At 38.3% G+C, this 121867-nt stretch overlaps 2 protein-coding genes and 2 long non-coding RNA genes across 7 annotated transcripts; 1 reads left to right on the plus strand and 3 right to left on the minus strand.

Moving 5' to 3' along the window:
- Window positions 1-9279: 9279 nt before the first annotated feature.
- On the minus strand, window positions 9280-10395 carry LOC123600021. Its single transcript, XR_006713429.1, has 2 exons — window positions 9603-10395; window positions 9280-9515 (listed from the first exon to the last, which is right to left on the minus strand). It is a non-coding gene; the product is annotated as an uncharacterized LOC123600021 (long non-coding RNA).
- An 8333-nt stretch (window positions 10396-18728) lies between these two features.
- On the minus strand, window positions 18729-36379 carry LOC123598191 (guanylate-binding protein 1-like). The gene is made up of 11 exons (XM_045478179.1): window positions 36200-36379; window positions 29796-30004; window positions 28154-28281; window positions 26631-26740; window positions 26164-26360; window positions 25335-25577; window positions 23570-23850; window positions 21792-22004; window positions 20906-21008; window positions 20474-20667; window positions 18729-19883 (listed from the first exon to the last, which is right to left on the minus strand). The coding sequence occupies exons 2-11, from the start codon at window positions 29983-29985 to the stop codon at window positions 19767-19769; spliced, it is 1776 nt and encodes a 591-aa protein (XP_045334135.1). The 5' UTR covers window positions 29986-30004; window positions 36200-36379; the 3' UTR covers window positions 18729-19766.
- LOC123598192 lies at window positions 20618-55046 on the plus strand. Its single transcript, XR_006712441.1, has 3 exons — window positions 20618-20697; window positions 37031-37131; window positions 55001-55046. It is a non-coding gene; the product is annotated as an uncharacterized LOC123598192 (long non-coding RNA).
- An 11405-nt stretch (window positions 55047-66451) lies between these two features.
- Window positions 66452-104201, minus strand: LOC123598193 (guanylate-binding protein 4-like). 4 transcript variants are annotated; one of them, XM_045478181.1, is made up of 15 exons: window positions 103745-104196; window positions 101457-101531; window positions 100067-100262; window positions 98231-98358; window positions 91296-91405; window positions 90890-91086; window positions 88682-88927; window positions 87345-87625; window positions 86203-86415; window positions 84800-84902; window positions 84277-84470; window positions 83248-83416; window positions 82453-82646; window positions 71929-71996; window positions 66452-67296 (listed from the first exon to the last, which is right to left on the minus strand). In XM_045478181.1, the coding sequence occupies exons 2-14, from the start codon at window positions 101457-101459 to the stop codon at window positions 71949-71951; spliced, it is 2082 nt and encodes a 693-aa protein (XP_045334137.1). In that variant the 5' UTR covers window positions 101460-101531; window positions 103745-104196; the 3' UTR covers window positions 66452-67296; window positions 71929-71948. The 4 variants fall into 4 exon arrangements, with proteins under 4 accessions (XP_045334137.1, XP_045334136.1, XP_045334138.1 ...); XM_045478180.1 differs by having other exon boundaries at window positions 101457-101578; XM_045478182.1 differs by having other exon boundaries at window positions 101457-101598.
- Window positions 104202-121867: the final 17666 nt, after the last annotated feature.

A 121867-nucleotide genomic window follows, 5' to 3' on the forward strand; every position in this document is an offset into this window, starting at 1 on the left:
GTTTTTTTTTTTCTTTCCTTAGGGAGGGGACCCTACCACATTCCCCCCTGTGATGCTCGGACCCCTCTATTTAGGTCAAAGAGCATCATCTTGGTTTAGACGTTTATATTTTTATAACATAATTACATGAATGGCCGTCTCTTTTTTAAATTATGGCCTAAGGCAGACCATACAACTGGGGGAGGTAAGCAGGGTAAGATAAAGCACCCTCCCAAAATTAGAAGGATAATTTCCATGAGGGTTTTGAATCCCCCCGAGAGTTGAAAACCATCCTCCAAATAACTCCCTGGGGTTTTAACCGTTCAGGTCTGGACTGGGACATGAGCAAATTTTTTATTTGATCTGTGATCTCCTCCATGACTTTTTCCTCATCATCTATCTGTAGGCAGTAGTTGCTCAGGTTAAATTTTTCACAAACACCTCTCTCAGGAGCAAGCATGTAACCCAAGGCCAAGCAATTTTGATAGATGGCATTGTACATTTTGGTTTGTTGCTTGGCTAGTAAGTTAAGAGCTCTGGCAGTTTCAGTGGTTATAATTTCTGTAACTGCTTGCAGTCTAATTATGCGGTTTAGCATGTAAATGGGCATGTAATAGCCCCAATACCCATCCTCCGCCCAGGTGGCAGGGCCATAATATTGGATTCAATGCATGGAGGCCATTTATTATCTTTTTAATTGTTAACTTGTGAGGCATGCTGCTTCCTTTGAGTTACCCTGTCCCCATACACTTGGACTCCCAAATGTTTCCCCCTGGCAAGTGGGAGCAGAAAGAAAGATAGACGAATAGCTTCCAGCACATATGACCCTGACCAGACTAAGGAAAGTACTGTATAAGCTGTCCTTCCACATATCTAGTACAGTCCACCTGGGGCCTGCCATTTGATGGCTGCACTGACACTGTCTCAGGCCTGTCAAAGATGAGAGAAGTTAGACAAGGGGGATCTGGCTCAAAGTGATCTGGGGTCCCCCACCATTGGGTTTTCTGGGCAGTTGAATTATAAAATCTTTGGCCTAGACATGTTAAATTTTTAACAGAGATGATGATGAACTTTCTCCCCACCAGGCAAGGCATTTTTTTTTCCAATAATTGAACTTTCGAGGAGCCAAACCCCAGTAGTAGGACTGGGGTATTTTGTTTTACTATAAGGTTTGTGGGGATCTAATTTTCTAGTCTCTTATGGCCATTGTTTTCCCACGTTGGTACCGACGAAGTATCCTATCCACAAAAGGAAGGTGAGTGTTAACAGAAACCTCTTAACACATTTCCAACCAGCCAGGGTGGTCATGGCCAATCCTATGGCAAAGAGTAGAGGAAGAATCAAAATTATAGTGAGAAACAAGGCGTGACAGTGCATCACTGAGGTAAGGAAACCTATACAAATAAGGACACTCTTTTGTTTCACCTGACTGTGGATTCCTCAAGCTTCTGTCATGCATTGAATAGTCAGCTTCCCGAGTGACTAAAGCAGGGCTGCAGTCTCCTGGAGCCTCTGAAGTTGCAGATTGCTTCTTCCGTATGGTCAGTTTGCACAGCGTTGATGGATCAGGGATGCACTCCCAGTTTCGAGATGCTAGCTTCACTCTGCTGTAGTGAATCCAGGGACCCACTTGCTATCTTTACTGCAGTAGAGGTGGACAAAATGACAGTGAATGGGCCCCTCCAGAGGGGTTTTACAGGTTGGACATTTCATTCCTTTATTTATATTGCATCTCCTGGTTTAAAGGGGTGAGCGTCTGTGGTCAGATTTACAGGTAATCGCTCCCTGACCCAGGGATATAAGGTGGTTAGGGTAAAGCCAAGAGCCCGCATCTGTTGTCTTATTGTTTATCTCATTTAGATACCCCCTCCCTGCTTATGCCCTTGATAATGGGGGAAGGGTGCCTATAAAGGACTTTATAAGGGAGAACCCCATTTGCTTCTTTAGTCTCCCACTGGCAGCTGCAGTCTTTCTCCGAAGGCCCCTTATCTCTCCCTGCCTAATGTTATCCTTTTCCCTATCTATTTCTCCCTGGAATAGAGCCTGTAACTGCTGTTAGGGAACAGGGACAATGACCGCTCTGGCTTCTTCAAGCTGATAAGGGACGGTGTGGGGGGACAGCAGTCAGAGTCTACCCGAGGTCGGTCAAGTGGCCCACAGTATGGTTTTACAGGAAGGCTGGCAGGCATGAGGTGGCATAAACATTAGCAGACACAAAGAGAAAAACACAAAGTAAAGATTATACTGACCAACAAGATGGCATCTTAAGATAATGTCTACAGTTTCCAAGCCTGTCAAATAATCTAGGAGACCCTGACTCTGTAAACAACATATGCCAGGGAATCTCTCATAACCCAGGTGATGGAGAAGCAGGAGCAGTAAATAATCAATGGTGGCTCTATTTCCAACAGTTTGGCCCTAACTTAATTAAAAAAAATTTTTTTTAAGCATCTAATGCTTGTGCAGTGTTATGTAGAGTTTTGTTGAATATAAGCAGACATTCTGCTTTATTTTGATGTGTAAAACTTTTAGGTAAATTTTTAGGCAAGCTAAACCTGGGTACTATTTTATAAAGGAGAATTTTTTTTTTACTTTTTGTGCCTTTTCTGTCTTGTAGGGGAAGGCCTTTACCCAATAAGTAAAAGCATTAACCCATATAAACAGATGTTGGAATTTTTTTTTTTTTAACCTTGGCATCTGAGTGAGACCTAATTGTTAGTCTTTCCTAGATAGTCTCCAGTTCCTTGATTGTCTGGGAGAACAAGTTTGTGGTTGAAAGGATTGTTTTTAAGATATACTTCATAGCCTGATACTACTTACAGAACTGTCCTTGACAAATTTTTTTAGTAAACATCCTTTGGGCCCTTTGATAAGTTTTTTCCCCCCCTAAAGGAGAAGCCTGATGCTGAGTTTTAATAATCTTTTAGCTTTGTGAGCTTGGTAATAGTAATTGCCCTGCTCTGTTTGTAACCATTCCAAGGGCTGGAGACAGTGTCTAGAAGTGAGACCCCAGTTTATTTTTCGGGGGAGAGTAGGTGGGATTGAGTCTCCTTTAATAATTGATATAGCAGCAAACTATTCTCCTGAACCCTGGTATCTATAGCCTACAACATCCAGTAATTTTCAAAAACTTACATAATTGTTTATCTGTCCTGGAGTTAGTGGCACCATAGTCTCTAATTTAGTTATAATGTTTCTTTGTAGCAAAGGAGTAAGGCTCTCTGGCATTCTCAGTAAAGAATGAGAAAAAATTAGGATTCCCCATATACATCCCAGGGGCTGAGAGAAAAATTTAGTTACAAGTTTTTCGAAGATGCCTCCTGGGCCCCAGGAGCTCTTCCTCTGGGCAGTCATTATTGCTTGAGGGGCAGTTTCAGTTTCCATAATGGGGTGCTACGCCTGTAGGATCATTTGCCTGAGTTAAGAGATAAGCTGGAAAAAAAGTTTAAGGAAAAATGTGGGACAAATGTCTCAGTGGGTACAAGCAGGTGAGCAGTAAAGGTCAGCTCTTGGAGTCTAGCTGGTGACAGAAATTTCAAATTTCAGCAGAGTTTGTGGATATTGGGATAGAGATTATACTTCCAGCCTCTGTCATAGCTAGGTTGGCCATAAGACTAAATTCTGGCCACTGGGATATGAGGGAAACTATGTGTGCTTCATTCAGGAAAAGTCTTAAAGGGCTAGCATGCCCTTATTGCTCCCTTGTTTTGCAGTTTCCCTGACAGTTTGAGTGCAGACACAATTGCTTGGACCAGCATGTAGAATCTGCAAGTTTAAGATGGCAGAGCAATAGAATGGGAGAGAAGGAGCCTGGGCCCTGACATGATGGAGCCACTACTCCAGCCCCAGACCTACTATATTTAAATAAGAGATAAGTCAACTTCAATTTTAACTCTTTAAAAATTTTTTTTAATGTTTATTCATTTTTGAAAGACAGAGAGAGACAGAGCACAAGCAGGCATGGGGTGGAGAGAGAAGGGGACACAGATCTGAAGCAGGCTCCAGGCTCTGAGCTGTCAGCACAGAGCCCGACACGGGGCTTGAACTCAGAAACCACGAGATCATGACCTGAGCCGAAGTCTGATGCTCAACTGACTGAGCCACCCAGGTGCCCCTTAACTCTTTTATACGGATTTTCTGACATTTGTACTATGGCTGTGATGGTTTACTGACTCTTCTAATTTACTTACCAAAAGCATGCCACTTTACTTTCCAGGTGACAATAGAGGAGTGACAGGGAGGAGAACAAGGTGGAAGCCAAGCCTCATTATCCGGCAATGCTTCTCAAAAGGTGTCTGTCACCTGTAGGTGCTAAGAGGCAGGCAAACAGAGCATTCTTCTTTTACCTCATGACCCTAGGGAGATACTAAAAAGGACCTGCTCTAGGAGAGAGAGTGAAATCTGGGTTTGTAAATTCCTAAAGCTTTTTTTGCTACCTGACATTCCTGCTATTAAGATTAATTATTTTTTTTAAAGTTACATTCTTTTTTATTTTTAAATTTTTTAAAATTAATTTTCAGACAATGTGAGTAGGGGAGGGGTAGAGAGGGAGGTGGACAGAGGATCCAAAGCAGACCCCTTGCTGACAGCACCAAGCGCCCCAAGAGTTATGTTCTTGAGGGGCACCTAGATGTCTCAGTCAGCAAAGCATGAGACTCTTGATCTCAGGGTTGTAAATTCAAACTCCATGTTGGGTGTAGGGATTACTTAAAAAGAAAATCTTTAAGTGGCACCTAGGTGGCTCAGTCGCTTAAGCATCCAACTCTTAATTTTGGCTCGGGTCATGACCTCACGGTCATGAGATTGAGCCCTGTATTGGGCTCTGCACTGGGCTAAGATTCTCTCTCTACCTCTCTCTGCCCGTCCTCTGCTCCTCTCTCTCTTTCTCAAAAAAAGAAAAAATCTTAAAAAAAAAGAGTTATGTTCTTGAAAGCTGATAAGAGTAGATCTTCAACATTCTCAACACACACACACACACACACACACACACACAGTTAAGTATGCAAACTATGTGAGATGATGAACATGGTAATTAAATTGATCTTAACAATCATTCTATAAGGTATGTGTGTATATATAATATACACACATATGCCAAAAAAGTTATGTTCAGTGTTCAGCCTCATGGAGCTATTTTAGGTTTTTTTTGTTTTGTTTTTTTTGTAGCATTTATTTATTTTTGAGACAGAGAGAGACAGAGCATGAACGGGGGAGGGTCAGAGAGAGAGGGAGACGCAGAATCTGAAACAGGCTCCAGGCTCTGAGCGGTCAGCACAGAGCCTGACGCGGGGCTTGAACTCACGGATGGTACCGCGAGATCATGACCTGAGCCGAAGTCGGACGCTCAACCGACTGAGCCACCCAGGCGCCTCATGGAGCTATTTTAAATCCAATGTTCTGTGTGTGTGTGTGTGTGTGTGTGTGTGCGTGTGCATGTGTGTAGGTATTATTATAGTCAATTAATGCTTTCCAGCCAGATAAATAATAGCTGTACAAACAGTTTAAGTATTTCAAAAACCATAATGGAAATTGAACATTTACCCATAGAAAGCCTGCCTATGTATCTATTTATCTGTCTGTCCAGCTGTCTTTCCGCATATACATTTGGCTGGATTTATAGCAATTTAGCCTTTAGCATTGATTACTTCTATAATCTTCATAATCTTTGAACAGTTTTTAAAAAGAATAAATGTTGACTTTAAAAGCCAGTTTGGTAGGGAAAAAAATCGTTCAAAACATGGGGTCCAAATGTAAAATATAATAATAAAAATTATCCTTGTGAAAGCTTTTGCAAGTACTGTGCCCATTATGACAAGCTAGGTGTGTGGTTTCCAGCTAAATAGCATTAGAAATGTCCCCACACAAGTATCATTACATTAGAAACTGGTATAAATTGCTCTGCTTAGGGAGGTATTATGCGTTCTTTCTCAGTCTGACTTTGCCTCTGGAATTCTTGACTCACATTCAGAATGGAGCTCTTAATCTTTCAGAGGCCTCTCTCTTTAAGGCTATATGCAGATTTTCAGCTGCTGAAGGGTTTCTATGGTGATGGACTTTTCTTTTAATTAAAAAAATTTTTTAATGTTTATTTATTTTTGAGAGACAGAGACAGAGACAGAGACAGAGTGTGAGCAGGGGAGGAGCAAAGAGATGGAGACACAGATTCTGAATCAGGTTCCCGGCTTCGAGCTCTTAGCACAGAGCCTGATGCAGGACTCAAACCCACAAACCACAAGATCATGATCTGAGCCGAAGTTGGACGCTGAGCTGATTGAGCCACACAGGCACCCCTATTCTTGTACTGTTTAAAGGAGAATCTTCTCCCTCTCCCTTCCCACATAGGATTTCATTATTATTTCTTACTTACAGACCTAGAGAATCTGGTGTTACTTTCCTGCCATTGCTCTGGAAATCCACCCAGCATAAGGCATGTGGTACTGACTGGACAGGCAGCAGTGCCAAAAAGACATTGACACTATGACAAAGTGAGGGATCAAAAGCCCATCACCATAGAGGGGCCTGGATGCCTGGTTGAGCATCCTACTTTGGCTCAGGTCATGATCTTGTAGATCATGGGTTTGAGTCCCTCATTGGGCTCTGTGCTAACAGCTAGGAGCCTGGAGCCTGCTTCAGATTCTGTGTCGCCCTCTCTCTCTGCTCCTCCCTTGCTCACACTCTGTCTCTCTCTCTCTCAAAAATACATAAAAATAAAAAAAAATTAAAAATAAATACTATAAGAATATAAACAGCTATCAAATTCCTGCAATATTCAATATGATGTTAAATAACCAAAAGGTAAACTTTCAGGGAGAAGCATTGAGAATGGAGTTGCGCTGATACTCACATGTTTAAAAATAATCACGATATGAACTACTTACTATGCCAGGCACCCTTATGGACAAAACAGTTCTGCCCACATGGAGCTTCTATTCTAATGGGGGAGACAGGCAATATGTCAGTGATAAAATACTGTGAAGGAAAATTAAACTGTTGGCCACTAGATAGAGCTCATTACTTTTTTTTATGTCTCACCAATCCCCTCAAAAAGAATGATGCTGAGTGCATGATATGCTATTAAAGTTGCGTTTGGGGGCCAGATGATAGGCTATCTCTCTTTTCTTATCTCTCCCTCCTTATTCAGATTTTCTTTTTCTACCAGCTTACGGAAAGGGGGAAATATAGTTAAGATGTACTACAGAGCCAACAAGAGGTATCTTGGGGTAGGTGAATTAGATTAGCTCCTTCCTAAATCATAGAAATCCTCTCCCCTCAATTTCCTGGGTATTTACTCTTATGTATGTATGTATTTATTTATTTATTTAATATCTGAATGTATCTTCTAAAAAATGTTTACTTATTTATTTTAAGGGAGAGAGCACGAGCAGGGGATGGGCAGAGAGAGAAGGAGAGAGAGAGAAAGAATCCCAAGCAGGCTCTGTGCTGTCAGCACAGAGCCCTACTCAGAGCTCGATCTCATGAACCTGAGCTGAAATCAAGAATCAGACGCTTATGGGGTGCCTGGGTGGCGCAGTCGGTTAAGCGTCCGACTTCAGCCAGGTCACGATCTCGCGGTCCGTGAGTTCGAGCCCCGCGTCAGGCTCTGGGCTGATGGCTCAGAGCCTGGAGCCTGTTTCCGATTCTGTGTCTCCCTCTCTCTCTGCCCCTCCCCCGTTCATGCTGTGTCTCTCTCTGTCCCAAAAATAAATAAACGTTGAAAAAAAAAAATTAAAAAAAAAAAAAAAAGAATCAGACGCTTAACTGAACTGAGCTACTCAGGCCCCCCCAATTTGTTTAATATCTGTATTCACCACTAGACTATTAGTTTCTTGAATAAGAACTACAACAATGCTTCCCAGTCCTTGACAGAGTACCTGATAGGTACTCAACAAGTACCTTTTGAATGAAAGGATCCCTTTAGCCCAAGCAATTGCTGTTTTCCAGGTGGTCTCATCTAACTCCCTAGGGACTCTGTTTTGATGTTCGGCTGGTGAAAAAAATCTCCATAATAAAAACTTGGGCGAGTTTTCCTTTTCTTGTGTTCTACGAATTCCTTTTTGTCAAAGAACTCCCAGTGGTGGGTGGGAAGGTCGTGTGTGTGTGTGTGTGTGTGTGTGTGTGTGTGTGTGTGTGTGCAAATTGAGTAGAAATATTTTTTGTCATTCTGAGTTCAGGGTCATATTTTTTCCTCTTTCTACTTGGAGAAAGCCTAACACACACAATGGACATATTTTTAGTGCTCAATGGAATTTAACCAATATTAGGCATATACTTTTGTCAGGGCTAATACTAGATAAAAAAGGGTCTTGAACCTTCTCTACAGCCAGTAGAAGGAACATTGTAAAAACTGCTAGGGGAGAGAATCTAAGGAGATTTATGGGTCATAGTCTATCCTAAAATCTCTTGGTCTTAGAATAATTTTCAGCATAGAGATTCTGTTGAATGTTTTGTTAGATTTATACCTAAGTATTTCTTTTGTTGTTGTAAATGGCATTGTTTTTAAAATTCTGTCTTCCAATTGTTCACTACTTGTATATAAAAATGCAGTTGAAGATACATTTTTTATTATTATTGAAGTAAAATTGACATTCAATGTTATGTTAATTTCAGGTGTACAATGATGTGGGAAACAAAGGCAATAAGAACAAGTTAAATTTCCCTACTATCTACAGCTCACTGACAAATCTTTGAAACAGGCAGAGTGACCTTCCTTTGGGAGCTCAGCTGCCTCGATGCTAACACTTTGCTAAAGGCAAAAGGCAATCTTAGCTTAACATCATCCTGACCCCCCAGGATCCTGTAAGTCTACTTTAACATATAAAAATTCCTTTGGAAACATCCTTTATCTCTGTCCCCTCCCCTCAAGATAGATGTTAGCAATCATCCTCCAAGGATATGGCCCACTGATATACATCTGGAGGGTCTCATGACTGAGGTTTCCCTAGACAGTAATAAATGACATTTTCCTAACAACAGCTAGCCCCCTTCAAGTCCTGGAAACCTTGCTTCCAAAATTCCTTATAGACTTATGCTATCCCTAACCCCCTCCCGATCTGAAAATATATAATCAGCCACTGCTCACAACCCTAGTGTAGCTCTTTCTGCCCATGGGTCCTGTCTCTGTGCTTTAATAAAACCACCTTTTTGCACTGAAGATGTCTCAAGAATTCTTTCTTGGCCATGGGCTCTGAACCCCATTATTCCCACATCATATAACATTGTTAGAAGGTAGAGAAGAGACAGGGAAGTGTCCCCCAAACTGAGAAGCCACTTTGAGACTGGAAAATAAAGCAGGCCACTCCATACAGTTTATACAGTTTTACTCAGGGAAACTTACTGACAGGAAGGATCCGGTGGAGGATGATCCATGTCACCTGCATAGTTACGCTCCACAAAATTCAGACCTTAGTCCACAGATTTTATAGAGCGAGGGGCCACACAAAAGGGGCACTGTAGTGAGATCAAAGGGTCTGCGTGTTCTTCAAAGGGCTTGCAAGCACCTAACTGATGGCTACTTCAGTTAGTGCTTGTGGTACTACCTATGGATCAGGAAGAGGAAAGAAATATGTTATCTCTAACAGATTCCTGGGAGGCCAAAGCAAGCCCCCCTCCCCCCAAATCCCTACCTTGATGGGCATTTCCAAGGTATGTAAGCTAATCACCAAGGGGTCTGGAACACACAGTCAATGATGGGGTCAGTATTGTCAGCACTCTTTCAAAAAATATTGATTCGACAATTCTCCACATTACCCAATGTTTACCATAACTGCGGTCACCACCATCTGGCACTATACAACATATTACAATATTATACAACAAACCTGGAAGTATCACAATCCCAGATTTCAAGGTATATTACAAACTGTAATTAATCAAAACAGTATAGTATTGGCACAAAAATGAACACATAGATCAATAGAACAGGAGATGGAGTCCAGAAGATTGATTTGTGTGTTGATCTTATATCTTATGACCTATTAGTTCAAAGAGGTTGTTTTGGTAGATTCCCTGGGATTTTCTGGATGGGCAGTGTTGAACAGGAGTGGTGAGACTAGACTTCCTTGCTTTGTTCTGAGTTAGTGGCAAAGCAGTTTTTCATCATTAAATATGATGTTATCTGTAGGGCTTTTGTAGATGCCTTTATTAGCTCAAAGAAGTTAATTTTTACTCCGAGTTTGCTTAGAGTTTTATCATGAATGGCTATATTATTTTGTGCATTTATTTATATAATCAAGTGGTCTTTATTCCTCAGACTTTTAGTATGGTGAATTACATTAATTAATAAACCTCAGTTGATCAAGGGCATATAGCCCAAATCAGATATATGATTTGCAAATATTTTCTTTCATTCCATAGGTTGCCTTTTCATTCTCTTGTTTCCTTTGCTTTTCAGAAGCTTGGTGTAGTCTTATCTATTTTTGATTTTGTGGCCTATATTTTTGGTGTCCTATCTAAGAAAACATCATTAAGACCAATGTCAAAAAGATCTGCTCTGTTTTTCTCTAAGAATTTTACCATTTCAGGTCTTGTGTTGAAGTCTTTAATTCATTTTGAGTTGATTTTTGTGGATGGTGTAAAGGAAGGGTCCAATTTAATTTTTTTGCATATGATATCTATTTTTCCCCAACAGCATTTGTGGAAGAGACTATAATTTCCCCCATTGTGTATTCTTGGCATCCTTGTCAAATATTAGTTGATTTTTCTCTGAGATGCAAGGATGGCTCAGCATAAGGAAATCCATAAACATGATACACCACGTTAATATTATTAAGGATAAAAATCATATGATCATCTCGATATATGCATATAAAACATTTGACAAAATTCAACATCTTTTTATGATAAAATAATACTCATAAACTAGGTATACAAGAATGTACCTCAACAGAATACAGACCATATATAACAGCCCACAGTTAACATTATACTCAGTGATGATCAGGAACAAGACAAGGATACCCATTCTCACCACTTCTATTCAACATAGTACTGGAGCCCTAGCCAAAACAATTAGGCAATAGAAATAAATAAAAGTAAAAATCAGGGGCGCCTGGGTGGCTCAGTCAGTTAAGTGCCCAATTCTTGAGTTTGGCTCATGTCATGATCTCTTGAGTTTGGCTCATGTTGTGAGATCGAGCCCTGCATTGGGCTCTGTGCTGAGTGTGGAGTCTGCTTAAGATTCTCTCCCTCTGTCTCCCTGTATCCTTCCCTGACTTGCACTCTCTCTCTTTCAAAAAAATAAAATAAAATAAAATAAAATAAAATAAAATAAAATAAAAAACACTTTCAAAACGCATTTAAATCATGTTTTCCTTAAAAAAAAAAAAAAGAAAGAAATCCAAATCAGAAAGCAAGAAGAAAATTATCTGTGTTTGCAGATAACAAGATCCTGTATGTAGAAACTTCATAAAACTTCATATGAAGCGTACATAAAACACATTTATTACAGCCTATTTTAAGCTGGTAACAACTTAACTTCAATCATGTACCAAAGCTTCATAAAAATTCTTAGAACTCATAAACAAAGTTTAGTTTGTGTGTGTCCTTAACGCTAAATGGAATCTCTAGTAGGCACCATACTGTTGGGTTCTGTTCTTTTTAATTTTAAAGGATTTTAATTCCTGTTTTTTAAAATCCATTCAGCTACTCTGTCTTAATTAGAGAATTAAATTAGTTTACTTTGAAAATAATTAAGATAGGTAAGGACTTATACCTGCCATTTTGTTGTTTTCTGACTGTTTTGTAGTTTCTTTGTTCCTTTTTTCCTCTCATGCTGTCTTCCTTTGTGATTTGTTGATTTTTTACAAAAAATGTATGTTTTGATTCTTTTCTTTCTATGTATTATGTATCTACTAGAGAATTTTTCTTTGTGATTATCATAAAGCATACATAAAATTATACTTATTATAGTCTATTTTAAGCTGATAACAACTTAACTTCAATCACATACCAATACTACACTCTTACATCTCATCTCCCACATTTTATACTACTTATGCCATACTTTACATCTTTTAATATTGTGTATCCATCAACAAATTATTGTTTTAGTTATTTTAATAATTTTGTAATTTAACTTTTATACTAGAGTTAAATGTGATTTACGCACCATCATTACCATATTAGCGTATTCTAAATTTGATTATATATTTACCTTTATCAGTGAGCTTAACACTTTCATACGTTTTCACTTTGTTACTTAGTACTCTTTTTGTTTTGACTTGTAGAAGTCCCTTTAACATTTCTTGTAAGGCAGGATTTGTGAAGTCCCTCAGCTTTTGTTTGAGAATGTCTTTATCTCTTCTTCATTTCTGAAGGACAACCTTGCCAGGTATAGTGTTCCTGGTTGGCTTTTTTTTTTTTTTTTTTTTTTTTTTTTTTTGCACTTTGAATATATCATCTCCCTGCAAAGGTTCTGTTAAGAAATTCACTGAAGGGCACTTGAGTGGCTTAGTCGGTTAAGCGTCCAACTTCAGTTCAGGTCATGATCTCATGGTTCATGAGTTTAAGCCTCATGTCGAGTTCTCTGCTGACACCTTGTAAGCCTGAAGCCTGCAGCCTGCTTCGGATTCTGTGTGTCTCTCTCTCTCTGCCCCTCCCCTGCTTGCATTCTCTCTTTCTCTCTCAAAAATAAACATGAAAATGTTTTAAAATATGAATTTTAATATATGTATCACTTACATCAATTGGTTTTACTGAAAGATTTTTATTTCATCAGGTAATGATAAAATTGCTAGTGAAAGAACACCAAAGAAATTTTTATTGTAAGCTGTTTTACTTGCAATTTTACCTAATAGAAATGCTTGGGCATTTTGTGTAGTAATAATAAATGTCCTCTGAAGACCTTACTGGTAGAGTATGAAATTCATTATAAAGTATATAAAAAGTATATGTGAATTTAACATATACATGCTAGGAGCCAAAAACTATCATAGTTCTTATAAGCACTTTCTATTTTCTTTTGGGCTTATGCTCTTTTGCAAAGACCACCTGTAACCAGGATTAAGCACTGTTTCACCAAACATTGTTATACTTACTACAAGTTGTTTTAAGATAAAAAAAAACTCATTTTCAAGTACAAGCCTGCATAGTATCCCTCCAAACAAAGGAGAAGTTTAAAAACAATTATAAAATGTTTTCCTCAAAGAGAGGAGAAAATGGGCCTCTCTTGCTTCTTGATGTTTGCTTTTTCCTATGTGTCTATTATTAGTGGAGAAAAATATTGGTATTTTATTTTATATCTAAGCTATTATGGTAATAAGATTTAGACAAGTAATTCAGACATTTAATAAAGATATTAAAACTCAGGTTTTATTTGTTCAGTTATAATAAAGTTTAAATGTCTTACTTCTTCTCAGGACAAAGACACACCTGTATGTCACTGTCCTGTTATAATACTGTTACCCAGGGTAGCTGTTGGTGTGAAAGGAGAGGGCAGAAGAAATGATTGCTATGGAACCTATCAGTCCAGACCCCCCTGTGAGAGAGGAGGGGCGGGGGTGCAGCAGTCCTAAAAAGGCCCTGGAGGTAAATTGTAGCTGTGTCCTCTCTGCAGTCAGGCTGTACATGGACCTCCCAGCCCTCTAAGAGGCATCACTCGGGTCACCTCGCTCAGCCTACACCTTCACCCTGTTCCCACTCCCTCTCCTAATTGTCTCCTCCCAAAGACGGACTTGGACTAGGCCCCTTGTTTCTACACCGGTCTGCAATCATTAAGACAAAGATTTACTTGTTATCATCAAACCAGTGCTAGCAGGTAAATCAAGCAAAACAAAAAAACCACTGGGGAGTCTTAATGTATTACCTCATAAATATTCTTATGTTTATTTTTTTTTAGTGTTTATTAAAACATTTGAGAGAGAGAGAGAAACAGCATGAATTGAGAAGGAGCAGAGACAGAGGGAGACACAGAATCCTGAAACAGGCTCCAGGCTCTGAGCTGTCAGCACAGAGCCTGATGTGGGGTTTAAACCCATGAACTGTGAGATCATGACCTGAGCCAAAGTTGGATGCTTAACCAACTAAGCCACCCAGACACCCCTAAAATTTTTTTTAAATAAAAAGAAAAAAAAATTCACTGATAGCCTTCTGGGGATTCCCTTGTATGTGACAAATCACTTTTCCCTTTCTGCATTCAAAGCTCTTTTGTCTTTGAATTTTGAGAATTTGACTATAATGTTTCTTGAGATAATCTTCTTTGGTTGATTTTGCTTAGGGTCCTTTAGTTTCATGAATGTGGATGTCCACATCCCTCTCAAGATTTGGGGAATTTTCAGCCATTATTTCTGTAAATAAAGTTTCTGTCCTTATCTGTTTTCTCCTCTTTTACTCCCATAATGCATATATTTCTTTGCTTGATGATATCCGATAAGTCCCATATGCTTTCCTTACTCTTTTTCTTTTTATTCCTCTAACTGGCTAATTTCAAATGACCTGTTTTCAAGGCCATTGATTTTTTTTTCTAATTCAATTTACACTTATTATAAGAACTGCCAGATATTTCATGTTAATATTTACATTTTCATAAGTACTTGCAGTTAGAATTCAAGCTGAGATTCCAATAAATCTCTTCCATGTTTAACACTTTTCCTATCCTCAGACTTTGCAAATATTTTAATGAACATTTTTTGGATTTTATTCTGCCTTTGGGGAATTTATACTATACATATAACACAGAGGAAAAAAAGATTACAATTTGGCAAAGCAAATTGAGGACAACTATATATAGAGTTGCAAATTGAAAAATAAGTGTAGAGTATGAAATTCAAAATTTTAACACAGATAAATTCAGCCATTAGCTTTTCACTTTATATAAAACTTCACTCATAACTTCTTATTTATTTATTTTAATTTTTTAAAATGTTTATTTCTTTTTGAGAAAGAGAGAGACAGAGGGTGAGTGGGGGAGGGGCAGAGAGGAAGACACAGAATCCGAAGCAGTCTCCAGGTCTACACAGGGCTCAAACTCACGAACCACAAGATCATGACCTGAGCTGAGGTTAGACGCTTCACCAACTGAGCCACCCACCCGGGCACCCCACTCATAACTTCGAATAGCAACTTCCTGAGGGTATTTATTTTTGTATTTGTGTATAGTTGGCATACAATGTCACGTCAGTTTCAGGTGTACAACATAGTGATTCCACAACTGTGTACATATTATGCTGTGCTCGCTGCAAGTGTAGCTACCATCTGTCCTCATAGAATGCTGTTAAAAGGCCATTGACTATATTTCCTATGGTTTACCTTTCATTTCCACGAAAAGGTCATTGATTATTTCTGAATAATTAAGTCTGCTGTTGAAGCTTTTGATTTTTTTTTTTGGGGGGGGGGCGGTCAGTTGTATCCTTCAACTCCAGATTTTCTGCTTGATTATTTTTTATGGTTTCTATTCCTTTCTTCACATTCTTATTTTGTTCATGTATTTTCTTGATTTTTTTTAGTTGTCTGTGTTCTCTTGTAGTTCATTGAGCTTTAAGAGTATTATTTTGAATTCTTTGTCAGGCAATTTATAGTTCTCCATCTCTTTAGGGTTGGTTATTGAAGATTTATTTTGTTTATTTGGTTGCATCATATTTCCCTGACTCTCCATGTTCCTTATAACTTTGCACTGGTTTCTGTGCACAGGATGAAGCATTCACCTCTTCCAGTCTTTACAGACTGGTTTTGGCAGGAAAAGACATTTACTGGTCAGCCCAGCTGGAGATCCTGGGGGCCTGTCAAATGTTTTCTGTGGATGTGGACCTCCCAATCTCCCTTCCTTCTAGGGAAGAGATTTCAGGGTTGTATACCTTCTTTCAGTTTCACAGAGTCATGTTGGCTGCTGTAAGCCTGCTTTCCTTTTCCTTAGAGCAGTGCATTGATAAGGTGGTGTATTAGAAACATATTCCAGTCCTCTCCCTCTCTTCCAGGGGAGAAATCTCAGGGTTATGGACCGTCTTCCAATTTCACAGAGCTATGCCGGCCACCACAAACCTCCTGCCACATTTTTTCTAGGTCACAGTACTGAAATGGGAAGTTGTTGAGTTCCATTTTTCTCCCTCCCTTCTGGAGAAGATTCTGGACTGTGTGTCTCTCCCTATCCCATAGAGCCATGCCAGCTGTTGAGAGCTGCCTGCTCCTTTTCCCTAGGACAATATATTAAAATGCCAGGATGTACTGGAATGGCACTGGGTGCAAGCTCTACTTGTCTCCCTTACTCTAACTCTCAAAATCGTGTAACTTCTCTTAATCCCATAGAGCTATGCAGGCAGCTGAGAGGTCCTGCCCTTTTCTTTGTTCAAAGTCGCCCCCAGGCATTCTAACTATTCTGCTTGCCTTTTCACTCTCCAGTAGGTCTTTTGGGCAGCATCCGGAAAAGTGAGGATAATATCAGATGGTTGTTTCCCTTATATTTTTCCCTTGAGGGAAAAGTCGTGGGCTGAGCAAAATTTTTCTCTAGATGCTAAGCTGTTTCAACTTGTGGCAGGGACTGATACCAGCAAAGTGAAATAGCATTCTTTTATTGGTGTAGATGAGGGCCAGGATTTCCTATTCCATTATCTTATGGATTTCAGTTCAGATTCTTTTTAAACTACAAATTCAATTAGAATTCAATTTAGAAGTTACAGTACAATTCAGATCATCTATTTCACCTAAGGTGGGTTTTAGTAGTTTGTGGGGTTTTTTTTTAGAAATTAGCCCATTTCATCTAATTTGTTGAAATTATGCATGCAGAGTGGTAACAGTATTGAGTTTTAGTTTATCTATCAAATATTTAAAAGGTTTCTTAAATTTTTATCTTTGTGTTTATTTTTCAGTCAATACCTTAATTGGCCTAATTGATTCTTTTTTTAAATCTTTAGAAATTTTTTCTAATGTTTATTTAGTTTTGAGAGACAGAGTATAAGTGGGGAGGGGCTGAGAGAGGGAGACACAGAATCTGAAGCAGGCTCCAGGCTCTGAGCTGTGTGGCCTAATTGACCCTTGACCTGAATATGTGGAGAATAGTTTTCAGCCCCTCCCACTATATCAACGGACCTTATATATCCTTTCATTAAACCCATAGAAGGAAAAGTAACAGACTGTCATTTAAACAGTAGAAAATATACCTATCTAAGTTAAAAAGAATTTTGACACAAGAACATCATAAGGGTCAGCAAATATAGGTCCTAACATATGCTAGCTTTGGCAGACTGAAAGGTTATGGCCTTGAATTACCCTTTTCTTGTTATTATATCACCCAATGACCCATCTCAGATTTACTATATCAGAAAGTCAAGGGAAGGCTAGGGCCCAGAGAATCTTTATATTTAATAAATTGGTTTTAATGCACAGTGGGGTTGAAGACTACTGGTGAAAGCAACATGCCTCCCTGGAGACAGCTTCATTTTGTTCCTGGAGATAGTATAGAAAAAGCATTAAACCAGGCGTCAGATGATTTGAAATCTGGTATAGACTCATGCTATCAAGCTAGAAAGGAAGTTATGTAATTTTGCTTAGTTTCAATGTTATTATTTTTAAGGTTTTTAAAAAATTTATTTTGAGAAAGAGCTGAGGAGGGGCAAAGAGAGAGATAGGATTCCAAGCAGGCTCCACATTGCCAGCATGGAGCCTGATGCAGGAATCAAACTCACAAATCATGAGATCATGATCTGAGCCAAAGTCTAGAGTCAGACACTTAACTGACTGAGCCACCCAGGCGCCCCTTAATGTTAGTATTTTTAAATGGTTATTAAAGAGACCACTACTTGGTTTTGAAGGTATATGTGTTCTTTCTACCATGAAGTTTCTTTAGTTAATAAAAATGTATTTTATTTACTCCTTTGTTGCAATGCAGCTTGGATAAGAAAAGACAAAGCCTATTTATATAAGCATTGTGGGTCTGTGTGCATACCTACATACATGCCATAGATCTCCCTGATCTCCAATGAAGGCAGTCAAATGAAAAAATACTGCTTAGTAGCATGTGTTTAACTGTGGAAAGAGGTATTCACCATGTAATAGGAGGTAAGGGGGTTCATTGGAAGAAAATGTCCCTATGCAATCAGCAAATCAGGCTTATTAATGTGGATTTAATGGCATTAGGTGCTTCTCTGCATTTCTCTCATCTTCTAATATCTTGAAACATTGTATAATGTTTTCAAGATCTTAACATACAATTTAATACACATTCCCTTACAAATGTAAGCAACATAAGGTGGATATATGGACTTTGACCAATGTTTTTTTTTTTTTTTTAATTTTTTTTTTTTCAACGTTTATTTATTTTTGGGACAGAGAGAGACAGAGCATGAACGGGGGAGGGGCAGAGAGAGAGAGAGACACAGAATTGGAAGCAGGCTCCAGGCTCTGAGCCATCAGCCCAGAGCCCGACGCGGGGCTCGAACTCACGGACCGCGAGATTGTGATCTGGCTGAAGTCGGACGCTTAACCGACTGCGCCACCCAGGCGCCCCATTGACCAATGTTTTTATAGAGCAATAATCTGGAAACTATGGCTTATGAGTGCTACTTATTTTTGAAAATAAAGTTTTATTGGAACACAGCCATGTCTAACCATTTATGCATTGTCTATGACTGCTCTCACACTACATGGCAGAATTGAGCAGTTGAGACAGAGACTGTAGGGCCTACAAAGTCATGAATAGCCACTACCCGGTCTTTTGCAGATAAGTTAGCCAACCATTGGTGTGAAGAGTAAAGCCTTATTTTTGGGTGAAAACTGAAAAAAAAAAAAAAAAAAAAAAGCCCAGTGAAGCATATTTTATTTTCAGCTTAAAAATAATTTTTAATCATTTTGAAAAATATCAACCATTTACCTAGGAGTTTAGAAAATTAGGAGAAAGTCTGTGTATACTAATACCAAGAACATTGTTTTGTTATTCAAAAAATATAAAAAACAATCTATAATCACTTTGGGGAAAATCAGCAAACTTTCAAGTATAGACTGTTGAGAAGTGGAAAAAGGTTGCCTAATTTATAGGATCTTAAATGATTTATTAATTAACTTAGCTCAGTTTTCTAGTATGTTATCTGTCATCATTTAAAGTCCATCTTTGTGAATTATATATTGTTACAAACACATAATGCATAATTGTCATCATGTTACTATGTTCAGTCCAGTGTCAATTATCTAAACCTCTAAAATGTACCATTAAAGTTACAACCTGGGTGAATTAAGTAAAAAAGGAGTTTCCTTTTTTGGCCCATTTGTTTGTGATCCAATCCCTATTCATGCTAATGGTTTCTTCTACCTTCTTATGAAAATTCTGTAGATTCTAGATCTCTATATAAGGTGGTTTGCTTCTGCTTAGAATCCATCAGGGAGGATTGTCCATTCCTAGGGCCTAGTGATCACATCATTGCTCACAGATGGTGCAGCTGTGATATAATGGAAAACTGCACGTTGCTTTCACTAAGAAGCTAGGATGGTCCTCCTGACACTGAAATCCATTGTACACTTGGCCAGACTGAAGCCCAACTATGTTCCTAAACTTTTACCTAAGACTTTGTTCAGTTTCCCTTTGTCTACTAGTAGTCACCTAGAGGAATAAATTTTTCCTGAATGGTACCAGTTCATATACTTTTTGTGTTAGAGAGGTAAAATTGACCTTTGTCATACAATTTATAATATTTTTTTGGAAGATGGATATGATTTTTAATTACAGTACTGCACATCTTTGCAAATTTCTAGTGTTATAAAAATGCAAAACCCAATTACTTTCGAGTGTAATGATATTTTTCCAAATTCAAAGGTTACTTAAGTTATGCCTTGGATAAGAATGATCAGGAGCTCTATTCTTTAGGTCTTCAGCTTAAGAAACATGTTTTCTTTGGTTTTTCCATGCTCTTCTGGATATTTTGTATCTCAGTGTGAAGTCGTTTGCTCTCATTTTGGAATCCTTCCTTTAGTAGACGAGCCTGTTCCTAAAAAGGGACAATTGGAGACTGAATAAAGTGTAGGACTGAAGTAAACCTCTAATTTATAGCTAGTTTCCGCATTTTTTTTAGTATTAAATTTCTTCTTGACATTTTCTCTACCCTTAATTTTCATTATACATTCTCTTGGGTGTCTTAGCTCTGTGATTACATTTCCACTAAGTGGTGAAGACAGTTCAGATATCTTACCAAGTTGTGTGACCCTATAAAAGTTACTTAATCCTTTCTGAACTTCTGTTTCTTTTCATAAGTAATAGAGACACAGCAGTTCTTGCTTCGTATAGTATTAAGCAAGAGATCCATATAAGAGATTTTTCAGAATGCCTAGCAGAGAACAGCTACCATGGATGAAAGAATGTACAGATAGAGGACTGGATGTGACCTAACCACAAATAAATCTTTTAATAACCAGATAGAGGCAGGGGCCAGGTCAGGCAGGCAGACAGAAATTGAAAAGTACAAGTGGCAAGCAAGGTCCTTCTTGTAGCCATCATGTTATCACTGCCACACTAAGACATGATGAGGGAGAGTGGAGAGAAAACAGAAAACAGAAACCTTAGGGTAGTACAATTAAATACCTGAAGTTTGAAAGCTAGAATTCTCTCTTGTTCATCCAGCCACTGGACTCTATCCCTTTCCATCTTCTCAGTTAATTGTCTCACATGTTCCTGATGACTCCTTTCTTTCTGTTCCATCAATTGCTGATTCTTTATTTGCATTTCTTCCAGTACTTTTGCTGCAGCCTGTGCAGATTCAGCTTTCACACGTTCCACTGAGAGGAGGAAAAAGAAGACAAATGTATGTGAGTAAGCATGTTGTCCCTTTCTTCCTTGCACACTTTCCGGTCATTGTTGCTGTTGACTACATATGCCCTACTCAGAAATGACTTCAGCAAGTAAGGGGCATTGTTGTTCGCCTTGCCCTAGTTTAAGGATCCCAGGCTTACCCCGCCAAATTATTTAAGCTTTAAGAGCTCTTGAGGCTATCTAGTCTCTTGACTGGCTCCTCACCTTCAATCTCCTTTTCCTTTTCTGTGAGAGTCTGGTCTGTCTGTAGAATCGCATCAGTCACAGACTCCTTGGACTTCAAGTATTCCTGAAGAACCTCTTCAGCCTTAGGACCCAGAGAACATGGAGTTGGTAAAGGGAAATGGATATAAGCACTCGTTCCTGTTTGTCTTCCTATCATCTTTTCCTCTAGGAATTGCTCCTCTTGGCCTTAGTGTGCCTGGTGGTCAAGACTCCTTGCCACAGGCATGGACACATGCTCTGAGCTGGCCAATCATGGCAGCCTACTAAGCAGAATCCTTTATAAGAGACTGAGATAGACACTGGGAAACAGAGATTCTTTGTTTTTTTAGAATGAGGGCTCTAATTTTGGAGGTGTTGGTGCTCTGGCCCCCTAAGGAGTGAGTTGTTGAAAAAAGAAGTCATTATGAAGAAAGCAGATCAGAGAAAAGGTGGAGGGAGAATAGGAAAGAAGGAAGTGTAGGGTTGAGGGGAGTAACAGACAGACAGACAGATGATGACATTATTTGAAATCTTGGATCCAGTTGTCCTTAAAGCCAGTTTAAAGCCTAAACTGATGAATTCCCATTTTTGTTTAAGAAAATGGGTTTCTGTTCCTTGCAGCATAAAGATCCAGCCACAGTAGTGAATTGCAATAACAACTTTGTGGTTGATCTGAAAATCCAATTAATAACTCAATTATTAATTGAGTGCACTCTTGGATGAGCACATAGGACGTATCTGGTGTAATTGGCTCCCTATACATGTTTACTGAATGAAAGCATGAATGCTGTTGTTCTCACAAGGTGTGCAATTACACGTGGTAATTTTAGTCTTTCAAGGAGGCATGTCAGCAGCTTTCCAGAATCAGCACATAAATCTTGGTTACCTGTATCCCTTTATTAGGTTGCTGAAGATATTTTGTCTTCAGCTCTTGTATTTTCTGGATGAGGAGACGGTACCCTCCTGGTTTAGAATAAACCCCCTGCTTCACAGCTTCTTCAAGAGGACTGAAAATATCCTTAAGTAAATCTGAGCAACGATCTGTTGATGCTTGCACATTCTGTTTACAAAAGTCATCTCGCTTTTTTTCCAGCTGGGCCTTTGATGTAAAAATAGGAGGTAAAAAGAATAACAGGGAAAAGATGTTAGCATGACCTTAGAATATCTGGAAGGGCTTCTCAGAAATAAGCCTATGACCCTAGAAAAAGTCACAGGCACCCCAACAGGACCATATCCTTCCTCCTGCTCCTGACTTTTACTGAAGTCCCTTTCTCCTTAGAGGTGAAGTTCAGAGCAGAGATTGCTAGCTTTCTTGCTATACCTTTAGAGATAAACTTCTGCTTTTCAAATTGGACCAGTGATTGCGTATGGAATAAATGTGGCTCAACATAAGCCTGCATATGGATAATCAGGGCAATATCCTGATTGATTAGGATATCAAATCAGTCTGGTAATAGTGGGCATTTGATTTAGAAGCTCTGATTGTGACTTATGTGAATTTAGGTAAATTAAGAGGAAGAATATTATTCATGAAAAAAATGTTTTAAAACTTTGAGTTCAATCCAAAATCTATAAAGAGCTCACCAAACTCCACACCCAAAAAACAAATAATCCAGTGAAGAAATGGGCAGAAAACATGAATAGACACTTCTCTAAAGAAGACATCCAGATGGCCAACAGGCACATGAAAAGATGCTCAACATCGCTCCTCATCAGGGAAATACAAATCAAAACCACACTCAGATATCACCTCACGCCAGTCAGAGTGGCCAAAATGAACAAATCAGGAGACTATAGATGCTGGAGAGGATGTGGAGAAACGGGAACCCTCTTGCACTGTTGGTGGGAATGCAAACTGGTGCAGCCACTCTGCAAAACAGTGTGGAGGTTCCTCAAAAAATTAAAAATAGACCTACCCTGTGACCCAGCAATAGCACTGCTAGGAATTTACCCAAGGGATACAGGAGTACTGATGCATAGGGGCACTTGTACCCCAATGTTTATAGCAGCACTCTCAACAATAGCCAAATTATGGAAAGAGCCTAAATGTCCATCAACTGATGAATGGAGAAAGAAATTGTGGTTTATATACACAATGGAGTGCTACGTGGCAATGGGAAAGAACGAAATATGGCCCTTTGTAGCAACGTGGATGGAACTGGAGAGTGTTATGCTAAGTGAAATAAGCCATACAGAGAGGGACAGATACCATATGTTTTCACTCTTATGTGGATCCTGAGAAACTTAACAGAAACCCATGGGGGAGGGGAAGGAGAAAAAAAAAAAAAAAAGAGGTTAGAGTGGGAGAGAGCCAAAGCATAAGAGACTCTTAAAAATTGAGAACAAACTGAGGGTTGATGGGGGGTGGGAGGGAGGAGAGGGTGGGTGATGGGTATTGAAGAGGGCATCTTTTGGGATGAGCACTGGGTGTTGTATGGAAACCAATTTGACAATAAATTTCATATATTAAAAAAATAGGAAAAAAAAACCTTTGAGTTCATTGTAATAAAATTTGCTCTTCTTTTTATGATAAAAACAAAGAGTGGTTATCACCATTTTAAAGTCTAGTAGGAATTGCCTCTTTCAAAATAAATACCCATTTCATTTCCCGGTAGTACGCTGCTTTCCAAGACCTTAATCCATAAGAACTTGAGAAAAAATTACCGCTAAGTCCTTTTGACATAAATGGTCTATGTCTTTGAAGGAATTCCTCATGAAGAGTTCAATGGCCTCTTTCTCACAGGCCCTGTGCAGGTTCAGTAGCTCCTGGAGGGTTTCTGTGGGCAGCTGCAGCATCTGGTCCATCTGCTGGTCATAGTGGGCAATGGCCTTTTGCACTGCGGCTGCATTCTCGATCTGGGCCAAGGCCAGGATTGCATTCTCCATGCAGGGCAGATCTCCACGGCTGATGGCATCGACATAGGTCTGCACCAGTTTCTCTAGACCTACAAACAGAGAACAAATAATGTTGCTTGTTGTAGGTGGGATGAGGAAACATTCCATTCTGTGTGATTCTGATCATGTCTACTACCACCCATTTGCCTCAAAGCATCAATGTCCTCAACATCACCTGGAGCCTTGCTAGAAATGTCGATTCTCAGCCTCTGACCCAGATCAAGTGAATTAGACCCTCCTCTCTGGCAAGATGTCCAGGTGATATGTTTACACATCAAAGGTTGCGAATCTGTTCTAGATAGCATAGGCCTATGTTTACTGAGTGTTTTCATTCACTTTACCCTTAAGCACCATTAGGACAGGAACCATACCTCTCTCATTTATGTCTCTATCATCAGCCCTGGTCTGTGGCAAGCATTTGATCATTGTGGAAAAAATCAAAAGAGTACTCGAATTTGTTTATTCTAGCAAAGCGTCGTCCAAGACAACTTTCTGTTATGATGGAAATATTCTATGTCATCCAGCTATTAGCCACATGTAGGTATAGGCTTTTGAAATATATAACCACAAGAGACTCTTAAAAACTGAGGATAAATTGAGGGTTGATGGGGGTGGGAGGGAGGGGAAAGTGGGTGATGGGCATTGAGGAGGGCACTGGTGGGATGAGCAATGAGTGTTGTATGGAAACCAATTTGACAATAAATTTCATATTAAAACATAAATAAACAAATAAATAAATAAATCTGTGTAGTTGGAATTTTAAGTTTTCTTAAAAAAAGTTTTTTTAAATGTTTATTTAATTTTGAGGGAGAGAGAGAGAGACAGAGCACAAGTCGGGGAGGGGCAGAGAGACAGGGAGACACAGAATCCAAAGCAGCCTCCAGGCTCTAAGTTGTCAGCACAGAGCCCGGAGCTTGAACCCATGAACTGTGAGATCATGACCTGAGCCAAAGTCAGACGTTTAACCCACTGAGCTACCCAGGCATCCCAGAATTTTAAATTTTCTGTAATTTTAATTAGCTCACACTTAAATTTAGATAGCTACAGTTGTGTAAGCGGCTACCATATTGGACAATGCAGGTCCTAATAAATAGGGCAATTTTAAGAAATAGAACTTGATTTCTTTAGCCTTTCCTATCTTTTCTCACCCAAGAAATTTGACTAGTATAATCTATTAGAAATGTTGATGTCATCAAGAATTTAACATGGAAATAGCAGTAGATTCACATTTTTTTTTTAACGTTTATTTATTTTTGAGACAGAGAGAGACAGAGCATGAACAAGGGAGGGTCAGAGAGAGGGAGACACAGAATCTGAAACAGGCTCCAGGCTCTGAGCTGTCAGCACAGAGCCTGATGCGGGGCTCGAACTCACAGACTGCGGGATCATGACCTGAGCCGAAGTCGGCCGCTTAACCAACTGAGCCACCCAGGCGCCCCTAGATTCACATTTTTTAAAGCTGAAACTAGGTGGATGTAATTCTACTCTCCTTTAGTCTTAACAATGGAAGAAAAAGACTGGGAAGAGGACTCACGAGGTCCATTGACTTTGATGCCTCCTGAGAGAGTTTTAGTTTTGGAATTCTTAAAGATGTAGGAACAGAAGGCTGAAGCTTGTTGCACAAATTCAGGATCCAGGTCATTATCATGCAGTGTCTCAAGCTGGCCTAGCTTCTTCCGATGAGTGGGTCGATCAAAGATAAAGCATTTCTTCTTCGGAAAGAACTTCCGGATACAGAGTCGGGGCAGATTAAAATTTTGATCACTTTGAGTGGTACCTGCAGGAAGATAAAAAAGGCTTGCAAACTTTTTCTGTAAAGGACCAAACAGTAAATATTTTAGGTTTTGCAAACCAGGTGGTCTCTTCTCCAAGTACTCAATTCTGCTATTGCAGCAAGAAAGCAGCCATAGACAATCTATAAATGAGTGGGCATAGCATTATTCCAATAAAACCTTATCTACAAAGACAGCTGGTGGTCTGGGTTGGCCATCATTTGCCTGTGAGCCATAATTTGCCAACCCCTGAACTAGAGCACTATTCATGCTTTTACCTATTTTCTTCCAGACAATGCTTATTCTTCTCCATATTCTTTGGCTAATCACAAGCCCTATTCAGGGAGATAAAATCAATCTGATAATAGCACAGGGAAAAATAAAAGAGAAAGAAACTATTCTTAGAAGAGAGGAGAATATAATTTAAAATCAAATCTATTAATTCATGTATTAAACAAGCATTAATTCTTACTGATGGCCAGCTAAGAAGAAATAGAAAACTATAAATGTAAGAAAACTGTAAATGGAACACGGACAAAATAATAGTTTCTTATGTTTTATTATCTCCATTTATTTCTAAGTCCCTTTTACCTTGTTTAAGCTTGAGAGAATTCTCCAGGTACTCATCAGCTGTGATGGGTAGTCCGTCTGCTTCCAGTTCTAAGGAGAAATCCCTCAACGTCCACACAAAATCTGGAAAGAAGCTCACAAAGTCTGCTGAATCTTCAATCCCATTGGAATTAGGGGAGGATTTCGCCCTGATTCGATCTGACAGCTCTGTCACATAGCTGAGTAGCAAACTAAGGAAAACGGGCATCAAAGAATAGTGTCCCCATCCCATATTGGTTCCACATATTAAAACCTTCACTTCACCTTTGTTTTTAACTCAAGCATCAATTTTCCAGTGGGTACATAGAATCTTTCCCCTGCCCTTGAATTATTTTTCATGTTTTCTCTTTTTGTGCTTGATTCACCAAGATTCACAACCAAGCAGCTGGTTTTTAAATACAAATTCTTCCCTCTTACTTTGAGGCTATTTTGAACTACAAAAAGGATACTGCAGTTGGTCCATGGCCTGCTGGTTGATGGTTCCCATGCTATTGTACACAAAGGTGCTGCTCAGGAGTATTGCTAGGGCAAAGATCCAGGAATCGTTCTGGTTGTCACCCTGTGAATCAGAACATGTGCAAGCCTGTTAGGTTTCACTCTCCTGACACCTAGATCCTGACTTTCTAGATCAGCAGCAGTAAAAAGATGCTTATTTAACTAGAGGTTTTGTTGTTGTTGTTGTTGTTGTTTTAGATTAATGACCTATATGAGAAAACCAAATCCAAACAAAAATATTAGTGGGATTTGGATTTTGGATCATTTTATGATTAGTATTTTTAATTTACACTGATTCTCACTAGGTCTTCTTATGATCATTGGCAGATAATTACAAAACCAATAGTAAAGGTTGGTAGGCTTTCTAAGGCTTTAAATATAATTTAAATTTAGAATTTTCAGGGCGCCTGCGTGGCTCAGTCAGTTGAGCATCTGACTTCAGTTCAGGTCATGATGTCGCGGCTCGTGAATTCGAGCCCTGCGTCAGGCTTGTGCTGACAGCTCAGAGCCTGCAGCCTGCTTCAGATTCTGTGTTTCCCTCTCTCTCTCCCCCTCCGCTGTTTGCACTCTGTCTCACTGTCTCTCTCAAAAATAAATAAACATTTAAAAAATAATAATAAATTTAGAATTTTCTCTTCCTTTTTACAGCAAAATTGACTTATGTGAGAGTAATAATACCTGTAGCTATTTTACTGAGCAATTATTAGGCACCTAACATTTTCCATTACTTATTTTATCCAAAACAACACTGAGTCAAATAAAGATCTACTACATCTGTTTTACAAATTCAGAAAGCTGAGGTTAAAAGAGGTCAAATAATTTGCTAAGGCCACTGAGTTAGTGAGAGGGTTTACATTTAAACACAAGGGTATAGAACTTCAGAACCTAAAATTTTAACTAAAATTCTCTGCAGGATTCAACTCGTGACACTGATTTTATTTGTTCTACCTTTAAGCTTCTGGGTTAACTGGTTTAGCATACAATCTTTTTTAAAAAATAGTTTTAATTTATTTATTATTTTTGAGAAAGAGAAAGACAGAGTACAAGTGGGGGTGGGGCAGAGAAAGAAGGAGACCCAGAATCTGAAGCAAGCTCCAGGCTCTGAGCTGTCAGCACAGAGCCCAATGCAGGGCTCGAACTCATGAACCCTGAGATCATGACCTGAGGCGAAGTTGGACACCTAACGGGCTGAGCCACACAGGTGCCCCACATACAGCCTATTGTTAATCATTGGAATATTACTAATTACTACTGACCACTATGATCTTCTTCTAGGATTCTGCCTTATAAACATTTTCCTGATCCCTGGTTGCTAAACTTGGTCGGAGGGCACATAAACAGAAATAAAACAAAAACAAAAACAAAAACAAAAACATATTATGGTTAAGTGTAAGCTCTTATTTAAAGAAAAATTAAATTGTGTAGAGAATATTCAGGGATGAGGGTCTTATTTCAAAACTGATTCCTCAATCCTTACCTTCTCTACATCTCCCAGGCCCTCCGTGTCAAGAAGAACTAGGGTGTGGTCTGGCCTCTTGGGATGAGGAATACACCACATCCAGATTCCTTTGGTGTGAGACTGCACCGTGGAGCCCAGAGAGAAGCCTGTGAAGGAGAGTGGGGATAAGAGAAGGTGGAGTTTTAATAGCAGATGGAACTAGAAATCCTACAATGCAACGCCCCCAAAAAAACAACCTGATTAAAACAAGAGCAAAGGACTTGAATAGACATTTCTCCAAAGCAAATATACAAACGACCAATAATCAAATGAAAAGATGCTCATAATCATTAGTCATTAGGGAAAAAACAAATTAAAACCACAATGAGATACTACTTCACACTCATTGGGATGGCCACTATCAAAAACCCAGAAAATAGGAAGTGTTGGGGAGGATGTGGGCATATTAGAAACCTTGTGTATTTCTGGTGAGAATGTAAAATGGTACACTTGCTGTGGAAAACAATATGATGGCTTCTTAAAAAAAATTAAAATAGAATTACCATATGATTTGGAGATATATAACCCCCACAAAATGAAAGTAGGGATTTGAACAGATATTTGTGCCCTCGTGTTTTTAGCAACATTATCCATAATAGCCAAAAGGTGGAGGCAACCCAAGAGTCCTTCAACAGATGAAGGGATAAACAAATCAGTATGCACATATTAGTTATTCAGCCTTAAAAAGGGAGAGAATTCTGGGGCGCCTGGATGGCGCAGTCGGTTAAGCGTCCGACTTCAGCCAGGTCACGATCTCGCGGTCCGTGAGTTCGAGCCCCGCGTCAGGCTCTGGGCTGATGGCTCAGAGCCTGGAGCCTGTTTCCGATTCTGTGTCTCCCTCTCTCTCTGCCCCTCCCCCGTTCATGCTCTGTCTCTCTCTGTCCCAAAAAAAATAAATAAACGTTAAAAAAAAAAAAAAAGGGAGAGAATTCTGACACAGGGTACAACATCGAAGACATTGTGCCAAATCACATTCAGCAAATCACAAAGGACAGATAATGTCTGATTCCTCTCAAATGAGATTCCTAGAACAGTCCAATTCATAGAGATAGTATGTAGAATGGTGGTTGCCAAGGACTGGGGAGTTATTGTTTAATGGGTACAGAGTTTCTGTTGAAGTAGATGAAAAAATTAGGGAGATGCATGATGGTGACGGCTGCATAACAGTGTGAATTTACTTAATGCCATAGAACTATATGTACACTTAAAAATGATTCCAGTGGTAAGTTTTATGTTATGTATATTTTACAACAATGAAAAAAAAAAGCCAATACAGACTTAAACATTCTTTGCATCTTAATAACCAGTGGAAACTCGCTTTTGCTACATGAATCTTTTTAGTAAATGTCTTATTATGTACATTAATTATTTTTATTACTGCACTAGTCTTTCTAGGAAAGGAACAATTTATGCTTTTAAAAGAGGAAACTAAGGCAAAGTGGGAAGAGTGATGAACTGACTCTTTTAGATTATAGTGAAGATAAGAGCATAATCGTGGATTAAAAGATAACTTTCAATATTCCTCCGCGTTCTCTAACTTCCTGTCCTTGCATCATCACGTTCAATGCAGGCAGTGTAGGTGGACAGAAGGGACTCTGCGGAGCTTTTTGGTGCCACTCACCCTTGTTCTTCCCAGCCAGCTTGTTCATCAGGTAGGATTTGCCTGTGCGGTAGAGGCCCACAATAGCCACCACCACGAGAGGATTCTTGGTGCCTGACAGGATCTCCAAAGCTTCCTGATTAGCCACCAGTTGCCCTTCAGTGTTCTCAATGAGGCACACTGGGGCCGGCATGTGGATCTCTGAGGCCATGTTCAGAGTGTTCCCTGGTCTGCAAGGGAAGAGATGGGATGAAATAAAATTTCCAGTCCAATTAGATCAAGAACCTCACCAGGTTATTTTACATTCAGAAGCTGGAGTCCTCAGTTTCCACAACATGGCCATAAGTTTTGTGTCAACATTGAGATAGATGAGGGTAAGATCTGTATCATTTTAGAAAGTTACAGAAGTATTATCAAAGTAGTCCATTGAAAAAATATTGGTGTGACCATATCTTATGAATGTTCAGCCACTCTCATGAACAAAATCAGTCATTAAATTCACCATGGAAAACTTTCCTTTTGTATTCTCACTAAAAATTTTAGAGGGGTGCCTGGGTGGTTCAGTCGGCTAAGCGTCCAACTTCAGCTCAGGTCATGATATTGTGGTCGGTGATTTCAAGCCCCGCGTCGGGCTCTGTGCTGACAGTTCAGAGCCTGGAGCCTGCTTCAGATTTTGTGTCTCCTCTCTCTGCGCCTCCCTGATTCACACTCCATCTCTCTCTGTCTCTCAAAAATGAATAAATGTCTTAAAAAATTTAAAATTTAGAGTAAAGCAGGGGTGCTTGTGTGGCTTAGTTGGTTAAGAATCCACCTCTTTGATTTTGGCTCAGGTAATGATCTCACAGTTTGTGGGATTGAGCCCTGCATTGGGCCACGCTTATAGCACAGAGCCTGCTTGGCATTCTCTCTCTTCCTCTCTCTCTCTGCCTCTCCCCTGCTCACATGCACATATGTATGTGTGCATGTTCTCTCTCAATATAATGGAAAAACTTTAAAAAATTTAGAGTAAATGTTAAATGGAAAATAGAATAGAATTTAGAGGTATTTATTTTACATTCCGGTTATATGTAAAAATTCAATGTTGATTTATTTATTCATTAATTCTTACTATGAATACTTTCGTACATTATTTCGTGCATGCCCTTTGAACAGTTCCCAGAGATTTTAAATGTGTTTCTCCCCTGATAGATATGCTTGTTTTGCTGGAATGAGGGTCCACAGAACTTCTCAAATTGCCATTCCAAAAGTGAAACCAATATAACTTACTTTTGCAAATTTTATAAAAACATATGACCATCTGGAACACATGACCAGGGACCCTTCGAAAGCCTTGGCGTGGGCTTTTATAAGCAAGGGGCCTTTAAACTTCATTAGCTTCACAGTAAGTTAGCCTCCAGCTACATGGGGGTACAAGTGCACTACTGGAAATACTTACCATGGCTAAAAATCATGTTTATATATATGTGATGAGGGAACAAAAGACTATGAAATAAGGATTAAAAGGTCAGGAGTCAGAGGACCCTGGGAAGATGGCAGAGTAGGAGGATCCTAAGCTCACCTTGTCCCACCTAAATAACAGCCACACCAGTGTAATTAACCCAGAAAATGAACCAAAGACTGGCAGAACAGACTGTCTACGGTTAATCGTAGAGAGGAGGCCACATCGAAAACAGTAGCAAAGGTGAAGTCTGGTTGGAAACTAAGCTAATCTGCAAGACTAACTGCTTGTGGATACCGTAAGTACAGAGAAGGGAGAGGAGCAGACCCTACACTGGGCACTTGAGACGTGGGGTACCTGCACATGTAACGAGGAATTAAAGTCCCCATTACATTTGGCTTTGAAAATCAGAGGGCTTAAACTTTCAAGTTTTTACCATCAGTAGGGCTTAACATCTTAAGAAAAATATTAGGGAGCATGGAGGGTAACAGAAAACGGAGTCCCTACCCCTAAAGATCCAGCAGAACGAACAATCCCACTGAGATACAGCATAGAAGCAGTAATTTGAGAGGCACCTCGGGTGTATGAGGAGATTTATTTACTAATCTCAGAATGTGTGCAGTAGGGGCAGGGATCTTTAGGAGACTTCTCCAAGAACTAAATAACTGGTAGGTGCCATTTCTCTCTCCTAACCCCAGATTAGCTACATGGACACCTGTGGGAACTAGCACGACCACACATCATCTAGTTTGCTAACACCATGTGCCCTGTTCTCCTGCAGGTCCCCCCCCCATCCAACACACCCCACTCAAGAGAAGTTCCTTCAAAGTGCTCTGGCCAGGTCTCATCCTTCAAGCAGCACCAACAGTGGCCAGCACCACTCCACATTGACTGGGAGAGGGGAAGACAAGCACACACACCAATTTAACTGCAGGCTCAATGGTGGGCTGGGGCAGACATCCGATCAGACTGCTAGCTCTACCAACCAACCTCACAAGGGGCAGCACAAAGGAAGAGCCCTGTAGTTTGGGTTACCTGCAACCCTGAAAGACAGACTGGGATCAGACTGGGGTCCAACTGTAGGCTCTGTCCACCAATGAAAGCATCTAAGGGAACGATGCAGAAAGAGCACCATGCAGTTCAGTGTGACCACAGTTCTGGCAAATGGGTTGAGAGCAGGCATCTGGTTTGACCTAGCTACAAGCCCAAGGCTGCCCCAGACTGGCCCTGTAAGAGCACAGACACCAAACCCTGCTCCTAATAGAGAAAGAGGGCCATTTCAGACAATTCACTGAAGGCAAACATGGCTCAGCCACAAAAATAAGCTAACACAACACACATACGAGACACCCCTGAAAGTGCCATGGTCTGGTGAAGGGGGGACATCGCACTAGAGGACACTATAAAACCTCTTCTTCATAAGGCCACTATTTTCAAGATCAGGAGACATAGCTAACTTTCCTAACACACAGAAACAAGTGCAGAATGTTATACAAAATGAAGAAACAGAGGAATATGTTCCAGATGAAAGAACAAGACAAAAATCACAGTACAAGAGCTAAATGAAATGGAGATAAGAAATATGCCTGACAAAGAATTCAAAGTAATGATCATAAAGATATTTACTGGACTTGAGAAAAGAGTGGAGGATCTCAGTGAGACAAACAAATGGAAAGATACTTTGTGCTCACTGATTGGGAGAATGAGTAGTGTTAAAATGTCCATACTACCTAAAGAAATCTACAGAGTTAATGCAATTTTTTTATTTTTTATTTTTTAAATAGTTATTTATTTTTGAGAGAGAGATAGAGTGAGAGCAGGGGAAGTGCAGAGAGAGAGGGAGACACAGAATATGAAGCAGGCTCCAGGCACTGAGCTGTCAGCACAGAGCCCAACTTGGGGTTTGAACTCACAGACCATGAGATCATGACCTGAGCTGGTCAGTCGCTCAACTGACTGAGACTTCCAGGCACCCCAGTGCAATTTCTATCAAAACACCAATAGCCTTTTTCATAGAAGTAGAACAAACAATCCTAAAATGTGTATGGAACTACAAATAGCCAAAGCAATTTTGAAAAAGAAGAACAAAACTGGAGGTATCACAATCTCAGAATTCAAGATATACAAAAAAGCTGTAGTAATCAAAACAGTATGGTACTGGCACAAAAAGAGACACATAGATCAATAGTATAGAATAGAGAGTCCAGAAATAAATTCATGCTTTTATGGTCAAATGATCTACAATAAAGGAAGTAAGAATATACAATAATAGGAAAAAGACAGTCTCTTCAACAAATGGTGTTGGAAAACTGGACAGCTCTATGCAAAATAATGAAACTGGACCATTTTCTTAGCCATATACAAAAATAAACTCAAAATGGATTAAAGACTTAAATATGAGACGTGAAACCACAAAATTCCTAGGAGTAAACACAGGCAGTAATTTCTTTGACATCAGCTATAGAAACAGTTTTCTAGATATGTCTCCTGAAGCAAGTGAAACAAAAGCAAAGATAAACTATTGAGACTCCATTAAAATAAGAAGCTTTTGCCCAGAAAAGGAAACCATCAACAAAACAAAAAGACAATCTACTGAATTGGAGAAGATATTTGCAAATGATATATTTGATAAGGGGTTAATATCCAAAATCAATAAAGAACTTATACAACACCCAAAAACCAATAATCCAATTAAAAATGGGCAGAAGATGTGAATAGACATTTTTCCAAAGAAGACATACAGATGGTCAATAGACACATTAAAAGATGCTTGACATTACTACTCATCAGAGACATGCAAATCAAAATCACAATGAGTATCATCTTATACCTATCAGAATGTCCAAAATAAAAAACTCAAGAAAGTTGCCGAGGATGTGGAGAAAAGGATTCTGGCGAACTGCTGGGGGGGGGAATATAAACTGGTACAGTCACTCTGGAAAACAGTATGGAGGTTCCTCAAAAATAGAACTACCACATGATCCAGTAATTGCACTAGTGGGTATTTACCCAAATAAAACAAAAACAGTAATTTGAAAAGATATATGCATCCTTTTGTTTACTGCATCATTATTTACAATAGCCAAACTATGGAAACAATCCAAACGTCCATCTATAGATGAATGGATAAAGAGGAAATGGTGTGTATACACAATGTAATACTACTCAGCCATAAAAAAGAATGAGATCTTGCTATTTTCAACAACATGGGTGGATATAGAGGGTATAATCCTAACTGAAATAAGTCAGTTAGAGAAAGACAAATACCATATGATTTCACTCATATATGAAATTAATTTAAGAAACAAAGCAAACAAAGCAAAAAAGAGGGGAAAAAACGCAAAAAAACCCCACCCAGACTCTTAAATATAAAAAACAAATTGGAAGCTGCTGGAGGCAAGGTGGGTAGGGTTTGGGGTGAAACAGGTGAGGGGATTAAGAGTGTACTTATTGTGATGAGCACTGAGTAATGTATAGAATTGTTGAATCATTATACTGTACACCTGAAACTAAAAAAAAAAAAAAAAATCAGGAGGCAGATCAGGAGAGGTAAAGGGCAAGTTGTTCAAGGAAAATATTTGTATTTTCAGCATACATTTCTAGGTTTTCTGTTTTGTTCTGCTCTTCCATTTTGTAGAGAAGGAGAAGCAGGAAGAGGAGAATAGACGGTGGGGAAGAGGGATGAGAGATTAAGGGAAAGTGAAACTGGAAAGGAGAGAGAGTTGTCAGGCAAGATAAATAAAGCTCGTGTCAAGCCAAGGAATTCAGGGCAGGAGTTTCCAGAAGGCAAGATTGGAACTGATTGAGAGCACAGAGAGGTCAAGGCAAACAAAGATGTAGCCCTTAGTGATGTATCACGGTAGATTCTTTAAAGAGGAAGCTTTCTAGTCAAATGGGCTCCAGATTCTACTTGTAAGGGGTAAGGAGTAAGTTGGCACTAAGTAATTGGATCTACTGAACCTGGACTATTTCTGAAGGAAGAAATACACTTTGAAACAAAGTTCAAGTGTGTGATTAAAAAGAATGATGTTTTCATAAATATTCACCTTTAGCTCTGGGTTTCAGATGTTTCTTTCTCTGTCTTTAACAGTATCAGGTGGGGATACCTCAGTGGCTCAAGACTCCATCTTGGCTCAGCTCATGATCTCATGGTTTTGTGAGTTTGCGCACTGTGTTGGGCTCTTCACTGGCATCTCAGAGCCTACTTGGGATTCTCTCTCTCCCTCTCCCTGCCTCTCCCCTGTTCATGCACTCTCTCTCTCTCTCAAAATAAATAAACATTAAAAAAATCAGTGTCGGGTGGCTGTTCACCACACCACACCTCATTTACTATTCTTTCCTTCTCACGAATATAACATATCTGCAGCCTTTCAGTTTCTTAGCTGCAGTCGGATCTGTATTGAGCAAGTTCTATCAAAGATAATGGGAATTTAACTGTGTCCCCAGTCAACACAGACAAAGTCAGCAAAAAGAAAGACAATCCTAATGCACTTCAAACTTTATTTATCCCCATGTCTGCTGGTGCCTAATTTCACACAAGCACAGTAGTAACAGGTAGGAACATGCTACCATCTGATGACCCCAGTATTTCATTATCCGACCTAGTATCCCACAGCAGGCTCAACTGCAGCCCGTCTTGATGCTGATCACTTTTTTTTAAATGTGTATTTATTTTTGAGAGAGAGTGCAGGGGGAGAGACAGAGACAGAGGGGGACAGAGGATCCAAAGCAGGCTCTGTGCTGACAGCAGAGAGCCTGATATGGGGCTGAAACTAATGAATTGTGAGATCATGACCTGAGCTGAAGTCGGATGTTCAACCAACTGAGGCACCCAGGTGCCCTTAGGCTGGTCACTTTTTAAGAAAACTGACCTTTATAAAATCCTTTCCCATCCCTGCCCCAATCTTGTCATGAGCCCCATTTCCTGGAACAGAGCTCCTTTAAAGCTGAAGAAAAAGCTGCTTTGATAATGAAGTGGAGTTCTTACCTTTTATTTTTTCCTCTTCGGTTAGGTGGAGCGGTTTCTGTTACTTCTCCCTCTCTCACTGGATCATGGATCTTTTATTTTACCTGTGTAATGTCATTGGACTTTCCAGATTTCCTTTAAAGACAAACTAGAAACAAAGCAACCACTGTAACAGACTTTATCTGAAACTGAAAGCATTGGGACACAAAACAATTATTCAAAGACCATAAAAGGAATTTCTGGAGGCTGTGCTAGTGGGAGGGTATATGGGTTTAACACAATTTCTCAACCAGAACCTTCACGTTTTTTTGAAAGAGATTTCAGAGAACGCTCGCTGATTTTAAAGAATGTCTATCAGATATGCAAATACAATGAAATGGAGCTCAGAGTTGGGGTTCAGGTTGAGAAACCTAGAGTGAGGAAGCATCGTGTGAATTTTTAGGTCTAATTTCCTCACATGATGAACATACAATGGACCTGGCTTTATACATACAGCAAGTGAGGAAAAGAATATGCCACACACACAGTCACAAACACCCAGCACCTGGCACTAATACCCAGTGCACAGTCAGGAAGGGGCTCCAAGAATTGCACACATGTTTGAGGCTCTATGCTGACTGCTTTATGTGGGTTTTATACATATCACATGCTAAACATTTCCCCATGTTTTTATAGAAACACGAACAGAAAAGTTGAATGTCTCAACCCAAATCACAGTAGTATATATAAGTAATCTAAACTGAATCATTCTTGACCCCAAACACTCTTGTGAAGCTACTTCACTACACTGCCTTTCTAGGCTGAGTGAATAGCAAAAGAAGTAATGGGTTTATTTCTTGATTGTTTGCAAAGAACTATGTGTGTTTCAAGTCTAATTCATTTTTAATTACAATAATGCAAAATAAGCAACAATGTCTTCATCTTACAGTGAAAACAAGGAGGCTTGAGGGAGGGTAAGTATGCCGGTCCATATTCATTGAGCAAGTCACAGGGGTGGGAATCAAATTTTAAGCTCTTTTTACCTTTTGTTTTGTTTTGTTTTAGAGAATTCAAGCTGGGCAGAGGGAGAGAGAAAGAGAAAAAGAGAATCCTAAGCAGGCTCCATGCTCAGCATGGAGGCCAACATGGGGCTTGGTCTCACAATCTGGGATCATGACCTGAGCTGAAATCAAGAGTTGGATGCTCAACTGACTGAGCCACCCTGGTGCCCCTAAACTCATTTTACCTTCAAATTCTCTGCTTTTTCTCCTCTTCTACATTGCTTCTGAAAGGAAGGAATAGGGAAATGAGGAGAAAGGGAGAGATTGATTAGGTTCTCTGCTGATCCCAGATCTCTATACCCGGAAGCCAGTGTGAGAAACTTAACAAATAGAACTGAATATTCTCTTTTCTTTTTCCTTTTTGAAATTTGCTTTGAAAAATGAGTTAGCTGGGACTTTCTGTTGTTGGGACACACCCAGTTCCTTCCTGCCTTGATCCTTGAGGCACAACTTTACAGATCTGAAACTTTCTTACCCTTGATCTTGGCAAGATCCCTTTTTATTCTGTTGGTCTCCAGTGAACCCTTTGCAAATCTCCTTCACATCACCTTGATTTTTCCCCCTTATGATACCTGAAATTCAAATTCATAAAAGCAGTTAACTAATGTATTCACAGCACTTACAATAGGACTTGGCATAGAGTAGAAGTTCAATGGATATTATGTGACTAAGTATAAAATGACCCCAACTATGCAAGAAACCCCACACTTTTGCCAATTTGAATATGTAAACTTAAAAAAAAATTTTAAGTTTATTTATTTAGAGAGAGAGTGCAAGCAGGGTAGGGGCAGAGAGAGAGAGAAGGGAGAGAGAACCTCAAGCAGGCTCCAAGCTGTCAGTGCAGAGCCTGAACCCACAGGGCTCAAACCCATGAACTGTGAGATCATGACCTGAGATGAAACCAAGAGTCGGATGCTTAACTGACTGAGCCATTCAGGTGTCCAAAGGAGTAGTTAATGTCTTTTTTCCATATGTCTATCCACTTTATCATGAAATGATGGAAGTTTGAATCAAGACTTGTGGTATCCTTTGGTGCCATTCTTTAAGCTTTTATGGTGAGGGATTGGAATCATTCTGTTGGGACTACTCAGGCCTGCATTTGTCTCTGACCTAATAAACAATATTCAAATTGTAACAGTTGTTCAAACTATTATGAGATCCTAGCTAGTCTATTCCAGAACTAAAAGTTTGTATATATTGTTCAGTTAGTGAAATGTTTACAACAGTACAGATGTTACATATGACATGTAGTTTTCAAAGTGAGTGAAAAAAAAAGAATCTTCAAAATTTGTTGAAGACTCCACAGAGCATAAAAAACCTTGAATTTACTTGAATTCAATGTAAATAAAATATAAAAGTATTTACTAATGTCTTGAAGAAACTTGACCATTATTTTGAAGGGATTGCTGCAATTATTACATTAAAAATTTTTAATTTAATTTAATTTATTTATTTTAAAAAATGTTTACTTATTTATTTATTTATTTTGAGAAACAGAGAGAGAGAGAGGGAGCAGGGGAGGGGCAAAGCGAGAAGAGAGAAAGAATTCCAAGCAGGCACCACACTGGGAGCTCAGATCCGATGCAAGGCTTGAACTCACAAACCATGAGATCATGACCTGAGCCAAAATCAAGAGTTGGATGCTTAACCAAATGAGCCACCTGGGCATTCAATTTTTTTTATTTTAGAGAGAGAGTGGGAGATACAGCGTGAGCAGGGGACAGGGGCAGAGGGAGAGAGAGAATCCTAAGCAGCCTCCATGTTCAGCATGAAGCCTGACGTGGGGCTTGATCCCATGACCCTGTGATCATGACCTGAAATGAAATCAAGAGTCAGACACTCAATCGACTGAGTCAACCAGGAGCACTGCAATTATAACATGCTTAAAGAAATTTTTTTAACGTTTATTCATTTTTGAGAGGCAGAGAGAGAGCACCACTGGGGGAGGGGCACAGAGAGAAAGGGAGACACAGGATCCAAAACAGGCTTCAGGCACTGAGCTGTCAGCCCAGAGCCAGATGCAGGGCTAAAACTCATGGACCACAAGATCATGACCTGAGCTGAAGTCGGATGCTTACCTGACTGAACCACCCAGGTGCCCCTGCGATTATTATATTTTAAAATGAGGTTTGCTCTACTGAACATCATGATGAAAAATGATGTTCTTCCAATAATGAAAATGTCATGGGAATCATCAAACTATTTGCTAGACTTAATCCACTTTTGCATGGCTACTTGGAAAAATGCTAAAATTAAAAACAACAACAACAACAACAAATATCATATCTGTGTCCCAGATTATGATGAATTAGTCAAAATATAAGGAAAACATAAAGTCAAGTGTTAAGTAGAGTCCAAATGTTATTCCATTACTGTACATTTTCCACGATTTCAACAAATACTGATCAGTTGGCAATATTGTGTATTTAAGTTATTACAGAAAACCATGAGAAAGTTGTGGGTTTTTTCCAATTGCAATAACTTATCTGTACCTTTAAATTTTTTTTAATGGTTTTTTTTTTTTTTTTGACAGAGAGTGAGAGACAGAGTGCAAGCAGGGAGGAGCAGAGAGAGGGACACAGAATCTGAAGCAGGCTCCAGGCTCTGAACTGTCAGCACAGAGCCCGATGCAGGGTTCAAACTCACAAACCATGAGATCATGACCTTATCTGGAGTTGGATCCTTAACTGACTGAGCCACCCAAGCACCCCTTCTTATCGGTGACTTTATTCAACAATGTGAAATATGGTCTGGGTGATTGTAACTTGCCATGGGACAGTATTTGTGGACATTACTATGAGTTTGTCATATGCCAATGCAGCCATACAAAAAACAAAGACAAAGGGCTGCATGCACTCTTTTTTAAAAAAAGATTTTATTTTTAAGTAATTTTTCACCCAATATGGGGCTCAAACTCACAACCCTGAGACCAAAAGTCACATGCGTGGCTAACTGCGCCAGCCAGGCACGCTTAGGGCTGCATGCACTTTTTATAAACATTAATAAGTAGAATGTGCTGCCCCCATAGGAGCTCATTACCTTTTTCATCAGATGATATGCTGACCTTCTAGTACCTGAAGTTATCAAACCTTTAAGTATCTTTCCAGTTATATTTTCTCTTTGGGTTAGTCTGGTTTTGTAGAAGGAGTATTTTAGGCACACAGTTGAAAAGCTAAAGTGGGATGCTTGGGGCGCCTGGGTGGCTCAGTCGGTTAAGCGGCCGACTTCGGCTCAGGTCGTGATCTCGCGGTCTGTGAGTTCGAGCCCCGCGTCGGGCTCTGTGCTGACAGCTCAGAGCCTGGAGCCTGTTTCAGATTCTGTGTCTCCCTCTCTCTGACCCTCCCCTGTTCATGCTCTGTCTCTGTCTCAAAAGTAAATAAACCTTAAAAAAAATTTTTTTTTAAGTGGGATGCCTGCTTTTGTTTATGACAAGGAAAATCTAGAATGGATGGTGGAAGAGGGAGATGATGAACATCAACTATGACCTGTGACAAGTTGTAGGAGTTAAAGTCTGTGGCATATACCAAGTCATGTGTATTAAGTCCTTTATAGAATTGTAGCTACTCACCAATTTGAAGATACGATGATGGATTGCATTTAATATAGGGCACAGTGATCAGAATGATGCAAGGGGTGGACCATTTTAGATGTTTCTGGTGCGCTAACTTGAATCCTCCCAATCTCACTTCCAATTCCAGCTCTGGCTGTAGTGGACAGTTCAGAGAAGGCCTGAACTCATCTCAGGTGGTTAGCATCTTGCTTTAGTAATGTAAAAGCCGTGTTCTCACAAGAGATTACAGGGGCTATAGGATTGGGGTTTCTTCCCTATAACTTCCCTCTCCTGGCCTCTCTGAAACACGCTGGTCATGCTCCTTCCCTAGGGCCTTTGCACTTGCTGTTTCCCCTGCAACTTATGCTGTTTTCCTAGATATCCAATGACCTTCTCCCTTACAGCTTTAGATCCTCACTGAAATGTCACTTCATCGGTGCTGTTTCTGATCCCTTATATAAAATTGCTCTTCTTCAAATTGCCAGCACTTGTTCTCCCCTATTCCTGCTTCACTTTCCTGCATAGAAACTGTCATCTGATATTCTGGATAGTTTATGTTTTTATTGCCTACTAAAATGTTACTTCCATGAAGGCAGAGATTTCTGTTTCTTTTTGACTTTTGAATCCCTCAAAAACAGTGCATGACACATGATAGGCCTTTAGTAAGTATTCGTGATTAAGTGGATCAAATTGGGAAAGTGAACATGTTGGTTAAAGGTTATGCTCTTTTTGGAGACTTTTGAGACATACTATAAAATTTGCTTCTGGAAATGTTTGCACTCTCCTACTCTCCAAGTGCATATAAAAGCACCTGTACTTTCACATCCCCCTGAACAGGTGGAATCATGCTGTTTAAAATCTGACCTACGCTGAGAGGTAGAAAATACTGTGCTGTTTTAATAGACAATTTTGTATTATTACTGGGGAACCTGGGTGGCTCAGTTGATTGAGCATCCGACTTTGACTCAAGTCATGATCTCACAGCTTGTGAGTTCCAGCCCGGTGTCGGGTTCCATGCTGACAGCTCAGAGCCTGGAGCCTGCGTCAGATTCTGTGTCTCCCCCTCTCTCTCTGTCCCTCCCCTTCTTGCATGCTCTCTCTCTCTCTCAGAATAAATAAACATGAAAAAAAAACTTATTACTATTGAAAAAGAACATATATTTATATAATTATTTTTTATCACATTGTTATCTCACAGTATATAAGCTTTGTTGAGGCATTGAAGCTTGAGTTCATATTATAATAAGTAAAATGCATCTGGTGCCTGCTGTATGGTAGACATTGTGCTAATTCCTTACAGGTGTTACTAACTAAATTGAATTTACCCTCAGTACATGCTTATGAGGTAGATATTATTATCTGCATTTTACAGACCAGTTAATACAAGTTAAAGATATTTTTTATTTTATTTATTTATTTATTTACTTATTTTAAAAATCAGTTAAGATAAGGAAACAAATATGTATTTATACTGTCTTATAATTACATAATTTACTAGTTTTCTTTCTCTTTTTATATGCATGCATTTATTACCTGGGTTCACTTTCAGTCTGAAGAATTTCTTTTACTATTTCTCATGAGATGGGTCTGCTAGCAAAAATTTCTGTTTTGGGGTACCTGGGTGGCTCAGTCAGTTAAGCATCCAACTTCAGCTTAGGTCATGATCTCATATTTTGTGGGTTTGAGCCTTGTATCGGGCTTTCTACTATCAGCATAGAGCCTGCTTCAGATCCTCTGTCTCCCTCTCTGTCTCTGACCCTCCCCACTCCAAAATAAATAAACATGTAAAAAAAAAATTCTCAGTTTTTATATATCTGGAATTCTTTATTTTAATTTTTTATTTGTACACGTGAAACTAATATTATACCATATGTTAACTAACTGGAATTTAAAGATGTTTTTTAAATGGCAGTTCACTGGGCCACAAGACTGACAGTTGAGATTTCCTTGAATGATAAGTGAGTGTATTAAAAGGGAAGGTCAAATTAAGTTCATTCATGGCTCTGTACCTGCAAAAGTGGACTAGAAGACTCTGGTGATGTATGTCTCTCCCATATCCTCGCTAAATATGACAGTCTGATTAGTTCTTTTATAAATTAAAAGTCTGGTTCTTCTCTACGTTTTCTTATTAGTAAGGAATTTCTTGTCTCAGTTAAGGACAACTTGAACCTATTTTTACTGAACACATGTCAGTTGAAAATGAAAGCAGGAACAGGCTCTTAGTTTCTCAGAAACAGGCCAGATGTTAAGAAAAAGCTCCTTCCTGTGTAGTAAAATGAGTTGTGTACCGTTTTTGTGCATTTTTTTTTTTTTTTTTGTCAGACTTGAGAATTTTTCTAGGGACTTTTTCTTTTAAACACTGGGTATGAAGAAGCTGTATTTCCTTGCTTTCCAGTGCACTTGGAGTTGTGGTCTCTAGAATACTTACTCTAAAAGATACACCTCAAATTAATTTGCACGATAGAATTATTACATTAAAAATTTATGTATATATGCTTAATGGTTTCAATTGTTATCCAGAATTACAGGTCTGAAATGTTTTTATATTAGCTGCTTTTCATATGGAGAATTCCATGCAGAACATTTTAGGGTACTCAATAGCAGGAATTCATTTATTCAGTTGGGGTCCCTGAGTCTCATATACAATAGGAGGCAAGACCAGCAAGTTAGAAAAACAACTTGCAGTGTGTGTGTGTAGGGGGGTAGGTGTGGAGAGAGAGAGAGAGAGAGAGAGCATATGTGCTTCCCATTCTTCTCTCACTCCACCCCTTAACAACCACCATTCTACTTTCTGTGCTTATGAGTTTGACTATCTTAGATACCTCATATAAATGAAATAATAAAGTATTTGTCTTTTGTAACTTATTATTTCTCTTAATGCTTTCATAGTTAGTCCTTGCTGTGGCATGTGACAGATTTCATTTTTAAGACTGAGTAACATTCCATTGTATATGTACACAACATTTTCTTTATCCACTCATCTGTCTATAAGGACATATGGGTTGTTTCTACCTCTTGATTATTGTGAATAATGTTGTAATAAATGTGGGTATGCAAATATCTCTTCAAGATCTTGCTTTCAGTGCTTTTAGATATAGATACTCAGTAGTAAAATTTCTGGACCATATGGTAACTCTATTTTTTATTTTTCTGAGGGGCCATCTTACAGTTTTCCATAGCAACTGCATCATTTTTTATTTCCACTCACATTACACAGGAATTCCAATTTCTCCATATTCTCACCAATATTTGCTATTTTCTATTTTTTTGATAGTGATCATCCTAATATATGTGAGATAATATCTCATATTTTTTCTTTGCATTTCTCTAATGATTAGTGATATTGAACACCTTCTCATATGCTTTTTGGTTATTTGTATATTCTTTGATGAAATGTCTATTCAATTCCTTTGATCATTTTTTTAGACTGAGTTGTTTTTTGTTGCTGTGAATTGTAGAAGGTCTTTACATATTCTGGATATTTGTTCCCTATCAGATATATGATTTTCAGATATTTTCTCCCATTCTGTAGGTTGCTTTTTCACTCTGATGGTTGTTTCCTTTAATGCACAAGAGTTTTAAAGTTTTATGTAGTTCTGCTTGTCTGTTTTTGCTTTTGTTTCTGTGCTTTGGTGTCATTTCCAAGAAATCATTGCCAAATCCAACGTCATGAAGGTTTCCCCTATGTTTTCTCATAAAAGTATTATGTTTTATGTTTAGTACTCTAATATACTTTGAATTAATTTTTATATGTTTTAAGAATCTGAATTCATTCTTTTATATGTGGATGTTCAGTTTTTCTAACACCATTTATTGAAGATACTGCTCTCTCCCCATTGTGTGGTCTCAATAAGCTTGTTAAAGATCATTTGAGCACATATGTGAGGGTTTATTTCTGAACTGTCTACTTGGCTATCTTTATGCCAGTACCTGACTGTTTTTACTACTTGTAGCTTTGTAATATGTTTTGAAATCAGGAAGTGTGAGGCTTCCAACTTTATTCTTCTTTTCCAAGACTGATGGGACTATCCAGAGTCCCTTGAAAGTCTGTATGAATTTTAGGATGCGTTTTATGTTTCTGCAAAAAAAATGTTACTGGGATTTTAATAGGAATTGCATTGAATCTGTAGATTGTGTAGCATAGAATGAACATTTTAACAATATTAAGTCCTGTAATCTGGGAACATGGGATGTCTTTTCATGTATTTGTGTCTTCTTTAATTTCTTTCAGCCAAATTTTATAGCTTTCAGCATATAAGTCTTTTGCCTTCTTGGTTTAATTTTATTAATTTTTAAACTATTTATATTTAATAATTTATATTACATGTACATACATTTAATATGTCTATTTATATATTTAATATGTATACTTATGCTTCAAAAAGTTATTTAAAAAGATTCAGGAATAAATCTAACAAAATGTACAAAGAGTATATGCTCTGAAATATAAAATATTACCGAAAGATTTTAAAAGGCTAACAAATTGTGGGACATGTAATGATGAATTGGAGAGATATTTTTTGAGTGTCATTTATTCACATATTTATCTATAGATTTGCTACAATTCTTAGTTTCATACACGTAAGGAAAATTGATTCATGACAACTATAGCAAAACGATAGTCTTCTCAATAAATGCTGCTAAGTCTATGTTACGTACGTGTGAAAAAAAAAAACTTGATTCTTACCTTCTGACATTATAAAAGTTGATTCTATATGGATTATAAATCCCAATGTAAAGCAATAAAGTGTTTAGAAGAAAGTCAAAGAGATTATTTTGATGTCCATCAGTTCAGAAAATAGGATAAACGTGAAAGACAAAATAATAAAATGTTTAGAATAAGTCAAAGAGATTATTTTCATGTCCTTTGGTTCAGGAAATAGGATAAATAAATCAATAACTTGCAAACAAATAATTGATAAATTTAACTATATTAATATTAAAAAGTCATGTTCATTCAAAGACACCACTAAGAGAAATAAAAAGCAAACTAAAATACTAACAGAAAAATTTATAGGATATAGGGTATATAAAGCAGTCTCCAAATCAAGAAGGAAAAAAAAAGGACAGACAGCCCATTAAAAATATAAGTAAGAATATTGAATAGGAAGATATGCAAAAGGCAATAGCCATGAAATAAAGAAAAGATTTAAAGAAAAAATTAAACCTGAAATTATAACTATTTACTTACCAGAATGACAAAATTTTATAACTCTAGCATTACTAACTATGATGAGAACACAGAATACTGGGAATTTTACACATTACTTATGACTGTATTAATTTGGACAATCACATTGAAAAACTGATATTGTCTACCATAAAATGAGCACATACTTTATGACCAAATAATTTCACTCCTGGTTATATGCAGAAATATTGTTACTGAATCTAACAATTTGTATGAATTTAAAAATATACTGTTGAGCAAAAGAAGCCAAAATGAGGTGAATCATCTATATAATTCAATTTATATAAAGACAAAAATGAGACAATAGCAATCTATGTTGTTAGAATTTAGATAAAAGTTTCTGTGTTAGTAATCTGTTATTGCATAACAAAGTTCTCCCAAATTTAGCAGCTTGCAATAACAATATTTATAATCTCAAAGCTTCTGTAGGTCACAGTAATCTGGCTATGGTTTAGCTGCATCCTCTGCTTCAGTGTCTCCTACAGTCTGTAATTACAGTGTTGACTGGGGATGGGAGTCATCTCAAGGCACAACTGGAAAAGGATCCACTTCGCAAGATCACTGATGTGGTTTTTGGCAGGGTTCATTTCATTATGAGTTGCTAGACTAAAGGCCTCAACTCCTTGAAGGTTGTTGTCTGAAGGCCATCTTTAATTCATTACCACTGGGCCTCTCTACCATGGTAACTTGCTTCATCCATGGGAGTAGGCCAAGGAAGAGAAAATGAGAGAGGTGGGAGGAGGGAGAGAGAATAAAAAGAGAATGGGGCAGAGAGAAAGAGAGAGGTAACAAGAGAAAGTGCTATCAAGATGGAAATCAATCGTTTGTTGCTTAGTCATGGAAGTTACATCTCATGTTTAGGATAATCTATTCATTAGAAGCAATTCACCAGGTTCAGCTCACACTCAAGGCAGAGGCACTGCACAAGAGTGTGAATAATATGAGGCAGGAACATTGAAAGCCAGGGTCAGAAATTGCTTTCTATAATTTCTTTGTGGGAAAAGGGAGGGATGGAAATTTGGAAAGTGCTATGACTAAGCTTCTGGGTGTATTTGTAAAATCCTAGTCCTTGACTTACATAATAGTACAAAGATATGTCTACTTTTTGAAAATTATCCATAATATTATAATTTGGTTATTATTCTTTATGTATGTGAAATTTTGATTAATTTTTTTAAACAACGAAAAACCTAGGACTGGATTAGATCTAGGAGAGTAAGACTGAACATAGTTGGCAAGTTCAGAGCTTAGTATGGTATCCTAGGTGAGTGGTGATATGGACATGTATCAGTGGATCAGAAATAGTGATTTTGTCTGACTCCAGATGTGTGTCATATTTAGAGTTCACAGGAGTTCCTGTTGGGCTGAATTCGAGGCCTGACAGAAAAATAGGAATCAAGGATGGATTAAAGTAGTCATTCATAATTCACCGAGCTGGGGAAGACTGGAAGGATTACATTTAGGACCACAGAAAACAACCCAAAGTTTTAGTCTGGATATGTTAGGCTTACAATAATTACAGGACAAGATAAGGGGATGTCAAATAGGGAATTGAGTTTATGCGCTTGAAACACATACGTAAAATTAGAGCTGGAAATATAAATTCATGGATTATTTTTATTGATTTACTCCAGCCATGGAAATGGAGGACCAGATTAAAGAAAAGGAAGGTTTCAAACAGAAGAGCCACGCTATTTGACGATTGAGAAGTAGAGTGAATCCAGAAAGAAAACTTAATAAGACAGTCTGGTGAAATTGAGAAAAACAGAGTATATAATAGAAAAGAAGCCATAAAATTGATCATTTGATGAAGCAACATAGAGGAAGTCTTGAGAGGAGCCGAGAGGAGCTTTGTTCTTACTGTTTGTTGTTTTGTGTTCTTTGGGTGGGGAGGATTAAGGGGCTTAAGAAAGAGAATGGAGGCACTTGGGTGACTCAGTCGGTTAAGCAACTGATTTCGACTCAGGTCATGATCCTGCGGTTCATGGGTTTGAGCCCTGCCTTGGGCTCTGTGATGACAGCTCAGAGCCTGGAACCTGCTTCAGATTCTGTGTCTCCCTCTCTCTCTGCCCTTCCCCCACTCACACTCTGTCTGTGTCTCTCAAAAATAAATAAACATTAAAATTTGAAAAAAAAGAAAGAAAGAGAATGAATGATTTGGAAGTCAAAATGAGGAGTAAGAAGGGCATCTATCTAATCTGCTTCATTTCCAGCTCTTGTCAAATTAGGAAATGTGGAGAAAAAAACACGAGAGAGCTGCTGGCACACTGAGTATGCAATCCTATACAGCTACTCATCAGCTTCACAAATTCTCTATGCAGTATTTCACTATCTTCTTAGTGGCTTTATAAATACCCAATTTATAATGATTTGTGAAAATTAAAGGAGATAATCTGTATAAAAGTCTTTTCACATCATTATGGTCATTATTAGCATTTAAAAATTAATACCTCGAGGGGCACCTGGGTGGCTCAGTTGGTTAAGCATCCGACTTCAGTTCAGGTCATGATCTCACACTCCATGAGTTTGAGCCCCGCGTCAGGCTCTGTGTTGACAGCTCAGAGCCTGGAGCCTGCTTCACATTCTGTGTCTCCCTCTCTCTCTGCCCCTCCCCTGCTCATGCTCTGTGTCTGTCTTAAAAATAAATAAAAACATTAAGAAAAATTAAAAAAATAAATAAATAAAAATTAGTACCTCTTTTGGGGCACCTGGGCGCTTCAGTTGGTTGAGCATCTGACTTCAGCTCAGGTCATGACCCCATGGTTTGTGGGTTCAAGCCCTGCATCAGGCTATCAGAGTGGAGCCTGCTTCAGATCCTCTGTCCCCTTCTCTCCATCTCCTCTGCTGTTATTTTAATCAGCAATTAAATAACAAAGACATTTTTCTCAACTTGATATCTAAATATATGCTCCTTCTGGTTAAGTTTTCAGGATACAAAATTTATAATAATGTATAAATTGATGTGTTATTATTACTTCTTTGCTTAATTTCTCTCTTCATAATTCATACCCTCTTGTAAAATGTCTAATGAGGATTAAAATACATAGAATGATCTTACTGTGGAGCTTTACTTCTCTGTGAAATAAAAATGAGTTACATAAATATTACTAGACCCATGGCTTTATAGGCACCACATTCTAACCAAATGACTTATCTGGCTTTGTCCGATGTTCATACTGTGTGATCAGTGTAGGGGCACGGGATGGTGAACACTTCAAATGTTGCAATCATCCTATTGGAATTTTATCCTAATACAATGTTGGGTGATCAGTCTGGATTCAGTCAGGAAAACAGAGCCACCACCAAGCATTACAGAGAGAATATGTTTTATGTAGGAATTATGTGAATGAGGACTAACTTTAAGGACAAAGGGGTGCTGGGGTCTGAAAGTCTGGAAAGAGGAGGATTGGGGGAGGATAAAGTTATAATTACTAACCACTCAAGCCTGAAGCATTGGTGAGGGTAAAAAGCTGTAGTTTGTGGAGAAGTCTGAATAGCTGAGCCTCTGGTGTCAATGTGATCCTGGACAGGTCTGCCGAAACATCCTATCTGACCACCACTGTGTATGAGGCCACAACTGCTGAGAATAACTGCATTGTCTCCATTTGCATCTTCCAAATATCCTTTGATACTTTCATCTAGAATATATAAAGACTAGACAGTATTCCAAAGAAGATGTATAAATGCTAATGCACACAAAAATATGCTCAAAATCATTACTCAAGGGGAAAATGTAAATCAAAATCACCATGAGACACCATTTCACACCCACAAAGATTGGTGTGAACAAAATGACAGCTAATAAAAAGTGCCGTCAAGGATGGAGAAATCAGAACCCTCCTACACTGCTGGTGGGGATGTAAAATGGTACAGCCACTTTGGAAAACAGTTTGGTAGTTTCTCAAAAGTTTAAACATGAGAGTTACCATATGACCCAGCAATTCTAGCCCCAAGTATATACCCTTAAGAAATGAAGCCAGTCACAAGACCTTTTAAATTCTATTAATATGAAATGTCCAAAGAAGGTAAATCCATAGAGACTGAAAGCAGATTAATTTGTTACCTAGGGTCTGGGGATTGAGCAGAAATACTGCTAATGGATACTGGGTTTCTTTTTTGAGTGATGAAAATTTCTATAATTATAGTGATGGTTGCAACAACTCTATGCATATGCTAAAAACCATTGAGTTGTACCTTGTGAGTTTGTGAATTATGTTTATGTGATTTATATCCCAATAAAGTTGTTATATTTTTAAAAATAAGGTTATGGGGTTGCCTGGCTGGCTCAGTCAGTAGAACATGTAACTCTTGATCTTGGGGTTGTGAGTTTGAGCCCCATTCTGGGTGGAGAGATTACTTTTTAAAAAACTAAAAAGAAAAAAAGGTTATATAGACTGCAATCACGTATACTGCTACCTCTTTGCACTTCAGCTCCTCTTGGTTCCATTTTCCTGTGTCATATACTATTAAATTGGCTATGGAATTTTTGGGTATTGCTTAGGACAGTTGAGGTTAAGATACATTTAGTTTAGGTCTAGTGGGATATGTATATATTTTGGCTTACAATTACTGTCATAAATAGTTAATTCTTTTCTACCTGTCACAGTGTAGTAATAATGGCTTGCAGGAATTTTCCTACTGCTGATTATGCATCATGATGTAAAGGTGTCAGTACAGAGGCCACATATGAGATCACATCTTAAGGGCTCCAGCACCAGTGTATGTGAGTAGTGGATACAAAACATGATTTGTAGTGAAAAGCACCAAAGCCATTCTCTGAAAACATTTTCCAATCATGAGTTACATAGCTTTTTAAGTGAGGAATTCAGTTCTTCAGTTCCTATGGTATTTGTCTTTCTCTGACTGGCTTATCATTTTGCTTAGCATTATACTCTACCTCCATTCATGTTGTTGCAAATGACAAGATGCCATTATTTTTTATGGCTGAATAATATTGCATTGTATGTCTATACCACCTCTTCTTTATCCTTTCATCTCTAGATGGACACATGGGCTCCTTCAGTTTGGCTATTGTAAATAAGGCTGCAGGAAACATAGGGGTACATATATCCTTTTGAGTTAGTGTTTTTGTATTCTTTGGGTAAATACCTAGCAGTGTGATTACTGGACCATATGGTAGTTCTATTTTTAATTTTTTGAGGAATCTCCATACTGTCTTCCACAGTGGCTGCACCAGTTTGCATTCCCGCCAACAGTGCAAGAGGGTTTCTTTTTCTCCACATCTTTGCAAGCACTTTCTGTTTCTTGAATTTTTGACTTTAGCCATTCTGACAGCTGTGAGGTGATATTGCATTGTGATTTTGATTTGCATTTCTCTGATAGTGAGTGATGTTGAGCATCTTTTCATGTGTCTGTTTGCCATCTGTAGGTCTTTTTTTTTTTTTTTTTTTTTTTTTTTTTGAGAAATGTCTGCTTATGTCTTCTGCCCACTTTTTAATTGGATTATTTGTTTCTTTGGGTGTTGAGTTGTATCAGTTCTTTATGTATTTTGGATACTAACCCTTTATCAGATATGTCTTTTGCAAATATCTTCTCCCATCTGTAGGTTGTCATAGTTTTCTTGGTTGTTATCTTTGCTGTGCGGAAGCTTCTTATTTTGATAAAGTCCCAATAGTTTATTTTTGCATTTTTTCCCTTGCCTCAGGACTCATTATCTAGAAAAATATTACAGCTGGTGTTAGAGAAATTACTGTCTGTGCTCTCTTCTAGGATTTTTACGGTTTCAGGTCTCACATTTAGGTCTTAATCCATTTTGAATTTATTTTTGTGTAAATTTAAAAAAGTGGTCCAGCTTCATTCTTTTACATGTAGCTTTCCAATTTTCCCAACACTATTTGTTGAAGAGACTTTTTCTTATTGCATATTCTTGCCTCCTTTGTCCAAGATGAATTGACCATATAATGGTGGTTTATTTCTGGACTCTATTCTGTTCCATTGATCTATGTGTCTATTTTTGTGCCAGTACTATACTGTTTTGATTACTACAGCTCTGCGAAATAACCTGAAATCTGGAACTGTGATACCTCCAGCTTTGTTTTTCTTTTTTTTTTCAAGATTGTTTTGGCTATTTGGGGTCTTTTGTGGTTCCATGCAAATTAGGAATTGTTTGTTCTCGTTCTGTGAGAAATGTTATTGTTATCTTGATAGGGATTGAATTAAATGTGTAGACTGCTTTGGGTAGTATAGACATTTTAACAATATATGTTCTTCCAATCCATGAGCATGGAATGTATTTCCATTTCCATTTGTTTGTGTTGTCTTCAATTTCTTTCATCAATGTTTTATAGTTTTCAGAATATAGGTCCTTCACTTCTTTGGTTAAATTTATTCCAAGGTATTTTATTACTTTTGATCCAACTGTAAAATGGGATTTTTGAGACTGCAATTTTTCAAAGGCCAAGTGCTTCTTCGGGTCAGTTCTCAGTGTAGGTTATAGTTATCATTAGCATGATATACTAAATGTTAAATGCCATTAGAATCACTATGTTATTTGTATATCCAGTCCAGGGGCACATGTTTCAATGATTCCGTTATCCTCTCAATTCATTCATAGCTTGTAAGTATCTTTACCAACAACCTGAAGCCAGCATAGGTTGTTGACCTCCAACCCCCTGCTCTTGTCTTCTATTTTAGTGTCCATCTTTAATGATGTTAAAGAAACATGTATGATATCCTTGTTTTTAGTCAGAGACATTACTATTCATTTGATATAAACAAGGCTGCATCCAGACTTGCTACTTTATAGGTTTCCTGATTAGCTAAAATATGGATTGGTTACTATTAATAGCATGCTTATATCATTAACTGTAACTAGTGCTGGTTAAGGCCAGTCCCCCATGTAGTAGATTTGATTATTCAACATGCGTTCACTCTTCCCACTGCACTATTTATGATGAGCTTTACCATGGGACTTTCTTTGCAAATTAAAAATGGGCAGAAGAGACAGTGTGTCATTCCTGGGCAGAGTTTTTAAAAGATATTATAGATTCACACTAGCCCTGTTGTGCACCATTTGCACTCCACAATGGGGACAGCAGACTCCCAGAAAGAACTGCCCCTTCAAGTCACAAGTAAAAAGGATACAAGAAATAGTGGTGAACCTAACCCTGGAGGATAACTTATACAGCTAATTTGAGTTACCTGAACAAGAAATATTTTATTTATTTATTTATTTATTTATTTATTTATTTATGCTTATTTCTGAGAGAGAGAGAGAGAGAGAGAGAGAGACAGAATCCAAAGCAGGCTCCAGGCTCCCAGCTGTCAGCAGAGAACCCGATGTGGGGCTCAAACCCATGAACTGTGAGATCATGACCTGAGCTGAAGTTAGATGCTTAACTGACTCAGCCACCCAGGCGCCCCCACAATAATGCTGTTCTAGTTGATCATTCCTTGTGCCATGATTTGGCATAGGGGTTATATTGTGACTGCCGTTACTTTTTTCTTTTCTTTTCTGGGGATACAGAGAGGAATAAGGTATGGTTTCCGCCTTCAAAGTGCCTTAAGAACAATAACAACAAGAGTTAGCTTTATTTGTTAGTAACAGAAAAACCTGAGTACATTGTTGCATAAAGATGATAGAAGTTGCTTTTTTTGTGTGTTTACTTGTTTTCATTTTTAATTCTCACAATAAAAGTCTGTAAATTATCTGAAATAATTAATCCAGAATTGGAATTGAGGCTCTGCTCAACAAAGTCAACAGGGGCACAATACTCTTCTTGGAATATGACTAGGGATGATATGATATTATAGTCATCCACTCAATGAACCTGAAGAAGAGAGCAAAATCAAAAGTAAAGGTAATTTTTGGTGTTCTTTACTACTTAGGACAAATATACCTATGTCAGTGGACTAAAGTGAAGAACGTGTGTAAGAGAAGAGTTTGGAAGGTCCACCTTTTCCTCAGGAATCCAAAGACATTTGCTTTCTTATTTCATCACCACCTCCCTGGAAGGGTTGAACATTTCTTCAAATTACTCTGAACATTGACTTTAGGGTCCTTGGCACATGTGATAAGTCATGAACTTTATTTCAACAGTGTGTCCCTTAGGATGTATTTCTTGGGTAGCACCATAGTGGGAAAGAAGTTTTCAATTTTTTTTCTCTTTTTTTTAAATTGTGGTAAGAAACATAAAATTAACCATTTCAAGTATATGGTTCAGTAATATTATGTATATTCACATTATTGTGCAACCATTTGTCCTTTTCTTTCGAGAGAAAGAGAGAGAGAGAGATTCCCAAGCAGGCTCTGTGCTGCCAGCACAGAGCCCAAAGTGGGGCTCAATCCCACAAACTGTGAGATTATGACCTGAGCTGAAATCAAGAGTCCAATGTTTAATCAACTGAGTCACCCAGGCACCCACCCACCATTTGTCCTTTTTAAAAAAGTACTTATTTTGATGAGTAATCAATTTTTTTTAACATAATAATTAGAAAATACAGGTAAACAAAGAAAACCAACAAATCCTTTAAAAATTTTACATGTCTGGGACACCTGGGTGGTTTGGTCATTTAAGCGTCCAACTTCAGTTCAGGTCATGATCTCATGGTTCGTGAGTTCAAGCCCCACATCGGGCTCTGTGTTGACAGTTCAGAGCCTGGAGCTTGCTTTGGATTCTGTGTCTCCCTCTCTCTCTGCCCCTCCCCCGCTCATGCTCTGTCTCTCTCTAACAAATAAACATAAGAAAATTTAAAAAAATTTTTACACGTCTGTTGATTAGGAGAAATTTCTACAAAATGACTTTACACCATTCAACAACTTTCTCTCTCCTCTGCCCCTGTGCCTGTGTCTGTCTCCAGACTGGTAGGTCATATTCATATCTTGATATGACCTTTGGCATTTCTGGGGTCCAGATTGTGGACACTCAAATCAGGGTAGTTAGACAGAGTTTCTCTTTGGAGGTGACTTGTAAGCTGAGAACAGATGGAAAGAGTTGGGTTTGTGGAAGGTGGACACTGGAGATTATTCTTTTTTTTTTTTTTTTTAATTTTTTTTTAACGTTTATTTATTTTTGAAACAGAGAGAGACAGAGCATGAATGGGGGAGGGGCAGAGAGAGAGGGAGACAGAATCAGAAGCAGGCTCCAGGCTCTGAGCCATCAGCCCAGAGCCCGACGCGGGGCTCGAACTCACGGACGGCGAGATCGTGACCTGGGCCGAAGTCGGACGCTTAACCGACTGAGCCACCCAGGCGCCCTGGAGATTTTTCTAAGCAGAGTATACACAATACCAAATTCTGGTCGTAAATGTGGGTTTACTAATTAAATTCTCTTTGAGGGAAGGCACTATAAGATAGAAAGATGTGCAGTTGGGTATTGGATAGGAAGTCCTCTGCTCTCTGGATTGTAGTGATTGTGAAAATTGAGCAAATCTGCCTCTAAATTTGGCCTTCTAACCTGGGAAAGTCAGAAACATACTGCTGAATCTACTTCATGTTTTAAATATCACTAGAATTGACATAGGCAGAGCTCCTCAGGAGTTGATGCTGTACCTATCATCTGAGCATGTAACAAACAGCATTATAGCTAGAAGTGACTGTGGCTAGAAATCTGATATAATAAATATATAACCTTTTCTTAAATGGTCCCTTTATATTCCTCCCCAAATGGATAGTTCTTTGTGTTCTTAATATTTCAGTAAAAAGTTTCTTTTTTCTCTCTATGCCTTTCTTTAGTTTTCTACAGGAAATTTAAAATACATATTATTTTCGATTGTCTTAGGTATTAACCTGGATCATACCTATGCTACTTTAAAGAGAGACCTCAAAGTTCTCTTTAAAAGAGAAGACAAAGTACTATAGCTTAAAAATTCGGAGGATTATTTCATGGTACAGTACAAATTTTTCCAAGTTTGTGGATCGATCAGCTTTTCATCACACATACCTGAATACTTCCCTACCTGGATTACCATGCATTCAAAAAGAAAATGCTATATAAATGAGCCCAGATAGCTTCTGTGTATTGGCCCCTAAGTTGTTTATTTCTTTACTGCAGGCTGAGATCTGTTAGCTCAAAAGCTGACTGGCACCAAACTCAAGTTTTACACATGTAATTGTTTTAATTTAGCCCCCTCCCCCAAGTAGATTTTTAGCCATCTAAAACCTGCTTGCTTTATACACCCCATGAAATTTTGCCCAACATTTGCTGGCAATAGATAAACCCTGGGTCATAAAGACACCAAACCACTTCTGGCCTTCAGAGCTTTCTGACATAGAGACCTCATCACTGTGCTGTTCAACACCTGCTAAGTGACATCTCTATCACCTACCCACAGAAACTTCCTGTTTGATTCTCCTCTCCTCCAGTTTTCTGGTGCTCCTCCTCTGCTGAGTAGTGATTCCTATGCCTTACTCTCTAGGCAGATTTCTTCTGTGAGGCAATTTTCTTGCTGTAAACCTGTCAAGGCATTGCCCTTACGGAGATGATAGATAGATAGATAGGTGATACAGATGATGCAAGGGGAGGGCATTTAACCCAAGTTGGGTTAATCACAGATCACCCAGCTTTCTTAGAAGAACAGAGACTGATTCAGGAGGAGAAATAAACATATGACCCAAATCAGAGTTATCAGAATTCATCCTTTGATCAGAGAGCCTTCTTTTTTGTCCTCTTTAATCATGAGGATGCAAGCATGTGAATCTTGAAATGAAACAGAAGAAGAAAAAAAATAAATCAAGAGACTTTCTTCCAGCTCCCATGATGTGTCATTGCAATGGAATGGAATGTTTTTAAGTACAACATTCAACAAGTCTTATTACAGAAGAGTCCATTGGTAAGAGAAGAGTTACGATCAAAATGTCTTCCTAGACTGACAGCACAAACTCCACAACTAAAGGAAGAGAAGAGGCCACATTGAAGAATGTAGGAAGTGTGGAGACGTGGTTTAGGGGAGAAATGGATTGCAGGTGCTGCAGAAGGGAAGGAGCTGTGATTATGGAGAAGGGCAAGAAAGAGACAGGAGCACACAGGGGAACTCACAATTTCCCCAAAGCCATTGGCCTGGAAAATGAAAAGGGCTGAAATATGTGAGTTCTTGTAACCAGTGGGGATTAAAGTCTACAGTTTTAAAGGTCAGAGAGCATGGCTGGGATGGAGCCCAGAGGGCATTGTGCTGCAACTGGAGAATAGACAGGCAAACAACCCAGGGACAGACAGCATGGAAGTGGCTATTTGGGGAATGCCTTGGGCTCACAGTGGTGAGACTGTTCACTCTTCTCTGAGTATGTCCCTGAAAGGCAGAGTTTGCAGAGATGTGTCTTTAGGAACAAAGGAACTGACTGGTATCATTTACCTCCCCCATCTCTCAGCATAAACACAGAAGCAGTGCACTGACACTGGCTGCCTAACTTGTTTACACCAAGCCCCACCCCCATATAGTATGGTAGGATGGCCCTTCTCAGTCAAGCTTGCTTCAGTTCCCAGTGTGGTCAGGCCCCTCCCCCAGAAGGCCAGCACAAACCCCTGTCCACACCATGTCTCCCAACCAGAGAGTTCTGCAGGGCATCAGTTCTGGTGGAGTTGGTGTTAGGTCTCATTTTCATAAGCAGACCAGAGCACATCTAGTTAAAAATTGGAACATTCAGGCAGGGACCAAACACTTCTCACAGCAGGCAAGGAGAACTTCTACATGTGACTTGCTTAATCAATACAGCAGCCAAAACACAACAGCACAGTGCATGTAGCACACACCAGAGATACACCCAGGTCCTGGGCACTACTTGATCTCTTAACTGACATTTCTAATAGAGAAGAAGGCAGAGACTTAGACAAAATCCCAAGATGAAGGGATTTGTCCCAAATGAAAGAACAAGATAATGCCATGGCCAGATATCTAAGAAAAATAGAGATAAGTAACATACCTGAGGGAGAATTTAAAGTAACAATCATAAGGATACTCACTGGGTTTGAGAAAAGAATAGAAGACATCCATGAGACCTTTACCACAAAGAAAAAATAATTTTTAAAAAAAATTTTTTTAACGTTTATTTATTTTTGAGACAGAGAGAGACAAAGCATGAACAGGAGAGGGTCAGAGAGAGGGAGACACAGAATCTGAAACAGGCTCCAGGCTCTGAGCTATCAGCACAGAGCCCGATGTGGGGCTTGAACTCACGGACCGCGAGATCATGACCTGAGCCGAAGTCGGCCGCTTAACCGACTGAGCCACCCAGGCGCCCCGAAAAAAGAATTTAAAAGAATCAATCAAAGATAAAGAGTGCAATAACAGAGATTGGAAACAGGCTTGATGCAATGAACGGCAGGCTGAAAGAAGCAGAGGAACAAATCAGTGGCCTAGAAGACAAAATAATAGAAAATAATGAAGCTGAACAAAAGAGAGAAAAAAGAATTATGCAATACAAGAATGGACTTGGGGAACTCAGTGACTCCATCAAAAGTAATAACATTCATATTATAGAGTCCTAGAAGAAGAGAGAAAAAAGGGGGAAGAAAATTTATTTCAAGAAATTATAGCAGAAAGTTTCCCTGATCCGAGGAAGAAAAGAGATATCCAGATCCAGGAGGCACAGAGAACTCCCATCCAAATCAACAAATGCAGGGGTGCCTGGGTGGCTCAGTTGCTTAAGCGTCTGACTTTGGCTCAGGTCATGATCTCACTGCCCATGAGTTCAAGCCCCACATCAGGCTCTGTGATGACAGCTGACAGCTGACAGCTTGCAGCTCAGAGCCTGGAACCTGCTTCAGATTCTGTCTGTCTCTCTGCCCCTCCCCCACTAGTGCTCTGTCTCTCTCTGTCCCTCAAATATGAATAAACATTAAAAAAAATTAAAAAATCAACAAAAGCAGGCCAACAGCAAGACACATTATAATTCAATTTGCAAAATATAGTGATAAAGAAAAAAATCTTAAAAGGAGCAAGACAAAAGAAGTCCTGCTTATGGGAAAACCCATAAGGCTAGCAGGAGATTTCTCAACAGAAACTTGGCAAGCCAGAAGGGAATGGCATGATATATTCAAAGTGCTAACTGGGAAAAATCTGTAGCCAAGAGTACTCTATCCAGTAAGGCTATCATTCAGATAGAAGGAGAGATAAAGAGTTTCCCAGACAAACAAAAACTAAAAGAGTTTGTGACCATTAACCAGCCCTGTAAGAAATATTAAAGGGGATTCTTTGTATGCAAAGGAGAGACCAAAAGTGTCAAAGATAAGAAATGATCAGAGAAAATCTCCAGAAACAATGACAAAACAAGTAATTAAATGACAATACATATCTATCAATAATTACTTTGAGTTAAATGGACTAAATGTTCCAATCAAAAGACACAGGGTGTGGGGCGCCTGGGTGGTGCAGTCGGTTAAGCGTCTGACTTCAGCCAGGTCACGATCTCACAGTCCGTGAGTTCGAGCGCCGTGTCAGGCTCTGGGCTGATGGCTCAGAGCCTGGAGCCTGTTTCCGATTCTGTGTCTCCCTCTCTCTCTGCCCCTCTGTCTCTCTCTGTCCCAAAAATAAATAAATGTTGAAAAAAAAAAATTAAAAAAAAAAAAAAAAAAAAGACATAGGGTGTTTGAATGGATAAAAAAACAATACCCATCTATGTGTTGCTTACCAGAGACTTATTTTAGACTTAAAGACACCTGCAGGTCAGAAGTGAGGGGGTGGAGAAACATTTATCACACAAATGGATGTCGAAAGAAAGCCACAGTAGTAATACTTATATAAAACAAACTAGACTTTAAAACAAAGTCTGTAACAGGAGACAAAGGTCATTATATAATCATAAAGGGGACAATACAACAAGAAGATATAACAACTGTAAATATTCATTCACCCAACATGAAAGAACCCAAATATATAAAGCAACTAATAACAAACATAAATGAACTAATTGATAATAACACAATAATGATAGGGGACCCCAATCACATCAATGGACAGAGCATCTAAGCAGAAAATCCACAAGGAAACAATGGCTTTGAATGACATACTAGAACAGACTGATTTAACAGATATATACAAAACATTCCATCCTAAAACAGCAGCATACACATTCTTTCTAAGAGCACATGGAACATTCTCTAGAACAGATCACATATTAGGTCAAAAAACAGGCCTCAACAATACAAAAAGATTAAAATCATACCACGTACCTTTTGTGACCACAACACTATGAAACTAGATGTCAACCACAAGAAGAAATACAGAAAGACCACAAATACATGAAGGTTAAACAATATGCTACTAAAGAATGAATGCATCAACCAGGAAATCAAAGAAGAAATAAAAAAAAATACATGGAAACAAATGAAAATGAAAACACAATGGTCCAAAAACCTTTGGGATGCAGCAAAAGAAGTCATAAGAAGGAAGTATATAGCAATACAGGCCGACTTCAAGAAGCAAGAAAAATCTAAAACAATCTAACCTTATGCTTAATGGAGCTAGAAAAAGAACAACAAATAAAGCCTAAAGTCAGCAGAAGGAAGGAAATAATAAAGATTAGAGCAGAAATAAATGACAGAGACACTAAAAAAAAAAAAAAAAAAACAAAAACCCAATAGAACAGATCAATGAAACCAGGAGCTGGATCTTTGAAACAATTATTAAAATTGATAATTCCCTAGTTAGACTTACCAAGACAGGGAGAGAGAGAGAACCCAAATAAATTCACAAATGTGAGAGGGGAGATAACAACCTATACCACAGAAATATACACAATTACAAGAGAATATTATGAAAAACTATATGCCAACAAATTGGACAACCTGGAAGAAATTATTAAATTCCTAGAAACATACAAGCCACCAAAATTGAAACAGGAAGAAATAGAAACTTTGAACAGACTGATAATAGGAAAGAAACTGAATCAGTAATCAAAAAACTCCCAACAAACAAAAGCCCAGGACCAAATGGCTTCATAGGTGAATTCTACCAAACATTTAAAGAAGAGTTAAAGGGCGCCTGGGTGGCTCAGTCGGCTAAGCGGCCGACTTTGGCTCAGGTCATGATCTCGCGGTCCGTGGGTTCGAGTCCTGCGTTGGGCTCTGTGCTGACAGCTCAGAGCCTGAAGTCTGTTTCGGATTCTGTGCCTCCCTTTCTCTGACCCTTCCCTGTTCATGCTCTGTCTCTCCCTGTCTCAAAAATAAATAAAATGTTAAAAAAAAAATAAAGAAGAGTTAATACGTATTCTTTTCAAACTACTCCAGAAAATTGAAAAGGAAAACTTCCAAACTCATTTTATGAGGTCAGGATTACCTTCATTCCAAAAGCAGACAAAGCCTCTGCTAAAAAAGAAAACTACAGGCCAATATTCCTGATTAACATGGATGCAAAAATTCTCAATAAAATACTAGCAAACCGAATCCGACAATACATTTAAACAATCGTTCACCACAATCAAGTGGGGTTTATTCCTGGGTTGCAAGGGTGGTTCAATATTTGCAAATCAATCAACATGATGCACCACATTAATAAAAGAAGAGACAAGAGCCACTAGATAATTTCAGTAGATGCAGAAAAAGCATTTAACAAAGTTCAACATACATTCATGATAAAAACTCTAACAAAGTAGGTTTAGAGGGAACATACCTCAATGTAATAAAGACTATATACGAAAAACAGCTAATATCATACCTCAACATAAGAAAGGCCATATATGAAAAACAGTGAATATCATCCTCAATGGCCAAAAACTGAGAGCTTTTCCTCTACAGTCAGGGACAAGACAGGGATGTCCACTCTCATCACTGTTATTTAACCTAGTACTGGAAGACCTAGCCTCAGCAATTAGACAATAAAAAGAAATAAAAGGCACCCAAAATCAGCAAGAAAGAAGTAAGATTTCACTATTTGCAGATGACATGATACTCTATATAGAAAACCTGAAATACTCCATCAAAAATCTGCTAAAACTGATGCCCAAATTCAGGAAAGTAGCAGGATAGAAAATCAATGTACAGAAACCTGTTGCATTTCTATACACCAATAATGAAGCAGCAAAAAGAGAAATTAAGGAATCAATCCCATTTACAACTACACTGAAAACAATAAGATACGTAGGAATAAACCTAACCAAAGAGGTGAAAGACCTGTACTGTGAAAACTAAAAAACACTGATGAAAGAAACTGAAGATGACATGACAATATGGAAAGACAGTCCATGCTCACAGATTGGAAGAGCATATATTGTTAAAATGTCTATGCTACCCAAAGCAATTTATACATTTTATAAAGTCCCTACTGAAATACCAACAGCATTTTTCACTGAACTAGAACAAAGAATCCTAAAATTTGTATGGAACCACAAAAGACTCAGAATACCAAAGCAACCTTGGAAAGTAAAAGCAAAGTTGGAGGCATCACAATTCTGGACTTCCAAGTTACATTACAAAGCCGTAGTAATCAAAACTGCCACAAAACAGACACACAGATCAATAGAACAGAATAGAAAATCCAAAAATGAACCTACAACTATATTGTTAGTTAATATTCAACAAAGCAGAAGGAATATCCAATGGGAAAAAGACCATCTCTTCAACAAATGGTGCTGGGAAAACTGGAAACCTACATGCAAAAGAAGGAAACCGGACCACTTTCTTACACCAATCAGAAAAATAAGTTCAAAATGGATTAAAGACTTAAATGTGAGACTTGAAACCTTAAAAATCCTAGAAGAGAACACAAGCAGCAACCTTTCTGACATCAGTTGTAGCACCTTCTTTCTAGGTATGTATACTAAGGCAAGGAAAACAAACACAAAAATAAACTATTGGGACTTCATCAAAATAAGAAGCTTCTGCACAGTGAAGGAAACAGTCAACAAAATTAAAAGGCAGCCTATGGAATGGGAGAAGATATTTGCAAAACACATATCTGATAAAGGGTTAGTATCCAAAATATATAAAGAACTTATCAAACTGAACACCTAAAAAACAAATTATCCAGTTAAGAAGTGGACAGAAGATATGAATAGACATTTTCCAAAGAAGACATCCAGATGACTAACAGACAAATGAAAAGATGCTCAACATCACTCATCAGGGAAATTCAAATAAAAACTAAAATGAGATATCACCTCACACCTGTCAGAATGGCTAAAATCAACAACACATGAAACAAGTGTTGGCAAGGATGTGGAGAAAGGGGAATTCTCTTGCACTGCTGGTAGGAATGCAAACTGGTGCAGCCACTGTACAAAACAGTATGGAGTTTCTTTGAAAAGTTAAAAATAGAACAACCCTACAACTGAGCAATTGCACTACTAGGTATTTACCCAAAGGATATAAAAATATTAACTCAAAGAGATACATAGCAGCATTTATACAATATTTATACAGTTTCTATAGCAGCATTACCTACAATAGCCAAACTATGGAAATAGCCCAAGTGTCCATCAACTGATGAATGGATAAAGAAGATATGAGATGTATGTATGTCTACATACACACACACACACACACACACACACTGGAATATTACTCAGCCATAAAAAAGAATGAAATATTGAGAGAGAGAGAAACCATAAGAGACTCTTTACAACAGAGAACAAACTGAGGGTTGATGGAGGGAAGTGGTTAAATGGGGGACGGGTTAAATGGGTGATGGGTATTAAGAAGGGCACTTGTCATGTTGAGCACTAGGTGATATATGTAAGTGATAAATCACTAAATTCTACTCCTGAAAACAAACAAAATACAATGAAATCTTGCCATTTAAAATGATATGGATGGAACTAAGTGAATGCTAAGTGAAATAAGTTAAAGACATATAGTGTATGACTTCACTCATGTGGAATTTAAGAAACAAATGAGCAAAGGGATTAAAAGAGAAAGAGAGAGAGAGAGAGAAAGAGAGAGAGAGAGAGAGAGAGAGAGAGAGAGAGAGAGAGAGAGACAAACCAAGAAACAGACCCTTAAGTATAGAGAACAAACCGATGGTTACCAGAGAGGAGGTGGGTGTGGGGATGGGTTAAATAGATGACAGGGATTAAGGAGTGCAATTGCTGTGATGAGCACAGGGTGATGTATGGAAGTGTTATATTACTATATTTTACACTTGAAACAAATACAATACTGTATGTTAATTAGCTGGAATTAAAATAAAACTTAAAAAATTCCTACCTAATGTAATAGAGTATAGTGAGTGTCAAATTGATTGAATTGAAACTACATTGTTTGTTTTTTAAGATTATGCATTTATTTTGAGAGAGAGAGAGAGAGAGAGAGAGAGAGAGAGAGAGAGAATGCATGAGCAGGGGAGAAGCAGAGAGGAAGAAAGAGAATCCCAAGCAGGCTCCATGCTGTCAGTGCAGCGCCCAACGTGGGGCTGGATCTCACAAACTGTGAGATCATGACCTGAGCCAAGATCAAGGGTTGGATATTTAACCGATTGAGCCACCCAGATGCCTGAAATTACATTCTTTGATGACCTATGCATTATGTTAAATTAAGACTTTATTTTTATATGTTTTAGGTTTACATAAATAAAGCAAAAAGTAAGAGTTTCCATATATCCCTTAGCCCACTCCACCCCCCAGTTTTCCCCAATTATTTCCATCTTACATTAGCATGTACATTTGTTATGAATGCTGAATCAATGTTGAAAGATTATTAACTAAATTCCATATTAGAGTTCACTTAGTGTGGTACATTTTGTATGTTTTATATGTATGTACATACAGAATAGTTTCATTTCCCAAAAGACCTCCAGCTATTCATACCACACTTCCTCCCTTTGAGCCTCTAGCAACCACTGGAATTTTTACTGTTTTACCTTTTCAGAATGTCATATAGTTGGATGACAATATGTAGCCTTTCAGATGGGCTTCTGAAATTTTCACTTAGCAAATTGTACTGAAGTCTGCTTACGTCTTTTTGTGCCTTGAGAGCCCATTTCTTTTTAGGATTGAATTAACATTCCATTGACCAGATATATCACAATTTGTTTATCTATTCACCTGCTGAAGCATATGTTGGTTGCTTCTAAGTTTTGGCAATTATATATAAAGCTACTTTCAATATCTGTGTGCAGGTTTTTTGTAAATTAAGTTTTCAACTCATTTTGGTAAATAACTGGAGCACAATCCCTGGATCGGATGGTTAAGTGTTAAGCACTGAGAGAAACTACAAAAATGTCTTCCAAAATGGCCAAACCATTTCGCAGTCCCACAGCAATGAATGGGAGTTATTATCACTTCATATCTTCTACTAGTATTTGGTGTCCTCAGCATTCTAGGTTTTAGCCATTTTGGTTTGTGTTTAGTGGTATCTTTTGTGGTTTTATTTTTGTAAAATTATTTTTACAATTTTTTCCTTTTTTTGACATATGTAAATATTCTCTATTATTTTTTAATTTTTATTTATTTTTTAATATATGAAATTTATTGTCAAATTGGTTTCCATACAACACCCAGTGCGCATCCCAAAAGATAGAATTTTTCCTTTTTAATGTTTATTTATTTTTGAGAGAGAGCAGGGGAGGGGCAGAGAGATGGGGGGGACATAGAATCTGAAGCAGTCTCCAGGCTCTGAGCTGTCAGCACAGAGCCCAAAGTGGGTCTTCAACTCACGAACTGCCAAGATCATGATCTGAGCCAAAGTCGGAAGCTTAACTGACTATGCCACCCAGGTGCCCCTCTTATTGTGGTTTTAATGTAGGGTTCTCTAAAGACATATGATGTGGGGCATCCTTTCAGATGCTTGCTTGACATCTGTGAATCTTTATGAGGTGTCTGTTCAGATCTTTTGCCCATTTTTAAATTGGGTTGTTTTCTTATTCTTGAGTTTTAAGAGTTGTTTGTGTATTTTGGACATCAGTTCTTTATCAGACATGTTTTCTGTAAATATTTTCTCTCAATGTGTACGTTGTCATTTCACTCTTTGAATACTGTGTTTTGAACATCAAAAGTTTTCAATTTTAATGAAGTACAACTTACCAATTTTCTTTTCATTGATTGTGATTTTTGGTAATCTAAAAAGTTATCAATAAACCAAAGGTTGCCTAGGTTTTTCCTTTATGTTATCTTCTAGGAGTTTTATGTTTTACATTTAGATCTATGATCCAACTTGAATTCATTTTTGTCAAAATTGTAAGATCTGTGTCTAGATTCTTTTTCTTTTCCTTCCTTCCTTTTTTTTTTTTGTATATGAATGTGCAGTTGTTCCAGCAGCATTTATTGAAAAGATTATGCTTTATCCACTGATTTGCTCTTCCTCCTTTGTCGGAGATCAGTTAACTATAGTTGTGTGAGTCTATTCCTGGGCCCTCTATTCTGTTCCATTGATCTACTTGTCTATTCTTTTTCCAGTGCCACGCAGTCTTGATTACTATAATTTTATAGTAAGTCTTAAGCTGGGTAGTTTCAGTTTCTGACATTTTCTTCTCCGTCAGTATTTGCTGTATATTCTGGGTCTTTTGCCTCTCCATATGAACTTTAGAATTAGTTTGTCAATATCCACAAAATAACTTGCTGGCATTTTTACCAGGATTATATTGAATCTATAGAACTGACATCTTGACAATACTGAGTGTTCCCATTTATTTAGATTTTCTTTGTTTTCTTTCAACAGAGTTGTTATTTTCTTCATTAGACCTTACACATATTTTTTTTCAGATGTATAACCTAAGTATTTCTTTCTCAGGAGTGCTAACATAAATGATATTGTGTTATTAATTTCAAATTCCACGTGTTCATTGCTGATGTATAAGCAAGCAATTGATTTTTGTATGTAAACCTTGTATCCTGCAACCTTGCTATAATCACTTATTAGTGCCAGGAATTTTTTGTTGTTGTTGATGATGTTTTGAGACTTTCTACATAAAAAAATCTATATATCTTTCCTTTTCTTGTCTTATTTCATTAGGACTTCCAGTATGATGTTCAATAGAAGTGAAAGCAGACATCATTGCCTTGTTCCTAATCTTACGGGAAAGCATCTAGCTTTTCACCATTAAGTATGCTTGTAGGTTTTTTTCAGCTATTCTTCATCAAGTTGAGGAAATACCCCACTATTCCTAATTTGTGAAAGGTTTCATCACGAGTGAGTGTTAGACTTCTGTCAAATGCTTTTTCTTCATTAATTGATATAATCATATTATTTTTCTTCTACTGTCTTGAGTTTAACCTAACTGTAAAAGCTGATGTGGCACCTTGCTTGGGAATTAGTTATTTGGCACCTAGTGTTCTCAGTCCAGGACACTTAGTGGACCCCTAACAGAAGAGTCCCATTTAGCATCCTGAAACATAAGAAGAAGGAGCCCCAAACTGATGATATCCTAAACCACATCGAGTTCCTGGAAATGCAGACTTTAAGCAGTTTCAGGCCATCAGTCTATTTGATGCAATTCTTCAGCTGATAAAAATCTGGGGATAAAAGAATAAATAGTTTTAGAGTCAAGATCTATAGCTTTACAATATTCTGGAATAAGAGCAAGAGGCACTAGCTACTGTGACAGAAAGCTAAACACCACAAAACAAATACTCTGATATTGGTGGGACTGAGGAAATCTATATAAAAAAAAAAAGAAATAAGAAGAAACTGTTACTGCACAAATCTGAGTCAGTGAATCAGCTTAGTGAGATAGGTGTAATAAATATGTCATCTTGTTCATAATCACAGTGTGGGCTGAGCCAGTGGAAACAAGAGCTGCCCTTAGTTCAGCAGTTAGTATTTTTGAGCGTGGGGAAAAAGAATGCAAAATTTAGGAGGTTTTTATATTTGTCTGATGGATATCAGAAGGAGAAGCTTCCTCTGTGACCTGGGTTCTAGATGCTAGCATTAAATATTTGCGAATGTGGAAAAGACAAAAGGCTTGCTAATGCCACTCTCTGAGAGGTCATGGTGTCCCTCTGTTCATTTCCCTCAGCCCAGGTTCAGGTGACTGTGACTTTTCCTTCACTCCACCCTGAATTTAGTATAATTTGTTTCATGATACATCTTTGATGGTGACTATAGGTACTATCGGCATCTCCCATCCTAGTTTCTTGGCCACTCCTCAGTTTGCTCTGACCCTATTACTCCAGGAACAGATTCGATGTCTTGCAGTGAGGCTAACTGAAAAGACCATATTCACCCTTGACCCAAAGATCCAATCTGTGAAATGAAAATAATAGATAGCCAGTTTGGTCTACTTTTATTGTTTGTGATATCTGGTTCAAGATAGTGAACAAGTAAATTTTTTTAATCTCCACTCTATTTTTATTTTTTAGAGAGAAAGAGAGAGCACAAGCAGGGAAGAGGGGGAGGGGGAGGGAAGGAAGGGGAGAGAGAGAGAGAGAGAGGGAGAGAGAGAGAAAGAGGGAGAGGGAGAGAGAGAATTCCAAGCAGGTGTGGAGTCTGATGCGGAGCTCCATCCCATGATCCTGGGATCACGACCTGAGCTGAAATCAAGAATCAGATGCTTAACTGACCGAGCCACGCAGGCGCCCTTTAATCTCCACTTTTAAAGTATCTTTAGACATGTCATCAAACCTTGCCAGGATAGTTTATTTAAAGTTAAGGAATTTTCAAAATTGAGACTTTGTCATCAGCCCAACTAAAGGCTGCTGATAAAAGCTATTACTTTACGTTTTGCCTATCTGTCATTATTATATACCTCTCAGGCCTTCAAAACTAGCATTTCCATGGTTTTTGTGTATTTAAAAACAAAGTTCTTTGGCTAACCTGTATCTTGATGAACATGAATATTTTACCATTAAATGAGAAGTAATAACTGCTAACATAATGTTAAAAATAAAGTGCTTGGTTGTCTAAAAAAGCAACAATTAATTATATTCAGGATTTTAGATGGCTACAAGAAGAGGTGCCATTACTGCTGGATCTCAAAAGATAACTCAGATTGCATCAAAGAAAAATGAGAGGAAATGCATTTTAGACCAAAAGAATGAAATGAGCAAATAAACAACGGTAGTGAGCAAATGCTAGGAATCCACTGGAGTTCACCATAGCCACAGGCTCATTAAGGATGAGGCTGAAAGATCAGGTGGGACCTGAGTAATGGGATTTATTCCAAAGGCATATAGAGTTCCACATTCTGATGGCAGGAGGAGAAAGAGTACAGTGAGGACACTGGAGATAGAGATCCCTTTAGAGGTTGCTGTCACAGCACCTCTGCTTCTACCACTCCAGGCTTGTGTGGAAGCATTCCTCCACAGGGTTCTGCAGGGATTCAGGTTCCTTCCATCTAGTTGTTCTGTACCCACTAAGAAAGCCTATTTATCTGCAAGGTCAAAGCTCCACTGCTGTCAAATTTGAACCAGTAGGAGGGAAAAGATGGAACTGGTGGAGTACAGGAGCAAATTTCTGTGGCCTAGACTCTCAAGTGACATACACATACTTCTGTTTCTATCCCCTGAGCAAACATAATCACATAGACCACTGCTAGCTTTAAGAGCAGCTAGAAAAATCTAACATCTAGCAAGGTTGTCAGGAGCTCATTTTGATAACAGAACTTTATAATAATTAGAGCTGACATTTCTTTTATTATTGTAAAAAGATATGCAACAATATCTGAGACAGATAATTTTAAGAGTCCTGAAATTAAACTTGGCCATTTTAAGGGATGGACCCAAGCTGCACTAAGTACAGAGGTCCTGTACTTTCTGAGGCACAGATATTGACGTAGGAGAGGGTGGGCACATGACTATCATCCAAATAAAAAGAGTCCTTCCTCACCAACTGGATCAAGGAATCCCCCTCTGTCTCTCTCATTTTTTGTTGCTGTTATTTTTCATTTTATTTATGAAGCTATAAAGATATGATTCTAGAGATGATGAATCTAAGGCTAGTTATATTTGGATGTATAGCAGGATGTTTTTACTATTTAGCAATGAAAAAAAATAAATTTGGCGTCTCTCTTCCAGATTCCATTATTTGGAAGAAAATTTGCTGACAAGAAAAATAACTTTTTTAAAGGCTTATTTATTTATTTTGAAAGAGAGTGTGCATGTGTGAGCAGGGGAGGAGCAGAGAGAAAGAGAGAGAGTGAGAGAGAGAGAGAGAGGATATCCCAAGCAGGTTCTGTGCTGTCAGCATGGAGCCCAACATTGGGCTTGATCTCACACAACATGAGATCATGACCCAAGCCCAAATCAAGAGTCACATGTTTAACCAACTGGGCCACCCAGGTACCCCAGGAGAAATAACTTTTTATATTTTGCAAGTCTAAGTACCAAGAGTATACTCCTGGTAAAAGAAGAATTGTTAAAATATTCTTAAACTGATGGAAGCTAATGAGATTTAATTTAATAGAAATGACTTTTTTCATGTTTTATCAATTTAACTCCTCCCAAATGCGGTAGCATGTTGTTTTAGAAATTGTGGTTCTTTGGCACCTCCTGCACTCATCTTTAGAGAATGGTGGAAATTCTCAGACAGGAAGAGTCTCGTTTAACATCCTGTTACACAAAGTTTGGTGAAAAACCACAAAGCTGCAAATGTACCAGCCCTTCCAGAAAAGCACAGACATGAAACAATTTCAGTTCAGAAATGTGGTGAGTGCAACTGATCAGTTAAAAAATTAAATGTCTTAAAAAATAATAGCCTTTTAGGGACATAATTCACATGCTTAGGGAATTTTAGAACTGGAGAGTTTAGCAACTGTGATGTAAGAGTAAAAACAATCCAAAACCAAAATCACCTTGCATTTGCTGGATTGTGAAAAACACAGACTAAGCGAAGAGAAATCCAGAACTACATAAAATGTAAGGCAACGGAACTTGCCTAGTGGTTTGGCTGTGATAAATATGGCAACTTGCCTACATGTTGGATTGAAAAATGCATCAGTTCACTTAATTGAACTTAAGTTCAATCTTACTGCACCGAAAATATAGGTCTTAAAGGGAAAACTGAAATCACAGAGGATTTTAATTTGCAGGATGGATATTCAGGAAAGAGTCTCTAATAAGACTTGGACAGTAAAGTGCTAGTATAACATATTTATGAGTTCACAAAAGCGTCTTTCAAGCTACTCTCTGTGTCTTTTTTTAAAAAAATTTTTTAATATTTGTTTATTTTTGAGAGACAGAGAGAGACAGAGCACGAGTGGGGAAGGAGCAGAGAGAGGGAGACACAGAATCTGAAGCAGGCTCCAGGCTCCGAGCTGTCAGCACAGAGCCCAACGTGGGGCTCGAACCCACGAACCATGAGATCATGACCTGAGCCGAAGTCGGTGTTTAACCGATGGAGTCACCCAGGCACCCCTCTAAGTGTGTCTTTGTGCCCATTCTCCAAAGAGGTTGAGGCCATGTGCCCCGTTTCTTTCATCCACCCTTACACATGCAAGACAGCTTGTGCCATATCTCCTATGGTGACCATAGGTGGAGTCTGACACTTTGCTCATTCTTTTTTCAGGAGGACCCTTCACAGATGCAGATTGCTCTGATTCCCCTATAAAAGGTTCAAGTAAATGTACTAATGTACTAATATGAAAAACCCCCCACCCTTCTTCCAGAAACCGAATCAGAAGAACATCTTAACAAAAGTCAACTGGCGTGACCCCTCTGTAGCCTATGGTTTCCGCTGTGGTACACTGAAGGCATACGTAAGTGCACCCTACCTCAAGTATAGTCCTTTTACACATTTCCAACACTTGTCAGGAATGATCCATTTTAAGTCTAGGAATTATTAAATTTGTGACTTAAATGTGCGGTCTCATTATTAAGGAGTACACATTCAAAGCCTCTTCAAGTCTGATTTATAAAGGGGAAATCATTATTTTTCTGGCTTAATATTTCCTTTTTACCATTTTTGGGGGGCATCAGAAAGCTCACACAATTAAAGAGGACAGACTTTAATATTTGGGGGCATTAATTATCCATATAAGCTACCCTACAGAAGAAAGGAAGACCTAACATAATATGTGAATTTTTAAGTGTCTCTGCTTTGGTCAGTACACATACACCTTAAACCTATAGCCTTTATATAGTGTTGTGCCCCAAAAGGTTAAAACATAGGTTTTAGGAACAAAAGCTGGAAGGATGAGTGGACTTACTCACCATCACACACAATGATATCCTCAGGGAATCTGTGCTTTTTGTCGCTGGAAACCGGAAGCTTCTAGTATCTATTAAAGAAATTGAAATCAGTGTGAATTCTTTACAATAAACCTCAAGACTCAGATGATTTAACTGTGATTTCTACAAACAAACATTTAACAATATTTTTTATATAAATTCTTGTCAGAGGTCGCCTGGGTGGCTCAGTCGGTTAAGCGTCCAACTTCAGCTCCGGTCCTGATTTCATAGTTCATGGGTTCAAGCCTCGCGACGGGTTCTGTGCTGACAGCTCAGAGCTTGGAGCCTGCTTCAGATTCTGTGTCTCCCTCTCTCTCCGTGCCCCTTTCCTGCTCATGCTCTCTTTCTGCCTCTCCCCTGCTCACACTCTATCTCTGTCTCAAGAATAAACATATATAAAACATATTTTTTTAATAAAAAACAAAAAAAAGAATTTCTTGTTGGGCATCAAAAATAAGGCAAGTTGGAGTGCCTGGGTGGCTCAATCAGTTAGGTGTGTGACTCTCAGTTTCAAGTCAAGTCATGATCTCATGGTTTGTGAGTTCAAGCTCTACAGTGGGCTCTAGGCTCTCAGTGCAGAGCCTGCTTGGGATTCTCGGTCTCCCTCTCTGTCTGCCCTTCCTGCACTCTCTCTCTCTCAAAAATAATATAAATAAACAAAAAAATAAGGTATGCTATCTAACTCATTATTCAAGAAAGTCCTTAATACCAAATATGACCACAGTTGTATAGAAAAAGTTTATGACAACTATAAGGAGGCAAAAATTCTAAATCAGATATTAGCAAACAATACAATCCCCATCAAAATTCCAATGATATTTTTCACAGAAATAGAAAAAATAATCCTAAAATTTATATGGAATCACAAAAGATCCCAAATAAAAAAAGTCATCCTAAGAAAGCAGAACAAAACTAGAGGTATCACATTTCCTGATTTCAAACTTTATCATGAAACTACAGTAATCAAAACAGTTATCAAAAAATTAATAATAGAATTACCATATGAGCCAGCAATCCCACTGTGGGTATACTTCTGAATGAAATGGAAGCACTATCTTCGAAGAGATATATGAACCCCACGTTCACTGCAGCATGATTCACAGTAGCCAAAATGTGGAAACAAACTAATTTTTATCAATGGATTAATAGACAAAGACGATGCGTGTGTGTGTGTGTGTGTGTGTGTGTGTACACTATTGTATAGATAATGGAGTGGAATATTACTGAGTCATGAAAAAAAGGGAATCCTGTCATTTGCAACCGCATGGATGAACACTGAGGGCATTTTGTTAAGTGAAATAAGTCAGACAGAGAAAGATGAATAGTGTATGTTCCCACTTACATATGGAATCTTAAAAAGGTAAGGTCATAAAAAAAGAGTATAATTGTGGTTGCCAGGGACTAAGGGGTAGGGGAAATGGAGAGATGTTGGTCAAAGAGTACAAATTCTCAGATATAAGATAAATAAGATATGGGATCTAACTAATGCACAACATGGTGACTATAATTAAAATACTGTATTACATACTTCTAAGTTGTTAAGAGAATAGATCTTAAGTGTTATCACCACACACACAAAAGTAATCACAATTATGTAAAAGGATGGAGGTGTTAACTAATCTTATCGTGGAAATAATTTTACAAAGTATACATGTATCTAGTCATCACATTGCACACATTAAACTTACATATGTTATATGTCAAAAAGATTTCAATAAATCTGGAGAAAAAAAGATCATGTCATGTGCAAAGAGAGATAATTTTACTTCTTCCTTTCTAGTTTGGATGCCTTCTATTTCTTTTTCTTGCTAATTGCTCTGGCTAGGACTTCCAGTACAATGCTGAATAGAATTGGTGAAGGAGTGCATTCTTGTCTTGTTCCCAATCTTAGCAGAAAAGCTTTCAACCTTTCACCATTGAGTGTGAAATTAGCTGTGAGTTTTTTATTTATGGCCTTTGTTTCGTGGAGGTAGTTTCCTTCTACTTCTACTTTGTCGAGGGTTGTTAACATGAAAAGGTGTTGAATTTTGTCAGATGTTTCTTCCTTATGAATTGAGACTATCATTTTTCTCCCCTCCATTTTGTTAATGTCATGAATTACATTGGTCGATGATCATCCCTTAATCTAGGGGAGCGGGCAATGTGGCTTTTTCTTGATTGGGGTTCACTTGACTTTTGTGTTTACTTTGTTTTCTAGAGGTTCTATAAGATTATTTTAGTCATATTATTATTATTATTTTTGTTATTATTATTTTAATGTCTCTATGAGGGAACAAGGGCTTGGAGCTTCTAGTCTGCCATTTTGTGGGCATTATCTTCATAGTGAATTCTGTTTTGATCACACATATTATTTGTATTGGAGTCAAGCAAAATGTAATATAATTTTCCTGTGCTGGTATGTTCCCCCCTGCTGTTGGCCATGCAGATACTAGGTAGGCCAAAGGAGACCACTGGCATGGTCATATCAGCTTTCCTAAGCTTCCTTAACCTATTTCCTATATTCCTGGAGAGAGGACTGCTCTATTTTTTCTTTGAATTTCTATACAGCAGCCAACACTGAAGAGTCTTCTTAATAAATACATTTCCAAGGGCTATTCAACTCCAGCTTAAGAGGTGAGAAGGTAGCAACAAATAAGGCAGGCTGTAGACTAAGTTTGAGAAAATAGAGATGGTAATGTAAAAATGGCCAAGCAACTTACATCTTACTTCATCCAAATACCATGTACACAAATGGCTTGAACTTGTCTTCTTACAAGATTGTCCAAGATGTGGGGCGCCTGGGTGGCGCAGCCGGTTAAGTGTCCGACTTCAGCCAGGTCACGATCTCACGGTCCGTGAGTTCAAGCCCCGGGTCAGGCTCTGGGCTGATGGCTCAGAGCCTGGAGCCTGCTTCTGATTCTGTGTCTCCCTCTCTCTCTGCCCCTCCCCCGTTCATGCTCTGTCTCTCTCTGTCTCAAAAATAATTAAACGTTAAAAAAAAATTAAAAAAAAAAAAAAAAGATTGTCCAAGATGTGCTTGAAATCATTCTTTGATTACTTCAATGATTCAACAATTATTTACTATTCACTATTATGTAAGACACCTTTTACTGGGAGGCTTATCTTTGGGTATTTACAACATTTATTACAAAAGGAAGTTTATGACTAAACATGGAAGTGGTGAAGATCCCTTTTACTCTGCCCTATTGTCCTTTACTCACTCTTAATCCTTTCCAGTTATCATTTCTTGTAAACACTGCTTTGTTGAGTGTTCCTCATTCTTTTTCCCTCTATGGTTATCATTCACTGCAGCTAGTATGTTTCCTAAGGCTTAAGGTGTTACCTGATAAAAAGTATGTCCTGAAAAGAGGCAGCTCATTCAGACAGAAGATAATGTATATGATGTGTGTTGGCCATATGTGTTAGGGAGATTTCATGGGGAAGTAGGGCTTATCCCTGCTTCTTTCCTTTACCAAAACATGCATATGGACAGTATGAGATGCAGTCCTCTGAGTGATATCAATGGGTCACTAGGGACTGATTCAGCTACTGGACTTTCACTCCAATGGCTTTGGTTGGGGAAAGTAGAAGGGGGCTAAACTTTGACTCACAACCGTGCCCTAAAGGCTTTAGAGAGAATGAAATCCAGAATCATGATACCTCCAGTTTTGTTTTTCTTTTTCACGACTGCTTTGGCTATCTGGGGTATTTTGTGGTTCCATACAAATTTTAGGATTGTTTGTTCTAGCTTTGTGAAAAATGTTGGTGGTATTTTGATAGGGATTGCATTAAAATGTGTAGACTGCTTTGGTAGTATAGACATTTTAAGTATGTTTGTTCTTCTAATCCATGAGCATTGAATGCTTTTCCATTAAGAGCCATATTACAAAGCTGAGTCATCAAGATACTATGGTGCTGGCATAAAAACAGACACATTGATCAGTGCAACAGAATAGAAAACCCAGAAATGAACCCCAACTATACGGTCAACTAATCTTTGATAAAGCAAGAAAGAATATCCAATGAAAAAAGAGTCTCTTCAACAAACGGGGCTGGGAAAACTGGACAGAAACATGCAGAAGAATAAAAGTGGACCACTTTCCTATACCACACACAAAAATAAATTCAAAATTGATGAAAGACCTAAATGTGAGACAGGAAACCATCAAAATCTTAGAGGAGAACACAAGCAGCAACCTCTTTGACCCTGGAGCACCTTCCTATTAGACACATCACTGAAGGAAAGGGAAACAAAAGCAAACATGAACTATTGGGACTTCAAGATACAAAGCTTCTGCACAGTGAAGGAAACAATCAACAAAACTAAAATGCAGCCTATGCAATGGGAGAAGATATTTGCAAACGACATATCTGATAAATGGTTAGTATCCAAAATATATAAAAAACTTATCTAACTCGACATCCAAAAACCAAATAACCCAGTTAAGAAATGGGCAGAAGACATGACATTTTTCCTAGGAAGACATCCAGATGGCTAATAGACACATAAAAAGATACTTAACATCACTCATCATCAGGGAAATACAAATTAAAACCATAATCAGATACCACCTCACACCTGTCAGAATAGCTAAAATTAACAACTAAGGCAACAACAGGTATTGGTGAGGATGCAAAGAAAGGGGAACCCTCCTGCACTGCTGGTGGGAATGCAACTGGTATAGCCACACTGGAGAACAGTTTGGAGGTTCCTCAAAAAGCTAAAAATAGAACTACCTTTGAAGATCTGGGGTTTATGTGGTGGGCTCTGTGCTGGGAGTTAGATTCACAATGATGAAAAAGTCTGAGCACCTGAGATCAAGAGAGGAGGAGCGATGCCTATAAACAGCCTATTTCAATGTCAAAATTAGTAAGAAGTGCTCTGACAGGGGTGACGATAAGGAACACAGAGGAGGAACAGATCAACTGCCTCCTTGGGAAGTCAGGACAGATAGGGGCTAGCAAATAATGAGAATGTAGTATGGTGGCAGGATGTCTGTATGCAATACACAAAGACACAGAATCCAAAGATAACGTGTAGCTTGCAGAATCACAAGTAGTTCATTCTAGCTATATCACATTCTACAGCACCAGGCAGCTGGAAAAGGAATTCCAGAAAAATCTAGTTGATACTGAAGAACAATTTTTCTAATTCACTCCCTTCATAAGCATGGGGCTGGAACATAGAGGCATTCTAGCAAACTTCCCAAGTGACTATATAGCAAAAGAAAGTAGATTTCACGTACAGCATGGTGATTATCATTAATAATAGTGTTGTATGTATTTGAAAGTTGCCAGGACAGTAAATCTTAAAAAGTTCTCATCACAAGAAAAAAAGTGCACCTGTGCATGGTGATGGGCGGCAACTAGACTGGGGGTGACCATTTCCCAGTGTATATAAATGCTGGATCAGTATGTTGTACACCCGAAATTAATATAATGTTATATGCCAATTATACCTCAGTAAAAAAAGAAATTAGAGACTGGAACATCGAAAGGTCATAATTAAAGCAAGATTAGGATGCATATCTTATGGTTTTCAGCTCCCTGTTGTAATCAGCAGACTCTTCCTACTGCACTGAGGTATGCTGTTTCAAGGAGCATAACTGCTTCCACCCTATTACTAAATGTTCCCTTTCCATGTATTTTTATTTTAGTTTTAATTTTAGCAGTTTTAAGTCTTTATTTCTGAATATGTAACAGTAATACCATACAAAATGTAAGAGGCATGGAGAAGAATATATGACATAAAGTTAGCTACCCTCTCAAGCCTCACATCAACTACACAGGTCCATCCTCAGTCACAACCATAGTTACTAGTTTATTTCATATTTTTCCTGAGACATGTAAAATACATGTGCATATTCATTATATTTAAATTTACTAGTAGCAACTATGCATACTTTCCGGATGTTTTTTTACTTTATGCTAAATCTAGAGATCTTCTCATATTAGTACAGAGTTTTCCCTTTCATTGTAGTGACCATAGAATACTCTTGTACAAATGCCCCATGATTTCTATTACCAGCACCTGACAGTTGTTTTCTGATTTTGTGCCATACACATGTGCTGTAACATATATCCTAGCACGTATGACATTGGCACACGTACAATTAAATCTATAAGATAAATTCCTAAATTTGAACTTGCTGGATCAAAGGTATGTGCATTTAATACCTTGACATAGAATTGTTCCAATCTGTACTTTCTCGAAAATATGGGAAATTTCCTATTTCTCTAAATCCTTGGCAACTTAGTATCCCATCAAATGTATTTTTCTTTGCTAACCTTAGGGATGAAACAGAAGCCTCAAAACTTTATTTTGCGTATCTCATATTATTAGCAAAGTTGAATATATTTCATTTCTTCTAATATATTTGCCCATTTTGGGGGGACAGGGGTGTTCTTTTTCCCACTGCTTTAAAGGGATCATTATGGCTAAAAGAAATTACATTATTTTTTCTGATACATATTAAAATGAATTCCTCATTTTGCCATCTTTACTTTGCTCATGTTTTTCTATGAAGAACTTTTTTTTCTTAGACAAATGAATTCATCAGTATTTTCTTTTATCTACCTCAGTATGACTTATTTCACTTAGCATAATACCCTCTAGTTCCATCCAGGTTGTCCCAAATGACACAATCTCATCCTTTTTTATGGCCATGTAATACTCCATTGTGTGTGTGTGTGTGTGTATGTATATACATACATACATATATATATACATATACATATATATATGTGTGTGTGTATATATATATATATATATATATATATATATATATATATATACACCACATCTTCTTATCTGTTTATCAACGGACACTTAGATTGCTTTCATATCTTGGCTACTGTAAATAATGCTAGAAGAAACATGGGGGAGCACTTTTTGAATTAGCGTTTTTGTTTTCTTTGGGCATATACTCTGTAGTGTAATTACTGGATCATATGGTATTTCTATTCTTAATTTTTTGAGGAACCTCCATACTGTTTTCATAGTGGTTATACCAATTTACATTCCCATCAACAGTGAATGAGGGTTCCTTTTTCTCCACAACCTTGCCAACACTTGTTATTTCTTGTCTTTTTGATTTTAGTCACTCTGGTGTGAGGTGGTATTTCACTGTAGTTTTTTTTTTAACTTTTTTTTCAACGTTTATTTATTTTTGAGAGAAAAAGACAGAGCATGAGTGGGAAAGGGACAGAGAGAGAGGGAGACACAGAATCCGAAGCAGACTCCAGGCTCTGAGCTGTCAGCATAGAGCCTGACGCAGGGCTCAAACTCACAAGCTGTGAGATCATGAAGTCAGATGCTTAAGTGACTGAGCCCCTATCTCACTGTAGTTTTGATTTGATTTCACTTATAAGTGGAATCTAAGAAAAACCACAAATGAATAAACAAACAAAAAGTAGTACCAGACAGAGAACAAACGGATGGTTTCCAGAGGGGAAGGAGGTGTGGGGAATGGGCAAAATAGATGAAGGGAGTGGGAAAGGCTTCCAGTTATGGAATGAATAAGTCACAGGAATAAAAATTACAGCATAGGGAATACAGTCAACGATACTGCAACAGCAATATACAGTGCCAGATGCTGGCTAAACTTGTGGTGAGCATAGCATAATGTATAAACTTGTCAAATCACTATGTTGCACACCTGAAACTAATGTAACATTGTGTGTCAACGACATTCAAAAAAAATTTAAATATATCTTTTTTATCTATTTCCATTATGTCATACTTAGAAAGGTCCTACTGGGGCACCTGGGTGGCTCAGTCGGTTAAGCTTCCAACTTTGGCTCAGGTTATGATCTCACCGTTCGTGAGTTCAAGCCCCGCGTTGGACTCTGTGCTGACAGGTCAGAGCCTGGAGCCTGCTTCAGACTCTGTCTTCCTCTCTCTTGGCCCCTCCCCCACCCACAGTCTGTCTGTCTGTCTGCCTCTCTCTCTCTCTCTCAAAAATAAACATTAAAAATTTTTTTTAAAAAAAGAAGGTCCTACCTACTCCCATATTATTTTTTTAACTCCCCCCTATTATTTAATTTTATGCTGTAATTTTTCATGTTTGTATCTTTGAACCATCCGAAATTTATCTGGACCATCTTAAAATTTACATGTAAAGGAGAACCCAACTTTTCTTTTTCAGATGGCTGCCTATAGTTCAAACACCATTGGCTGAATATCCCATATTCCTTCACATAAGAAAATGCCCAAGTTATCATCTGCTGAATTTCTGCATGACTTTGCACAAATTTCTTTTCTTTTCTTTTTTAAATTTTTGAGAGAAAGAGAGAGTGCGAGTAGAGGGGGAGACACAGAAAGAGAATGAAAGAGAATCTCAAGCAGGCTCCATGCTCAATGTGGATGGAGTCCCAGATGGGGCTTGATCCAACAACCATGGGATCATGACCTGAGCTGAAATCAAGAGTCAGATGCTCAACCAACTGAACCACCCAGAAGCTTCATGCACCAATTTCTAAACTTCCAAGTCTGTTTTGTCATTGTTTCAATATCCAGATGTTAGTACCACAATGCTAATTCTTGGGATGTTTTAACATGTGGCTAAAGCTAGTTCCCTTTCATTTGTCTTTTTTTCAGGATTACACTGGATATTTTTGTTTTTGGCTTTTCCATAAAACTTTCAGAATTAATTTATCTACTTCTTGAAAAATTATGTTTGACATATTTTTGGATCACATTAAATGTCCATATTAATACTGAAATTTTAATTTCTGTCCATTTTTATAAATTGTGTCTTACATAGCATTTAAAAAATTTTGTTCGGGGCGCCTGGGTGGCGCAGTCGGTTAAGCGTCCGACTTCAGCCAGGTCACGATCTCGCGGTCCGTGAGTTCGAGCCCCGCGTCAGGCTCTGGGCTGATGGCTCAGAGCCTGGAGCCTGTTTCCGATTCTGTGTCTCCTTCTCTCTCTGCCCCTCCCCCATTCATGCTCTGTCTCTCTCTGTCCCAAAAATAAATAAAAACGTTGAAGAAAAAAAAAAAAAAAAATAAAAATAAAAAGAAAAAAAAAAAAAGAAAACAAAAAATTTTGTTCATGTAAATTTTATGTACTTCATGATTTTATTCTGTAGTATCATATTGCTTTTGATGTTATTGGAAATTTGATCTTTTTTTCCACTGTATCTTTTAATATGCTTCTCATTTCTCCAAATTAATTTTGTCAATATGAAGTTTATCTTTTCTGGGTAAGACCTTCATATATTTAATTACTTTTTAAACTTTTGCTAAATGAAACTAACATGACACATACACCTCAAAAATGAGTCACAGCATAACAAGTCTCATTCTATAATTTCCTAACAGGAATTATGAGCTTATTTCATTTGTGATCCCAGAACTTTAAATCCTTCAAAAGCAGTTTTTCTTGGGTTTCTAAAAGGGAGAGTTCACTTTTGAAAGTCCCCAATTATCAAGTTGGGTTTCACTTTTAACACTAGCAGCTAAGCTAAGCATATCCATCTTCATACCTTCTTCTCTATCTTCATAGTGTTCCTTGATGGGGTTTTTCAATATATCCATGTATTTGAAACTGATGGTAAGAGTATCTATGGCATGTAACTTCCTAATTTTCTCAGGATCATCTCACTAAGGGTGGGGAGATGCTGAGTCAAGACTGAGAACTATTACAGAAATGTGTTCCAGTTCTAATGATACCCTTTGGGAGAGAATGTAGGTTTGGTTCTAACTAATTCTCAGTTCTGCTTCAGGTATGATGGCCAAAACCATCTACAAAAAATGAGAATTGCTAACACTGTGCAGAAAACAGGCTATCAAGCTGCATACTGGAATAAGGAAGACTATTCCCTTGGGCTTTATAGAGTAACACGCAGATCTGGAAACAAATACAGCAAGTTATAGGGCTTTCAGAATTCTATATTTCATATCAGGAATAATCTGATACTTTCAGAACCCAGTAGATCTATTTTAGATGTATCTGATGGTTACACTAATATCCTAAAGACTATAGTACTGAGGTCCTACCCAATCCAAGCATTAAGAGAACATGCTGTAGTCACTACAAACAGCAACCTACCAATCTGCGGATGTTATTTGTTCATTTCAAAGACGAACACTAGAGGGGCACCTGGGTGGCTCAGTTGGTTAAGCATCCACCTTTGGCTCAGGTCATGATCTTGTGGTTCATGAGTTCGAGCCCCGGGTTGCACTCTGGGCTGACAGCTCAGACACTGGAGCCTGCTTCAGATTCTGTGTGTGTGTGTCTCTCTCTGCCTCCCCTCCCTTCCCCACTCTACTGGAGTTCTGTCTCTCTCTTAAAAATAAATTAATATTAAAAAAAAAAAAAAAAAAGACTACCACTACAGAAAGTGTTAGAGTTGTGTGGATTTAAGGACCTCAGCAGGATCCAGAAGGATTTGAGGTTCTAATGAATTATATACTTTTTATGATTCTCCCTGGGATCTTGATTTCTATTAGTATTGGCTCTCCCTTTCCTCAGGAACCAGGGCACTGTCCATGGAGCACTGCCCAGCTCTGTGCAAGGCTTACCTTCAGCTTGTGCATCAGCACTTTTTCCTGCTCTCTCAGAAGGCTTTCTATTTCCTTCTCCAACTTCTCTCTCATTTGGGGTATGTTTTCCCTGAAGCTTCTCTCTTGAGACTCCATTTTTTGCAGTTGCTCCTTGTGTTTCGGAGTTAGCAGCTCCTGCTCCTTCTCAGTTGCCTGCTTCTTAGCCCGCTCAGCTGTTCCACGAATGGTTTAGAGAGAGAAGAAAGCAATGGTCAGGTCTGATGATTTTATTCTGCAGTATCTCATCTGTTTTGCTGCAATTGCAAATTCAGCTTTTCCTTACATTTATCTTTTATTAAAATTATTATTTTTTTAATATTTATTTTCGACAGAGAGAGAGAGAGAGAGAGAGAGGATGAGTGGGGGAGGAGCAGAGAGAGGGAGACACAGAATCCAAAGCGGGCTCCAGTATCCGAGCTGTCAGCACAGAGCCCAATGCGGGGCTCGAATTCACGGACCACAAGTTCATGACCTGAGCCAAAGTCGGACTCTCAACCCACTGAGCCACCCAGGCCCCCTACATTTATCTTTTAACAATCTTGTTTACCATTTCCTTTATTTGATCAAAATGAAGTATGTCTTTTGTATGTCAGGCCTTAGTAATCATTAATCACTGTTGATCTTTAAACTTTTGTAAAAAGAAACTAATATGACACGTGCTTCCAAAATAAGTCACATCATCACAAAAACCCTCATTTTATGAATTCCTAAAAGGAATTCTGAACCTATGTCATTGTGAGCTGAGAATCTTCATCCCCAAACCAGGTAACTCACTATGATCCGGTGTTTCTTTACTGAATACTCCATCAGTCACATCAATAATCCATTGACCCAACAAATATTTATCTTTATTTGCCACAATCTCTTTTTTTAGTAGCTGTATCTCTCTACGCAACTTCTCAGATTTCTTTTCAAATCCCTCATTATGAAGTTCTTCTTGGACCTATAAAAAAGAAGGAGTTCACTTCCGAAAATCCTCTATTATCAAAAGCAAGGGTTTTGAGTCTAACAGTTTCAGCACTGAAGAACCATGTCTACTGCACTATCACCCGAGAGTGCTCTTTGATGAGTCGATCCTGGAGAGTGGGAGTATCCATGGTTTACACCTTCCCACAATTCCCTCAGCACCATCTCACCAAGAGTGGGGTGGGGTCAGGCTAGATCAGACCTAAGAACTATCCTCTTAGTTCCAGCAGTGAGGATGTCCTTCAGGGGGATGTAGGATTAATTCTATTTCTTGGTTCCACCAAGGTAGCATGAACACACACATCTAACAAAAATGGGAAGTACTGATCCCCTCTAGAACACTGGCTGTCAAGCATCGGACTGAGTTGAAGAATTACTTTTCCTCTGTGCTCTGTCGGACGACTCATACAGATCTGGAAACAAATGCAGCAAATTTTAGAGCTTCCAAAATCCTGTATTTCAAGGCTTTCTGATACTTTTAAGATAAGCTGGAGTTCTTTTAGGTCTGTTTGATGGCTGAACCAAGAATCCTAAGGACGAGCAGACTAGGGCCTTATTTAATTTGGGTCCAATGAAACCATCCTAACAATCACCACAAACAGCAGCCCAGCACCCTTAGGGATGTTAATTGCATACTACAAATTCTCTAACTACATAAGCCTTTGGAATTTGTGGATTTAAGAGCCCCAGAGGGTCCAGAAAGATCTGAGGTTTTAATGAATCGTATGTCTTTTATGATTCTCCCTGGGATCATGATTTTTAATAGTTTGGCTCTCCCCTTCCTCAGGAACCAGGGCACTGTCCATGGAGCACTGCCCAGCTCTGTGCAAGGCTTACCTTCAGCTTGTGCATCAGCATTTTTTCCTGTTCTCTCTGAAGGCTTTCTCTTTCCTTCTCCAACTTCTCTCTCAGTTGGGCTATGTTTTCCCTGAAGCCTCTCTCTTGAGCCTCCATTTTTTGCAGCTGCTCCTTGTGTTTCTGAGTTAGCAGCTCCTGCTCCTTCTCAGCTGCCTCCTTCTTAGCCCGCTCAGCTGTTCCACGAATGTTTTAGAGAAGAAAGCAACAGTCAGGTCTGATTCTACTCTCCTTAGCACAGATACCAAACTGACTTTGAAAAGGAAGCTGAGAAGCCCCCAAATTATGTGGGTCACCAAGAGCACATTTCAGAATACGATGGAGATGGCCCTCCTTGTCTGCCTGATATAAAAAGACAACTCTGACTGTTATATGTGTATTTAGCAGTGTTGTTCCACAGTAGGAGAGGAAGCTCTTTGTTTCATGCAGGTTTTGCCCTCATTTCTGTCTGGAGGTAGTGCAGCAACCCACCCACTCTGCTATGAGCTCAGCCCTGCACCTGTACCTGCGAGTGCCTTCTCTTGACAGGTGAGGGCTTTGTCTCCCTGCAGGATGGATTTCTCTATTGCCACTTGGGACTGTAAGAAGTGCTGGAGAACTTCATTTGCCTGAGGAAACAAGGAGAAGAGACATGACATGCAGCACACATCATGTCTTTTGGGGGAAATTATTGTTCTACAAAGTCACAAATCTGGCCTTGTAAATTTTTCACTTGCTTAGATATCCCTCACTAACTTTCCTTCTATGCCTCCAATATAAATTCTGAGATCTTCTGTGAGACCTGAAAACCTTCCACTGCAGCCTCCTTTGCAGCCCTCCATCCTTCTTTCCAGTGAAGCTTTCCACTATCCACCCCAGGTGCCGCCCAGCAGACTTCAGTGTGTATATAAACAGGGACTCCTGTTTTCTCAAACATTTGCTCAATCTATTTTCTGCCAGGATGCTCATCTACCCTTTCTTAACTAGGATAACATTTATGGATACTTCATCCTGTAACTCCTATTTCTCTTTCAGAGTGCTTTGCTAAGCTACCTTTCCAGTTTGGAGGATGGCCAATTACTCTGAGCGGCCCTACCAGCTCTCCCCTTGCTGGTAGTATGACTCTGGGCAACTTTTTTACTTCTTTGTGTATTGCATTTCTCAACTGCATAACTATAGTATCTAAGTTATAATAATATTCTGAGCATTAAATTGACAATCCAACCAAAATACCTGATTATAGGTTATTTACTATATGCATGGCATAGTAAGGGGGTGCTGAACATGTCTACTAGTTTTTTTTGAGAGAGAGAGAGAGAGAGAGAGAGAGAGAATGCAAATGAGCAGGGGAGGGACAGACGGACAGGGAGAGAGAGAGAATCTTGTGCAGGCTCCACGCCCAGCATGGAGCCCAATTCAGGGCTCAATTTTATGACCATGAGATCATGACCTGAGCTGAAATCAAGAATCAGACACTCACCTACTGAGACGCACAGGGGCCCCATCAGCCAATATCATAATGATTGTTACCATCAATAATCATTACCATTATTTTACTATCTGCTCATCAAAGTATGATAATTATATATTTGCCCAATTTTTTGTCTTCATTTCAGGTAATATCATCATCTTGAGAACAAAGGTTGTGTTTACTCTTTGTATCCTCTATACTTAGCAAAGAAATGGCCACATTGTTTGATAAAGAAAAGTTGTTCTCTTTAACCCAGAATTCCCAAAATATTGCAAATATATTTCCAGTTCCTTCAACAACATATAACTACTTGCGGATAAAAACTAAAAGTGTGGAGATATTGCCCTGCTCTGCTTTCTCCATAAAAATGGTGCTATGATCTTAGATTTTCAGAAAAAGCAACAAACACCCTTTGACTCTACGGTTCTGACAGCTATCCCTCCCTCTTTATTCCTTACCTTAACCCCTTTCCTGGGCACTAGGTTATAGTCCCATTCAACCTTGTTCTTTGCTTCTAAGTAGAGACTGTGTCCTCCAGGAACACAGAAAGTTCCTGTTGAGATGCTTTTCATCAGGGGCTCTGTAAGTTGCTGAAGCTTTGCCTGGGAATATTTAACAGATGTGTATTCATTCTGCAGCAAGAAATCTTTCCTCTTTTTTTCTATCATGTCCTGCCAGAGAAATGGGGGAGAAATCCAATAGAAAGAAGCTGTTAGAAGGGGAAGTCCAATGTCATCCTCTTAGAAAAAGCATTCCGATCACCTACGAGTAGACCGGAACATGGAATGGACCAGAAGTCAAAAGACTTTTAGTCCTAGTTCTAATCAATTCTGTGTTACTTGGGGAAAGCCCCTTAACTCCCTTGGATTTAAGCTTATCATCTACAAAATGATGGTGTTGGAAGACATAAACTCCAATTTTCCTTCTACTGTAGTATGATTAACAGTGACCCAACCATCAATAATAAACAATAGAAAGTTGATTTGTGGCCAGAAGTAGCACTTCCTCAGAGGATTTGGGTTGCTACAAATGGATTTTGTGTACAAAGAAAATCAACCCCCCAGTGCTGACTGAAGAATACTCTGAAGAGAGTTTGGAATCCTTAATGAATTCTTCCAATAGGATTCTAGTATGTGAAGATATAAAAACAGAACTTTTTCCTTTGAACTTGTAAATTGCAATCCAAGGGATTGGATACACCAACAACCTTAATGAACTGGAGGCTCCTCAGAGGCCTGCAGATGAGAACTCAGTCCTGTTGACACCTTGTTCTTAGCCTGTGATACCATGAACAGAGCACAGGACCATTCCACACCAGACTTCTGACCTACAGATTGGTGAGCTTATTCATATTTGTTGTTTTAAACTGGTGAATTCATGGCAATTTTTAATGCAGCAATAGAAAATTAATGAACTGCCTACATTACAGTAAAAGGGTGAACTGTAGTCCTGTAAAGCCCTGTCTCACAACAATCCAGGCTCCTTCTATCATTGTAGAGATGAGCTATTTAATCAAAAATATAGGCTCTAAGCATCATTTCAGAAGGGGAGAAATCAGGAGTGATAAATTACCATGAGGTTTTTACTATAAGACAATTACCATGAGATTTTTCTGGAACTCCTGCTTGTCATCCTTAAAGGAATGCTCCATGAAGACTGCAATGGCTTCCCTCTCGCAGTCTGTATGCACATCCAGCAGCTCCTGGAGCGTGTCTGTGGGGAAGCTCACTCGTTGGGCCATCTGTTCGGTGTAGTGGTCGGCTGCCTTCTGCACGGCCACTGAGTTCTCACGCTGGGCAAGAGCTGTCACCACGTTCTCCAAGCAAGGAACTTCTCCCGTCTTGATGGCATCCACATAGGCTTTCAACAGAGTCTCCAGCCCTGAATAGGCCAGGAAATTTGAGGATAAATAGTGAGGTCTTAATCACTGGCTTCCAGTTTTTATGGAGCATCATCCTGAGATCACAAAAAAAAAACCCCACCTTATTTAGAAGGAAACTTTATTTTCTTCTTTGGGAATCTATTCCTTTCTAACAACATTACTGTTTTCCTGTTCTTTCTTTTATTGTTCTCCATTTCTTCATATTATAATTTAAATTACCAGTTACAACAAATATGCTCATGGGTCACTGGAAAAATAGTTTTCCATTCAATGAGAATAAAAAGAAATAGGTTATATAGGTGAAGTAGTGTATACAAACAAGACCAGATACATAATTTGTGTGGCCCAGTACAAAATAAAAATGTGGGCTCCTAGTTGAAAATGATCAAGAATTCAAAACAGTGATAGACAGATGTCTGGGTGGTTCAGCTGGTTAAGCAACTGACTCTTGATTTCCACTCAGATCATGATCTCATGGTTTAAGCTTAAGCCCCACATCGGATTCTGCACTGACAGCCTGGAATACTCTCTCTCAAAATAAATAAATAAACTTAAACAAAACAAAATAAAACAGAGTCAGAGTATGAGCCCATCTCCATATGGGACTACATAAGTCACATACCCATGAAGCATGCATGCCCTGCATATAAGATTATACATAATCTTCTATCTCAACAGGCTTAAAGGAATTTATAGCTTCCTATTTATGATATGACTCATGTAAGTTTACAAAATATCTACTATATCCTTAAAGACCAGAAGATATCCTATAGGATTTCTCAATCTACAGATGTCCTCTCTTTAACTCCATCTTGCCTTTTTATAACTAGTGAATTAAGGTTCTGAGATATATTAAGTCTCAGCAAACCCTCACACAGGGAGACTAATTAAGAAACATGTATGGATACTTTTCATGGCATGAATATCTGCTTCTCCATAGTCAGTTGACATCTGACAAACAGATGTCAACAAAATTACTGCCGAAGTCAGAGTATACTCAAAGCTCCACCACACACACTGATACAGAGACATGCTGTGGGACAAAGGTGACTCACGGTTCCCAGTGACAATGATTCCCTCTCGTAGGGTCTTGGTCTTTGTATGAGTGAAAACATAGGTACGGAATTTGTTTGATTGCTCCCGGAAACTACTATCCAGCTGGTCTTCTGGCACGTTCTCAATATGGGCTAAGAGATTTTTGTCATTTGTAGGCCGGTCAAAGATGAAGCACTTCCGTTTTGGAAAGAACTGTCTGATACACTCTCTGGACATGTTGGAATTTTGGATTTTGGGATTTGTGCCTGCAAAGGTGGAAAAAAGGCGATCACTGAAAGGCAGTCTCCAGGTAAGGGGGTGAGGACTTCATTTCCAGGAATCTTTGCATCACTGCAGCTCTTATGACTGTAAATCTCCTTTATTCTAATCATGTGTTTCATAAATCAATCTTGGGCTAACATACCAAAGTTAAGGAAAATTCCTTGAACAGAGTTAAGAGTCAAGGGAGTACTTCAGGAGAGGAAAGAGAGGCATTCAGCCCAAGAGAAGAACCTTAGGATAGTTTCCTTAGCATTTTTATGGAGTCCCATGGATTAAATACTGAATACATGTTTAGTGATTAAGAAGAGTCCGAGGTCCATAAATATAGAGAACAAACTGGTGGTTGCAGAAAGGGTGGGGGTAGGGGAATGAGCAAAATGGGTGAAGGGGAGTAGGAGGTACAGGCTTCATGTTATGGAATGAAGAAGTCATGGGGATGAAAGACGCAGCAGAGGGAATACAGTCAATGGCACTGTAATAGTATTGTATGGTGATAGATGGTAGCTACTCTTGTCATGAGCATAGCATAATGTATAGAGTTGTCACATCACTATGTTCTACACCTGTAACAATATGTGTCAACTATACTTCAATTAAAAAAAAGAAAAAAGAAAAAAAAAGGTCAGAGGTACTTTTCTGATCTTATTATTTCCATGGCAAAAATGAAAAAATAGGCCTTGGGACACCTGGGTGGCTCGGTTGGTTGAGCATCTGACTTCAGCTCAGGTCATGATCTCACAGTTCATGAGCTCAAACTCCGCAGGAGGCTCTCTTCTGTCAGTGCGGAGTCCAGTTCAGATTCTTTGTCCTCCTCTCTCTCCGCCCCTCCCCTGCTCACTCAGTCTCAAAAATAAATAAACACCAAAAAAAAAAAAAAAAAAAAAACAAAAAAGAAAAAAGAAAAGAAAAGAAAAGAAAAGAAAAGAAAAAAAAGAAATATGGGCCTTGAAGTGATGCCAGAACAAACGGATAACATTTTGCTGGGGAAATGTCAGGAAGGAAACAGATGATACCCATGTCAGTGAAGAAAACTTTTATAAGCATAAGCCAAAATCAGATCATACCGCAAATATGTTTAGAGAGTCCTGTAACTGAAGTCTCTAAAGTATACATTAATCTCAATGTAATTTGAGACCTCATCATTTCCCTATGTCAGATTAATTTAGACTTCATAGAACAATTAAGAGCAACTCTATGGCACATATCAGCTGTTTAATAAAGAATAAAGTAATGAAAAAATAAAAATAGATATTCCCTATAGATGCCTTCTATTATCCACTCTGCTAAATATAATGTGACAAATTCATAATATTAAAATAGCAATATTGTGTAAGGCTACAAAATGAAAAGGATGATGTTATAAGAAAGGTGACATGAAGGACTCAGTTTTACTGGAAAGGTACGTCAACATTTTTTTCTGGACCTGTTAGTGTGGAAAATACCCTTTCTGTGAAGAATATAACTCTCTAGGTACTAGTAAAATATATTTTACTATTAAAATATACTTACTATTTTACTATTCCAATTACCATATTATTGTTACTATTATATTTCAAAAATAAGGTAATTAATTTCATTGTGATTTTGTCTAGCAACTTCCAATCTGATTTTTTTTTTAAAGAAAGAACAGGAAGAACACTTAACAAGCTACAGAAATATGTGGGCCTCAAGAAGTTATAGCACTGATTGCAATCTGGAGATCTTTTTTCATGGCATTAATTAGCATTAAGTTATCTGATCCAAAATGGGGCCCTAAATTTCTTTAGTGACCTTAAGCTTCAATTGCTGGAGATTTTAAAGTAATAATAACCCACAAAACCCAATCACCATTAGCACTGGCTTCAATCCAAATTCAAATAAACATATATGTCAAATGCTGATTGACAGGACTCAGCTGATCCCACCCATTTAAAAAACCTTCTACCATTTAAGCCATACTCTGAGACCTGGAAGCAGCTTCAAGGCATCCTCCAGGTACTCATCTTCAGTTACGGAGTATCCATTTATCTTCATCTCCAATGTGAAATCTCGTAAAGCCCAAATAAAGTCTGGAAAGAAACTCACAAACTTGGCAGAGTCCTCTACCCCAGTGTAGTCTGAGGAGGACTTTGCCCTGACCAGCTGCGTTAGTTCAGTCATATAGCTGTGGGAACTCGGCTAAGGAAAAAGTACTTTACATCACAATTTCCAGATCTCAGATAGAAATACATTCTATAAACACTAATTTTTGTTCTCCGTGTCCCCTCACCCCCTTCTTCAACCATGACAATTAAGTCACAGGAAAGAGGACAGTCTCAGTTGCCATTCCTGTAAACTCAATAAAACTTGGTGGTTTGGTCCCTGGAAGGATACTGCAGCTGCTCCAGGGCCTGGCTGTTGATGGTGCCCATGCTGTTGTAGATCAAGGTGCTGCTCAGAAGCACAGTCAGGGCAAAGATCCATGAGTCATTCTTAGGGTCTTCCTGAAAAGCACATTGGACAAGGGACTTAGAAGGCTGCTCTTTATTCATTAATTCATTTTTCATTCATTCAGCTTTTCATTCATTATTTTGTCACTATATATTGCCGAACACTATGGCAAAGAATACAAGTTTTGAAGACCATCATAAATTCAACCTCATTTTGAGTATTAATACAATCCCCTCTCAGAGCCTCAGTATCCTAAGCTATTAAAAGAAGTGAATGACATGGTTAATATGTGTAGAATGTTTAATGCAGTGCCTAGAAGATAGTAGGTATACAATGTGAGCAATTATTCCTCTAACAAATTTTTCTTCATGTTGTCTGTATTTGCAACACAAATGTTGTTCAACAACTACTCTTTAGGCACCTACAAATGCCAGACACTGCATTTGGCTGCATGGATGAAAAGATCCACATGAGATTCCCTGAACTCAAGATGACTTTATGAAGGGACAGATAAACATGTCAACATATAAATGTAACCGAGATTATAATCTCTTGCATGGAAACAAGTATTGTGCAACTTCAGAGCATATCTTCCAGGGATATGATGGATATATGATGAAATCTGGTGCACTTCAAAGAGTTGATAGAATGTGGACATGTAGATTTGAAGGGATCATGCAGCTTGCCAAGGCAGAATTATTAGAAAGTGCAGATCCTGAAAAACTGTTACAAAGTTACTTCTGTTTGACTGAAACAATGAGTAGGGGTGCAGATATGGAAGACAAAGCTAAAATTAAGATTCAGGGCAAGACCTGAAGTTCTCTGAAGACCAAAAAAACAGGGTCAGATATCTCAAATCACTCCACAATTCTAGCATTAGCCATTGGTTCTGCTGCCATCAGGAGTTTACAGTATGGTATACTTTGTTGCCTTGTACAAATGCAGTATCTGCATTCTATGCTTACCAGACTTGATCTTGAAGACTAGAACACTTTTTCATATTTTTGGGAAAAATTATTTCTTCAAGTCCTTATTTCATTATCCCTAAAACTAATCAAATTTAGATTTTTTTTTAAAAAGCAGGACTTGAGCCAAAAAACAATCTATTTAAATCTCAGGAAAATCATTTTGGCTTTTTTATTTGTTTGCATTTTCTTTTTTCTTTTTAAAATATATTTTAGTTAGTTAACATACAGTAGAATTTTGGTTTCAGAAGTAAAATTCAGTGATTCATCACTTACATACAACACCCAGTGCTCATCCCAACAAGTGCCCCTCTTAATGCACATCGCCCATTTAGCTCATCTCCCATCCACCTCTTTCCATCAACCCTCAATTTGTTCTCTACCATTAAGAGTCTCTTGTGGATTGTGGGGCACCTGGGAGGCTCAGTTGGTTAAGCACCTGACTTTGGTTCAGGTCATGATCTCATAGTTTGTGGGTTGAGCCCAGTGTTGGGATCTGTCTAGATCCTGGACCCGGCTTCAGATTCTGTCTCTTTCTCTCTCTCTCTCTCTCTCTCTCTGTCTCTCCACAGCTCCCACTCTGTTGCTCTCTCTTTCAAAAATAAATAAAAATTAAAAAAAAAAAAAGACTTCTGGTTTGTTAACCTTTCTTCTTTCCCCCCACCCTTCCCTTCATCTGTTTTGTTTCTTAAATTCCACACGAGTGAAATCATATATTTGTCTTTCTTGGACTGACTTATTTCCCTTAGCATAACACATTCTAGCTCCATTCACATCATTGCAAATGGGAAGATTTCCCTTTTTTGATGGCCAAGTAATATTCTGTTGTATATACACACCACATCTTCTTTATCCATTCATCTTTTGGTAGACATGTGGGCTTTCCCCCTTGTTTGGCTATTGTTGATAATGCTGCAATAAACACTGGGGTGCATGTACCCCTTTGAATCTGTATTTCTTTATCCTTTCAGTAAACATATAATAGTGCAATTGCTAGATTGTGAGGTAGTTCTATTTTTAGTTTTTTTTTTTTTCAAAAAATTTTTTTCAACGTTTATTTATTTTTGGGACAGAGAGAGACAGAGCATGAACGGGGGAGGGGCAGAGAGAGAGGGAGACACAGAATCGGAAACAGGCTCCAGGCTCTGAGCCATCAGCCCAGAGCCCGACGCGGGGCTCGAACTCACGGACCGGGAGATCGTGACCTGGCTGAAGTCGGACGCTTAACCGACTGCGCCACCCAGGCGCCCCTATTTTTAGTTTTTTGAGGAACCTCCAAACTGTTCTCCAGAATGGCTGCACCAGTTTGCATTCCCACTAACAGTGCAAGAGGGTTCCCCTTTCTCTGCATCCTCACCAACACCTGGCATTGTTTCTTGTGTTGTTAATTTTAGTCATTCAGTCAGGTGTGAGGTGGCATCTCACTGTGTTTTTGATTTGTATTTCCCTAATGATGAGTGTTGTTGCGTATCTTTTCATGTGTCTGTTAGCCATCTGGATGTTTTCTTTGGAAAAGTGTCTATTCATGTCTTCTGCCCATTTCTTAACTGGGGTGTTTGTTTCTTGGGTGTTGAGTTTGAGAAGTTCTTCATATATTTTGGATACTGTTTATCAGATATGTCATGTGCAAATATTTTCTCCCATTCCGTAGGTTGCCTTTTAGTTTTGCTGATTGTTTCCTTTGCTGTGTAGAAGCTTTTGTATTTGATGAAGTCCCAAGAGTTCATGTTTGCTTTTGTTTCCCTTGCCTTTAGTAATGTGTCTAGTAAGAAGTTGCTCCAGCCAAGGTCAAAGAAGTTGCTGCCTGTTTTCTCCTCTAGGATTTTGAAGGTTTCCTGTCTCACATTTAGATCTTTCATCTATTTTGAACTTATTTTTGTGTACGGTGTAGGAAAGTGGTCCAATTTCATTCTTCTGCATGTTGTCATTCAGTTTCCCCGACACCATTTGTTGAAGAGGCTGTCTTTTTTTCCATTGGATATTCTTTTCTGCTTTGTCAAAGATGAGTTGACTATATAGCTGTGGGTCCATTTCTGGATTTTCTATTCTGTTCCATTGATCTATGTGTCTGTTTTTGTGCCAGTATCGTGCTGTCTTGATGACTACAGCTTTGTAATATAGCTTGAAATCCAGAAATGTGATGCCTCCAGTTTTTTAATTTTTCAGGATTACTTTGGCTATTCAGGGTCTTGGTGGTTCCATACAAATTTTAGGATTGTTTGATCTAGCTCTGCAAAGAAAGCTGGTGTTATTTTGATAGGAATTGCATTAAATCTGTAGATTGCTTTGGGAAGTGTAGACTTTTTTTTTTTTTTTGAGTTGTGTAGACATTTTAATAATGTTTTTTCTTTTAATCCATGAGCATGGAATTGTTTTTCCATTTCTTTGTGTCCTCTTCAATATCTTTCATAAGTCTTCTACACTTTTCAAAGTACAGAACTTTTACCTCCTTAGTTAGGTTTATTTCTAGGTTTTTTTATTGCTTTTGGTACAATTGTAAATGGGACTGATTCCTTGATTTGTCTGTGTTTCATTATTTGTGCTTCGTTATTTTTGTTCTCTGACTGCTGAGGTTAAGACTTACAGAACTATGTTAAATAGTAATGGTGAGAGTGGACATCTTTGTCTTGTTCCTGACTACAGGTAAAAGGCTCTCAATTTTCCCCCATTGATGATCATTCTTTCATATATGGCCTTTATGATGTTGAGGTTCCCTCTAAACCTACTTTGTTGAGTTTTTGTTTTATCAAGAATTGATGCTTTATTTTATCAAATGCTTTTTATACATTTATTGATAGGTCCATATGGTTCTTATCCTTTATTTTATTAATGTGGTGTATCACACTGATTGATTTACAAATATTGAACCAGCCCTTCAGCCCAGGAATAAATCCCACTTGACTGTGGTGAATAATTCTTTTAATGTACTGTTAAATTCAATTTGCTAGTATCTTATTGAGAATTTTTGCATCCATATTCATCAGGGATATTGGCCTGTAATTCTTCCAATTCTCTTTGTCTGGTTTTGGAATTAAGGTAATGCTGCTTCACAGAATGAGTCTGGAAGTTTCTGTTCCAGTTCTACTTTTTGGAACAGTTTGAGAAGGATAGGCATTAACTCTTCTCCCTCTTTCCCTCCCTTCCTCCCTCCCTTCATTACATCCTTTTGTATTAACTCTTCTTTAAATGTCTTATAGAATACCCCTGGGAAGTCATCTGGCCCAGGACTCTTGTTTTTTCAGAGCTTTTTAAAAAAAAAATTTTTTTTTTAATGTTTATTTATTTTTGAGACAGAGAGAGACAGAGCATGAACAGGGGAGGGTCAGAGACAGAGGGAGACACAGAATCTGAAACAGGCTCCGGGCTCTGAGCTGTCAGTACAGAGCCCGATGCGGGGCTCGAACCCACGGACCACGAGATCATGACCTGGGCTGAAGTCGGACGCTCAACCGACTGAGCCATCCAGGCGCCCCTGGAAGCTTTTTGATAACTGATTCAATTTCTTTTCTGGTTACGGGTCTGTTCAAATTTCCTATTCCTTCCTATTTTAGTTTTGGTAATTTGTGAGTTTCTAGGAATGTCCATTTCTTCCAGATTGCCCAGTTTGTTGACATATAATTTTTCAAAGTATTCTCTTATAATTGTATTTCTGTGGTGTTGGTTGTGATCTCTCCTCTTTCATTTGTGATTTTATCTATTTGGATCCTCTCTCTTTTCTTGTTGAGAAATCTGGCTAGAGGTTTATCAATTTTGTTTATTCTTTCAAAGAACCAGCTCTTAGTTTCATTGATCTGTTATACTGCATTCTTTTGTTTCTGTATCATTTATTTCTGTTTTAATCTTTAATATTTCCCTTTTTCTGCTGGATTTAGGCTTTATTTGCTGTTTCTTTTCTAACTTCTTTAGGTTTAAGTTAAAATTGTATATTTGGTACCTTTCTTGCTTGTTGAGATAGGCCTGAATTGCAGTATACTTTCCTTATAGGACTGCCTTTGCTGCATCCCAAAGGGTTTGGACTGTAATGTTCTCATTCATTCTCTAGTAGGATGTTTTTTACCTTCCATGTATTTAAGGGCTTTCCAAATTTTTACTTGTGGTTGACTTCAAGCTTCATAGCATTGTGATCTGAAAATATGCATGGTATGATTTTAATCTTTTTGTACCTATTGAGGGCTGATTTGTGACCCAGTATGTGATCTATTTTGGAGAATGTTCCATGTGCACTTGAGAAGAATGTGTATTCTGCTGCTTTAGGATGGAATGTTCTGAATATATCCAGTCATCCAGTCCAATCCAGTGTGTCATTCAAAGCCACTGTTTTCTTGTTGATTTTCTGCTTAGGTATCTGTCCATTGTTGTAAGTGGGGTATTAAATTCCCCTACTATTATTGTATTATTATCCATGAGTTTCTTTATGTTTGTAATTAATTGATTTACATATAATGGGTGCTCAAGTTTGGGGGCATAAGTATTTACAATTGTGAGATGTTCTTGATGGATACACTCCTTAATTATGATATAATGCCCTTCATCTCTTGTTATAGTCTCTGTTTTAAAATCTAGTTTGTTTGATATAAGGATGGCTATTCGAGCTTCCTTTTGACACCTAGTAGTATGATAGATGGCTCTCCATCCCCTCACTTTCAATCTGCAGGTGTCTTTAGGTCTAAAAATGAGTCTCTTATTGGCAGCATATAGATGGATCTTGTTTGTTTGTTTTTTAATCTATTCTGATACCGTGTATCTTTTTATTGGAGTATTTAGTCCATTTACATTCAGAGTGATTACTGAATGATATGAATTTAGTGTCATTGTGTTACACCTATAGAGTTGGTGTTTCTGGTGATGTTCTTTGGTCCTTTGTAGTCTTTATTGCTTTGGTCTTCTTTTCTTTTTTTTTTCTCCCCTCAAAGAGTCCCCCTTAAAATTTCTTGCAGGGTTGGTTTAGTGGTCACAAAATCCTTCTTTAGTTTTTGTTTGTCTGGGAAACCCTTTATCTCTCCTTCTATTCTGAATGACAGCTTTGCTGGATAAAGAATTCTTGGCTGCATATTTCATTTTGGTTTTATACTGAAGTTATCGAGAACTTTAAAGCTGAGCACAAAAACTCTGAATACTTTCTCCCCACAATTATGGAAAACAGGTATTTACCATTGCTACTTGAATACAGACTCAGAATAATGTAAAATAAAATGGAGAAACAATTTGTTTCACTTAATATTTAAAAACAAAATACTAAGATTATCTCAGGTAAAATAATTTCAGTGGGTCAAGGTCATTCTTTTATAGAAGTTAGAGAAGAGGTAATCTCCAAAACCAGAGACTTTAACTAAAACCCTTCATCAATGCTTCTGGTGTAGCTGAAGCTTTGTCTGAAGAGGATTTAGATAAATTATTTTACCAAAACCCTATTTAACAGCTCCTACTTCTAACTCCATCATTCCCACACACTTGAACTGGTAGTTTCCACTGGTCTCACGGGTTACAGTTTAGACATTACTTCTTCTAGGAATCTTTCTCCAAGCCATATGACTGGATTACTGCCTACATCTATGCATAGCACCCTGTACTGGTCACATTGTGTACATGTTGTCTCCCCAGCTAGGCTCTAGCCATTTGCCTTATTTACTGTAGTGTCTGTTGTACTTAGCACAGAGTCCTGAAATTCAGCTGTTTGGTTAAGTATTTATTAAACTGTATGTTTATCCAACTGTTACAGTAAGAAGATGTTGTTCTAATATACCCAAATATTTGAGCTGACCAAGGAATTAAGGGGACTTTTTCCATGGGAAAAATAATTTAGTCTCATATTCATAATTGGATTTATAGCTTGTAGGAATAGGTAACACAATTTGAATTGAGGTAGCCAATGAATTACAGTCAAGAGCAGATTCCCTCATGACTTTTCCTTACCTTTTCCAAGTTACTTAGACCCTCAGTGTCCAGAAGGACCAGGGTGTGGTTCAGCTTAGAGGGGTGGGGTACACACCACATCCAAATACCCTTGGTTGTAGACCTCACTGTGGAACCCAGGGGGAAGCCTAAAAGAGAAGAGGGGAAAGCAACATGGATGTATGGGGATCCTTAGAGTTTAGTGGACTGAGGTTCAACACCTAGTGAAGCTGAGCAAAAAAGAAGGTAAGATATTTGGAATGTACTGGCTGCCTGGTCTACATAGAAAGAAATGACTAATGACTAATGGGACCAGAGGAAGATTCTCCTAAAAATCAGTAAGAACTAAAAAAGACAACTCAATTACAATTTTTAAAAAGACTTGAGTAGGCATTTAATAAAATAGGAAATACAAATGGCAAATAATATGTGAAAGGGTGCTCAACCTTATTTATAGTGAGGCACATGCCATATAATCAAATAGTTATCACAACAGTAAAAGTTAAACATTTTTCTTAGGATGTGGGAATTCTTAATTGCTGCTAATAAATATGTAGCTTGAATAGAGAGTTGAAAAAGCCATTGATATTATCTGGAAATCCTGAAGAAACACATACTCTTTGATACAGAGATTCCACTTCGATATATTATTTAAAAGAAATCTGTGTACATGTGTATCAGGATAAAATTATAAGAAATCTAAGACAACTCTGTTCATAAAAGATAAAAGATACTATAATGCAATGAGATAAGGAAATACAGCTACATGCTAAAAAATGGATAAATCTTATAAAATTCTTGTTGAGCAAAAGAAGCCATCAAAGAATACATAAAATTTAATTCTATTTATATCAACTTTAAAAGCAAGCCAAGATAAAGTGTGCTTTAGAAATGCAAACATAGACTAGAGCGCCTGGGTGGCTCAGTCAGTTAAGCGTCTGACTTTGGCTCAGATCATCATCTTGTGATTTGTGAACTCAAGCCCTGTGTCAGGCTCTGTGCTGATAGTTCAGAGCCTGGAGCCTGCCTCGGATTCTGTGTCTTCCTCTCTGTCTGCCCTTTTCCTACTCATGCTTTGTCTCTCTCTCAAAAATAAATAAAAACGTTAAAAAAATTTTAAAAATGCAAACATAGACTACAAAACCATTTTTTAAAAGTAAAGAAAGAAGTATCATGAAAATAAAAATATTGTTTAGCGCTAGTGAGAATGTGAGAGCGTATGACTTGTGCCTTTGACAATGATTTATTTTTTTACTCAAGTCACAATTACACAAGTGTTCACTTTATTTACTTTATTGTACATTGTATTTTAGGCACTCTTTTGTATGTGTTATAGTTTACATATTTGTAAAAACTAAAAAAAGAGAGAGAGAGAAGGGGTTATAACATATGAAAATCTGTTATGACATGGAGCAGAAAAATAAAATGGTAGCTCTATGGAGATACAGAATAAAAAAGATTTTTCCCTTTTCCCTTCCTTCCTTTCCTCTACTTTAAAAAGCAGGAAATATTAAACTACATTTGAAGCTTCTTGGAATGACATTATAGTTTTGGCAGAAGTGATACAGGGGAAAGAAATAAAGTAGTAGCAGAGGCCGAACTTCTCAGCAAACGAGTGGATGGAATCCAGGGGACTAGTGAGGTTGGTCTTTGATAGGGTGTGGAAAATGGTTCTTCATTATTGGAGAAGAGAGGTTTTATGGACAGATGGGGTCAAGGTTGTTAATTAGATGGTAAATATTACAAATTTTCTTCATTGGGCAGAGTCAGCCTTTTCCTTAAGATGATATCAGAAGAGGCCAACCTGCAGTCTCACTGGTTCCGAGCAAATGGGCCCCATCCCAAGACAACACTCACCATGGTTCTGTCCTGCCAGGCAGTTCATCAGGTAGGATTTTCCGGTCCGATACAGCCCTACAATGCCCACCACCACCACAGGCTGAGAAATCTTATTAAGAATCCTTAATGCTTCTGGATTCAGGTTCAGCTGCTCTTCCTGGTTTTCCACTAGACAAATGGGTGCCATCATGATGGGTTCAGTTGCCATGGTAACCTGCAACCCAGAAGAGCCTCTCAGTGGAATGGAAGATTCCAAAGTCATCTTTAATGGTTATTCAAGGAACATGCATATTTACTTCATACTTTTTGTACATTTCGAAGGGAAAAGTATACAGCCTGGAATTGGCAAATCACAGACCTCTTCCTCTGGCATACCCACAATCGCTAGTGAAATCAATGATGGCACAAACATACTATTTGTCTCCACTGACTCAGTTCTCTAAAAATAATCTTCTTGTTCATGAATCCCTCTGCAAGGAAAGCCTTGGCAAAAAAACAAAATCCCTGAAATTTAAAGAATTTTATGTTTTCTTATGAGATGAAGTAATGACACTACAGATACTTAAGCTAAAAGATTGGTAGAGGCTTTATGGTCAGTCAGTAGCAAAAGTAGGAGGTAAATAGTAATCTCACTGTACTACCTACTCCAAAAACTTACCTGTCAGAATTAACTTCCTCAAATATACATTTAAAAAATATGTAAGTTTCTTGATGGAGAAAGAGTAAGGGTTCTGAACAGATAGCATGATCTAACCAGACGCTGTTTTTCCTGCGTCATCATCAAGCCACTGATCTATTTCCAGACCAACTCATCTATTTACAGGGTGTGTGTCTCATACGAAACTTCAGTTCATCTCATATCCAGTCTAATTTATTACCTAATTCATTACCTAAACATCTAATCCATTATATATTTGATAAACCTGATGCCATGCTCAATGCTGGGGATATAAAAATGAGTAAGATAGAGTCCCAACCTTCAAAGTGTCTTAGAATCTTATCAGCTAGCCTTTCATTCACCTGTGAGCGATAGAAAAGTCCTAGAAAACCATTGCTTAAAAAGCTCAAAGTGTACTACTCTTTCTCACAAGTGTACAAAGATTAAGATTATACTTCACAAAGTCACCAGGGGCACTGGTTCCTTGTATTTCTTGCTTAACCATCTTTACATCTTTCTTTTTCTTTTTTTTTTTTTTTAGAGGTGGGGAGGGGCAAAGAGAGAGGAAGAGAAAGAATCTCAAGCAGGCTCCATGCCCAGCATGGAACCCAACAGGGGGCTCGATCTCGCAACCAGGAGATCATGACCTGAGCCGAAATCAAGAGTCAGGTGCTCAACCGACTGAGTCACCCAGGCACCCCTGCTTAGCCGCCTTTTAACAATGCCACCTCATAGTATAAGCTGACTCACCATCACATGTGCCTTCTATCCAGCAGAAGAAGAAAAGAGGAAGGACTCTGGGTCACCTTCCTTCAAGGATATCCCCTGGATAATTGATCATGCATACATCACTTTAGCTCAGATTCCAGTTCCTGTAATTATATCTCAAGAGCTTATGGTATTTTGGAAAAGATAGGCAATAATCACTTATTGCAGCATAAGTAGAAAAGTGCCATAATAGACATCTGCACAGGATGGTGTCCAAGTGAAGGAGGAGTGGCATGAGAGAACAGTAAAGAATGGAGTTCTCTCTTAAAGCAGAACAGAAATACCTTTATAGTGACTAGAGAAAGATATAGTTCCAGGATTTATTTAACTGGAAGAAAAGGACATTTCTAGGCTTTATAATGTTTTATTTTTGTTTATAGGCTTACAGAGAAAAGAGCCAGTAGTGTGGATGTTTGAGGTTCTATCCAGATCTGACAGAGTCCCACATGTGGGAAAGTTTGAATATTTTCCTCTCAGTGAGTAGAGTGTTTCAGGAGACAAAGAGACAGAGATTAGTCAAGGAGCTTTGACTGTCCCTTTATTTTTGTTATGACAGTGTTGAACAATAGTGTTCCATACTGTTTCCAGCTCTCTGTCCAAGGTGGGGTTTCTCTGACAGTCATTCAGGCTGTCCTGGAGTGCAAGAAGAAGACACTCTCATGCTCAGGAGAGAGGTATGCATACCATTCCTGTACCATCATTGTGAGTACGTGTAATACTTAAACACAATCCTGTCTCATCTGGGACAGACTAATGCCAACACATAACAACAACTCTTACCTCATTTGAGACACTAAATGAAATATTAAAGAGCAACTAAGCATAATTTCAGGATAAGGAATACTTTTTTGTATACTTCTCAACATTCTATTTTGCCTCTATATTCTGTGAAATTAGACATTGTCCATTTATTTCTTGCAGTAAACAAAAAATTATTAATTGCACAACAAATAATCATGGACTTTTAGCTTATAAAACAAAGCTGCCTAAAGGCATTGATGACAGAGAAGTACAACTAATATTAGCTCTAGTACAACTAATATTAGAGCAGGAACAAGAGTGACAACTGAAGAGAGGCACCATGATATATTGTGTTTAGAGCCTGAGTGCCTGGGTTCAAATATTGGATCCATTCTTTATGAGCTGTTGGACCACCAAAAAAATACTTACTCTCTTTGTGCCTATTTCTTTTTTACTAGTATTCTCATAAGATTGGACTACTAATGGTGACTACATCACAGGCCATTGGAAGTATTAAATAATTCATGACATTTATGGCAACCTAAATCCATAGCTGGTATATTGTAACTCCTATGTAAGTAAAACTAAGTATCTGAGAAGACAGGAAAGGTAGAATTCCAAATTCATGTGAAGGACCATTTTGGACAGACACAGTGACACTTCTCTCATCCAGGAGTTAATGTGAATGTGAAGCGGACACCGACAGAAAGCAGGACTGAGATGTCCAAGCTAACATGATTTTAAATCCAAATTAAATAAATAGAACGAGATAGTTCTATCAGAAGGGGTTAGATGGTCAATAGTTCCCAAAAGTTACTGTCTATAAGAATCATCTGAAATAATGGTAAAAATGTCCAAAATCTACATTTTCAACAAATACCGTAAGATATTCTGATGCAGTTTGTGCATGGAACACACATTTATAAACAGTGCAAAATAAACAGTGCTAAACCTTAGAATTATTTTTAACAATTGATTAGCGTAAGTGAGACTGAATTACTCCATACATCTCTGCTGTAGGTATGTATTAAATATGACTAGCACAAACATGCGCAAGAGACAAACTTCTGGGATAGAAGCTGTAGGGGAGATAAGGACCAGCCTGCCTGTTTTCCCCGGCGCCCAGCAGGGGGCAGGCAGGACACAGCGGAGGAGGGAGGGGCTGCCTGGAGGGAGCGACCCCACCCGGCGTCCCTGCGAGGAGGGGTCGGGGGTCTGTCCGCCAGCCAGCCGGAGGAAGGTTACGGCCCCCCCTTCCGCAGCCACGGAGGCCCGCACGGGTCCTTTTCCCGCGCCGGGCTCCCCGGGACGCCCGAGGGGGAGCGGCGCCTCCCGGGACGGCGGCGCGCGTGCGCCGTCGCCCCCCAGGCGCCCGCGTGGACGCGCACTCGCTGAGTGGCGGGAGCAAAGCGCCCCGCGCCGGCCTCCCGCTGCCTTCCCGCGGGCGGCGCGGAGCCTGCGCCTGGGCCTGTGGTGTTAGTCTGGTAGCCGAAGCGCGCGCGGAAAGCCGGGTTTAGGAGCGAACTTACGTGGCGCTGGCGCTGCGGTCAGGGGACAAGTTCTCAGCAGCTCTCGCTCGCCCCTCGCGCGCTCCGCCAGCGTCTGGTTCCTCAGGAAACTGTTCCCTTTGGAAGCAGGAGAGCCGCCGGATATTACAGCCATGCAGGCATGGGTGGGGATGGGGAGGACAGAAATCGAAAGCATTTTTCCTCTGGTTCTGACTGCGGGGGTCTTCGCTTGTTTTGCCGAGGCGGGAGAGCGCGCGTGTGAGGGGAGGCGCGGCAGGTGCGTGCGGTTCCTGCGCCGGCGTTTGGAAGCCTATAGACGCCGCCTGCGCAGTGGGCTCCCAGGCCTCCGCGGGAGGAATGTGGGCGCAGTGGCGGCCCCGCGGCAGCTTTTCTCCGTGCGGAGCCTTGTCAGGCGACAGCTTTGTTTGTTGTTTTGTTCTTTAATTTTTACGTGCTCTTTTCTCCCCCCCCCCCCCCACTTTAAAAGAACTACTCTTGTTAGTATTATAAATATTCTTAAAAAAAATATATTCTTTTCATAACAAAAATACGCGTATGGTGAGCGCGCGCGCGCGTGTGTGTGTGTGTGTGTGTGTGTATGTGTGTATCCCCCAATACTATCATCCCCAAATAATCACAAGTATTTTGTTCCAATTCTTGCAGTTAGTTTTTTTTCTGTTTTTCTACCATGTGGGTAGATTGGGGGTGGGGGCCTTTTGCTTATATAATTTGGGGTTTGTTCTAAATAAAATAGTAGAAAAATACGAAGTCAACAATGAATTCTCATTAAAAGTAAAGCAAAGAAGTCATAACCAACATCACATTTTAAAAATATGGCGAATGAATGCTACAAACATTTTCAGAAATTTCTGGATGGCTTAAAAACACATTAATAGTGTCAATTCTATATTCACCGTTGTATTTGTGTGAAATTGGCTCTTTGACAATAACAGTGGTAAAAGCTAAGTACGGCCTTGATGGTTGTGCATTCATTTTTTATTTTTTTTTTATTTATTAAAAAAATTTTTTTTACATTTATTTATTTTTGAGACAGAGAGAGACAGAGCATGAACAGGGGAGGGGCGGTGGGGGGGGGGGGGACACAGAATGGGAAGCAGGCTCCAGGCTCTGAGCCATCAGCCCAGAGCCCGACGTGGGGCTCGAACTCACGGACCGCGAGATCGTGAGGTGAGCTGAAGACGGACACTTAACCGACTGAGCCACCCAGGCGCCCCTCATTTTTTATACAATATCAAAAATCTTGTTAAACTAACAAAAGTTAAAATGGTGTTAAATTATCAAAATATAGCACTGATATGGCAATCAAAACTGGTAAATATCAGAAAATAAAATTTCATATTGAAAATTTTACATCCCCCTTTTTCCTTTTGTGTGTAATGTAATGCTAACATATTCTTTTTAACCAATCATATTTTTATGGGAAATTTATCTTTCAGTATAAACTTATATATTGTCCTTCCTATTATTGTACAAAAATTTACCCATATTTATATGACCTTGGTGAAATTGGATGTGCTTTTAAAATTTTCCTTCCTTGATATTATTAAAATTGGATGATAATATTTTTTTTCCTCACTTGAGGTACATTTTACTGGTACGTATAATTCAAATGTAGGACCCATTGCTATTGCATATTTAAAGAGCAGTTCAAAGTTCTCACTCTTGGTGGATCTTGGGGACAAATATAACATAAAGTAAGATGTGGTGGGTGTTAAGTAGTGTTACAAATGAACTGTTTGGTTGTCTACAACAGCAACAATTCATTATATTCAGAAGGATTTTAGATGGCCTTAGGAGGTGGCATTACTTTTAGATCTTGAGGAATGACTCAGATTTCATCAAAGAAAGACTGGACAAAATGCTTTTGTTGTTGTTGTTGAGAGGGAGAGAGCATACATGAGCAGTGGGGAGAGGTAGAGGAAGAGGGAGAAAGAGAGAATCTTAAGCAGGCTCCACACTCAGCGTGAAACCAGTCTTGGGATTTGATCTAATGACCCTGAGACCGTGAACTGAACCAAAATCAAAAGTTGGACACTAACTGACTGAGCCACCCAAGCAACCCAAAATGCATTTTAAAACAAAGGAAGGAAATGAACAAATATACAATGGTTATGAGCAATGCTAGGAATGATCCAGGGTTTATTATAGTCAGAGATTGAAAGGTCACTTGGGATCTGGGTCATGATCTTTAATCCAGAGGCAGGTAAAATCTTGAGTGTTATCAGACATGCTTTAGAGTTGTATGTAAATTCCATCATCCATCCCTCTGAGAGAAGGAAAAAGACAATGAAGTGGGAGTACTGGAGATAGAGATCATTTTGGAGGCTGTTGGACTATTTAAAGACATGTTACAGCCCTTCCACTGTAAGTTTGTATGGAAACATTGTTCCACAGGATCATTCAGGGATATAGACTCCTTCCTCTACCACTAAGGCATTGTAGTCATTTGTAAGGTCAAACATTGATGGCTAACATATCTGTGATCCTACAATAGGAGGGAAAAGAGACTGGTGGATTATAAACTCAAAGTTCTCTGGCCCAGACTCTCAAATGACAGACATATACTTCTGCACCTATTTCAGATACAAACATAATCTAATTATAGCTGAAAGAACAGTCAGAAAAGTATAATCTCTAGCTGTACTGTTATGAGATCATCTTATACCATAGAATCTTACAATATTTAAAGCTGTGAAGTCTGTTATAATGCCAAAAGTATATGCAACAATATCAGAAACAGATTTTTTTTAAGTCCTAAAATTAAAGTTGGCCATTTTGAGAGTGGAACCCAAGCTGAGCTAAGAACATCATTCTTTTTATACCATCCATGTATGGCGTAATTTCCTCAATGGCAGACTGAAACATCCCAACATCCTCCCACTCTCAATCTTACAATATTACGTTTTTTACAGCAAAATGTTTTTATTAGTATTTAGCAATGAAAGAAAAAAATAAATTTAGAGTTTTTCTTCCAGTTTTTCTTGCTTATAATTGTTTCAAGGCAAAAAATCTTTTATAATTGTATTTTGGAGCGTAATACTGGCAAAGGAAGAGTTGTTAAAATTTTCCTGAACTGATGGAGTTTAAATGAGGCTTCGTTTAACATAGATGAAGGGTTTGTTTTTTTTTGTATTCATTTGTATCCAAAAAAATAGCTTATCATGTTATTTTAGCTTTTGTTTTTTGGCACGTACTATACCAGCTTTTGAAGTTACTGGAAGTTCTTAGGAAAAGTTTCATTTTAACATCCTGCTACACATTGTGAAAGAACAAAGAGTTATGGATGTACCAGCCCTTCCGGAGAGCACAGTTGTGAAGGAGTTTCAGTTCTGATATCTGCCTAGGGCAATTTTTAGGTGAAAAACACATGTGTGTTGATTGTTCTTACTCTTAAATTTTTTTAATTTTTTTAATTTTTTTTTTTAATGTTTATTTGTTTGTGAGACAGAGAGAGACAGAGCATGAAGGGGAGAGGGTCAGAGAGGGAGACACAGAATCCGAAACAGGCTCCAGGCTCTGAGTTATGAGCACAGAGCCCAACATGGGGTCGAACTCACAAACCGTGAGATCATGACCTGAGCCGAAGTCAGACGCTTAACCAACTGAGCCACCCAGGCGCCCCACCTCTTAAATTTTTTTAATGTTTATTTTTGATACAGAGAGAGAGAGAGAGAGAGAGAATGTGAGCAGGGGAGGGGCAGAGAGAGAGAGAGAGAGAGAGAGAGAGAGAGACACAGAATCCAAAGCAGGCTCCAGGCTCCTAGGTGTCAGTGCAGAGCCCAACTTGGGGCTCGAACGCGGGAACTGTGAGATCATGACCTGAGCCGAAGTCGGATACTTAACCAACTGAGCCACCCAGGTGCCTCGATTTTTCTTATTCTTAATTAACCTAACAGATAACAGTTTGTTCAAAATTACAGTGCCAACAATGTATTTGATTATGTATGCTAATGTATATATCTTGGTATGTATAACATATATATGGGTATAGATATATGCTTATGTATTCTTATATGTAAGTGAAATGAGTGACAGCAACAACACAAAGAATGGGAGGGAGGAATTAGGCTTATTTTGTTATTTTAAGGGACTTACACTATCTGTGAGATGGTACAGTACAATATTATTTGAAAGGACATTTGGATTAGTTGTAAATATATATTGTAAACTCTAGAGCAACTGCTAAAAAATGAAAAAGAAAACCCAGCCAATATACTAAGAAGGGAGAGAAAAAGAGAAACATATAAAAGGCTCAGTTAAAATCACAAAAAGGCAGAAAAAGACTGGAAGACAAAAATAGGAACAAAAAAACGAGAGCAACAAGTAGAAAACAGTAATAAATATAGTAGATATTTACCCCACTATATCAATAATCGCTCTGTCAATTGTCTACATGAGAGCAGAGAAGAAAGCTAATAGAAATATTATAATGTATGTGTCTCTACGTGTGTTGTATAATAGTACAATATAAACGATATATTAAGAAAAAAAGTATGCCTCGAGATGAAAAGTGATGCAGAAAAAGATGTAAATCCCAGTTTTCAGGGGGTGTCTGGGTGGCTCAGTCAGTTAAGCATTTGACTTTGGCTCGGGTCATGATCTTGAGGTTCATGAGTTCAAGCCCTGTATTGGGCTCTGTGCTGACAGCTCAGAAGTCCCTCTCTCTCTGCTCTTCTCCTGCTTGCACTCTGTCTCTCTCTCCGTCAAAACAGATAAACATGAAAAATTTTTTTTAAAAATTCCAGTTTTCAGGAGGATTTAATGTTGTTAAATTTTCTGTACCCAAAATATAACTTCAAAATAAGCAAAAATGGGAATGACTACAAGAATAGAAAAGACTACAATTATAAAGAAACATTTATAATACTTTAGTGACAATTTGTTGGATCAAAACTACAAAATCTGTGATAATATTGAAGACTTGAATGTCATAATTAAGAAAACTGAACAAATGGTGATTTACTCTATAGATAATGGTACTAAAATATGGTAGAGAAAAATTTTCAGGTTTAAAGATTTTCAATGAAGCCAAGTGTGATTTACTTTGATACAATGTTAAGAAACAATAATGAAAGGATACATGGAAATCCCTATAAGCATGTAAATTAAAAATTATACTTCTAAAAAAAACCTATGGGTCTAAGAAGACTTCATAATAAAAGCTAAAATATTTTAACCTGAAAAATATTGATAATCCTTATATCTTATTGTGAAATTCATCATGTTAATCCCATGTATTAGGGAAGAAATACCAGGCCCAAGAAGTTAGAAAGTAGACAAACCATGGAAGGAAGAAAAGCAAAAAATAAAGTAGAACTTAATGAAATAGACAACAAATATAAAATAGAGTCAAAGTATCCAAAATGTTGGTCTTTGGTAAAGTTTAATAGGTTGGTAAAGCTGTGGTGACAAATAAAGAGAATAAAAGGTACAAATTCTTTATTTTCTCCCATCTTTACAAAAAGGACATTCTACGAAATCATCATGTTTTAACCCATCTAAGAACGGAAGACAAAAGGCAAGCAGGTAAACTGATTTCCAAAGGTATCAATCTCTTTTGAAGAGACAGGCCCATAAACTTCATTCATTCATTCATCCATTCATTTATAAATTTACATCCAAGTTAGTTAGCGTATAGTGCAATAATGATTTCAGGAGTAAAATCCAGTGATTCATCCCCTATGTACAACACACAGTGCTCATCCCAACAAGTGTCTTCCTTAATGTCCCTTATCCATTTAGCCCATCCTCCCACCTACAACGCCCCAGCAACCCTCAGCTTGTTCTCTATATTTAGATCTCTTATGTTTTGTCCCCCTCCATGTTTTTATATTATTTTTGTTTCCCTTCACTTATGTTCATCTGTTTTCTATCTTAAAGTCCTCATACGAGTGAAGTCATATCATATTTGTCTTTCTCTGACTGAGTAATTTCACTTAGCATAATACTGTCTAGTTCCATCCATGTTGTTGCAAATGGCAAGATTTCATTCTTTTCGATTGCCAAGTAATACTCCATTGTGTGTGTGTGTGTGTGTGTGTGTGTGTATATATATATATATATCACATCTTCTTTATCCATTCATCCATCATGGACACTTGGGCTCTTTCCATACTTTGGCTATTGTCGATAGCACTTCTATAAACATTGGGGTGCATGTGTCCCTTCGAAACAGCACATCAGTATCCCTTGGATTAATACCTAGTAGTGCTATTGCTGGGTCATAGGGTAGTTCTATTTTTTTTATAAGTTAATTATTTTTTTATTACCCCTAACCCAGAGTTTATAATGTGACCATGAACATGAATCCTAGCCAATCTTGTCTTCCTTTAGGGAGTCTGCCAAGTACTTATACAGTGATTTGTGTCCACATTAGGTTTGGGGTTTTTCTGTCCTCCTTCTATTGATGTGAATACTCTCAGCATAACCTATTGTGGAGCAATTGAGCACTTGCCATGTCTGTTCCATCTGACTCCACCTCTCTGGCCTTGGCTGTCTGGACATTGAATAAAGTGTTGGATCCAAGGAAAGTCCAACTATACATGAGTCAATGATCCAAGTGGTCTGATATGATAGCATCAGTACAGCCAATCAGATTCCATTTTGGGAAATGTGGAGTTAGCCAAAAAAGACTGAGGTGGACAGTAGAAAGAGGAAAGAAGTGAGAAAATGCTGTCAAGCTGAAAAGGGACCATGACAAGTCCCTGGCAAGGCAGAGTTAGGAGGGGGAGAAAAGGAGGAGTTAAAGGGGAACAATATAGTGTCATTCACCAACCAGAGCCAGTCTGTTTGATGAAAGTCGTGTGTGTGTGTGTGTGTGTGTGTGTGTGTGTGTGTGTGTGTGAGAGAGAGAGAGAGAGAGAGAGAGAGAGAGGGAGGGAGAAAAAAATATCACAATTGGTAGCCCCACTTCTCCCTCAGTGGCAGACCAAATCAACCAAGTATACTGACTATGCTGAGAGATGTCTTCCAGCCTCTCTGGAGTGGGAAGAAGTCACTCTCTCTTTTGCTCTCCTCTGGCAAGTCAACCAGCACTTTCATGAAAAGAACCCTCCCAAACATATTGGATGTGTTAAGTTTGGGCCATAACAGTATCCTTTCTTTTCTAACATATTTTATTTTTTATTTTTTTAAAAATTTACATCCAAATTAGCATATAGTGCAACAATGATTTCAGGAGTAGATTCCTTAGTGCCCCTTACCCATTTATCCCATCCCCCCTCCCACAACCCCTCCAGCAACCCTCAGTTTGTTCTCCATATTTATGAGTCTCTTCTGTTTTGCCCCCCTCCCTGTTTTTATATTATTTTTGTTTCCCTTCCCTTATGTTCATCTGTTTTGTCTATTAAAGTCCTCATATGAGTGAAGTCATATGATGTTTGTCTTTCTCTGACTAACTAATTTCACTTAGCATAATAGCCTCCAGTTCCATCCACCTAGTTGCAAATGGCAAGATTTCATTCTTTTTGATTGCCGAGTAATACTCCATTGTATATATATACCACATCTTCTTTATCCATTCATCCATCGATGGACCTTTGGGCTCTTTCCATACTTTGGCTATTGTTGATAGTGCTGCTATAAACACGGGGGTGCATGTGTCCCTTCAAAACAGCACACCTGTATCCCTTGGATAAATACCTAATAGTGCAATTGCTGGGTCTAGGGTAGTTCTATTTTTAGTTTTTTGGGAAACCTCCATACTGTTATCCAGAGTGGCTGCACCAGCTTGCATTGCCACCAACAATGCAAAAGAGACCCTCTTTGTCCTCATCTTCGCCAACTTCTATTGTTGCCTGAATTGTTAATTTTAGCCATTCTGACAGATGTCAGGTGGTATCTCATTGTAGTTTTGATTTGTATTTCCCTAATGATGAGCGATATTGAGCATTTTTTCTTTTTTTTTTTTTTAAAGACTACTACATTTATTTATTTTTTTGGCATTTATTTATTTTTGAGACAGAGGGAGACAGAGCATGAACGGGGGAGGGTCAGAGAGAGAGGGAGACACAGAATCTGAAACAGGCTCCAGGCTCTGAGCGGTCAGCACAGAGCCCGACGCGGGGCTCGAACTCACGGACCGCGAGATCATGACCTGAGCCGAAGTCGGACGCTTACCCGACTGAGCCACCTAGGCGCCCCGAGCATTTTTTCATATGTCTGTTAGCCTTCTGCATGTCTTCTCTGGACAAGTGTCTATGCATGTCTTTTGCCCATTTCTTCACTGGATTATTTGTCCTTTGGGTGTTGAGTTTTACAGGCTCTTTATAGATTTTGGATACTAACCCTTTATCCTATATGTCATTTGCAAATATCTTCTCCCATTCTGTCATTAGCCATTAGCTTTGCTGATTGTTTCCTTTGCTGTACAGAAGCTTTTTAACTTGATGAAGTCCCAGTAGTTCATTTTTGCTTGTGTTTCCTTTGCCTCCAGAGACGTGTTGAGTAAGAAGTTGCTGTGGCTGAAGTCAAAGAGGTTTTTGCCTGCTTCCTCCTCTAGGATTTTATGGCTTCCTGTCTTACATTTAGGTCTTTCATCCATTTTGAGTTTATTTTTGTGTAAGGTGTAAGAAAGTGGTCCAAGTTCATTTTTCTGCATGTCTCTGTCCGGTTTTCCCCGCACCACTTGCTGAAGAGACTGTCTTTATTCCATTGGATATTCTTTCCTGCTTTGTCCAAGATTAGTTGGCCATACGTTTGTGGATCCATTTCTTGGTTCTCTATTCTGTTCCATTGATCTGAATGTCTGTTTTTGTGCCAGTGCCATACTGTCTTGGTTACAACTCTGTAATACAGCTTGAAGTCCGGAATTGTGATGCCTCCAGCTTTGGTTTTCTTTTTCAGGATTGCTTTGGCTCTTTGGATCTTTTCTGGTACCTTACAAATTTTATTTCTTTATTTTTATTTTTTAATATAACTTATTGGCACAGTGTGCTCTTGGTTTTGGGGGTAGATTCCTATGGTTCATTGCTCTCATACAACACCCAGTGCTCATCCCAACAAGTGCCCTCCTCAATGCCCATCACCCACTTTCCCCTTTCTCCCCTCCCGCCCATCAACCATCAGCTTGTTCTCTGCATTCAAGAGTCTCTTATAGTTTGCCTCCCTCCTTCTCTGTTTGTAACTATTTTTTTTCTCCTTCCCTTCCCCCATGGTCTTCTGTTAAGTTTCTCAAGTTCCACATATGAGTGAAAACATGATATCTGTCTTTCTCTGACTGACTTACTTTATTTAGCGTAATACCTTCCAGTGCCATCCACGTTGCTGCAATGGCATGATTTCATTCTTTCTCATTACCAAGTAGTATTCCATTGTATATATAAACATTCATCAGCTGATGTACATTTAGATTCTTTCCATAATTTGGGTATTATTCAAAGTGCTGCTATAAACAATGGGATACATGTGGCCCTATGAATCAGCACTCCTGTATCTTTTGGGTAAATTCCTGGTGCTGTTGCTGGGTCATAGGGTAGTTCTATTTTTAATTTTTTTAAGGAACCTCCACACTGTCTTCCAGAGTGGAAGCAGCAGTTTGCATTCCCACCAGCAGTGCAAGAGGTTTCCTGTTTCTCCACATCCTCACCAGCATCTGTTGTTTCCTGAGTTATTAATTTTAGCCACTGTGACTGGTGTGAGGTGGTATCTCAGTGTGGTTTTGATTTGTATTTTCCTGATGATGAGTGATGTTGAGCATCTTTTCATGTGTCTATTGGCCATGTGGATGTCTTCCTTGGAAAAGTGTCTATTCATGTCTTCTGCTCATTTCTTCACCAGATTATTTATTTTTTTGGATGGTGAGTTTGGTAAGTTCTTTATAGATTGGATACTAGCCCGTTATCCAATATGTCATTTGTAAATATCTTCTCCCATTCTGTTGGTTGTCTTTTAGTTTTGTTGATTGTTTCCTTTGCAGTGTGGAAGCTTTTTATCATGATGAGGTCCCAATAGTTCATTTTTGTTTTTAATTCCCTTGCCTTTAGAGATGTGTTGAGCAAGGAATTGCTGTGGCTGAGGTCAAAGAGGTTTGTTGCCTGCTTTCTCCTCTAGAGTTCTGATGGCTTCCTGTCTCACATTTAGGTCTTTCATCCATTTTGACTTTATTTTTGTGTATTGAGTAAGAAAGTGGTCCAGGTTCATTCTTCTGCATGTTGCTGTCCAGTTCTCCAGCACCATTTGCTAAAGAGACTATCTTTTTTCCATTGGATACTCTTTCCTGCTCAAAGATTAATTACCCATACATTTGTGGGGCCAATTCTGGGTTCTGTATTCTATTCCATTGGTCTCTGTGTCTGTTTTTGTGCCAGTACCATACTGTGTTGATGATTATAGCTTTGTAGTTGAGGCTAAAGTCTGGGATTGTGATGCCTCCCGCTTAGGTTTTCTTTTTCAATATTACTTTGGCTATTTGGGGTCTTTTGTAGCTACACAAATATCTTAGGATTATTTGTTCTAGCTTTGAGAAGAACACTGGTGCGATGTTGATTGGGATTGCATTGAAAGCAATTGTAGATTGCTTTGGGTAGTATTGACGTTTTAATAATATTTGCTCTTCCGATCCATGAGCATGGAATATTTTTCCATTTTTTTGTGTGTCTTCAATTTCTTTCATAAGCCTTATATAGTTTTCAGTGTATAGATATTTCACTTCTTTGGATAGGTTTGTTCCTAGGTATTTTATGGTTCCTGGTGCAATTGTAAATGGGATCGAGTCCTTGTTTTCTCTTTCTGTTGCTTCATTATTGGTGTATAGAAATGCATCCAATTTCTGTGCATTGATTTTATATTCTGCGACTTTGCTGAATTTTCATGGATCAGTTCTAGCAGTTTTTTTGTGGAATCTTTTGGGTTTTCCATATAAAATATCATGTCTTCTATGGAGAGTGAAAGTTTGACTTCCTCCTTGCCGATTTGGCTGCCTTTTATTCCTTTGTGTTGTCTGATTGCTGAGGCTAAAACTTCTAATACTATGTTGAATAATAGTGGTGAGAATGGACATCCCTGTCATGCTCCTGACCATAAGGGGAAAGCTCTCAGTTTTTCCTCATTGAAGATGATATTAGTGGTCGGTCTTTCATCTTTTTATGATCTTGAGATATTATCCTTTATCCTTACTTTCCTGAAGGCTTTTATTAAGAAAGGATGCTGTATTTTGTCAAATGCTGTCTCCGCAACTATTGAGAGGATCATGTGGTTCATGTCCTTTCTTTTATTGATATGATGTATCACACTGTTTTGTGGATATTGAACCAGCTCTGCATCCCAGGTATAAATCCCACTTGGTTGTGGTGAATAATTCTTTTAATGTACTGTTGGATCCAGTGGGCTAATATCTGGTTGAAAAATTTTGCATCCAGCTCCATCAGGGAAATTGGTTTATAGTTCTCCTTTTTAGTGGGGTCTTTGGTTTTGGAATCAGGGTAATTATGGCCTCGAAGAATATGTTTGGAAGTTTTCCTTCCATTTCTATTTTTTGTAACAGCTTCAAAGAATAGGTGTTAACTCTTCTTTAAATGTTTGGTAGAATTCCTCTGGAAAGTCAGCCAGCCCACTCTTGTTTTTGGGGAGATTTTTTATTACTAATTCGATATCTTTACTAGTATGGGTCTGTTCAAATTTTCCATTTCTTTTTGTTTCAGTTTTGGTACTTTATATGTTTCTAGAAAATTTTCCATTATTTGCAGATTGACCAATTTATTGGCATATAATTGTTCATAATATTCTCTTATTATTGTTTGTATTATTACAGTGTTGGTTGTGATCTCTCCTCTTTCATTCTTGATTTTTTTTTATTAATTTGAGTACTTTCCTTTTTATTTTTGATCAAACTGGCTAGGGGTTTATCAAGTTTTTAAAATTCTGTCAAAGAATCAGCTCCTGGTTTCTTTGATCTGTTCCACTGTTTTTGTTTGTTTTTTGTTTTTTGATAGTATTGCTTTCTGCTCTAATCTTTATGATTTCCTGTCTTCTGCTGGTTTTGGGTTTTAGTGTTGTTATTTTTCCAGCTCTTTAAGGTGTAAGGTTAGGTTGTGTATCTGAGATCATTCTTCCTTCTTTAGGAAGGCCTGGATTGCCATATACTCCCCTCTTATGACCACCTTTGCTGCGTCCTAGAGGTTTGGAGCTGTGGTGTTATCATTTTCATTGACTTCCATGTATTTTTTAATTTCCTCTTTAACTTCTTGGCTAGCATATTCATTCTTTAGTAGGATGTTCTTTAGTCTCCAAGTATTTGTTGTTCTTGTGGTTGAGTTCGAGCTTCATAGTGTTGTGGTCTGAAAATATTCATGGTACGATCTGGATCTCATTGTACTTATTGAGGGCTGATTTGTGTCCCAGTATGTGATCTATTCTGGAGAAAGTTCCATGTGAACTTGAGAAGAATTTGTATTCTGTGGCTTTACGATGAAATTTTCTGAATACATCTGTAAGTCCATCTGGTCCAGTGTGTTATTCAAAGCCATTGTTTTCTTGTTGCTTTTCTGCTTAGATGATCTGTCCATTGTTGTAAGTGGGATGTTGAGGTCCCCTACTATTATGGTATTATTATCAATGATTTTCTTTATGTTTGTGATTAATTGATTTATATATTTGGTTGTTTCACGTTGGGGGCATAAATGTTTTCAATTACTAGGTGTTCTTGTTGGATGGAGCCCTTAATTATGATATAATGCCTTTCTTCATCTTTTGTTACAGTCTTTATTTTAAAATCTAGTTTTTCTGATATAAGTATAGCTGCTCCAGCTTTCTTTTGGTGACCATATGCATGATAGATGGTTCTCCATCCCCTTACTTTCAATCTGAAGGTGACTTTAGGTCTAAAATGGGTTTCCTGTAAACAACATATAGATGGATCTTATTTTCTTATCCATTCTGTTACCCTAAGTCTTTTGATTGGAGCATTTAATCCACTTTCATTTAGAGTGAGTACTGAAGGATATGAATTTATTGCCATTGTGTTGTTGCCTATAGAGTTTGAGTTTCTGGTGGTGTTCTCTGGTCCTTTCTAATCTTTGTTGCTTTTGGTCTTTTTTGTTTTGTTTCATCTTTTCTCCCCTCAGAGAGCCCCCATTAAAATTTCTTCAGGGCTGGTTTAGTGGTCACAAACTTCAGTTTTTGTTTGCCTGGGAAACTTTATTTTTCCTTCTATTTTGAATGACAACCTTGCTGGATAAAGAATTCTTGGCTGCATATTTTTCCAATTCAGCATGTTGAATATATCCTGCCACTCCTTTCTGGCCTGCCAAGTTTCTGTCAATAGGTCTGCTGCAAACCTGATCTGTCTTTACTTGTAGGTTAAGGACTTTTTTTTTTCCCCTTGCTGCTTTCATAATTCTTTCCTTTTCTGTGTATTTTGTGAATTTGACTATGATATATCTTGTTGATGGTCGGTTTTTGTTGAATCTAATGGGAGTTCTCTGTTTCCTGGATTTTATGTCTGTCTTTCCCCAGGTTAGGAAAAGTTTTCCATTATGATTTGCTCACATAAACCTTCTACCTTTTTTTCTCTCTCTTCATCTTCTGGGACTCTACATTTGGTATAGAGATTACTTAAAAATAAAATCTTTAAAAAAGAAAACAAGAAGAGAGGACCCAAATACCAAAAATTCCAAATGAGAGTTACAATTGACATCACAGATATAAGAATGTTATGAACAATTACATGCAAACAAAAACCTAAAAGAAGAAATGGATAAATTCTGAGAAATACACAAATTACAAGGCTGAATCACAAAGAAATAGGAAATTTGAATAGACCAATCACAAGTAATAAAATTGAATCAGTTATTTTAAAACTCCCCCAAAACAAAAGTCTAGAGCCAGACAGATTCACGGGTGAATTCTACCAAACATTCAAACAAGAGTTAGTATCTATTCCTCTCAAATTATTCCAAAAATCAAAAAGGAGGGAATGCTTTCAAACTCATTTTACAAGGATGGCATTCCTCTGACACTGAAACAGAAATAGAAAACATCACAAAAAAAGAAAATTAAAGGCCAATATCCCTGATAAACATAGATGCAAAAAACCTTAACAAAATATTATCAAGCCAAGTTCAACAATACATTTAAAATATCATATACCACAATCAAGTGGGATTTATTCCAGGGAGTAAGGATGATTCAACATCTGCAATTTAATCAATGTGATATGCCATATTAACAAAACAAAAGAAAAAATCATGTTGTCATTTCAATAGACGTACAAAACACATCTGACACAATTAAACATCTATTTATGATTTAAAAATCTCTCAACAAAGTAGGTATAGAAGGAATATACCTCAATATGAAAAGCCATATATGACAATCATATTGTCACCTCTAACATCATACTAACCCATGAAAAACTAAAAGCTTTTTCTCTAAAATTAGGAAAAAGACAAGGATGCCCACTTGTGCACTTTCATTCAAAAAGGATTGGGAGTCTTAACTACAGCAGTTAGGTATGGAAAATGGGGAAAAAGGGCATCGGAATTGGAAAGGAAGAAGGAAACTGTTCTTATTTGTAGATGGCATGATACTATACAGAGAAAACCCTAAAGACTCCACCAAAAAGCTATTAGAATTAATAAATAAATTCAGTAAAATTTCAAAATACAAAATTAACATACACAAATCAGTTCTGTTTCTATACGCTAATAATGAACTATCAGAAAGAGAAATTAGGGGGACAAATCCCATTTACAATTGGATTAAAAAGAATACAATATCTAGGAAGAAATTTAACCAGGGAAGTGAAAGACCTTTATTCTGAAAACTATAGGACAGTGATGAAAGAAATTGAAAATGACGCAAAGAAATAGAAAGTTATTCTTTGCTCATGGATTTGAGGAATTAATATTGATAAAATGTCCATACCACCCAAAGCATCTATAGATTATTTGCATCCTCCTCAAAAAACCAATGGCATTTTTCACAGAACTAAAACAAAGAATCCTGAAATTTGTATGGAAGCACAAAAGACCTCAAATGGTCAAAGCAATCTTGAGAAAGATGGACAAAGCTGGAAGTTTCTCACTCCCCCATTTCAAAGTATACTACAAAGTTATAGTAATTAAAACAGTGTGGTACTGGCATAAAACCAGACACATAGGTCAATGGAACAGAATAGAAAGTCTAGAGGTAAACCCACACATATGCAGTCAATGATAAAGGATGCAAGAGTATAGAATGGGGAAAAATCAGTCTCTTCAAAAAGTGGTATTAGGAAAAATGTATGGCTACATGCCAAAGAACGAAACTGGACCATTATCTTACACCATATATGAAGAATAAATTCAGAATGGATTAAAAATTTAAACATAAGACCTGAAATCATAAAACTCCTGTAAGAAAACACAGGAAGTAAGCTCTTTGACATCAGTCTTAGCAATATTTGTTTTGAACCAGTGTCCTCAGGCAAAGGCAACAAAAGCTGAAATAAACAAATGGGATTACTTCAAACTAAAAAGCTTTTGCATGGTGATAGAAACCATCAGCAAAACAAAAAGGAAGCCTACTGAACGGGATAAGATATTTGCAAATCATACATCTGATAAATGTTCAATTCCACTTGTGAGTATATACCCAAAATAATTGAATGCAGAATCCCAAAGAGGTATTTGTACACCTATGTTCATAGCAGCACTATTCACAATAATCCAAAGGTAGAAGCAACCTGAGTGTCCATCTATAGAAAAGAGGGTAAAGAAAATGTGGTATGTATACACATACAATATAATATTTTTCAACCTTAGAAAGGAAGGAAATTCTGACACCTGCTCTAACATGAATGAGTCTTGAGGAAATGATACCAAGTGAAATAAGTCAGTAAAAAAAGACAAATAATGTATGATTCTTCTTATAAGAGGTATTAAAAGAGGCAGTGAAATTCACAAAGACAGAAAGTAGTCTGGTGGTTGCCAGAAGCTGAGGCATAGGAAAGAATGGAATTGTTGCAAGGTGAAAGTCCAGGCGATTGTTTGCATGATAATGTGAAAGACTTAACACTGCTGATTTGTACACTTTAAAATGGTTAAAATGGTGAATGTTATGTTGTGTGTAGTTCACCAAAATTAAAAATTAGAAAAAAAAGTTCAGAAAAATGGGCATCATTGAACAGGAGAGGAGGGTATGATGGGAAAGGGGCACAGGTAAAACTTCTAGGGCTTTGTTAGTGCTCTTTTCCTTTTTTTGACTTGGGTATTAATTACAGGAATGTTTTAATTTTGTGGCGTTTCACTGGTTGTACATCTTTTTTTTTTTAATGTTTATTTATTTTTTGAGAGAAAAACAGAGCATGAGCAGGGGAGGGGCAGAGAGAGAGGGAGACACAGAATCCAAAGCAGGCTCCTGCTTTGAGCTGTCAGCACAGAGCCCAATGTGGGGCTCAAATCCGTGAACCATGAGATCATCACCAGAGCTGAAGTCGGATGTTTAACTAACTGAGCCACCCAGGCGCTCCTACTGGTTGTACATCTTGAAGCTGAACACTGTTTTGTTCCTATTTTATAGTTTAATTAAAATGCAAAAATAAAATTTCTGATATAAGTCTTTATCGTAATAAAAAAACACTTGGGTGAAATAACTTTTAAAATAACTTTTTTTTTAGAAATAACTTTTAAAAAATGTTTATTTATTTATTTTGAGAGAGAGAGAGAGAGAGAGAGAGAGAGAGAGTATGAGTGGGGGATGGGCAGAGAGAGAGGGAGAGAGAGAATCCCAAGCAAGCTCCGCACTATCAGCACAGAGCCTGATGTGGGGCTGGATCCCACGAAGTGTAAAATCAAGACCTGAGCTGAAATGAAGAGTCGAGCACTTAACCGACTGAGACACCAAGGTGTCCCTTGGGTCCTTTAATTATAAATGCTTTGTGTCAAAACAAACAAAGGTGTTCAGAACTTTTGCCTCTTTTATGTCACAGGCAACTAATAGAATTTGGGCTCTTGCAGAATCACAGCACTGAAAAATAGTTCATGATACTTGTTAAAATGGTCTTAAAGACTTTTTTCAAGGAAGACTAGGTAGAGGAACCACTACAATGGGATTTTTCAGTAGGAAGAGAGATAGAGTTCAACTCCAAATGTAAGAAAAAGTGGGAATTTACAGCCAGGAAGTAGCATAGGGGGTGGTCAGTGGATAGAAAATTACTAAGAGGACTAAGGGAGAATTTTGTTTAAACTGACACTACAGGGTTCTTGGTAAAGGCAGGTCAACGTGATCAAACATCACCTGGGGGATAAAGAACCCAATCAGATATTGAGGGTAATCAGATATCAGGAGTGGGCAATTCTGGCTAACCTGACTTAGCAGGATTCTTGCTAAAATTGGACAATGCAGAGACAAACATGAAGCCCCAAAGTCAAGGCCTACTTGAGAAGAGAATTCAGAGGAGTCTGTCTAAAGTTTGGTCAAAGAGAGAAACTTTGTCACTGGACAGTTTTACGCTTGATCCAGAATTCAGGTTCTTACCCAAACCACCAGCAATATAAGCTTAGAACCTAAAATGACCACTGTATCAGTAGAATTGGGGCTATGTTCAACTCTAGTCTGGGAAAAATAGGGCCAGGGCTCATTGATTCGGCTTGTCTCTCCTGTTGCCTCTCCTATCTTTCTCAGTTTGTGATTAACGAATTGTAATGACTAAGTCTATAGTTTATCTCCATCTTTTTTAAGTTCTGGTGTCCATTTTAGGACAAAATTTGAAACTTTGTTTCTCTTTATAAGTGAGTTTGAAAAGGAAAATAAGGGCAGGGCTACTTGGAAATAGGACTAATCTAAGAAATCACTTGCTTTTTCTTCTGATAAATGAAGTCTATTTTTTTTTTTTAATGTTTAGTTATTTATGGAGGGGGGGGGGCTTGGGCAGAGAGAGAGAGGGAGACAGAGGATCTGAAGCAAGCTCTGCTCATACAGCAGAGAGCCCGGCGTGGGACTCCAACTCCCGAACCATGAGATCATGACCTGAGGTGCAACCAATAGTCAGACACTTAACCAACTGAGCCACCCAGGTGCCCAAGTCTATTGTTTATAAGGAGCAATCAAACACAGTTATAGGAACAGCTGAATCTTCCTGTGAATTTTGTTTATAAAGGGACTGAGTTTCCTGCCTACCCTCCCAAGCCCTTTCTGGGAAAAGGA

Source organism: Leopardus geoffroyi, chromosome C1 (genome assembly GCF_018350155.1).
Source record: "Leopardus geoffroyi isolate Oge1 chromosome C1, O.geoffroyi_Oge1_pat1.0, whole genome shotgun sequence".
In the NCBI taxonomy this organism is placed as follows: domain Eukaryota; kingdom Metazoa; phylum Chordata; class Mammalia; order Carnivora; family Felidae; genus Leopardus; species Leopardus geoffroyi.

Coding starts and splice junctions, on each gene's coding strand:
- LOC123598191 (XM_045478179.1), bottom strand. CDS start 29,985: ATGGCCTCAGAGATCCACATGCCGGCCCCAGTGTGCCTCATTGAGAAC. Junction 28,282..29,795: donor GCTGGCTGGGAAGAACAAGG/GTGAGTGGCACC, acceptor TCTCCTTCACAG/GCTTCTCTCTGGGCTCCACG. Junction 21,009..21,791: donor AACCTAATAAAGGGATACAG/GTAACCAAGATT, acceptor CTGGGTCCTAAG/GCTGAAGAGGTTCTTCAGGA.
- LOC123598193 (XM_045478181.1), bottom strand. Junction 98,359..100,066: donor CCTGGCAGGACAGAACCATG/GTGAGTGTTGTC, acceptor CTTCTCTTTTAG/GCTTCCCCCTGGGTTCCACA. Junction 84,471..84,799: donor TCAAGAGAAGGCACTCGCAG/GTACAGGTGCAG, acceptor TTCGTGGAACAG/CTGAGCGGGCTAAGAAGGAG.